The sequence below is a fragment of the Petromyzon marinus genome, chromosome 40 (assembly GCF_048934315.1).
Source record: "Petromyzon marinus isolate PM22_M1 ecotype Great Lakes invasive population chromosome 40, UKy_Petmar_22M1.pri1.0, whole genome shotgun sequence".
Classification (NCBI taxonomy): Eukaryota; Metazoa; Chordata; class Hyperoartia; order Petromyzontiformes; family Petromyzontidae; genus Petromyzon; species Petromyzon marinus.
This window is the reverse complement of record NC_133706.1, coordinates 6,957,226-7,101,404: the sequence shown is the minus strand read 5'-3', so window position 1 is coordinate 7,101,404 and position 144,179 is coordinate 6,957,226. Positions and strand designations below refer to the sequence as shown.

At 47.1% G+C, this 144,179-nt stretch overlaps 1 protein-coding gene across 2 annotated transcripts; it reads right to left on the bottom strand.

The window, feature by feature from the left end:
- Window positions 1-53,765: 53,765 nt before the first annotated feature.
- Window positions 53,766-141,020, bottom strand: LOC116950759 (zinc finger protein 608-like). Of its 2 annotated transcripts, none has more exons than XM_032968793.2 (10): window positions 140,871-141,020; window positions 138,397-139,348; window positions 77,009-77,435; window positions 73,510-73,597; window positions 69,482-72,053; window positions 62,976-63,333; window positions 58,846-58,982; window positions 57,746-57,899; window positions 56,741-56,811; window positions 53,766-54,209 (listed from the first exon to the last, which is right to left on the bottom strand). In XM_032968793.2, the coding sequence occupies exons 2-9, from the start codon at window positions 139,282-139,284 to the stop codon at window positions 56,747-56,749; spliced, it is 4,689 nt and encodes a 1,562-aa protein (XP_032824684.2). In that variant the 5' UTR covers window positions 139,285-139,348; window positions 140,871-141,020; the 3' UTR covers window positions 53,766-54,209; window positions 56,741-56,746. The 2 variants fall into 2 exon arrangements, with proteins under 2 accessions (XP_032824684.2, XP_075929186.1); XM_076073071.1 differs by having other exon boundaries at window positions 138,397-139,402; window positions 140,871-141,019.
- Window positions 141,021-144,179: the final 3,159 nt, after the last annotated feature.

Genomic DNA, 144,179 nt, shown 5'->3' with positions numbered 1-144,179 from the left:
ATCTAATGCGCTTGATTAATTATTTCTGAAGTACAGTGTCAAAACGTAGCAGAATTATTTAATCCAGGAAAGTCTGAAAACTCAGTTTTAGAAAGATTTTGCATCAGGATATTTCTGTACATGGGAGTTAAACCGACACTCACGAGGTCGATAGTACTCAAATGTCTACACAGACAGGCACATGAGCCCACTTACTGTATTGTCATCACTTGACCACCTCGCAGCCATTAATTTATATTTGATCCACCAACCCTTGCGTCCAAAGTATTAGATTGTAGGCATGCGTCTGTAAGCATATATACGTATTTGTTTTGTTTGACTTATCCTCAATATCACCTCTTTCTTTCTCACCTCCATCTACAAATCCCATACCCTTATGCCTTTGTTTGGCCCTTGGAGCCCCAGGCATCCCCATCAAATCCTCCAAAAAATCCCTCATACCACCACCACCACCTTCACCCTCTCCCACTCTCTCGCTCATCCTGGGTCAATCTCCCAGCACATTGCTCAGTGATGGATGGCTTTTGGTTAAAAATTGGATGCCGGCAAAATGTTAGCGAACCCGTGATGTAGGGCGCACTGGTGGAAAATAAAAGCCATTCCAGACACGGCTAAAGCTATTTCAACGAACCCACCGCTGGGAATATACAGTGTAAGACTCCTAATGCAATATCATGCTCTGGGGATGGCAGCAAATGTGTGACAATAAGAGGGGTTGACATTTGAAGACGATAGGAAAATGTTTTTTTTGTCCTGGCAATTAGCAGAGCTTGATGGAAATTTGAACGGTAACATATGGGGTGGCGGAAATCACGTAATGTTATGAATGTGTACGTACACACGTACACACATGCAACATTGTATAGACACACTTGAATAAATATAAAATATCCAGTGTGCATTTATTCGGCTAGTTTTTCTTATCCGGTTTGGTGGCGCATGGGGTTAGAGGGCATGTCTCACAATCAGGTCGTGAGAGTTCAAATACCAATTGTAGGTCAGCTCAGCTTTTCATCTCTTCTGGGTTGATACAATTATTACCACTTTATACGAAAGTCAACAGCTGTTGTTGTTGTTGTTCTATGAATGGACTCGTCCCCGCCGCAGGAATATGGAGCTTACTACACGGAACCAGATTTTTTAACAGGCCACAAACACTACCCCTGCTATAATCATCATCAGCCATGGTTAATCCATTGCTGGATGAAGGCCTTGCCAAGCTGCCACCACCTCTCCTGTCCTTGGCTACCTCTTCATCGTTATAATTTATAATAAAAATGACTACATACATTTTCAAGAACAACTATTTAAAGCCCTCCGTTAATCCACTGCTGGATACAGGCCTCTACCAGGCCTCCACCAGGCCGTGTCGGTTGTGGAGGTTGTTTTGTACTCATGCACACTCATGAATAATGTAATGTGTCTGTGGTAATGTTGACAAATCTTTCCCGAGCAATAACATTTTTAAAATTCAATTTATAAACACACACACGCGAGCACTTACGCTGCCCATTAAAATTCACTATATGTGACATTTGCACGAATCACGCGTGGATGTTACAATGACATATATCCTCTGTTTAGCTTAATCGTCTATAGACCTTCAGCTAAATGCTGTTAGCGAGCACCTATTAAGGTCTGCGCAATACACAAGGAAGGCGGTGTGGCCATCACCACGTTCAGCAGCGTTTGTATCAACAGTGCCGATATTTACACACTCCAACGGCCACTCATTTGAGGCTGAGTAAAACCTAGGGGTGGCCCCAAGACCAGTTCAGCCATGACTCACCGCTGATGTTAGCAGTGGTCAGGAATTGAGACTCGGCTCACTGGACCTGCGGTGAAGCGCATTAACCGCTGTGCCACAACTCCCAACAAGTACACAATTTAAAACAGACACGACCAGGGATGGAGCTCAGGTCGCTGAGCTTGTAGTGAAGTATGTTAACCACTGTGCCACCACTCCTCCCAGCCCCCCCCCCACGTTGAATACACAGTACATACCCAGACACTAATGCACACTTCTACAAATGGCTTTTTTTAAGGCGTGGATTGATGCCGGGGAGGTCACAGATGACTGCTATCCATGCGTGAGACGCGGGGCAATCATTGTGACGTTCAGAAAATGTCGAAGAGCAACGCTTAATGGATTTATTGCATGGAGGACCTTGCTTAAATCTGCTTCTAAATTCCCAGAGCGCCCAGACTATCGACAGGAAAAAAAGTATCCAGCACAATACACTGGAGCCTTTCCCATCACCCTTACTACATTGAGTTCATAACTGAGCCTGCATTTCAAGCTCAGAATCCCAGTCCCAAAAGTTCCACAATCCATTTTATGCCACGATATCCGCCAGATTAATTGGTCCCCGTCACAGGAATGTATAAATTCTACCACGGGCCCGAGGCTGGACATTTAGATGAGATGCCGGTCCACCCTCCTCGTTTATCTGGGAAGACTCTCTGTGACCCCTGCTTGTCTCTGAAAGAAAGGTCAACATTTCGTTTTATTAATGACCCAAAACGTGCAAAAAGTGTATCGCGTTTTCATGGGTTTTAACCCATTCGGCAACATGGTTAGAAATAGTGTCACTCACCGCATGACTCAATAATCCTCTTGACCAAAATATATCGAAGAGAATTTGACAGCAAGTAGAATCCATCGTATTGTGTTTTAATATTGTTTAGCTTATACGCCTGTCTGAAGCAGCATTTATCGAACATGCATGGACTATTATAGATTATTGTGACTTAATGACCAATGCACATTCTAAAATGATGTTCTAGAAAGGTGATAAAGCTGACAAATTGGCACAATTATATTCGATACTCATCATCACAAAAAATCCCTAAAAATAATTTAGGCCCAGATGTTGATTGGTGTCATTTATATGGTAGCGTGAATATGCCCTCTGTACTTAACACAAAAACAAAATACGCAATATGCATAATCAGTTAACCAAGTAATTTGACTCGTGAAATCTTGCCTGTTTAAACAAAATAGACTTGAAACTCCCGCATAATGTGACATTAAAGCCAAACGAAAGTGGATCAAACCCACTGTTGAATATGAATATACCACATGTGACTGAACAGTTGTTGTGCTGATGAGAACATTGGGCTTAAAAATACAGTCGAATGCCACACATTCGACTCGCTGGGGACTTCAGCATAGGCCAACATGTGACAAGGTCACGTGCGTGAACGGGACATCGAAAAGGACAGTAACACACAACTGGTTGCAGGACAAGAGATAAGAGCACGAGCTGCTTTAGACACGGGGACGTGCGCCACTGTGCGTGAGAATAGAGCGATGTTACGCCAGAGTTAGGAAACATTAACGGTTTGTGAAAACGTCGGACATTTGAACGTCGATAAAGAAATGACAGTTGCACTGCCACGCACAAACACTACACTCGGTGTGAGCGGTTAATTGGCAAAGGAGCGGATATGCGACAGTCGGATATGCGATGTTGCACTCTGTTTTTTTTGTTACGGTGGGATTTGCACGATGGCAGCAGAACGTTCCTGCTCTGAAAGAATCCTGCGGTTAAAACTAGATTTTGGTGCTTTCGTGACTGCAGGAGATACTCTTTGGTTTGTTCGGTAAATTCACGTAGAAATAAGATGTAATAAAATAACATAATACTATACTAATACTACACGACGTTTCGATTGCAACACAAGCAATCTTCATCAGGTACAGAAGAGCTAAATTTAAGAGAGAGAGAGGAAACACATAACCGCAGATATATATACAGACACCCAAATAGAGGGAATTAACAGATACACTAGGGGATACAAAGACGGAGGAGCACACTAATTTGTATCCCATTGTCTCTCAGGTCCAGCTCCTCTGCCTCCGTCCATTTAAGGCAACGGCACAGAGAGGTTGCTTCACTGTGTGTGCGTGTCTCTCCCCATATGTCTCTGTGCTAACCCGTGATGCTTGGATGTCGATATATGTGTATGTGGTCTGTTTTCCAGCACTCTCTTGGATTTCACACTTAACTTATAATTTAGCAATCTTTGAAATAACATATTCAACCAGACCATGCGTTAATTGTGTTTTGACCGACCGTCTGTGTTGCTTTATATAGTTTCAAAATTTTGCTAAACCCTGTTTGATTTCGTGTGCTCCTCCGTCTTTGTATCCCCTTGTGTATCTGTTAATTCCCTCTATTTGGGTGTCTGTATATATATCTGCGGTTATGTGTTTCCTCTCTCTCTCTTAAATTTAGCTATTCTGTACCTGATGATGATTGCTTGTGTTGCAATCGAAACGTCGTATAGTATTAGTATAGTATTATGTTATTTTATTATATCTTATTTCTACGTGACTTTACCGAAAAAACCAAAGAGTAAATCCTGCGGTTACTTTGTCGACATTTTAAAGTGGGACGTGACTTTTGGAAGAGACATCACAATACTTATTTGGTGAAAAACCCCCCCATTAAATATCTTGACATTGTGTGCTTGCTTTACACGGTCACAGATTCTAGTAAATCGATCTCTCATGGCGGGATAAGAAAAGGGAAGGCCAGAACACTCTGTTGTTAAAACGATCATGTTTTTCAGCGGAAATCTTGTTTTGGTTCTTGCCCTGTTTCTTCATGGAGACCCACGAGCACTTTGGGAGCAAATGCGCTCGTGTGTACTCAGGTACATATGTTGAATTTATTTCGCACCGTACATAGCTAACCGTGCTCATCGGAGGTGTGGAGATAAGAAGGACCATACACTAATCACAAAAAGCAGTTCTAAAGAAATGAGTTTTCATTCTAGATTCAAAAGTGCATAGCTCCAGTGCTTTCCTAATATCAGAAGGAAGAGCGTTCCAGACGGCCGCAGAAGTGCATCTGAAAACACACAAAGCAGTTCTAAAGAAATTAGTTTTCATTCTAGATTCAAAAGTGCATAGGTCCAGTGCCTTCCTAATATCAGAAGGAAGAGCGTTCCAGACGGCCGCAGAAGCGCATCTGAAAACACACAAAGCAGTTCTAAAGAAATGAGTTTTCATTCTAGATTCAAAAGTGCATAGCTCCAGTGCCTTCCTAATATCAGAAGGAAGAGCGTTCCAGACGGCCGTAGAAGCGCATCTGAAAACACACAAAGCAGTTCTAAAGAAATGAAATTTAATTCTAGATTCAAAAGTGCATAGTTCCAGTGCCTTCCTAATATCAGAAGGAAGAGCGTTCCAGACGGCCGCAGAAGCGCATCTGAAAACACACAAAGCAGTTCTAAAGAAATGAGTTTTCATTCTAGATTCAAAAGTGCATAGCTCCAAGTGCCTTCCTAATATCAGCAGGAAGAGCGTTCCAGACGGCCGCAGAAGTGCATCTGAAAGCACGCGATGCAGCGACCGTCTTTTGTTCGATGGCCAGCAGCCAAAAGGCCCTGCGAGGATGACCGGAGTTCACGTGATGGTTCATGCTCCTTGACGAGATCAGCGTGGTTATTGTCAGCGTGAGTCCACGATTCTGGTCAGGACCACTTTGCATTTCATTTAACTGACGCCTCTGCCCGTATTCTCCATTTGCGTCGACAAGCAACGGACATTCACTTTTGCGAATGCGATGCAAACGAGACAGCGTCTAAGTATTACGGCGTTTGACATTTTGTAAGCAAATCCGTTTGCGCGTTACATTACACAAACGGCGTGATTTACATGTCGGTTACAGTCAATTGCTTTTGGAGGTGGATCGCGTAAAGAGGACTGCTGAAGCGCAAGTATGTGGAACTCACATGCAAAACTACGGGGTGGCCTATCAATGGCAGAGCAGCAAGTATCTCGGTGCTATGCACCACGTGATAGTTTAAGTATTGTATTTAATTGCATCTGGTAAGGCCCACTGAGCTGTATTGCTCTTTTTCAGACGCGAACCGGCGATCACAGATGATAGCCCGACGAAGTGGCTTATAGTGTGGACATTTTATAGCAGCCAAATTACTCTGAACGCGTGTTTTTTTGCATGTGGAGGGAAACACTCATGAATAAGATCATGATGAATTCCTTCATGCAGAGAAAACACAAATGATGGAGTGAACGAAGCCGTGCGTGCTTGCCTGCGAATGACAATATTACCTCCTGTCCGTATACACGTGTTCTGGTTTGCGGGCGGGAGACAGGCCGGCTCACATCTATTGACAGTTTTCTCCAGGTCCAAGGCTGATTGCTTTGAAACTCCCATCAGTCTCACTTTCTCTGTTTGCAAAACACAAGCACATAAGAGAGAGAGAGAGGCAGCATCACTCGAATGGTACAATAATTTCACATTCAGCCATCGCGCAGAATTCAGATCTCCTAAAGGGGCACAGGCGTCAAAGCCAGACACGGAAACAAATGACAACCAATTAGGAATACGGTTTCAAAAGACATTTACGTCACACTGCCAAGGGGAAAAGGCGCAGCCCTGCAATTGCTCGCTCATTCCACCGCTGGCGGCAGGCCCTCTACAAAAGGCAGCCGTAGAGAGAGAGCCCCTCTCGAGGGCATTTGGCCTACTCTTCCACAGCGGCCAGACTTCTTGGGAGAGGTGGGAGCACCCACACATTACCGCACCATACGTGATCTGCCCATCGACTAAAGTGAGATGTACCCATTTATACCGCGGAGTGGATAGCAGGCGGTGGGGCTGGAGATTCCAATCAACTTTCGTTTCATCTGCCACCCCGGGAGATCGAACCGGCGACCTCGGGTTCGCATGTCCGGTGTGCTGACAATTGCACCAGGCCCAGGAACGGTTTCAGACATTCGTCACTGATGTTGGCCATGAGCAGGAATCAAAGCCGGATCACTCTGGTCCCTTTCACTCCCCCCCCTCTCCCCCACAAAAACACAAAGACAAAAATCTCCCACATAAGCCTTAAGAGACTGTTGAGGAAAGTGCCGTTAGCGAGCACCTATGAAGGCTGGCACGGTGGGTGGCCAGCACCACGCCCGGCTGCCTTTGTCTCCCCAGTAGCGATGTTTATACAGGTACTAATTTGAGGCTGAGTCGACCTATGGGAGGCCCAGAACCGGTTCAGATAATCAGGTTTCGCTCTTCACCAAATTCCCACACAGGCACTCACATGCAAGAGACACATGCAAAGCCTAACATTCAGGGGGAAAGGAGAAGTGATGGAAAAACATTGATTTCAAGAATTCAGCTTTGTCCATTCTTGACCTTTAAAGTCAAAGTCAGTCGATTCAAGGGAAAAAAAAACACGAATTCGGTCCAAAGCCACACGAGAATCGATTCCATCCTTCAGCGGTACAGCTGGATTTATAATGTAATGTATAGCAAGCGAGCTTTCAGGCTGCCTTTATCTGTAATTGATGAGGCAGGCGCTGCCATTTCCTAAGCCCGTGCAGCTTTGAAACCACTTTGGTAATCACATGGAGAGGGCGATAGATCCACAAGCACTGCCCGTCTATTTTTACGCACGACTGTACGGCGTTACAAGCATGGCCAACGTTAAAATAACCGTGGCATTAACATTGCATTCAGGAATTATTACACTTCAAGATGATGGCTGGCGATACGTATGAAGAAGAAGAAGAAAAAAATATCCCAAGCGCCCGTCTCAACATGTTTTTCATTTGTCGATGTGCCTTGCCCTGTGTACGTCCCCTTCAGATGTCGAAGCTTTTAAATTTTAATTTGCACATTTCATGGCATAACAGAGCATTACAATTCATATTGGAGTGGCCCTAATAAAAAAAAAGCATTGCATAATTTGTCAATGGTAAAATATGATAGTTCTGTCAGAGTCTTGATGAAATTGGTATATATTTTTTTGTTCACTGTATAAATGTTAAAGATAACCCATGGGTACGCACACTGGCAGTCGCAAAATGTTTTATTGGGATTTTTTTATGAAGAAAAAAACGTGAACGATTAAATTATAGAGTCGTATGAGATCAGTTCATAGGTGCAATGGTGAGATAAATTGCAGCATTCCCAGGATCAATTGCAGCAACCTTCATCCAGCAGTGGATAGATATTGGCTGCTGACGATTATGATGCTCTGAAGAGAATGCATTAATAATGTGATATATATATAGATAACATATGGGACAGAGCAGTTTGCGAAGTGGATATCACACTGCGTTTAGAATCAGGCGACCTTTGACCGACACGGTGTGAGAAAGCCTTCATCCAGCAGTGGATTGACACAGGACCGTATCGTATACGTACGTACACATATACTCCAGTCACAATGCACCCATTGTTCTTCATTATCCTATTGTTGCGTCCGTTATTTAACCAGGGGGGCAGTCCGCAAGAGATGGGTGTCATTTGCAATAACAATTTGGTCAATTGTATTTTGCAACGAGGCAGTTGGACGTATAAATATTGCAGGACGACTGCTGGAAAATGCGCCGATTTCTCGATGCACACAACGGACGCAGGCTACTCATGCAAATGAGGTTGCAAGGGGTATTCAACGTCCGATTACCCCGTAGACGACTCATCTTCTTAATTACCAACGGAAGAGTAAAGGGAAGAAAATGCAATCCACAATAACGAATTAGCCAAACGTTGCAAGCAGCAATGTGCCGTGGTGTACGCGCATGGATGTGTTTGCGTGTCACCGGAATTGTACAAATCTATTGACTCCGGGGCAAGTTCATGAGTGGCACCTTGCTTTCTGGAGCATCTTGTAATCCAGAGAACGCAGTGAATATATGTTGTCCATAATAGAGTTTTCTTTGGGTTAGATCGCGTAAATATATAAATGTGTCGTTAAAACCCGCCACCACCCGACACAGCCAACTGGTAAGGGTTGTCACGTAAACAGAAAGTGGCCAATTCGTCACTAGTACAGCACGCCGGTGTGTTGGAGAGCCAAGCCACAACATTTACAATCTGAGTACGACGTTTCACCAGTAATTACAACTAGCTTAAGCACCCCAGGTAAAGAGCCACTGCTCTCGATGCTCCCTCCTAGCAGAGGCCCTTCCACCAGCAGTGGCGGTGAGCAAGCGATTTCCAGGGCTCCACCTTTACCTTGGCAATTGTAAATGACAGATGCGTGCTCTGAGAATAAACACCTGCATTGCGAGGAGTTAAGCCAATGTAGCCACACACACATCTCAGTGTCACGCGCTACGATTTGCATTGTAATAGGTGCTGTGGCGTTACACACCACAGGGGTTATTTATATATATAAAACAGTGTCATATGAAATGCGCACCCATCAATGTTTTCTTGTTCCCCTCTCTCTCTCTCCTCTGGTCGAACGTGTGCACGCGCTCGCACTTGAATCGCGTGCGTTTCAGACAGGAAATTACATCGCAGGAGCACGCAATGTATCCCGACGACTGCCGAGGCGAAGATGTGTCCAGTCGGATATTTTAATATTTTTTTTGCCCCAAACATCCTCTGCATAATTCATTGGCGAGCTTTCTCTCTCGCTCTCTCGCTCGCTCGCTCGCTCACGGCGCTGCCCCTTGCCGATCGCTTTGCTCAACGCCGCGATGCCCGCCGCTAGAGGGATCGCGAGAGGGAGCCTCTATAGATGATGGCCACCTTAGCTCGGACGCATTCACGATCTCAGATGTGCCCTTTTATTATTGTATTGTTGTTGTTGAGAAATCTGAACGACACCACCGGAATTGCAATCCAGAGGTCACCAGCTCTATCGCCCGGAGTAGCAGGCTAAAACATGAGCACCTCTTTTTTAATTAAATCCCCCCCCCCCCACCGCATCTTATCACCCAGCAGTATAGAAGGGTGCACCCCGCTTAGTCAATCGGTAGGTCGCATGTGGTGGCGTGAAGTGTGGGTGCTCACACATGTTCCAATACACCTCCGATCAGCACGGATGGCTACGTACGTCGCGAAAGACGTTCAACATCTAGGGCAGGGTGGAAGAGTAGGCCAAAAACCCTCGATAGGCGGGCTCTCTAGAGCTCCCTCTAGTGAAGCCCCTTCTGCCAGCAGTGGCATGAGCCAATCATCGCATTGCTGCACCTTTACCTAAGCCACTTTGAAGGGGCCTAGGATATATTTGGATCCCACTTGCCACTGACGTTATCCATGATTGGGAATTGAACTCGAGTTGTCTCCGATCGCAGCACTGTCCACCGACCATGGTACACAAAAAAACAAAAGACAGAGACACAGATCCCCAGTATAGCCTGTAATAGACTGTTGGGGCAAGAGCTGTTAGCGAGTAGCACCTATGAAGGGGTGGTTGGCCAACAGCACGCCCGGCCACCTTTGTCTCCCTCGTGGCGATGTTTACACACCGCACCAGGTACTCATTTGAGGCCGAGTCGACCTAGGGGAGGCCTAGCACCGGCTCAGATAATGAGTCACCGGTGTTGGCCGTGAGCGGGAATCGAACACGGGTCGCCAGGTTCGTAGCGCAGCGTAGCGCTAACCGCTGCGCCACCGCTCTCCTCGCACGCAACGCACGCGCGCACACACAGAGACGCACGCGCGCGCACACCCGTGGCAAACGCATACGGACCTGCAAACAGAGGCGACGACTCTCTCAGGCTGGCCCGGGCTCACATCTCGTGACCTGCACAAAGACTCGGCGGCGCTGGCAGCAATAATTCACTGGAGGGTTGATAACATGTCGCTGATGAATGGGCTGATAAAATGGAAACAGCCTCGCACATTACACTGACGAATTGCATCAAGCGCGGAGCGACTGAATCCATTACAGAATAATTAAGTGTTGAGGCTTTGCCAGCATCCTGCAAGGAAAAACTCGGCCCTGATTCCGCACGTTGCTTTTAATTTATCGCTCCCACAATGGCCGGAGATTAAAAGCAACAATTCTTGGGCATTAGTTAATGAAGCTTTCTTCTAACCCACGCAGCTGTAAAACAAGCAAAAATAAAAAAAAAATCTGTAGACTGCATCGCGTTTTTTTATGTCATTGCATTTGTTTTTCATCTTCTTTTAATTGATCAGAGGTGTGTCCTCGTTCTGTAGCGCGATCATTTGCCCAAACGGGATTATCTTAAACCAAAAAAATATTTTAAAAAATATATATCATCGAATGATTTCATCAAAAGGCAAAGCTCTCCCACCTAACCCATTGGAGCTTAAGTGCACGGACCGTTCTTCGTCAGGCCACTTAAAAGTTTTTAAATATATAAAACGTATATAGGGGATTTAATTTAAATTCCTCGCTGTGATATTTCTTGCTCAGACAGCGATAAAAAAATGTATTATAATAATAGCAGATTCATTATTAACACGAGACACGATGGGCCAGTGTTTCTACATTAATGAAATCATGATCGGCAAATAGTGTGATGTGGTCGAAAATGAAATTAATCAAAATTGTATTTCATATATATTTAATATACCCCCACACACACAATATAGGCTTATATATCTTTTTGGAAATTACACTTTACAGCGACGGCCGATGATTTTTTTTTTCCCCCAGTGGAATTAACAATGCAAAATGTGCCAATCTACCTATTGAATTTGTAAAAAATAAAAACATTTTGTTAAAGAGCTGCGGGGAACAGTAGTGGAGGGACCGCAGCCACAGCAGCAGCGACAGCGGGGGAAAAAAAAACCCCATCGTGATATCTTCTCTGAATAGCTGCCTTGAAAGCTGCCTTAAGAGATTTAGGGGGCTCATTTACGTCACGTCGCTTTTGTCTGCCACTCACAATATCCGGGGAGATTTTTTTGTGCAAATTTGTTGAGCTTCTGTCGTCGGCGCGGGCGGAAGCAAACCAAACTAAATAATAAAAATTTGAAGAAGAAGAAGAATAAAACGATTGCAAATCTGGCAGAGTGGTGAAATTTGTGAGAAGAATCGCTAATTGGGGAGAATAGGCGCCTAGCGAACAGTGGCGCGCACGCACACAACTCTCGCTCACTGCGTCTCTTCCCCCTCCCACCGTCGCCCTCCATCCCTTCCTCGCGCTTCGACAACACACTCCATCGTACAAGCCTGCATACAAAGGGTGTCACAGCATGCCCCCTCAAACTGAATGAGCAATGCAGTTGATGTGTTCTTGCTCCGCGCTTTCAATGCCACGAGCTGAAAGGGGGTGGGGGGTGGGGGGGTTGAAACTGGATTAATTTTTAAAACAGGCCCTTTCTCTCTCTCTTTCTCTCTCCCCTTCACAGCAGCTTTTTTCTTCCCTCCGCACCACAAAAGCAAGGCATTGGACTAGAGGAAGGGTTTTTTTTGTGTTGTTGTTGCTGCGTTAGGAAGAGACGTTGAATTTGAAATGTGACGTTGCAAAGGCTGGAAACAATGACGACGACGATGATGCAGCGTGCAGCTCCAGACGGTTTTAAATTTAGAGGTGAGACTATGCGCCGATCCATCAACATCAAATAATATCAAATCATAACTGGATTGAATTGCATGTGCGCGCCAAAAAAAACGATGGGTTTTTTTTGCAGTTTGGATGCCAATTCGCTGCTGGATGTGCGGGTCGTGGGGGTTATTTGACCATACTTCACCGTGCTGGTGAAGGTTAGAGAAAATGTGTTTGTCTGGAATTAAGGAATTGCAACAACAACGTTGGGACATCTGTGTATGCGTAGCAAGGGAACTGTCTTCAGAATTAGTCAGCTTCATTTGGCTCAATTTCACTTTCACATTTTCTGTAACTAGAAGTGGAGGCTAACCTTGAACATGCTCAGATGCTAAATGCATTGGATTCACGTCGGCCCTTGCAGCCACTAGAGGCGCTACAATTCACACTGTAAAGAAAAAAAATAGTTGAGTTTAGAAATAAAATCACGAGCCTCAATCGTGACACTTCATGGAATCATCGTGGTGGTGAATTAGTTTTATCGAGGGCTTTAATTTCATCTTGGAGTTGTGTGGGGCTGAGCTTTGGAAAATATGTCTCCATCCCAACTCATCCCTCACACCAGGTCTGAGGGTTAGGAAGGATTGGGGGTGGGAGGAGAACAGAAAATATTCTATGAGAAATTCTGCTCCGGGTTCTGCTCGTAAGTTTAACCCTTACACACATCTCCATTGAAAAATGGGCTTAATGCATCATTGGGCTGTTTCTCGCTAAAATCAAGGCTGCTTATTTACACGAGGCCACGTTGGTGATTTATTACGTCATTAACTGGGGGGGGGGAGAGAATGGCTGCAAATAAATAAAAATCATCAATAATAAATTCTACACAATGCTGACATGCATCATACATGCACCAATGAAATAACGATGGAAATATAAAGAAAATGGTTGGGATATTACCATCGTTCATACACTGGCCATAACGACGAGCGTGGTTTAAAATGTATTTAAATTAGAAATACAATCCACTGCTGGATGAATGCCTCCCCGTCTCGTATCGGTCACGGGTGCTGTTTGACTATACTTCACCACGTTGGTCAGTGCGAGCTAATGAAAGGGCGCGGCAGGAGCTGCTTAGCTATCACTCGTCTACCCGTGGCCTGGAGTCAAACTCAGGTTCGCCGGGTCCACGGCTCGTTGCGAGAACCACTGCACCAACACTTCTCAACCTACATATCTACGTTTTTTTTATATATATATAGGTCTTAAAATAATGAGATTTTTTTAAACCTTTATACAATGTAATTGATGTGTTTTTTTATGTCATTTCTTGATTTGCCTTCACTGAATGAAGAGCAGATGTGTGCAGGTTTAACTTTGAGCTATAATGTGACTCTGCATGGAATTGATTTCAAGGTTTGAATAAGGCGTGATGCTGAACTTAACCGCTCGGGATGACATATTTACGGGGGAAGTATATTCCATCGAATGGAAGTTAATTTTAATGATGAGAATAAAATAACAAGGAGAAAAAATAATACATTTGCTTTCATGCGTAATAAACAGGCCACTTGCGGGATCACGTTGAAATAACAAAAGGGAATAACGACAAACGTTTTAATATGTTTTGCATGCTGTGAGATTCAACAAGAATTAATTTCACATTTTGAGAAAATACAATCATTACTCCAATACACAAGTACGCACAAGAATGTCAGTGTTTACCAGTGTGCATTAAAGACGAGGCAATGGAAATTACCAATTACCGTTTAAATTGACTGCTAAGATTGGGTTTGGTTGTGTCTATTGAACAGTTGTTCTTGCAATGAAGCCATGTTCTCTGGGGAAAAATAAAATGTATTAGCGAACATAATCCGTCTGTTTGCGCTGACAATATTCCTTTAAGGCTGACAAATACATGGTTACAATTTCATGGATGGTTTATGCCCGTAATGTGTTGACAGGCTGTATTTTTCAAACCGAGCATTCAAAGATTAAGGTCAAATATTTTAAAGGTCATGTTTGTACGTCCCATATCTCTTGGATTGTTTGACCAACCTTTCTGAGATGATGATGGTAATAATAGTCTTCTGTTCAAGGAAAGCCTCGCCGAGTCTTAATACTATTTTCATTGCAGATCCTCCTTCGGAATGAAGGTTGTGAGTTCAAATTATGGTCCGTGGATGACACACCCCATCATCCTTCGGGGGGGTAGATACAATTGGTACCACATTGTGGGAAGTCAAGGGTGATTATCCTATTTATAGACTGTTCCCGGCCATAGGAATGTGGAATTTGCACGGTTGGATAGGTGCCATCATTGGAGATGAACGCTGTCCCAATGCCTTTGAACGGCAAGACACTCCGCCTTTTGACTATGACTTAATTGATTTAGTTTTGCATAATAATAAATACTACTTGCATTCATATTGTGCTATAATTTCAACGAAACATCTCAGAGTGCAGTGGGGTGGGTTTTTGCTTAGAAGGGCTCCCTAATGGCAGCTTTTCTCATTGTTGTCGATAAACGCGTGAAAAATTAATATATTTTTTAAACTTCCGTCATCAGTTTACCGATCTCACGCACCTCACAATAGCCAACACGGTGAGCAACATGACCACAGTGGCATGGTGGGGTACCAATTGGTTTGATCGTAGCAAACATTTGACTGGATTCAACTCGTTTTTGGTATCAATAATAAATCAATTAACAACCCAACTTTTGACATTGACCTACTAAGGATATTTGGCTAATTCCCAGTTGAGCATGTTTCTTTTTGCATGTGGCAGGAACACTGGGGGAGTGCCTGCAGAAACTCCCACATTCAAGTGGATATCACTGAACACGTATTTAAATAAATAGCATCATCGTCATCACGATTCAATGAATATATATGTGATTCAAGGTCGCATTTCATTTTACTTTGTAGTGCATGTGAGCTCTAGTGGTGAAGTCAACCGATGACATACAACATAAATACGAATTGAAAAAATAAATGCTTAGAGAAACACGATTTAATGCATGTATTGTGAGCTTAAAAAGTGATAACATTTGTTGAATCGATGCATATTTGCAATACCTCAATGCAATATATATTTTGTCAACCGGCTTTTTGTCACTGGCACCTACTGCCCATCCCATAGCCCTGCTGGTCGGCGTCATTATCTCGACATTATCCACCAACCCCACCAACACACTGATGAATTACCCTGGATAAATTGATAATCGTGAAGAATTAATTTCTAATTGGCTGCCTTTGCAAAATGAGTCCCAATTTGTTGTGGATAGATCCACCCCTGCCATTGGAATGTGGGAGTTCCACCTCTGGCTCAGGACTTTCTTAGATATTTTTTTTCAATCCACTGCTGGATGGAGGCCTTCCCGCATCAATTCGGTCGCGGAGGTTGTTTGACTATACTTCACCACTCTGGTCAGTGTGGGTTGTCGAGCACCATCGGGGGGGGGGGGGGGCGGTGGCGGTGGCCAGAACCGGTTTAGATTTCATTCGCCACTGATTTTAGCCACGTCCTGGAATCAAACTCGGATCACGGGGATTCACAATGCGGGGGGCTAACCGCTGCGACATACGGATCCACGCCTGGACTGCGATACCGCTCCCGAGACCCGTCTGCGTACTCTTCGTTTAACGTGCGTGAGGCCAAGGGGGGGGGGGGAGGGTCGGTCACGCAGTTCGTGTAAGAGCCGTCTCAGAGCGGGCGATATCCCGAATTTCCCTTTTAAGCCGACGAGGCACGGGCGAAAGAAAAGAGGGCTGCAACGGTTCATTAATCCCCTCCGGATCGCTCCCACGAGTTCGTTTGGCAGCTCCAAATTAAACACTGGGAAATTACCCTGCCCATCATCTTCATAAAATGCACATTACAGTAACGTCATACGGAGGAGAGCAATTTAACATCGCACCTCCACCGCAGGGGGTGCGACGGCGACTGAGCCAATTGACAGCCGAGGCGCAGCAGTGAGGACGCATGCGCCTGCGAGCCCCAGAAATCTCCGGTGGTGAGGGTTAGTGGATCGCCCCTCCACACGGACGCGCGTGTGTACAGGTGTGTGTACAGGTGTGTGTGTGTGGGAGCGGTGGTGTAGCGGTTAGCGTTACGCTGCGCTCTGAACCCGGCGACTCGCGTTCGATTCCCGCTCACGGCCAACACCGGTGACGATTATCTGTACCGGTACTGGGCCTCCCCTAGGTCGACTGAGCCTCAAATGAGTAGCTGGTGCGGTGTGTAAACATCGCCACTGGGGAGACAAAGGCGGCCGGGCGTGGTGCTGGCCACCCACCCGGTCGTGTACCGTTCCGGCCATTATAGGTGCTCGCTAACAGCACTTGCCCCTACAGTCTGACAGTCTGTTAAGGCTACACGGGGGAGCTTTGTCTTTGTGGAACTCCCAAACGAAACAAAACCCTGCCGGGTCTCTGCGAGTCGGCCATGGGTGCGCAGTGCGAGTGGAACGAATTCCATCTGTACGGAGCTTTGAGTTGTGTGTACGGAGAGGGGGGAGGGAAAGGGTGGGTGAAGGGTTTCTCTGGGTGCGGCAATTGTTTTTCCCACACGAAGAAAAAAAAGACAGTTTAACACGTTCGGCTGTTGCCTGATGATGCTGGTTGTAGTTACTGGCGAAACGTCACGGTTCTCTAATTGTAAAATTTGTGGGTTTACTCTCCGAAACACCGGTGTGCCGTACGGATGAAGAATTGGCATGTTTTGTTTATCCGACAAACCTTACTAATTGGCTGTGCCGGGTGGTGGCGGGTTTAACGATATATTTATATTTTAATTCTATATTTGAAGCTTTCGTGACTGCAAGGATCCATACTCTTTGGTTCTATTCAGTAAAGTCACGTAAAAAAACAACAAAAAATTAACGACGTTTCGGCCACAACACAAGTGGCCTTCATCAGGTGAAGGGAGCAGACTGTCTAGAGGACAGCGCTGTAGTGAACACAGCCAAGCTCAGACCGCGACCTTTATATTTGCGTGATCTTACCAAAAAAACCTATTGTGAATTTTTTTTAAATGTTTTATGAGATTTAAAATATTGAGCTTTATTGAGACTTTTCTTGGGTAGCAATATAACATTATTAATATTACAGTACTTATGTTTTGACTTCCGATGAATGATGGGTTGAACACACAGACTTTGGCCAAACATCCCAACGCAGGAACCTCTTGGTAACAGAGTCATGAGGCACTTGTGAGGTTTTCCTGGGTAAACTAAATGTTATTATCGTGGGACAAATGGATTGAAGCCATCTGTGTGGAGCTTTGAGTGTTATCCAATCACATGCGTAGATTTGTTTCCAGGCACTTCAGCTTTTATCCCACACTGAGCTCAACACTCATTACGGGAATTCATTTTAAAAGAAACTCGGCACATTCGTCAATGGTTTGTTGTTGCTATCTGTAGCCTGTGCAACATTGCCAATGCAGTATCACCAAATATTGTTTAAAAGAGAATCGGCCAAACATTCAACTGCATAGCTCCATTCTGTCTCCACATATGAACAAAAACACATTTTTAGTTAATCAGGCTATGGGCTTTGCAGACCAATATTATAATGAAGTGCCTATATAAACAAGCAAACTCTGGACTTGTTTTTAATGTCTGGGTCTCATCAGCATAGTCTGGATTTTTTTTTTTACAAATCTTGCTTGATTGGCAGATGTTGCTGGAAAGAGTATTCTATACAAGACATGGGACACAAGTTAATGCAAAAAAGCAATACAGTGCTGTACACATAAAGACAAAGACTTCCTCGCCTGGTATACAGGAGGGAATGGGTTCGATCCCAACCCTGAGGCTTGTATATTTGGAATTTGTATATTCTCCCCATGGTCGGGTGGATTTGCCTACGAGTCCTCTGGATTTTCCCTCCACATTTAGAAACAACGTGCGTTTAGAGTCGTTTGGCTGGGATACATTTCCATGCGACGATAAGCCCCACTTCGTTGAGCTATCATTTGTGATAGCCAGATCGCTTCTGAAAAAGTGCTGCGTACTTCAGTGGGCCTTAGCTGATAACAACAACAAAAAAACAATTGGAAACAAAAATTGTTAATAGTTTAGTTTAGTCTTGAGAAACGTGGAGGTTTACCGGCGCGAGTGATTGCCATTATTACGCAGCCCTGGTTCATGAAACAATCGCAGCCGACGTGAGCGCGATGTGTTCACCACTGTGCCACCACTCCTCCCTCGGTAGACATTTAAATCAACACCTTCCCCAAAAAAAAAAGAAATGTGATGCATTCATTCAACCCCTGACCGAGTATTAAAGCACTGAAACCCATGCAGCTCTGAGCTCTAACCAAAGAGCCACTCGGTCTGAAATGTATTTACCTTTTGTATTATCATAGAAAGCCATTCCTCGCGATAAAACACATTCCACCATTTGTATATATTTATATACCCGAGTGTGTACCTTTGTTAAACCAGATAAAGTATCAAGAGCTTTCACTGGATTAAAAAAAAAGTAATACACCGGAGAAATTGTACCAATTAAGTGTCTTGCCTAAACGAAACTATCCTTCTAGGTTTTTTTTTTACATTCCGAGACGAAAGCCAATGTACTTGATTCCATAATAAAGGCATTTGAGTTAGATCGCGTATGTGTCGTAACCCTCCACCGCCCAACACAGCCAGCAAGGTTGGTCACGTAAACGACGCGCCAATTAGTTTACTACTTCAGCCCGACGGTGTGTTGGAGAGTAAATCCACAACATTTACAATTTGAATTTGGACGTTTCAATGGTAATCACATCAAACCAGCATCATCGGGGGATTTGCCAGAATGGTGAAGCAATCCATCTGCTGCCGGTGTTAAATCGAGCAGCAGGACGACGTCATCACTGACCCCATCAGTAACCAATCGGCGCGTTGTTAACGTGACAAACCTGACTGGCTGTGTCGGGTGGTGGAGGCTTACGACACAACATTTATACTTACGCGATCTCACCCAAAAACCTTTACCATGAATAATATTGGTCGCGAAAGCCTTCAACGTGTTAAACTGTATTGCATTCCAGTCTGGCAGATTTGTATGTGTTTGTTACACAGCTAGGCCTCTTTTAACCAAGATTTGTTTTTGTTTGTTCAAGAAATACCCACGACGGCTGGGAATCAAACTCGGGGTCACCGGGTTCACAGTGGGGGGGGGAGGCAGGGTTCATCGAACGCCAGCGAGTAAAAGTGCAACCGCTGTGCCACCAATCCACCGCACCGCCACCCTAATTGCCACATCCCACACACTGGCCGCGCAGTGCACGATTTGTATGACTACTCCTGCACCCCCCCCTCTCCACTACCCACCCACAACCCACCGCTCCGGTGATTGTTATTCTGTTGTCAATCGGTGCGCGCCAAAAGCCCCCCGGTTGCATGCCACGGCTCGTTGCAAGATTTACTCCGAGCGCGGATGTCAAACGGACAGAGCCCCCACCACGGAGCCTGAGTCAAGGCCACAGCCCCATCCACACATGAAGACAACAAGCCTCGCCGTGCTTGAGTGAGCACGGCCTGTTTGTCATTGTGTCACGTTGCAGAGGGAGCGCTCCGCTGCGCTGGGAACCCGGCGAACCGGAGTTCGATTCCCGCTCACGGCTCAACACCGAGTGATGTTTGCCTGAATCGGTCCTGGGCCTCCCCCAGGTCGACTCAGCCTCAGCAAAGTACCTGGTGCGATGTGTCAAAACATCGCCACTAAGGAGACAAAGGCGGTCGGGCGTGGTTCTGGTCAACCACCCCCCTCGTGTGCCGTTATGTGTCTTCATAGGTGCTTGCCAACAACACTTGCCCCAACAGTCTGTTGAGGCTATATAGGGGGATCTTTGTCTTTATATAACAAACATACGAAAAAAAATCTCCACATTCTTCAATGTTACTGCCTTATAAAGAAACATTATAAAGTTATGCATTCACGATGATTGTTTCACTTATATGGGCTATTAAACGGTAGCAATTTTTCGGGTGGCGCAAGCCGATTGGACGAGACGAATAAATGGGCTCTTGTGTACCGCACCCAACCACGCTGTTTCTGTGGGGGGGGGGGGGGGGGCCATGCAGTAAACCTCTGTCGTCCTCGCTCCTTCTTCCTCGGGAGTAGCAAACACCAGACCGACTCTCTCCGCTGAAGCAGTCTCGTCGTGGCCAGCAGACCTCGACATTGGCACTTAGCTGCTGAAAGTTTGCCCCCTATCATGTGCAAGAACAGCATGCAACCTGTTATATAAAAAGCATTAAGTAAACATGAAATCGCAGATGACCCTTGCGTAAAAAAATATATATATATATAAAGTTTAGATGATGCAAACTTTCTGGCAATGGCCCTTCTTCATGGCACACTGATAGGCCAGAAGGGTTGAGTCGCAGTGCAGAGGGGCTATTGGTCCGAAGATGTGTCGATTTAAAAAAATATATATTTTGACGTTCACAGTGTTATTTGATTCATGTGTGTAGAGGCGTTTGTTATTGTGCTTGTGCACCACATACCAACGCAGAAGCAACAGCTGCAGCTTCAAATAATCTGTAGTTTAAAGTATGGCAGGGCTAAATAATTGGACCTTTTCGACCAGTATCAAGGTATGAAAAATAAGAATAGCTTTCAACCTTTCTGGCAAATGAAACAGGAGGTGTTAAGATGCTTAAACACAAAATAGATGCCTTTTGTAAGAAATCAAGTCTGCATTAACCACACGCGGTTGTGCTGAACATGCAAACAATCAATATTTTATACATTCTAAAAATATATTCATGAAGGCTATACATGCTCTGACAGGTGGAATGTCTTTGTCCTCTTCGCCTTTAGGGGTTCTCTGGTCTGACACTAGGCCATGAAGAAGGCTGTCTCTGGTGGAGGCCAATCAGTTTCAAAGACAATGTCACATATGATCGGAGCATGTTTGTTTGCATGTCCATCACAAGTTAGGGGCCGTCCATAAATGACGTCACGCGATTTTGGGCGATTTTTTTACCCCCCCCCCCTCCTTCGTCACCCCCCCCCCAAAAAAATAAAACATGCTTCAAATCGCTTTAAACTATTGTCATTGTAGTGCGCATTTAATGTGGCGCTGCACTCTGATGTTGTAGGAGAAAATATTGATTAAAAAGTCTATTTAATTGAGTAGAAGTGTTGTCTATATTTATTTAATGTTGCGCATTTTGATGTGACGTCACATTTCTCACCCCCCCCCCCCCATCGCAACACATCGTCACAAATGTCTGACCCCCCCTCTCCCCCCCCAGGTGCGTGACGTCATTTATGGACGGCCCCTTAATGCAGGCGTGATTCCTTGCAAAAATGTTGAAATTTGGTGTTTGAACATCTTAACACGTGTTTTATTGCCAGACAGGGTAAAACCTATTACTATTGCTAGCGCTGTTGCCACACTCCAGCCCGGTGGGCCCAACCCGACCCGCAAACTCAATTATTCCGGTTCACTCACATTCAAAAACGGCGCTGTGGCCTCGGGATTGGAAATCAGATTAAAGTTAATCATTTAACATGGCTACTGTGGAGTAATGAGGTTTAAAGCTCCTTGGTCAGTGGTATGTATAGGCTCTGTGTGGATGTGACGAGGGAGATTGGAGGTGCTGCGAAAGTCACTTCCTGTACCCACAGAATTGTGCTATCATCATCGGCCATGACAAATCCACTGCTGGATGAAGGCCTCCCCCAAGCCGTTGCAGTCTCTCGCAGTCATGAGATGTAACAAATCCAGCTAACACGTTGCATTCATCGCTCCATCTCCACGTTGGATGTTCTCTCGTGCTCATTCCCGATCTCGACTGCCACTCCTTTCGTTAGTCTAGACCACGGTGGCTAGGAGATGTTAACTACCTCGCCTGGTATGCAGGAGGTCGTGAGTTTGATCCAGACCCTAACGCCTGCTGCTGTACATTTGGAGTTTGCTTGTTATCTCTCCCCGTGGTCGCGTGGATTTTTCTCTTGATCCTCCGGTTTTTCCCTTCACAGTTAGAATCAACATCGCGCATTTGGGCTATTTGGCTGCGATAAATTTCCACCTGGCGATGATGATGATGACAAGGCACTTTTTTGAGCTATCATTTGTGGCCAGGTCGCTTATAAAAAAAAAAAATGCGATATTGCTCAATGGGCCTTACCTGATAAAATAAAAAGTTAAGTTTAGTTTTCTTTCTCGTATCTCTCTTCTGGATAGAGCTCTCTCCTACACGTGTGCGAATTACTAAGTTTGCATGTGCCTTTGACGCATGGCTCCCGGAAAGTTTCCCAATCTGATTTCTCCATGGATGGGCAAACGGTTCCTTCCCAATAGAATCAAATGCTATAAAATAACCAGATGGGCAATCATCTCAAATCATCGCATATTACAGTACACATATATAGTTTATTTATCGGGCGTTGTCACGGACGAGTGTGAGTTTGTTGTTGTTGTTGATATTTACGGTTGTGCAACACTTGCAGCAGCAGCGTCACGCATTTGTGTTGTTGCTGTTTTTTTTTAAATAATTAATCAGAGAGATGCTGACAGAAACTAGAACAATGCCGCTGATTATAATTAGGTTTTTTTTCTGTAGGTTTTTGTTGTGGTGGTGGTGGTGGTGGTGCTGGTTGTTGTTGAGGCGCGTCTTCATTACTCGGTGCAGTGGCTCTCAAACGCTCTCAATGGAACTTGAATTCCTTGCCCAAAGGCTGTGGGCGGCGAGGAAGGTTCTCCTGTGTTTGTTTAACCGTAAACAATTGCTTCCAGCTGTCCCCGAGACCACACCTACCCCGTGTGTCGCGTAAGTCGAGTCAACAAGTTGAGGCTCAATCACGTCCCTCGCCTCCCTCGCTCAAGATGTCGACACTCAGCGGCGAGTGGCAACGCGAACGAATGCCGCCGTCACCCAAAAAAAAAATAACATGAAAGCATCTTTACCTAAGCCAGCAGCTTGAGTCTTTATCCAACAATGTGGCTTCTAGGTCACGTGCCTTATGTCACGTACGTATGTAAACCAAACTATTGTTTTTATTTTACCAGGTAAGACCCACTGAGCTATACAGCACTTTTTTTTAGAAGCGACATGGCCACAAATGATAGCTCAACGAAGTGGCTTATCACGCGGAAATTTATATCAGCCAAATGCTATAAGCGCGTGTTGATTCTAATTGTGGAGGGGAAAACCGGAGAACCCGGAGAAAAAAAATCAACTCGACCACGGGGAGAGAGACACGTAAACTCCAAATATAAAGGCGTTGTCAGGGTCGGGATCGGACCCACGACCTCCTGCAAACCAGGCGAGGCAGTTAACATCTCCTAGCCACCGTGGCACCCCTACATCGGAAAGTTATGAGATCAAACATCGGGCCAAGGCTCGAGTTAGCCATTATAATTACCACGGAGCGAATACAACAATGCTTTGTGTCAAGCCAGACGGCAACAGTCGTGACATGGAGAGGTTGACCCCCCCCCTCCTTGCCATGGGAATATGGAATTTCCACAACTACAGCTGAGGACTTCCAAAGTGACGTCCGTCCCTCCCGTTGCTCTCTGTGACTTCTGACTCGAGGCGCTATCATCGCCGACAATCTGTAAACGGTCAAAATTAGGCTGCCACAATTATAAGTTGACTCCACTTTACGTATTAAAAAAAAAATATTGCAGAAGAGAGGAATGTGACTCAAGGGGGGCATGTTGGAAAATCCTTCCTACTATCCAGAGCATTTGCGAGGATAACGAGGGAGTGAGCCCCAGAAGTGGCGGATATTTCATCGTGGTGTTGTCATTCATCCGCGATTCAACACTCGGACAAAAAAATAAGTAAAATGCACGAGAGGAAATTTAAAAAAAACATGGATATTCGGATCTGCTGCATAATGTCCAGCCACATATGGTATCGGATAACAGGAGTTGAACTGCCCTATGTATAAAGTCAATACTGGAGTGCTTGTCGCAAGGACGGACTCATCCCTGCCTTGAGATTGTGTTATTTCCACCAATGGCTCAGGATCACTTAAAGGAGACTGAGGGCTACGTACATCAAAATTGCTGTGACCTTTACAACAACAAATCGCCAATGATTTTTCTTTTTAAAACGCAAACGTTGTACAGTACTAAAGAATAAGCCTCAGCAAACACGGCCGGTCACGCAGGAATCTCTTTTCAAAGGTCAATTCTTTAAAAAAAAAAAGAAAAACCGCTTGAAGGACTTTCAAAGAGTACAGCTGGAGAGAGAGAGAGAGAGAGTGTGTGTGACCCAAGGCTTTAACGACGAGAAGCCGTGCACACAGAGAGCCGAGGAGAGGCCACCGAGTAAATGTATTGCATTGCGTGTTGTTCGCGAGGCCTCAATCAGTGCGGAGAAGAACACGTGTTGCCGGGTGGAGTGTGCTTTAGAATCCACTGGCTGTTTATGTGTCGTTGGCGGCACGTCAAGCTGTCAGGCTGCATGAGTCGACTGTTTTATTAAGAGAGCTGTTCACCACCGCGGGTATTTCTTTTTTCACTTGAGCCCAAAAGCAGGACTGAACAAGTCTCGTTAATATAAAGCCCTCGTCACCGGCTGCGTGCGTGCGTGCGTGTTCGTGATTGGGCAGCGGTGGTGTAGCGGAAAGCGCTACGCTGCGCTACCAATCCGGCGACCAGAGTTCGATTCCCGCTCACGGCCAACACCCAGTGGCGATCTACCTGAACCGGTGCTGGGCCTCCCCTAGGTCCACTCAGCCTCAAATGAGTACCTGGTGCGGTGTGTAAATAATGTCACTAAGGGCGACAACGGCCCGAGTGGCCCGTGGTTCCGACCACCTACGCCCTTTGTCTCCCCTTGTGAGGATGATGATGATGATGGAGATGATGAAATCAAACACGTTTTGGATAATCGTCAGTCACGATTATCTGAGCCGGTCCTGGGCTTCCCCTAGGTCGACTCAGCCTCGAATGAGTACCTGGTGCGGTGTGGAAAAACATCGCCACTGGGGAGACAAAGGCGGTCGGGCGTGGTGCTGGCCACCCACCTCCTCATGCACCGTGCCGGCTTTCTACTCGCTAACAGCACTTGCCCCAAAAGTCTGCTGAAGGCAATGGGGGGTGGGGGGGGGGATATTTATTGTATCTTTGGTCTTGTTTGTCTGTGCGCATATACTGTGAAAATTGATTGGCCATGCGGCTTGCTTATGCATTGGCAGTGGTGGTACAAAAGCACCAATTAATACAAATGTAGTGACATAGAATAGATCATTACGGCGCGTAGCGCTAGCGATAGAGGGAATTTGGGTGTAGCAGCCAGCACAGCATGCAATGCCACGCAGTGGTTCACTAGGGTGCGTGGTGCTGGCTGCTGGCAGAGAGGGCCATATGAGTCCTACCGACAGAGCAGGGTATAGCAGCTAAGGGGCATAAAAGGGAAGCCCCGAGGTTGAATCGGGGCTGTCTACAGGTGGAATGGAACCCGAGGTGCTAACGTCTTCGTCTCCGGCGTCGTGGGTCAGACAGCGTGCCGGCTGCTCTGACCCATAATTAGCTATCCCGTGTGAGAACAGTGCGTAGGATATATAGTGTAGAATAACCGTTGATGCCTCCTAAAATAGTGTCTCGGAAGTGACTCACTACACGAACAAAAACCCTACACATTGGTCAATAATACTGCTGGCCTCAGCATACATATTCTCGAGCATGGCCAATATGTTCAGGAGCTAAATGCCAATGTCGAGGGGCCATTGGTCACGTGAGGGCTTAAAAGGAAACATCATAATAGGCGAATTTTAGAGCAACGGTCCTTAACCACGGCACTCAGAAAGAGCAGAAGGACAGAGTTTATAATGTTTGGAGACTGCACTATGCTCTGTGGGGCCTGGTGAGAATGAAACACGTACTCTTTGGTTTTTTCGGTAAAGTCACGTAGGTAAAATAAAATAAAATGAGATTGTCGGAGAGTCCTGTCTAAACTATCGCATTCAAATCGGAGTACTCTTATTCAGAGAGAGAATAAAAGTACTCCGATTTGAACTCGATAGACAGGACTCTCCTACAATCTCATTTTCTTTTATTATATTTTACCTACGTGACTTTACCGAAAAAAAGCAAAGAGTATGAATCCTTGCAGTCACGAAAGCTTCAAATCTAGAATTAATGAAACACGTGTTTGTACGAGGGTCGCGGCAATGTAATGTTTCATGACACGTGATCAGATTTCACGACATTATAGTTATCGAGATGATTTAGTGAATTGTTTTTTTGTTGTTGTAATCTATGTTAGCCAGGTCTGCCTCTTTTGCAAAAAGAGGCAATGATGTCTCGTTCGTCTGCATCAGGGTTAATTCCGTCTCCCGGTTAAAGTGAAGGATATAACAGCAACGAGGGCAATATACGTTTCCCATAACTGCATCACTTGAGTTCACATTTGCATCGTTGCATTGTTGTTGTGCTCCGCTGTACTCCCAGTGCGATAAAGATTATCCCAGGGTTCTCAACTGCAGTTCCACTCGTTTAAACAATGACAATCTAAAACACACATTCAAGTTTAGTTTGCTTAACCAGGTGACAACTTGAGAGGCCAGGGATTGATGTGAAACAGGGATAGACATTGCATGTCATTAAATCACTTATTGAAATGCAAAAACATATGACCTTACATAATCTCCACGCCATCAGTTACTCTGCAAACTATTTTACAAAGCATTAATTGGACGGCAGCTTTTTATTTACAAACTCAATTATTGAGTTCGTATTTTCATAAATATTTTAACGGGTGGGAATAAAATATTCAAGAAGTATCAAATGAGCAGCGACAACTGATCGCGTCATGAAAATTATTTAGCAAAACGAACAAATACGATTATCATGGCTCTCACGCTGTACAGCAAACCGTAGCGTCGCAATATTGCAGAGACCCCAACAATCCGAAAGATTACCATTTCAGAACACTCGACTGCTGATAAGCCCCAGCAGGGCAAAACCGTCCAATTTGAAAACCTTTCTTCTTTCCCCCCCCCCACCCCCTCACGTGCTCTAAGTCAATATTTCCCTCAGTGGGAGGTCACTCTTTCTCCTCTGCTGCCCCCCTTGGCGTGGACTTCTGTGCCCCCATCCATCCTGCCTCTTGATTCACCACCCCTGTTAAAGTCCAGGCACAACACCTCACACTATTCTCTTCTACCTTTGACTGCATAATCTCGTTCATATGTATACACACACGCCAGTATATGTTAGATGTACATAAATGCAGCTTTCTTATCCCCTGTGTTGAACATGTCTGACTATTGTATACAGAGTCTTGTTGCATTTAGGCATCAGGTGGGGACAATCAGCCAATGAGTCGGGTTAATTGAATAAATATTGTAAAACGACTCCGTTGTTTTGTGCTTAATTAAAATAAGGTTAAACGACTTACAGTTTTGCGTCCTGAAGGTGGGAAACCCCTACAAGCCACGCCCAATGACGTCACCAATCCCAAACCCGTACCCTCCCGCCCAGCAGCTTATTTGTATATCTGATATCTGATTAGTCGAGAAATCCAACGGATATTCGGTAGAGTCATAGGTTACTTAAGTAATCAGAATAGTTATAGGTTACTTAAATAATCGGTGAATTCACATGTTTACTTAAATAATCGGAGAACCTAGCTCCAAATTTGGACACTTGGATGCTCACAGTGCCTGGTGGCATTCAGACGCGATATTACTCCACATTGCAAATGTACAATAATAATAATAATGATGGGGAAACTAACCCAGTAAACATGCAACGTTGGGCCAACGTAGGGATGTGGTTGAAAACGTTGGACCAATGTTGGGCCAACGTTGGATTGTGGTTGGAAACGTTGGACAAACATTGGGCCAACGTTGGGATGTGGTTGGAAACCTTGGTCCAACGTTGGGCCAACGTTGGGATGTGGTTGGAAACGTTGGACCAACGTTGGGCCAACGTTAGTCAACATGCATCACTGTTCTTTCACTTCCGCTCCGCTCCAAACTCCCCAAAACAAGTTCTTCGGCATGCACTTTATTATTATATTTAAAAAAAAATTCCCTGCTGATTTCATTGCCTCTTGGTGCCATTTTCATGCTAATGCGAGTCTGAATTGTTGCGGCGCAGATGTACCGCAGACAGAGGCGTGATAGATGGATCTCGCACGGACACGCAACGCAATATGTGGACCATTCCGCTTGATGGATAACGCCCGTCATCTGACGGGCACTGGGAACGTTATTGGCCACTGCGCTTAGTCTTCATGGCTCTGCAGCTTCCATTATCTCTCTTTTGTATTACAGTGCTCGAAGAAATGTTTTTTAGAAAAAGTGTTATTATCATAGACGTGCATGTAAAAGTTATTGTTTAACAAGTGGGCTTTTTCGAGGCCCATATTGTGTTTCAAGATTGATTTTCACTTTTCCACTATGTGACCAAAAAAATCAAACTACAAAATCTCAAATAACTATGATCATTTTTTATTATTATTTACATTTAACAAATCGTTTGATGGTGCTGCGGAATTGGCAGCGGTGCACCACCAAAGATAACACAAATGTCACATTCATCAAGAACACTGAGGCCTTAAAAAAATATATAATCTTGATTTGAAGCTTTCGTGACTGCAGGAATCCATACTCTTTGGTTCTTTCGGTAAAGTCACGTAGGTAGGTATAAAAAAAATAATAGATCACGACATTTCGATCGCAACGCAAGCAACCGTCTTCAGGTGAAAAAGCGGGGGAATCTGCGGAGGCAGGCTGTTTATAAAAGTTTAGAGATGGACGGGGCAGCTAATGTTAACGTGGGAGCAGCCTGCCTCAGCAGATTCCCCCTCTTTTTCACCTGAAGACGGTTGCTTGCGTTGCGATCTAAACGTCGTGATCTATTATTTTTTATACCCACGTGACTTTACCGAAAGAACCAAAGAGTATATATTGTTTTGGGCAATGGTGGTTCTTTACAGCATCCAGAGAGGCCACGGTCGTTATTTTATGACTATTGTTACTACGCTTGTTTACCCAGGAAGGTGTCACCAAGTCTCATGACGACATTTGCAGGATGTGGCACATTTGGACCGGAGAGCTCCAGCGCACACTGGGCCTACTCTTGGGGTGCCCGTGACCTCGCACGCATTTAACAAAACAAAATCGAAGAAGATGAACAATGCACAGAGCCTACTCCACTCGGATAAACGGCCCCTCCATGCCATCTCGGCTACGGCAGTTTATTTGGCTATACTTCACCATGCTGGTCAAGTATCACAGCCACTGATGTTAGCCTCTGCCGGAAATTGAACTCGGGCCACCGGGTTCCTAGAGCAGTGCGCGAATCGCTGCACCTCTGCTCTTGCCCCTTAGTAAAACAATAATCTCACATATTCTTCAATCTAAAGCTGTTTATAAAACACTACACCGTATGATTACATTTTTACAGACGAGCTGGAAGGTTTTTTTTTTTAGACAGCTGAAGGAAGGAAAAGGCAACACGGCAACAGTAGGAAGGTTTCATTATTATTCGTGCTCATCAGCACAGCCTAACCATAATCGCCTACTGCTACTACCACTTCCAAGAGTAAGATGTCCTCGTTGCCAAAACCATTTTCTTGCCAGAAAACCTCACCTACGCTCTCTGTCCTCACCATCACTTTGGGTTCAATAGAATTAGTGCCATTTTGTGTCAAGTCCAGAGCAGTTATTTGATTAATGTACTCTACCCCGGCCACAGGAATGTGGCACTTCCACGCCAGGCTCGGTAAATATGAGCCGAGCAACGACCCGCTGTTGCTCATCTTTGGTGGGAAACCATTTCGACTTGCATTCCTCTCCAGTTTGCTCTCTTCTCGAAAACTCTTTGAGACATCAGAGGCAACATTTCAATTTGGCGAAAGGAAATCAATTTACATCAAACTACATCAGAAAAAAAATAAAGGATTTTGTTGACTGGCCGGCTGACTGTCACATGCGCCACTCAACACACACAGAGAGGGGGGGGGGGCACGCGGGTGACCGACACGCGGGTGGGGGTGCACGGTGGGGGAGCGTGGGGGGGGTGGGCAGCGGGTGGGGGGGGGGCGAGGGGGTCATCCAGGGGTGGGGACGTGGAGACGTTGGGGGTGGGGGTGAACCGTCCGTCAACGACGGCTACTTTTAAAACATCAAAAAGGCTGGCTGGCTGGCTCCCTGACTGGCTGCCTGGCTGGCTGTACGGATGGAGGGTCAGCTGCGAAGGACGTTGGCGGGTTATCAGTGACTTACAGATGGAGGTTTTTGTTGTTGCATAAATGTATTTACCCTGCTGTGGGGACGGCGGTGGTACAGTGGTTTACACGCAGCGCTGTGAACCCCACGACCTGAGGTTTTTTTTTTTCCAGCCACAGCTCACATCGGCGGTGGTGGAGAGTTTTGCAGTATGGTCACACATCTCCCCTGACTGACAGGGCATAGGGAGTCCTTCATCAGCAGTGGATTGACAAGAACCTGCTAATTATATTTTGCAATGTATTATTGCACATTTTAAAAAAAATGCATTTCTCTTTTAATATATATTTTCACATATACGGTATATATATGTCATTAGAATGAGGGTGAATGCCTCCTCACGCCGTGCCAATTTATGGGAATTGTTTGACCATACTTCACCACGCTCATCAGTGCGGATTGGTGAAGGAGGCACACAGGACATCACTCACCACTGATGTTAGCTGTGAGTGGGAATCAAACTCCGTTCGCTGGGTTCGTAGCACAGGGCGCTAAATATTACGCCCATCGCTCCACCTCTTCTTGTAATAATAATTTATGATTAGATGTTTATTTTGCACAAAATGTTAATGACACTTACAACCGGAGGACCTGAACTTTTTAAGACCGAAACAGGAGGAGGATTTCTCCACAATTCTGGCTGTTGCCTGAAGATGCTGGTTGCAATTATCGGTGAAACGTCACGTTACTTGAAGAGTAAATGTTGTGGGTTTACTCTCCAACACACAGGTGTGCTAAACTGGTAACTAATTGGCATGTTTTGTTCACGTGACAAACCTTACTAATTGGCCGTGTCGGGCGGTAGCATTTATATTTATGCGATCAAATCCTAAAAAAAAAAAACACTCTATTGTGGATAGCAAATTATAAATACACACATATAAAGTCTTCATCGAAATAACATCCATAATAACATACACAGCACCTTGCATACACATATACATGTAGGACACATATACACGAGGAGGCACGTGCACTCCTATTGTCCCCATCAAATCCCTATTAATCCCTCTTCGAACAGATGGCCTATTTTGCACGTCGGTTTGTGAAAATAAGGTCATAGCTTACTCCGGTTTTTTTTTTGGAATAAGGGGTTCATTATGGCCAGGTGCTCACTTTAAGAAGCCACTCTCAAGCCGCAGCTTTTATTGTAAATTTGCCTTTTTTCTAAAGTGCCACTTAACGTAGCTTTATTTAAAAAAAAATCCTTCTTTACAGAAGCGAAGCGAGTGACGGAGAGGGAGAAGAGGGAGGGAGGGAGGAGGGTGTTGGTGAAAGATTTAAAAAAAAGAGAATTCGCGCGCATTGCAAAACAATAATTTGCTGCGGGCTGACCTCGTGGTTTGATTTATTCTTCCACAACTCGTGGATGCGACGGTGACGATGGCGGCGGCGCTTCTCATTATTCGCATTGGCCTTTAACACATTCATTTTTAATTGTTACACAAAGGCGCTCCTCTGTGCAAGCAGGTGTTGGGGGGGGAGCAATGGTCAAGAGGACCAGGGTGGGGGGGGTGAGGGCGCCTATTTTGCATGCACTAATTGCGTTAGCTGTGCACGGCCTTGCAACAAAAAAAAGGTAAAAATGGCACATTGGGAAAAAATACGTCAAATATATATTTTTGTTATATACGTTTATAATTGTTATGGATGTATGCCAGTAAAAAATAAAAAAAGTCCAGGCTGGCCAGACACCTTGAATAAAACAGGAGATTACCCACACTTTACCCCGTCACACGTGACCTGTCCATCAAATAATTGTGCTGCGGGGAAAGAGATTTTAAAAAACCTTGACCATCATTTCAACCTCTGAATTGCGAGCCCAGTTACGCTGACCATTACACGGCGGCAGTGCCCTTAAGATGAGCTGAAACAATAAATTATCAGCAAGGCAGTTGGGTGGCGCAGTGGTTAGAGTGCGCAGGGCTCGTAGTTCTAAGGTTGTGAGTTCAAATCCTGGTTGGAGGATATCTAAGCCCATCATCCTCTTTGAGTGTATAAAATAGGTAGCACCACTTGGAGGTAGCAAAGCATTGACAGACAGCAGGAGAAGCAGCAAGGCATGCCCCTTCGGTCAAGAAGACTAAGGGATTAAATAACATTTTATGTGAAGCCAACTGTGGCTTAACCCATTACACCTCCCATAAGAATGTGGAATTCGCACCACTGGGGTAAGGTTTCCCAATAGGGATTATCACATGCTCATTTAAATAGAGGTCTCTTTGATTGTTGTTTTTAACAGATCATTTGCCAACAGTCTTAAGCAACTGCCATGAATAAAATACCACGTAATTTAATCCAAGACTTCAACAAAGCCACTAGAAAAATAAGCTTTGAGCACTTGAATAAATGTACATGCACGGGGCGACTATAAATGTTAAGGGCAGGATGCGGTAAGTAGTTTGGAAGTTGAGACTCTAAAGTGACGCCAACGTGCAGGGTGAAGAAGGGCAGGTTACCGAAACAAACATTGGAGCAGCACCCAGAGGTTGGCATCCAGGTGGACGACCTTAAGCCAGATGGGGGAGATGATTATGATGATGGAGCTGTAAGAGCAAAGCTTAACTGTGTAACTGTGGGAACTAGCACAAGGAAGGAAGTGACGGCGAAGTGGGGTCACTTCAACAGAATTGGCCATGATGACCTCTTAACCCTGACCGTCAAAATGAAAACATTTTTGTATTACAGACAACATATATAAAAAACATATCAACATCAGCATCAGCCAAGGTCAATCCACAGCTGGATGAAGGCCTCCCCCAAAATCCTGCGCCCATTTCTCATGTTTGCATGTACTCCTTGTGGTCGCGTGGATTTTTCTCCTGGTCCTCTGTTTTTTTCTCTACATTTAGAGCAGTGGTTCTTAACCATTACTTCAGCCTTGCAACCCCTTTGGTTCTCAATCGTAAAAATGTATAATGCTAATAAAGTCATAGGTTTCATTAAACAAAGGAGTTGTATTTACGTGCCCCGTGTTAAATTTGTGTTTTCGATTATTTACCTTCTAAAAGAATCTGTCCATGTCTCCCACCTGCAGAAAGGGCATCTCGCACCCCCAGGGGGTGCGTGCACCCCAGGTTAAGAACCACTGGTTTAGAGTAGTTGCCTTCTATAGATTTCCACATGATAAGCCACTTCATTGAGGTGTAATTTATGGCCAGGTCGCTTTTGAAAAAGAGCTATATAGCTCAGTGGTCCTTGCTTTGTAAAATAAATAATTAAATGTTTTGCAGTTTTTACCCCAATCCAACTTGCACCTGCACACAAGCTGATTCCATCGCTCCATCTCCGCGGCGGAATGAACCCTGGGACGCGTTCCATTTCCTTGGCTGCCACATCCCGTCATTATTCTCGACCATCGTACCCATGGTCACAAGTGCCGTGTGTAAATCACTACACCGTGTAACGGTAGCGTCATTGTTCAGTGTACATATGCGGGGATAGTCAACGGACTGAGCCATACTTGAGATGTTTGGCCAATTCTTTTTTTTAAGTGTTTTTTTTTTGTTCGAGTGGGGAGGAAACCATAGTGCCTGGACAACCCCCGGGCAAACAAGGAACTAACAAAAAACAGTCTTGAGACTCAGGCTTTTCTGAAAGAAGAAAAAAAAACCGAGGAATTGCACGTGTTCACGGTGCCATTATTATTAATTGTTCAAGGAGATAATTGTTTGTTGAGTCTAATGTATCGATTAAATCTGATTGGAAAGGTCAAAGTGTCTTCGTTGAAGCAAACGTGGGGGCGGTGGTGCTAATCTCCTTTGGCAATCCTGAGCCAAAATGGTGAAATTCCATATTACCATGGCAGAGGCCAGCTGTCCCCCTCAGATAAATTGGGTCACTCTTAGCAAAAGGTGAATTATCCTGGTCTCTCGAGAGTTATCACCTGGTGAAGTGAAATAAAATAAATTCGAAAACCACCGTTGATCTTCAACCGAAGGCAGGAGGCATTTCTTACATCCCCGCCAGGATAATGGCGCACGGATTGGTCAGTTGACATCTCAAATGGGATTTGAACTCATGGCCTTCCAATTGCGAATCAAGAATTATTTTTTTGTTAATTATTTTTATTGATCCAACCATGGGGTGGGGGGGAGGTACAAATGCCGCGACAGGTGAGTGGTGCATACAGGGATAGGCGGCTCAGACAAACAACCAACGTGGACGTGTAGGACCGTGGCGTTACGTGGAACGTGGTGCGTCAGATCCCCTGTCTTCGGGGAAGTAAGTGGGAAAGAGGGGAGGGGGGGGGTGAGTCAGTCTCATTTCAAGTTCAGTCAAGTCAACTCAGGGCCTCTAGAGTGGCATTCACGAGGGGGCCTCAGATCTGGGTGAACTCCCCTTCCCTGTTCCTAAGTGGCAGACTCGGGTGTTCTGAAGCTGCTAGGGCGAATTTGGAGGTATGCCAGAGGGTGAATTAGGGGGCCCCATGGCGAATCAAGCATTCGAATCACAGCACCACCCCCGAGCTCGATCCCGTAATGTCAGTGGCGATTTGTTAACCAGTCCGAGGCTGCCCCCTTCACTGGCCCGCACAGACCAGTGTGGTGAAGTATGGTAAAGCAAGGCCACGTGCCCAATGTGGATTGGGCAGACCTTCACCCTGCAGGGGGTTAACATGAAGATCAGTATGTTATTATAATTAAATATGTACTCTTGAACAATCTGAATACCTATATTATCAACATGGGCTACAAATAAAACATGTCAGCTCCAACGAACATCGGGAATGTTCATCTGTTTGCAGATCTTTAACTCGTGGTAAGAATTCCACATTTCTATGGCAGGGGTCAGTCTCTCCATAGGCACATCAAGTGTTCTCACCAAAACGTGTAATAACATGAACATAATTCACCCACGCTATACAACACAGAGCGTCGTTAACTCAATTATTTATAGGAATAAAGAACCCATTACGGCACGAACATGGTTTGGCATTCACGTGCGAGCGGCGGGGATATAAATAATGAATAAAAGGACATTTGAATGCCAACAGCTGGTATTCAACGCAAGCAAATAAAATAATAAAGGCAGGCGGTGTCAGCCTGGGTTTTGCATAACCCAGGATGAATGGGGGTCAATGATGGGACACTTGCTCATTACATTCAATTATTCCAGCCATCAATCAGAGATTAAAGCTTAAGACTCCAAGGCCTGCTCCTGTCACGCACTGGCCGCGTTAAACCGTGCGGCCACACTGGGAAATAGTATTCAGCCACATCACAGACCAACAGATTACATTAATGTTCCGGTAATTATAATATCAATAATAACAATTCTTTGTTTAGCCAGCAGAGCCTCCCCAGAAGTCTCGCAACAAGGTTAGCCAAGATATAATTTTTCGCAATAGGATACGATCATTTTAGAAGCCGGATATCGGAAGTCGGAATTCCCATTGTTATTCGCTAACTTACTGGCCTGCCTATTTATGTGCCATCAAGAATGAGCATTGCCCAAAACGTTACCTCCGATTAGGACGGTTGGCTATGTACGGTGCAGAAGAAGTTCAACAATAACAACATACAAAGATCCCCCGTATAGCCTTAACAGACTGTTGGGGCAAGTGCAGTTAACGAGTAGCTCCTATGAAGGCCGGCACGGCAGACGAGGGGGTGCGGGGTCAGCACCACGCCCGACCGCCTTTGTCTCCCCAGTGGCGATGTTTTTCCACACTGCACCAGGTACTAATTTGAGGCTGAGTCGACCTAGGAGAGGCCCAGGACCGGCTCAGATAATCGTGACTGACGATAATCCTCACAAGGGGAGACAAAGGTGGACACAGGGAGACATGGAGGCAGCCACAGGGGAACACAGGGAACATCATACCACTATTTATTTAACTGAAATACGTTTGATTTCATCATCAACAGACTACTATTGTTGTATTGAACGATGTTTGCTTATGTCATTATGCTACTTTTTGCTGAATTGGAAGATGTTTGCCCATCGTGCCGCTTTGAACTTAAAAACCAAACGCCGTCCCAGGCGAAGCCAAGCCCCTGTGTGCATCGTCCGCTTCCTGTGTACGCAGCGTGGTGGAGAGGTGATGTAAGCCTACGTGTTAAACTGAGAGATGATGTCCACGGCACCGTCGAAGCCAGCGAGGCAGTGAAAGTACACACACGGCCCCTTATATAGCTCCACTGCTGGATGAGGGCCTACCCACACCGCGCAGGTCTGTGGGGGTTTTACGGCTGTACTGAAAACGCGTTGGTCAGTGCGGGTTCGTGAATGCAGGGATCAAATACGAGGGCGCATAGAAGTACACTCCAAACAGTGCATTTTTCTGCACTGTCCTCCATGGCCCATAGAGTAATCCCCATAGCCTATAACGCATGTGATGCATGGTGGTTGCCCATCCAGGCGCTATCCAGTCTCAAACCTTGCTTGGCTTCCGAGATCTGATGGGAATCGGGCACATTCCGGGTGATTTGGTCCGAGAAAAACCCATCACGGAGATTTAGAAGACTTAAGATTCTTACATGTCAGTGTTAACACGCAAGGTTCCTAGCGGCTCAGGTTGCCAGGTCCCATTTGTATTCTGAGCAATATATGCCGAGGATAATTCGGAAGGGTGCTATTAGTCTCCCATATGGTATACAGAGCCGATGGTGATGATTGTATACAAACTCATTATGCGTTGTTGTGAAGCATTATGGACACACGCATATATAAGCAGCTCTCTGTTCTGTATCTCCACGTAAAAATATAATAATGCAAATGTAAAAAAAGGGATATGTTTTAGTCCATTTGACTATTGGTCTTGTAGGCATGTTATACAGCTGCAATTGTTCAAGCAAGCAAACTCCGGACGGGTTTTTGGTTCTCGCAGCGTTCCATACAAAATCACGATGCATTGTCAAGTCAGGCTTGTGATAACAAATGCTGCTGTCCTATCGGACGTCATTGTGGCAAGAGCACTCCGTCTAAACCAGGGGTAGGCAACCAACATCATAAGAAGAGGCATGTTTGTCGAATTCGGTGTAAAAAATAAAATGAATCTCAATATTTCAAGCGCCGTAAATGCACTGTGCGGTGAATACGAGATGGTGGATCCTTCATGAATGAAGGAATATGAATAAAGACCATGAATACGAGATGGTGGATCCTTCATGAATGAAGGAATATGAATAAAGACAATGAATACGAGATGGTGGATCCTTCATGAATGAAGGATTTATGAATGAAGACAATTAATACGAGACGGTGGATCCTTCATGAATTAAGGAATATGAATGAAGAAAATGAATACGGAACGGTGGGTCGTTCATGAATGAAGGATTTATGAATGAAGACAATTAATACGAGACGGTGGATCCTTCATGAATGAAGGAAAATGAATGAATAAAATGAATACGGAACGGTGGGTCGTTCATGAATGAAGGAATAAGAATGAAGAAAATGAATACGAGACGGTGGGTCGTTCATGAATTAAGGAATAAGGATGAAGAAAATGAATACGAGACGGTGGGTCGTTTCTGAATGAAGGAATATGAATGAAGAAAATGAATACGGAACGGTGGGTCGTTCATGAATGAAGGAATAAGAATGAAGAAAATGAATACGGAACGGTGGGTCGTTCATGAATGAAGGAATATGAATGAAGAAAATGAATACGGAACGGTGGGTCGTTCATGAATGAAGGAATATGAATGAAGAAAATGAATACGAGACGGTGGGTCGTTCATGAATGAAGGAATAAGAATGAAGAAAATGAATACGGAACGGTGGGTCTTTCATGAATGAAGGAATAAGAATGAAGAAAATGAATACGGAACGGTGGGTCGTTCATGAATGAAGGAATAAGAATGAAGAAAATGAATACGGAACGGTGGGTCGTTCATGAATGAAGGAATAAGAATGAAGAAAATGAATACGAGACGGTGGGTCGTTCATGAATGAAGGAATAAGAATGAAGAAAATGAATATGGAACGGTGGATCGTTCATGAATGAAGGAATATAAATGAAGAAAATGAATACGGAACGGTGGGTCGTTCATGAATGAAGGAACAAAAATGAAGAAAATGAATACGGAACGGTGGGTCGTTCATGAATGAAGGAATAAGAATGAAGAAAATGAATACGAGACGGTGGGTCGTTCATGAATGAAGGAATAAGAATGAAGAAAATGAATATGGAACGGTGGGTCGTTCATGAATGAAGGAATATGAATGAAGAAAATGAATACGAGACGGTGGGTCGTTCATGAATGAAGGAATATGAATAAAGAAAATGAATATGGAACGGTGGGTCGTTCATGAATGAAGGAATATGAATGAAGAAAATGAATACGGAACGGTGGGTCGTTCATGAATGAAGGAATATGAATGAAGAAAATGAATACGGAACGGTGGGTCGTTCATGAATGAAGGAATATGAATGAAGAAAATGAATACGAGACGGTGGGTCGTTCATGAATGAAGGAATAAGAATGAAGAAAATGAATACGGAACGGTGGGTCTTTCATGAATGAAGGAATAAGAATGAAGAAAATGAATACGGAACGGTGGGTCGTTCATGAATGAAGGAATAAGAATGAAGAAAATGAATACGGAACGGTGGGTCGTTCATGAATGAAGGAATAAGAATGAAGAAAATGAATACGAGACGGTGGGTCGTTCATGAATGAAGGAATAAGAATGAAGAAAATGAATACGAGACGGTGGGTCGTTCATGAATGAAGGAATAAGAATGAAGAAAATGAATATGGAACGGTGGGTCGTTCATAAATGAAGGAATATGAATGAAGAAAATGAATACGAGAACGGTGGGTCGTTCATGAATGAAGGAATAAGAATGAAGAAAATGAATATGGAACGGTGGGTCGTTCATGAATGAAGGAATAAGAATGAAGAAAATGAATATGGAACGGTGGGTCGTTCATGAATGAAGGAATAAGAATGAAGAAAATGAATACGGAACGGTGGGTCGTTCATGAATGAAGGAATATGAATGAAGAAAATGAATATGGAACGGTGGGTCGTTCATGAATGAAGGAATAAGAATGAAGAAAATGAATACGGAACGGTGGGTCGTTCATGAATGAAGGAATATGAATGAAGAAAATGAATACGAGACGGTGGGTCGTTCATGAATGAAGGAATAAGAATGAAGAAAATGAATATGGAACGGTGGGTCGTTCATGAATGAAGGAATAAGAATGAAGAAAATGAATACGGAACGGTGGGTCGTTCATGAATGAAGGAATAAGAATGAAGAAAATGAATACGAGACGGTGGGTCGTTCATGAATGAAGGAATAAGAATGAAGAAAATGAATACGAGACGGTGGGTCGTTCATGAATGAAGGAATAAGAATGAAGAAAATGAATATGGAACGGTGGGTCGTTCATGAATGAAGGAATATGAATGAAGAAAATGAATACGAGAACGGTGGGTCGTTCATGAATGAAGGAATAAGAATGAAGAAAATGAATATGGAACGGTGGGTCGTTCATGAATGAAGGAATATGAATGAAGAAAATGAATACGGAACGGTGGGTCGTTCATGAATGAAGGAATATGAATGAAGAAAATGAATACGGAACGGTGGGTCGTTCATGAATGAAGGAATATGAATGAAGAAAATGAATACGGAACGGTGGGTCGTTCATGAATGAAGGAATAAGAATGAAGAAAATGAATTCGGAACGGTGGATCACGTGCAGCTCTGGAGCCGCAAGTTCCCGAGCCCCCTGATCTAAACGATGGCGCCGTGTTCATTGTAAAACAACATCAACAACATCAACAACAACAAATACAATCTTGTACACAGGTAGCTTGATGGACTGAAAACATCTTTTGCATCCATAAAATACACCGTATATTTATTCTCCAATGCTAAACGGGGACTCCCACAGCACACTGATGTGTCGGCTTGTTAAAGATGCTACTCTCCGTGTGGTGGTAGATGCAAGGTCTATAAAGCTGGCTTTCGCATAAGCTGGCTTGCATGTAAACACACACGGGTACATGCAAGCCAGCTTATGCAGGCTACCCTCAGAGACCTCATTATCCCAATGAATTTAATGTTTCCCCAGTTTAGTCGCAGAGGTCAAATGCTTTGAGTCAAACCCTGGCTGCTGGTGACAGCGCACGCTGCAATGTGTTTAGTCGCGGGAACAAATAGGTCTTGCTCAAGCAATGCAAGACTACAATAGTGAAATGTCTGTAATGAGATGCTGCGCCCCAAAGGAATAATGAATTGCGGTACACAATAGCGCTGCCTTGGTATAACTAGACGCACGTACAGTGGGGTGGGTCTCGCCTGTGGCCAGACGCATGCAGAACTCCTCTTATCCACGGTGATGTGGCCGGGTGATGCGGTGGACAAATATCTCGGATTCCGTCGTCCACAGGGTTATCTTCAAAGCAATATATCCCCTTATCCCGCGGGAAATATTCGTAGACAGTCGATTCCTCCGATCTATGAAGAATGTGCGCAGAATTGGAAGCCGTTTTGCAATGAGCCGATGGGAAAATGTGTGGATGCATCTGATTCGGAAAGATTCCTGCTAAGTTTTCGCAGTCGGTGGCAATGTTGCGATGTATTGTCCCAAAATGGAGTAATTTTCTTGTAATGTTTACTAGTTTGACAAATTATTGTGCCATGACGCCTGCACGCATGTCCTACTCTTTTTTTTTAAATGCCACGGGGTGTTTAACATCTACCACGATGCTGACGGCGCATATTTTCACGGTTGATACACCGTCGGCATTGACTAGGGAGGCCACTTGTCTATATCCGCGAACCCCTCGGCAACACAGTGGCAACGAATTCTATAATTCTCGCTCGGCCAGGTGAAAACCCCAATTGGGAGGAATACTCAAAGCGATAATTGGACTGATAACCAGTAAAACAATGGTTTGTTTACATCAGATGTAGACACCAAGGCGCACTACCAGAGGCGGGACTGGCCACAGCGGACCGAGTCCTCTGTGGGGAGGAACAACGTCAAGTGGGAGCCACTGGTGGACCCCCGGAAGGTGCTGATGCCACCACTGCACATCAAATTGGGCCTTATGAAACAATTTGTCAGAGCTGTAGATAATGAGTCGGCAGCCTTCAAGTACCTTCAAGACGTCTTTTCTAAGCTGTCTGAGGCAAAGGTCAAAGTCGGTGTCTTCGTCGGACCACAAATAAAGAAGATCCTGGAGTGCAATGAATTCCCCAAGAAGCTCACTAGTAAGGAGAAAGCGGCTTGGAACAGCTTTGTCGCAGTGGTTTGTGGCTTCCTGGGCAATCACAAGGTCGAAAACGATGTGGAGCTGGTTGAGACTCTAGTGAAGAACTACGGCACAATGGGCTGTAGGATGTCCCTCAAAGTCCATATCCTTGATGCTCATCTTGATAAATTCAAGGAGAACATGGGAGCGTACTTGGAGGACCAAGGCGACCGCTTCCACCAGGATATACTGGACTTTTAACGCCGCTACCAAGGACAGTATAACGAGAACATGATGGGAGACTACATTTGGGGGCTGATTCGTGAAAATTATTTACAGTATAATCATAAATCTCGAAAATCTACTCACTTCTAAATCTTTTGTAGTCATTTTTGTATTACTTTAGTATAAATACATGTACATTTTTATTCATGTGTTGTTTTTTTCTGACTTTGTGAACTAAAGGACACAAATTCGCCCATTTTCTCATTGAAAATAGGTAAATTTCAAAATATCACTGTCCTGGTCACAAAATCAAAGTTTGTGGGAAATAATAGCCATTTTCTATACTTTTTAGGTATAATCAGTTACGAAATAACACTTACCAACCATGAAGAAAAATTGTGTTACACAGTGTTATTAATCGTTTGTGTGCCATGAACAAAAAAAAGGGCCATTCTCTAAAATGTCACCGCTTTTCTATATATATCGTGGTGTTTTTTGACATATTTTAAGGACACGGTGTTATTGACGGATGCGTTGAGGTTTTTTTTTGTGATACTGTTAAGTTCATTCTGCAATTGGCACAGAAGAGAAAGCCTGAGTGAAAACCTGTAAATGGTTAAATGCTGATGGCCTCCGCCCAACGGCCGCTGTGAAACTGCTCGGCGATTCATTAAGAGGACAATGGATTCGCTGGAGTTTGGATTTAAAAAGGCATCGGCGCTCGCTCGTACACCCCGTGTCCTCATTTAATACCACAAGAAACACACAAAAGCGGTTCTGCGTGGGCTGTATGTACGCGACGTTACAGTTCGAATGCACTCATGCCTGGAAGCATTCCCATTTGATTTGTATTATATATTCCCTTTTTTTACTCTAAACAATTCATCTGCGGTATGACTTTCAAATGAAGTTGTAATACACCCACGCAGGTCCAATGCCATTCCATTGTAGCCCAGCGTCCTTCCCCGCATGCATGATGAATCATCCGGTACATCCATCACCATGTATTTAGGCTATGGCTCAGGGCGCGACAACGCTGTGATTCATTTTCACTCAATCGCGTCACGGTGTAATAACATTACGGTATTCTGCGGTCTACAGGATGCACTCCTTTATCCCTGAATTCTCACGAAAAGGTTCAACTGGAGCGGGCGGTGCGTGTCTTCTAAACAAGTAGCTCAGCTGCGTGTGTGTGTGTGTGGCCACATTTGTATAATTGTATTGACACCGGGCATACGTTTGAGCTACGTCCCACTTTCGAAGGCGTCGTATAATCGAGAGAATACGGTAATTCTGGACGTGCAAATTCACAACACTCCCTCAGGGTTGTAAACAGGGGTAAACAAAATTCAAACACTGCCTCTGCGATTATAATGTTCAAGAACATTCATAATTCACAGCCCTTTGCGAGTCCACCGCTGGATGAAGGTCATGCCCATGCCAGCACTTGGGTGTTGTTTGACCATACTTCGCCATTCTGGTCAGCGCAAGCTTTGAGCAGAGCGAGAACTCAGAACCGGTTCCGATATCGCTTGCCACCGATGTTCACCGTGGAATATAACCGTACGTATTTTGAACCTCTTTCGCACCGTACACGTAAGCCAATGGTGCTAATCGGCGGTGCGGGGTAAGGACAACATAACGTAAACACGCACGTACTCGGATCACCGGTATTGTGATGCAATGCGCTCACCACTTATGCCACCGCTCCACCAGTCCAGAGGGTAGGCCACGGTGGAATACAGCGATGACATATTTGTCAACAGTCGTCTGTCGTTCAGGGGTTTAGTCTCAAGGCCCCGGCAGAGGTGGGCCAACTGGCGCCTCCCGAGCCGCATGCGGCTCTTTAGGCCACCACACGCGGCTCTGAACGAAGCGGCATAACGTCAGAACGCACTCACGCAGTAGCAGCAAAGAATGATGAACGTCTCCCATGCTGTGCCGAAAACTGTCGGTATATCTATCCACACATATATCCACTCACATACACACACTTGGATCTTTGCAGAAGCCATGGGCACTTTTTGGTTTCTTGGGTCTGTTATAAGTTGTCCACGCCCCGCTCTGCACAGTAAACCGTCCTAGAGATCGTCGCCCAGAGGAGGAGGCGATTGTGTTGAGCGCAACGCAGGCAACACAGAGTGTGGAACCCCGCTGGCAAACACACATGCAGGACGCGGTGGAAGACGGTTGATTGACTGGAAGATTTTTCTGGAAACAAAACTCGCTGAGATTCTCCACTCGATCTGCTTTCATCGTGGAACCGAACGAGCCACTTGGAGCAATTTGGGTCCCCCTTCGTTCTTCGGTCGTCACCTCTCTCGCGTTCTTGTTATCTCATTGGTGGGAAGTGACGCGTAACAAGTGAAACGTTAACCCCAATCAGATTGTATGTCAGAATATGTTTTTGTTTGAATCAGAATGTTTACTTATACGGGAGGAGTCCGATTAGCTATAACGCTGTTTTTCACAGATGACCAGTTAGCGGCCGGTCAGAATGTTCCAACAACAAACAATTCAAAAACACGATCGGAGTGCTAAGTGTAGAAAAGGTAAACAGATCACCTAAAATATAAATTTCAAATAAAACGAAACTAGTTTTACCTTACTCTTTGGTTCTTTAGGTAAAGTCACGTAGGAAGAAAATAAATTAAAAATAATAGAATACGACGTCTCGATTGCAACACAAGCAACCGTGATCAGGTAGAACTAAATTTGAGAGAGAGAGACAAAACACAAACACGGAGACAAACAAAGATCCCCCATATAGCCTTAACAGACTGTAGGAGCAAGTGCTGTTAGCGAGCACCTATGAAGGCCGGAACGGTACACGAGGGGGTGGGTGGCCAGCACCACGCCCGACCGCCTTTGTCTCCCTAGTGGCAATGTTTACACACCGCACCAGGTACTCATTTGAGGCTGAGTCGACCTAGGGGAGGCCCGGGACCGGTTCAGATAATCGTCACTGGTGTTGGCCGTGAGCGGGAATCGAATCTGGGTCGCCAGGTTCATAGCGCAGCGCGCTAACCGCTACACAGAGACACACGGAGACCCAATGCCAAAACTGATGCATGTATGTTGAACTTCTTTCGCGCCGTACGTAGCCTACCGTGCTGATCGAGAGATGCGGAAGGACAACAAACTAAACACACGAAGCAGCTCTAAAGAAATTAGTTTTCAATCTACATTTAGAAGTGCATAGCTCCAACAGCTTCCTAAATAAATAAATGAAATTGCCAGTAATCAACAATTACTATATACAATATACGTTTAGTGTGTAATTATATTATCGCTGCGTAGTGGTTCATTACTTTATAAGATTATTTTATTTTTTCAAACATTGTTAAACGATCCCAAAAATAATTATTAAAATGGGGAAAGTATAGTGTTCGCAGAACACGGGTCAATGCAAGGCCAGCAGCTACCAGTCAATAAAGTATTTTAAAAAATGCAAGTTAAATGTGAATTAGTCAATACACTCATTAATTAATGAGTAATAGGAAACTGATTTTATGGTTTCACAAGTAATCCTCCCAACACTGTTTATGTTAAGTCACGAATAGCCCATGTTAATGCTCTGGTTACAACACCGCATTGCAGCCTGTATTATTATTACTACTACTATCACGTTGCCATAGAGGCAGACTTCGCGCTATAGTAACATCCACACCACCAGCGCTTGTAATGTAGGTCAGTCTCATTTACACACACACACCAACGCAAAGGTCTCGATTTAGCCTAATCGACTGCATAAAAGGGCGCGTGGTGTTGTTAGCGAGCGCATATTGAGGTGGGGAGTTACCAGAGCCAATCACAACTGCCCATCTTTGTCTCTCTAGTTCTGACGTCATGCATTTACACCATCATTTTAGGCCGAGTCAATCTACAGTGGTCCAGATGGTTTCTGAACCCCCCGCCCCCTTCCAAATAAATGACCCCAACGATGTTTTCTCCTTAGCATGTTACATTTATGTTTTAAATTAACCTTACTCAAAACAATAATACTTTTAGAAAATTTCTTTTTTTTTGGGGGGGGGGGGGGGTCACGAGACATCTGGACCACCCTGTCCACGACAGTGTCAGCCAAGGTAAGGTTCGGCGAGAGAAACTGGAGCTCTTGTGTTACCAAGGGATTGAACCCTGGGGAAGTGACACTGAAGCAGTGTGATATCCAATGCGCACGATTTACGCAAGTGACAACGATCCCTCATTCAGCCAGATAAGAGTGTTGGGGCAAGGGCGCTTGGGGAGCACACGTGGGGATAAGGCGCAGAGCATACGAGGCAGTGGTGGAACTAGCGCCGTGCCTAAGCTGCATTTGCCTTCCCAGTACGGACGGATGTTTAGGTAATTATTTTAGGTTGAGTGAACCTAGAGGTGGCCCTGACCAGGCGAAATATGTTGCGGACGCAATGTGGTCAGTACCACACAGCGCTGATGTTACACACTGTACCACGTTTGTGCATTAAATTAAGGTCAACCTCAGGGAGACAAACTACCATACTTGTCCAGTGATATTGTCCATTCGACTGGGAATCGAACCCAGGTGACAAGAGTGTGTAGTGCCATGTGCAAACCATTGCACTAATGCGCCACAGTATTTTTTTTACTTAGAAATGTAAACATATTTCCGACGATGCCGAACAGGCTGTTGGGGCATGTATGGTGAGCTTCTTTGTATGTTGAACTTCTCTCGCACCGTACGTAGCCAACCGTGCTAATCGGAGGTGCATAAAAAAAGTTGGCATGGCCAGCACCACAGCTGGTCACATTTGAAACGGAACGTTTTTACCTTTTTATTTTACCAGGTAGGGTCCACTGAACTATACAGCTCTTTTTCAGAAACGACCTTGCCACAAATGATAGCTCAACGAAGTGGCTTATCGTGTGGAAATTTATAGCAACCAAATGCTATAAACGCACGTTTCTAAATGTGGAGGGACACACCGGAGAACCCGGAAAAAAAAATACACGCGCGCGACCACAGGGAGGACATGCAAACTAAAAAAATATACAGACATCGTCACGGTCGCAATCGACCCCACGACCTCCTGTATACCGGGCGAGGTAGTTAACACCTCGCCCCACTGCGGCGCCCAGGTGTTGTTGTTTACACTTGCACCACTCATTTTAGGCAGGGTTGACCAAGCGGAGTCCCAGGACAACTAAAGACATCACTTGCCACCGATGTCAGCTACGACCGGGAAATGGCAACTCGGGTGGCCTCGTTCAAGGTGTAGCGCGCTACCCACTGTGCCACTGCTCCCCGACATTTTACGGACACGCATCATTGAAGAGTATTCTTAAGATAACAAGGCCTGTAAAGTAAGACATGCCCAAACCTTGGGGTGTTTTTTTTGTGCTAACAAGCGAGCTTTATAAACCTGGGCACTGTACTACGGGGCGCCCCGAAAGCGTTGCTGCAAAACTGAGATATGTCGTAAGTGTTCTGACCCGCCCCTTCTAAACGTCTGCGAGAAAGAGCTTCACAGCTCATCGGATTTCTCCAGTCTGAATAAATATTCCGCATTAGATTGAATCACATCTTCTGGAGGGTGATGTGTCATTTCCTGTGTTGAGCTGCTTCAATGGACACGAGGGAGAGATGCATTTTGGACGAGGATTCCAATCGGCTGCCAGTGTGTTTGCTGTCCTCTGCGTGGTAAAGCATGTATTGTGTATTACGTCTTCCTCACGATGACTCTGAACAATTATATTCAAACCGCGTCGTCCCAGAAGGGCATGTGGTTATCTGGATTATAAGACGCACCCCTCCCCCATACAGGGGAGAGGGGGGAGACAATTTACTGGGCAGCTGTGTAAGAGCTTCGTAGCTCATCGGATTTCTGACACGATGAATAAAGTTTAACACGGAGGGCTTTCGCGACCACATTCATCCCTCTATTTACAGCAGGCGGATTTCTCCACAAATCTGGCTGTCACCTGATGATGCCGGCTGTAATGAATTACTTGGCGAAAACGTCACGGTATTTGAATTGTAAATGTTGTAGTGGGTTTAATCTTCTCCAAAAAAAAAAACCCGGTATGCTGGACTAGTAACGAATTGGCGCGTTTGGTTTAGGTGACAACCCTTACTAATTGGCTGTGTTTGGTAGCGGCGGGTTTAACGAGACATTCATTTACGCGATCTAACCCCCCCAAAAAAACCTCCTCTATGCAATGGAAGCTAATTCACGATTCCGATTCTCCATCGCATCAATTTTGTTGCCACGGCAACGGCTAAAAAAACCATCAATCACAACAACAAAAAAATGACAAAGCCACAGTTGTGTAGAAATAAGTTGTTCGTTTGTTATTAGAACGCCTCATTATACAAGGCACATATACAACAGGGAAGGATCAGGGTGTCGTTTTGCAATATACACAGAGGAGATAATACACTGTATACTGTTTACATATTTATATGAGACCGTATGTAAAAAAATAATCAAAGAATACAATTACACGTTCGTAGAATCATCTCCACCCACCCCCAAAATAAGGAGACATCGTCGGAAAGGAAATGTGTACAGCTTCAACTCGAGTGTGTAAACATATCAACATCGCGAGGGCTTTCAAGTGTAACCACCGCCAACCACCGAACCACAATGACAGGTTGTACCCCCCCCTCCTCCACTCCCCCCCAAAGTCCGTAACAATTGGGAGCCAAAAAAATAAACAAACGCACGCGCCGCGTTAAAACAAAGGACTATTAATAATAATAAAGCGACAACAACAACAACAACCACCATTGCCCGGCCCTTACAGAACGCCTCTTAGCCGAGAATCAAGTCTGCAGGAACGGGAAGAATAAGAACCCCGGGACCGCGTTCAGTATGTCAGCGGCGGCCAGCCACCTGGCGGCTTCGGTTAAGCGGCATCCGAGATCAAAGTGACACGGCAAACATTTATTAAAACAGTGACGGCCACCCCCCCCTCCATCCTCCCCCCCACACACACGCAACCTCATGGGGGTGGCGGCCGCTTTAAATGGCCAGATGCGGTGGGGAAAGCTTCCACGACGATAACGCGTGTGAGATAAAAACTCATTTAAAAAAATCAACTAATAAATTAGTTATTTCCCACCATCACCACCGCCACCACACCATCACCCCCTTCGCCCACCGCCACTCAATTCCCCTGCCCGCCCGCGCACAGCGCAATTTCTATTCGGCCAGTCAACGCGTTCTCTTCCTCCAGCAAGATGTTCTATTTGGATGAGATGGTGGGGGCTGGCGGGCGGGCGTGCGGTTGATGTGGTGGGTGTGTGTATGGGTGTGTGTGTGTGTATGGGTGGGTGTGTGTGTGTGTATGGGTGGGTGGGTGGATGTATGGGTGGGTGGATGTATGGGTGGGTGGGTGGATGTATGGGTGGGTGGGTGTATGGGTGGGTGGATGTATGGGTGGGTGGATGGATGTATGGGTGGGTGTGTGTATGGGTGGGTGGGTGTGTGTATGGGTGGGTGGGTGTGTGTATGGGTGGGTGGGTGTGTGTATGGGTGGGTGGGTGGGTGTGTGTATGGGTGGGTGGGTGTGTGTATGGGTGGGTGGGTGTGTGTATGGGTGGGTGGGTGTGTGTATGGGTGGGTGGGTGTGTGTATGGGTGGGTGGGGATCATCTTAAAGGAGAATATTCAAAGCGGGCTCAATTTATTCAGGTCAAATTGTCTTGCCAAAAATAGTAGTAGTAGTAGTAATAATAATTAAACAACTCCGATACGAAAGCCATAACCTTGTAACTGTATGTTCGTTTCCTCCGAAGGCTGTTCTCTTAAGTCAGCTAGCGCTTACAATGCAATAACACCGTCATTGTGAAGGTTATAAAACGCAACACCCTCAGCTAATTACGCCCGTCCACCGTTGCCTAAGAGCGCACGCGGAAGCCGAAGACAGTTTGATTAAATGCCGCACTGCTGCGGGGTGTATTGTAAAGGTCTGAGAAACGGGGTACCCTTCAAACACGCGCGCGACAGCGTCTTATTTACATGCCTTCTGGTTTTCTGTTGTTGCTGCTGCTGTTGCTGCTGCTCGGAATGTAACAATTCACCCCCTACACCATCGTAAGCCAATGGGTCAATCCAGCGCTTTCAAGGGAGGGCCCCACTCACCAAATTGCGTGAGAGGAGGTGGTGGCAGGTTGGGTTAGACCATCCAGCAGTGGATTTTGTAAGTGGCCAATCCATGCACCCCATCCCCCCCCCCCCCCCCGCGTATAAACCGTCACGGACTCAGGGTCACGAATCGATTCGCAAATCTATGCTTATTCTATTATTCACGTGGTTTTGAGATGCGGTTGCACTTCGAAGTGAAATCCCAATTGTAGCCATCACTGACATTGTTTTGGTGGCACAAATCTGTGGACTCTACAATGCTGTACGAAGCAAAACAAAAAACCAAACATACACAGAAATAATTGATTCTTACACGCGCTCATTCGATGCTTGGACCGTGCGAGTCAGGACCACCCCCCCCCCCACTCCCAGGGCTGCTTTCATTCGAATCGACGAATCACGACGTGCCAACCGCGTGAGGGTTCCAGTGCAATCGCGGTCACGTTCAACAACTGCACGTCATTCGCCCTCCGCAGCCAAAACAACAACTCGCGTGGAGGTGGAGGGGGGGGGGAGGTGAGACGTTCATCATCATCGTCGTCAACAGCAACAACGAGGCGACCGATACCTCCTCACGAAACGACCTGCTGCCCCCAGCGACCACAACCCATTTTAACCTTCGAACTCACCCACCCGCCTACCCCTCCTGACCGTTTCTACCACGCGATCAAGACGATCAAGACACTACAAAGCCATCGCACCACCTCCCCGGCCTTCCTTTCCCAGGGTGTTGTTGTGGTAGTTTAACCCCCCGGAGCAACCCGGGCTTAAAAAGGCGTTTGCAAACGAGGCCTCCCGCTCTCTCTCTCTCTCTCTCTTCCTGCCCATCGCCCCCCTCACCACCCCCCCCCCCCTTTGGAAACCTCAAGCCCAATTGCGGTTGAATCGTTCCAACAGGTGTCCCCGCCGGGCTTTTGTTGCGTCCTTTCATCCTGCAGCGAGCGATCAAAAAGGGGCCCCCTCCATTTCCACTGCCTTCCCCCGGCCCGCCACATTCTCCCTGCCAATTATCTGCGAGACCGCTCGCGAATGCGGAGGCCGTCCGCGGCCCCGGTCGTGGCCAACGCGGGCGCAAAACGCTCCACCGCTGCGATTTGGGACCTTGCTGTGCATCGTACGGCGCGGCGTTCCGCGGAACCGAATTTTAACATCGGTTCATCGCGCCCATCAACAAGCACGCGGTTAAACAACCTCCCCGCCCAAAATAAAAAAAATAAAACACGCAATTGGAAGGAGGCACGCGGTACGATCGGGAAATCCTACGGGAGGCGGTGCGGGGTAATGCCGCAGAGTTGTTGATGAGTGTATGCGGATTTGTAAAAAACAAAAAACAAAACACGCATGCATTGGTCTGTGTGTGGAGGCTTCTACTGCTGTGCAAATAAAACGTTGACAAAATCAGTAGGCACGTGACGATGGATCGATTTCGAGGATTGAAATCGTTTCTAAGCTCGCCGGCAAAATTAAGTTGCGCGTGTGAGAATCAATTGTTTATGCAAATTATTCTCATGAAGCCAATGAGATTGTGGAAACATGGTGTACAAAATAAAGAGACAGTAACAACTCGGAGGATGAAAACATTGGAGCGACTCGAAACGCAACCTCGGGGATCGTGACAATTCGTCGATTAGCTGGGAGGGAGTAGGCGAATCCTATTACTTGAGCCAAAATCAGGTCACACAAGAGGTAAAGAAGGAGCGCCCCCTCCCCCCCCCCCCGCAATTGCTTTGCTCGCCGTCACTGCTGGCACAAGGGCCCCCCCCCCCCCAACTCGAAGGAGCTCTGAACAAGGCCCCCCTCTAGGTTTGGGCGACTTTCCATGTGAAATAAATAAACTGCCAGGACGGGTTGCATGGAGTTTACCAACGTTAAAGAGCACAAAGCACAAAAGAGTGTTCTTGATTTGAGAAACGCCAACTCAATTCAGTAGATAAATATTTCTTCTCGCATTACACCGCCAGCCGATTTAATTTCTGTATTAGGGACAGGCGGGGGTTTTTTTTCCCCTCGTTAAATATAAATATTAAAAGACATTGTCGAACACGGTTAGACACGCTCAAATCGCCACGTGATATTGAGCAAAAAAAAAAGCGTCGTCAACATTTGAAATAAATATTCGTACACTTCGCTTGCGGAAACATAAATAATCACGCCGTCGTATAAATACCCACTGTTTAACCACCGTTAGCTCGTACGCCAACAAATGTGAAATATAAAACGATCCTAGGCTCACGATAGACATCAAGCAGTTGTTTTTTAATAGTGCACTTTCACCTTTTGTTGTTTTTAATTTACCAAATAAATCTACCATACAAGATGGCATTTTATTGAAATTGCGGTCGGTAAGTCACTTGCATTCTACAGATGCACGTATATAAACATGATAAAAATTATATATCGACAAAGCGTCATCAATTTAACGCGACAATGCACGTTACTTTTTAACGAGTAGCTTTAGCGCACAGGAGATAAATACTTTATGGATTATACATATCGCGTAAATAATTTATATACACCAAACAGTAAACACTGCATGAAGATATGATACAGTATTAATGTTTATATTTGCTTGTGTGTGCATATGGGCATTCAAGCGATTGATTTTACATAATTCATTACAATAATGTTCGACTAGGCTGGTTCACAGAAGCCTCTTCCTGGAACTGCCGATAAAAGAATGGGTAAATCAGATACCGTGTAACAAAAGAAGGTGAACGGTGTTTGTAATTAATTATTTGATTATTGTGCTAGTGGTGTTAGACCTAGGGCAAAATGCTCTTCCATCGCTAGAAACTACCGATCTTGCAATGCAATCTAACACAAAGGTATTGATAAAGGACATGAAATCAAGGCTTAACCACCCCGGCACCTCACTCAAAAGTAAAAACAAGTTGAATTGTTTTCCTGGTTATAACAAGCATGGGAGGAGTGGCTTAATATATTCCCGGTCGAGGCAGCGGTGGACATTCCACATTGCTGTGGCCAGGGTGCATATTTTTATAGAACAGTCCACTGCAGACTTTCCCATACAGTGGGTATTCTTTAGATTGACCACGTAGTGGACGATTGGCCGAATCGACCTCCCGAGTGGGATTTTAACCTCGCAAACCTTCCGCTCGCGAGTGAAGCCCAACACTCGCCGACCACCCGGTGGTTCCATCTCGGGTCAGATGTTTCTGACATAAACAAATGTTTAGCGTTGACGTCAGAATCCAACTCGTGGTTATGATCGATTCGAGAACAATTGCAAACGCCAACGTGGGTGGGTTTTTGGAGCCACTGGTGAATTGATGGAGAGTACAAAAAATGTACAGCACGAAACGTTGTTGTTGCGCTATCAACACCTGATATTATAAGCACATCGTGACTCAGAGTTCTAGCCCATAGGCTTAGCTGTGCTGGCTCGGCCCGAGATTACGGGAGGAAAATCTGAAATTCATGAACAACCCAGGCATCTCCAAATAAATCCATTTTGCAAATGTCCCTTTTTCAATATGACAATTTTCTTTAAATGTAGAGGCACAAAGAAAGCCAGCACTGAATAAAAATCACTTTGAAAGGCTACACACGAGCTCCTCGTAGTAAGAATAGTCTAAAGCAATCGATCGAGCCCAGCAGTATTAAAATTGTCCGATGTAGTCTATGGATAAAAACGCAGAGAAACAAAAGATGCCCGTGTAGCTCCGCACCAGGATTGATTTTGAGCACTCACTTCAACCACTCGGCACCAAAGCGAGGCAACGCTATAGCCTCGCTTCGCACAGGCTCGTCGCAAAGTCAATCGTTGGACACCTCTCAGTTGCAGAACCATCCCACAAAAAGGTAACGCCACTTATCCACGGCATTTATTTATTTCTCCAACAAGTCCAGCCAGGTACGCGATGAACGTGAGACAATGCAAACCGCCCCACCCCACCCCCCCCCCTTCCATTTAATAAGTTATGTAAAACTTGAGGAATGAAAAAACGATATTGTTTTTTCGCAAGAACGAGGCAGTTTAAATGGAGGCAAAGACGAACTTTAATATAGTGGACGAATATTATATTTTCACTCGTGAATTTTAGGCTCACAGGTAAAAAAAAAAACTGAAAAGATATTTTAAGATATTTTATACAGCGCCAGTAAAACGATCCCACCTACTATTAAGGCAGATTAACCACACACCATTAAACTGATGTTTGTTACACAACAGTACGAGTCGTCATCATATGCACCTTTGCACATGAATTTGCAGCATATTGATTGTTCCTTCAGGTCAATTCGCAGCCTGCAACGAGACAATTAAAGCGAGTCAGATCACGCGAATTTAATTACAACAATTAAACAGACTTTGAACTTTGGCCAAGACGTGTGTTATTGCTCTAGGATATTTCGTGTTATTTTTTTTAGATCACGGTTGGAGCACAGGCCCAGAGACCCAAAACGCCAATCAATCCGCAACAAACAGCACTACCGCAGGTTTAATAGATAATGTCACGTGTTAAACTGTAATCATTGGCAGATGTGAAAAAAATACAAGCAATGGGGTGGCATGCATTTCTATGGTCCCTAAAACAGTGGTGGAAATTCCACGTTCCCATGGAGGGGTCAGTTCATTAGATAACCGCTTTCGACGTGTCGAAAAATAGTTCACATAAATGGCAGGTTAAGAGTTGACCTCTGACTGGGATTTGAACCCACAATCTTTAGCCTAAGAGTCGGGCATCTCTAACCACAGTGCTACCCGGCCCCATCATAACAAAAACCTGCCCAATCTTTAATATCACCACAATAATATTGCATGTCTGCTTAAGAAAACTACACTGACACATGCATACGCTGACTACAGGGGAAAGAGCCGTTTGTAATCACCGATTAAGGACATGGCATATGAGAGGGCAGTGTGACCTACCGCCTTTGTCTCCCTAACACTGAGGTTCACATTTCAGACACCAGGTAGCCACTTTAGTCTGAGTCAACCTAGAGGTAGCCCAGGTTGCCTCAGAAGTGCAAATGCGCCGCTGACCCGATGCGATGGCACCGCACCAGCGCTGATTTCATGGCACTGTGCCAGCATTATTATTTAAGGTCGAATCAACCTCGGAGAGTCACGCTCATGAATGCCCCCCCCCCCCAGCCCCGACTGGTGTCAACCGCGTTTGGGAATCAAACTCGGGTCGCCGGGTTCATATCGCAGTGCACCAACCACTGCGCCACCACTCTCGAGCGCTCTCTCTTTGACACATGCAGGACACTGCTGTTTAAGGGGGCCGGTGATATCATAAGTGTGAAGACGAATGGAAATTGACAAATTAGTCCCATGCATATGGGTGACCTTTTCAAGGGAGATACTGCCAAGTTAATGGAATCCCTCCCTCCCAACACTTTGAATGTTTTCCCTTCAAAATACGCACTAATAATGTAACAGACAAGGCTTATCATAATAGTCCCCTAATCATATTTAGTAGAACAGTTATTCTTACCCATACAATCATTAATGATACATTGTCACCATATTACACATTTTCCCCCCTAACATGTGAATAAGCTGTTAAGACACTTTTTTTTTGGTACAGCATTGTCCCCGATGTTCTATGTATGATCTCTATTCTGTTTGGTTATTTAATTAGTTCCGTATGTTTTATTCATCCATTCATCTATAAACCAATTACTGCCGTACAGCTGTCTAGCCAGGGGTGAATTTAATTTGGCTGAGCTTAGTGTATTCTTAGCCTACTACTAGCAACCATGAATTATTATTGAATGGCGGTTCCAATCCACAAAACAGAGGCTTACGTTTCAAACTTATGACAATTTGCGCTGAGTTGGTAAAAGGGCAATTGCTCCGACTGATGCAAATCATGTCACAGGGTAAAATTTAAAGCAAAACAGTGAAAGCGCAGCCCCTACAATTGCCTTCTCACACCGCTGCTGGAAGAGCCTCAACTACAGCAAGCTCAAGAAAGCCCCTCTACAGCATACTTTGGCCTACTCTTTCACACTGGCCAAACGGAATACCCACAAATTTACCCCACTGGAAGCAACTTGCCGAATGACTGGAAGTGCTGTTGCCTATTTATTCTGCTGGGTGGACGGAGGTGCGGGAGGGATTTCACGAGCGTTTCTGCCGTCTCAACTGCTGAGCCGAGAGATAGACTAGCGACTTATGGATTGCAAGGCTAGTGTGCTAACCATTATACTGTAGCAGGCTGCAGCGGCATATCACAGGGTATTTCACTCTGTAGATGGTGTGCTTTTGTAATGTTTTATGTTGTTATTAGGTGGAGATAAGATATGCATGTTGAACTTATTTCGCACCGTACGTACGCAGCCGTGCTACTTGTTAATGATATTAACAATCACTAACCTGTATGCATTCATATAATTGAAATGATAATGTCTTGTTGATCCTTGTAGAGAGTGGGTGGAAGGAGTAGAGGTTAGCGTATTTGTGCTATAAACCCAGCAAATCTGAGCTCGACTCCTGGCCCACAGCCAACGTAGAGGAGGCCCAGGCCAAGGTAAGATTTCAGTTTCTGCCAATGCTGTGCATCATGGTCAACGATTGGATTGGGATCGCAGAGCGGTGAGTAAACACCAAACGTGCACAATGACTTGGCCCTGACTCGACTCAACCCATCATATCTCTGAGGTGCAAGTCAACAGTGGGTGTGTTATGATTTAAATTGGACTCCTGCCACAGAAATGAGTAATTTCCACCTCTGGTTCAGAGCTACCAAAAACAGAGGAAACCCTGCTACATGGCTCTCTTGAACAGGTCGAACGTGAATCTAATTTTAGGACAGGAGGCTCACCAACCTTTTATCACCTTTGCTGTGAAACGGTCGCAGATGCAGGCGGCTGAGATAACACAGGTGGGCCAGATACACCTTCAGTACAACAGCACGCACAAAGACACCGTCAGGACAAGTTTCTACAATGCCACCAAGTCGAATTGTAGTCAATGGCTGATAGACATGCGTACAGATGGTCACACTGAATGCTTTGTATTTAACGCTTGGGAGCCATGCTCCCAAAATTGTCTATTTGGTACCAACGAAGGGTGGCAATTTAAACATTGATTTTAAACCGTATCATCTCCAATAGATCACAAATATGTACGACAGCAAGGCCATCGTTGTAGCTTTTTACGAGACCAAGGTTTATAAAAGAAGACTACCGTAGAACGCTTGACAGATATTGTTTTGAAAGAAAACTATTAAGATTGGAATCATGTGCAGAATATGGCAATAAATAATAAAGACCGTGTGCATAAAACAGACAACGAATACGCTAATCTCTCTGGAATTGTGGACGTTCGTAGCATTTTTATCCCCACGTGGTACTGATCAACCCCCTTTTGCTCATGGGTTAAAATGTGTTCGTAGGCCAAGGCCTCTGTGTGGAAAAGATTACGGTGAAGTGAAACATGAAAACAACAAATGAGCCCGTGACGGGCGATTACAAGAATGTGCCCAGCACGGTTCGGGTCCAGCTAACTTACAACGGCCGTGGAAAGGCCGCAATTGACTTTAACCGTAACGCTGTGGTTATAAATATTATTTTAAAATATTTTTTTATTTCATCAGGTGAGGCCCCACCGAGCTATGTTAGCTATTTTTTCAGGAGAGACCTGGCCCACAAATGATAGCTCAACGAAGTGGAAAAAATCAGAGGGCCCCGGAGAAACATCCACACGACCACGGGCAGAGAGACGAGCACACTCCGAATATACAGCAGCAGGTGTCAAGGGTCGGGATCGAACCCACGACCTCTTGTATTCCAGGCGAGGGTGTTAACATCTCGCCACCGTGGCGCCCATACCTGTGTAGTGGTCGAAGGGGCTGCTGGGGTCGGGGTATCCCGTGCCCTGGAGGGCCATGGCGTGCTGCCGTCTCGAAGGTGGCGGACTCGACGCCCTCTTCCGTTTTTCTCCGCCCGCGTCCTTCTCTTTGTCCGCGGAGGACCTCTCGGCAGCCTGAAGTCAGAGGTCGTTCGATGTCAGGACAGTTCACGATGGACAGATCAACGTCGGCCAGTGCCGATCATGCAATTACGCCCATCCTTCTTGCCAGATCCCCGCAACTATTACGATTATTTTTTATTTTAACAGGTAAGGCCCACTGAGCTATACAGCTCTTATTCACAAAGCGACCTGGCCCACAAATGAGAGCTCAACGAAGTGGCTCATCATGTGGAAATGCATCGCAGCCAAATACTCAAGATGAATGTCGATTTAAAATGTGGAGGGTAAAACCGGAGGACCCGGGAAAAAAAAATCCATGCGACCACGGGGAGAGACACGCAAACTCCAAATATGCAGCAGGCATCAGGGCCAGGATCGAACCCACGACCTCATGTATACCAGGCGAGGTCGTTATCTCACCACTGCATCGACCTGCTGCAGAGCAAATACTGAAAACTGTTGCAGAGTGAATAGCAGACCTCTAAGGGCTGTTCTTAGTCTCTTCACCAACATCTGGCTTGAGACCACATCCGCTTGGAATCCAAAGCGAACGCCTTTCTCAGTACCATGCCCCTCCCGTTATGCACACCGCACATGTCCCTCCCATCACAAAGTCCTGTGTTACACATAAATTAGATTTAGGCAAAAGATCCCGTTCGTCAGCCTGCACGCTAATCCTCAAGCATTGGCCTATGCCATTCTGATCAGCAACACCGTACCTGGGAATTGTTTGTTTCATGCAAGGCATGGATGGCGATGCTCTGCAGGTCTTTAGCCACAATGGTTGCGAAAGGCAAGTGCTAGTTTTTGCAAGCGCCCATTAAGGCCAGGAAGACACACGAGGGATGGTTGCGACCAGCACCTCGTCCTGCTGCCTTTGGCCAATCCAGTGCTGCCGTTTACACACCACACCGGGATGCTTGGTTTTACGGCTGCGTTAAACCTAAGGGATCCTTACGCCTGGCGACTTTCTCGACTTCTGCGGTTCCATCTTCATGCTGAACATTCCATCGCCGTGCCGCTCCGGGTCCAGCTCCTCACTTCCCGGCAGCTTCCCATAGCTCGAGTAGTAGAGGTTCGGTGGAACATAACCCCCTGAATGAATAACGCGCACGCGCATTGATCGGTTAAAACGGCACGTGAAAAAAACAACGGCGTTTTAAAATGAAGTCCGCAAACTTTTAACGTGCGTGGTTTCCGTATTCAGAGGTGCTGGAAAAAAACAAAGACATATAGGGAAGGCAGCCAACGATAGCCCAATATATTTGGCCCTGCACCGGGATGTTTGGCCGACTCTATGATTAAATGTTTAAACATGTGGGAGTAAAATCAGGGTGGCCTGTGAAAACAAAACGCGTGCAATGGGTATAAGACATTCATTATTAACGCTGCATTATTACATTTCACGACCGCAACAATGGCACCTTCCCGTCATTTCCAGTTAGGGTCGTAATTTTGTGCCCGCTGCTGTATCAGGTGTCATCGTGTTGAAATTCACAATATCATTTCTTTTTGAATTGATGACTTCAAGGAAGAGGGGGGGGGATGACAGAAGAGTGAAATGAAGATGAAAGCTCATGATCATTGGCTTCCAATTAAATCTGGGGAATAATTTAAATTATCGCCGCTCACATACAAGGTCCTTAAGCATTCACGTACTGTCACAACCGATCCACCGATTTACATCTGCTCCACGTGCCGAGAACTCGACTCTGCAGCTGGGGTGACCGAGCCTCCAGTGAGAGGAAAAAAAGTATTTGATCCCCTGCTGATTTTGTACGTTTGCCCACTGACAAAGAAATGATCAGTCTATAATTTTAATGGTAGGTTTATTTGAACAGTGAGAGACAGAATAAAAACAAAATCCAGAAAAACGCATGTCAAAAATGTTATAAATTAATTTACATTTTAATGATGGAAATAAGTATTTGACCCCCTCTCAATCAGAAAGATGTCTGGCTCCCAGGTGTCTTTTAAACAGGTAATGAGCTGAGATTAGGAGCACACTCTTAAAGGGAGTGCTCCTAATCTCAGCTTGTTACCTGTATAAAAGACACCTGTCCACAGTAGCAATCACTCAATCAGATTCCAAACTCTCCACCATGGCCAAGACCAAAGAGCTCTCCAAGGATGTCAGGGAAAAGATTGTAGACCTACACAAGGCTGGAATGGGCTACAAGACCATTGCCAAGCAGCTTGGTGAGAAGGTGACAACAGTAGTTGGTGCGATTATTCGCAAATGGAAGAAACACAAAAGAACGTCAATCTCCCTCGGCCTGGGGCTCCATGCAAGATCTCACCTTGTGGAGTTGCAATGATCATGAAAACGGTAAGGAATCAGCCCAGAACTACACGGGAGGATCTTGTCAATGATCTCAAGGCAGCTGGGCCCATAGTCACCAAGAAAACAATTGGTAACACACTACGCCGTGAAGGACTGAAATCCTGCAGCGCCCGCAAGGTCCCCCTGCTCAAGAAAGCATATATACATGCCCGTCTGAAGTTTGCCAATGAACATCTGAATGATTCAGAGGACAACTGGGTGAAAGTGTTGTGGTCAGATGAGACCAAAATGGAGCTCTTTGGCATCAACTCAACTCGCTGTGTTTGGAGGAGGAGGAATGCTGCCTATGACCCCAAGAACACCATCCCCACCATAAAACATGGAGGTGGAAACATTATGCTTTGGGGGTGTTTTTCTGCAAAGGGGACAGGACAACTTCACCGCATCAAAGGGACGATGGACGGGGCCATGTACCGTCAAATCTTGGGTGAGAACCTCCTTCCCTCAGCTAGGGCATTGAAAATGGGTCGTGGATGGGTATTCCAGCATGACAATAACCCAAAACACATGGCCAAGGCAACAAAGGAGTGGCTCAAAGAGAAGCACATTAAGGTCCTGGAGTGGCCTAGCCAGTCTCCAGACCTTAATCCCAAAAAAAATCTGTGGAGGGAGCTGAAGGTTCGAGTTGCCAAACGTAAGCCTCGAAACCTGAATGACTTGGAGAAGATCTGCAAAGAGGAGTGGGACAAAATCCCTCCTGAGATGTGTGCAAACCTGGTGGCCAACTACAAGAAACGTCTGACCTCTGTGATTGCCAACAAGGGTTTTGCCACCAAGTACTAAGTCATGTTTTGCAGAGGGGCCAAATACTTATTTCCCTCATTAAAATGCAAATCAATTTATAACATTTTTGACATGCGTTTTTCTGGATTTTTTTGTTGTTATTCTGTCTCTCACTGTTCAAATAAACCTACCATTAAAATTATAGACTGATCCTTTCTTTGTCAGTGGGCAAACGTACAAAATCAGCTGAGGATCAAATACTTTTTTTCCCTCACTGTATGCATGCGTTGTGCAAAAACTGAGATCGCTGAATGAATTGCGCCGTATACATGTAAATCATCATCATGATGATCATAACGGGGATAGGGCGCAAGGGGGCTTTGAGCACAAGACCTGCCATTGGGCAGAGTGCTAAAGAAGAAGAACACACAAAACGAGTGTAGGATGCTGGAGTTTCGGGGCAATGGCCCTTCATCAGAGTACGATGAGAAGAACCATGTGGCAGAGAGAACGGCTGACTTGCGGCTGGAGATGACAACTTCACACCGCGGAGCACCAAGAAACGGAGACATTTTAAGAGAGCCGGCAAAAAGAAGAGTTGTAATTTGATGACGAGCGTACATTTAGATATAATTCAGTGAGTTTCATGTCGCAGGTAACAGAGTCGAGGCGATCGACGCTGCACTGGAATGCGTGACCTCAAGGGAGATCTGTTAAAAGCATATTTGGTAACTCGCAACCGGTAACACGTTACCTGCAGCTACTGAAACGTTACTTAAGTTGCCGTGGATAATAAAGCATTTAATGAAAAGCACACGCGATGATGTGTAATAAATAATGAAGGCTGCTGCCGCATTAGGTGTGGCAAGTCCGTAACTCAAGATGCAGCTTTCAGCTCAGCTCAACTGAATGGAAACATTTACATTTTTTAGAGGCTATTAAAGCAATTTAAAATAATTAAACGTAATTTACAAAATGCTGCGGTAATTGCAATTAACGACAATTAAGTGCCCCCGCCAATAGAAGCCGGTAAGGAATGCATCGACACGCCGATTCGACTTTAGCTATACTAATTGATGCTTAGATTATAAGTGAAATTTTTGGGGAGTAACATTATGCACCTGAGCGCTTTAAGTCACTAGCTCGCACATCAGAACACCGTTTCAGAAGCTATGAACGCATGTATTCAAGTAGGCACTGATGTTGTAAACTTTATAGAATGTCAATGCTGTCTATGAACTCTGCAGGACCTCATCTGAAGTCGGCGACTCCCCCTCCCCCGTCTCCCCCCCCCCCCCCGTCGGCGACTCCCTCCCCCCCGTCGGCGTCTCCCCCCCCCCCGTCGACGTCTCCCTCACCCCCCCTGTCGGCGACTCCCCCCCCCCCCGTCGGCGACTCCCCCCCCCGTCGGCGACTCCCTCCCCCCCCCCCGTCGACGATTTAATTAAGTAGAATGTGTCGTCTATATTTATATAAAGTTGTGCATTTTGATGTGACGTCACATTTCTCAACCACCACCCCCCCCCCCCTTGTCAAACATCGTCACAAATGTCTGACCCCAGCGATGGCTCCAAACCTCTCTGGACCTGCTGGCCAGCGTCAATCCTCAAAACGTTTTTGCGAACCACCACAATTAACTATACTGGCTGCTCTGTACAGCGTACATAAATAAATATAACAGGTAGCTGCAATAGTTCCGAAGACTACTCCCCCCCCCCGCCCCCATGGTGTTGTCCACCACCAGGGCTACAGGTTGGTAAACAATGAACTACAGGATTATCCCCTCACTGTCTTCAAAAGGTCCTCCACGGAATACGTCTTGCTCCTCACCTCACTCTACCCCCCCCTTCACACTCTCTCCGCTCCAGCAACCAAGGTCTCCTGTCGCTTCACTGTTCTCTCCGACCATCAACCATCAACAGCACGATTTGTAAAGAGGTGAATAAACAGAGGCTTGCACGGACGAACTGCCCAGACCTGCCCTGGCCCCGCCCCGCCGGAGGGCCACTGGCCAAACTCACCCGTGTAGAAGTGCATCATCATGGGAGAGAGCCCGCGGTAGGCCGGATGGCCCGAGTCGCACATCTGCCCGTAAGACGCGGGCACGCCGGCCTGCAGCGAGGGGCTCAGGGCGGTCGCCTGCGAGGGCCGAGGCAGCTTGCCCTGCAGCTCCCGGCTATGCTGCCCCATGCCACGTCCATCGGGGCCGACGGGCTCCGTGGGGCCCGCGCGGAGCAGCGAAGGGCCCTTCCAGTCGTGCTGCTCTAAGCTCACGTCGGGCTCCTTCTCCGCACGCCTCCACAGCTCCTTCTCGGCGGCCCGCTGCCGATCCAGGTACTGGCTGTAGTAGAGCTGCTGCCAGCGATTCATCTCGTATTCCTGTGCGGGCGCGCAGGCGGGGGAGGTACCGCGCGTTTTAGAGTTTTCGCACCAAAAAGGCCCCTCTCTTTCTTTCGTGGCAATCGGTGTTAAAAAAATAATCACGAAAAGTACCGACTGAAATACATTTGAACAAAAAAAAAACCACTACCACTCCCATCATTAGCAGTGGGCAATCCACTTCCGGATAATGGCCTCCACCCCCAAGCAGCTGCCTTCTCCCACGAGCACGCGATCGTGGGAAATAATCCGCCGTTTTTATCGCTCCCATCTCCTTCCTGGACGCCCCCCCCCCCCCCTCTCAGATGCATCACATTCTATATCAACGACTGCGTGAACAGTTAAAAATCCACCGAGAACGACTGCTGTACCCAACAGACACGCGGTGCAGTAGGAGCATGGCAGCCCAAAATGCAATCCAAGGCCATGTCAATGCACTGATACATAACCATTTTTGGCAATCCACTGCTGGATAAGTGTCTCCCCATGCCAAGCGGTTCGTGGGGGCGTTATCCGACCATTCTTCACGACGCTGTTCAATGCTAGTTGGTAAATCCAGTGAGTGTAGATGTGGGAGCATATTGGTATAGTCTAACAATGGCTTTTTGTTTTTTCTGCACCACCCTCTGTGGCCCAGCATGTAGTTCCGCAGCAGCCTATAACACCCGTCATAAACGGCAGTTGCCCATCCAAACATTATCCAGGTTTAAACCTACTTAGCTTCCGAGACCTGATAAGTTTGGGCACATTCTGAGTGGTCTGGAAGTGGGCTCATTAATAAAATAGCGCTATTGCTACTTTTTTCTCCGTTATATTCATAAAACCCACACATACCAAGCACTCATCCTTGACCTGCTCACTGGCATATATATATCCACTCGTACATGTGTGTTTTCTCCAGATCCTCCCACAAGTCAATCGCTCAATAATGGAATTGGCCAAACTTCCTAACACAGGGCCCTGTTTCAAAAAAGTTTGAAGACTCAGTGAGACCTTCCTGTATAAACAGAGGGAATTGTGTATTATTGTTTTTTTTAGAGACTAAGTCTACACAAGGATAACTCCTCTGGAATGCTTAGCCGATCCCTTCATTGAACATATTTGCACGTGGCAGAAAACCACACAACGGAGCAGGAGAAATCCCCACTTGCACAAAAATTGGGGGGGGGGGGGAGCGAATAAAGATTCACAGACAATATGCCAATACACGTCACACACACAATCCAATAAAGGAAGGGGGGAGGGGTCGGTATTAGCCAGCCCTCACTGAGTCACAATACTCCATCCCCGAGCTGAGCGTAGTCCACGTAAACATTTTAAACAGGGGGCTTTTGGTCTTTACAAGCGGCGATAACCAGAGGGGTATTTTTTTTTTACATCAGCAACCTTGCAGCGTGACATCAAACCGACTTGCCCGGACACAAACAGCTGTGCGTGCATATAATGGTGTTTATTTTACTCGCTTTACTGCCAATTCCGCCCCGCTGCCATACACTTAAGCATTCCAAAGAGAAACGGCGGCGTTCAGAGTCACTTTCCCGGGAACAAAAGGGAAGCCAAAATACCCACAAATCGGTTGAGCTCGCAGCCAAAACACTCCCCCGAGGAGCCTGCGCGGCTCCTAAGCCAGAGCATGTCACAGCGTGCTCACAAATCCACGCGTCGTAAAACTCCCCCCCCCACCCACCAAAATCTGCCAGTCGCAATATTGCAGCCACGAATTCCTCGTCTCTGACGAAGAGCCGTTTGCTCTAAATCTTGACCTACTAATGTTTTTTGCTTTTGTCGGGTACGAGCCAGCGATGCTGCGTGTCGTGTTGATGTGTTCTTGGTCCACGTTTATGCGTCACTGACAAAACCCACGCAGTTCCCCCCCGATTTGTTTTCTTGTGGCAAGTTTTAGTGCCGCAAGTGGTCCGTTGACAAGTCCGCGCGACGTCCGATTGCTGTTTTTTTTTGCTTGCGAAGGAGCGGTGGCAATAATTGTTGGCGCACGGTGCGATGGACCCGTTGACCTGAGTCTGATACATGGCCATGGCTAACATCAGTCGTGAGCAACATCTAAACTGGCATGGGCTCCTCTTCACCAACTGGCACTGGCCAGCATTGTGAAGCATGGTCAAACCACCCCCCACAAATCAATATGACATGGGGAGCCCTTCCTCCAGCAATGGACTTAACAAGGAAAGCAAGTACAGTACTTCATTGTTTTTGTATGTCCTTGTTTGCACAGATTTTCTCTGGATACTCCCATTCCCTTCTCAAAACTAAACATAAACAATGCGGACCTGGCCAAACATCCCGATGCAGGACCCTCCTGAAAGATCATTCATACTCACAGATGCTTTTTGAAAACAACAATAATATTGGCTAGCCGTTTTGGAGTTTTTTGTTTTGTTTGATAAATGCTGTTGCTTTTTGACCACAACCCCTATCAGGCCTCACATAGATTACTACCCAGCAAAAGTGTATCCTCTTGAGCTGGGTGACTAGGCCGAAGGGGGGTGGTGGAGCAGAGCACCTTGGAGGGAGGATGTGGGGAGTGTAGAGTGGGACGATAAAGAGATGGCATGGGAAGGGATGAGGGCACACGCGGCGTGGCGGTGTAGGATCCGTACGATAGACGGCGATATAAACGACCTTTATTTATTTATGAGCAGGTAAGAGCCCATTGAGAGCAAGCCAATCTTTTTAAAGGCAGACCACAAGGGTCAATCCGTTCTTGCGCCGGGCTTGTATTACCCAAGGCACAGCAGCACGTGTGCGCGGAAATGCATTGCCCCAGTGGAAATGGTTGTGTCCGAGAGACAGGGGATGAAGAGGGTTGGGTTGGGTGGCCGGGAGAAAGAAAAAAAACACACAGCAGACGCTAAAAATAAACCGGCGGCGCATTTATATTTGTGACTTTCAACTTGCAAATGTGAAATAGGGTCAGCGTGGAAGGGAATTTGCGGCATCGCGGCGCTGAATTGCTGCCCCTTGTTGTGAAACCGAGAGAGGCCGGCTTATTATTTCAATTACGCACTCAAGAGCGTTGTCGAGTGCCACTGTGCGCGAACAAACGCGAAGGAGACAAATCCTGTTGTCCACGGTCCTCGCGTCGCAGGCGCGACGGCTATTATCCACACGCACCGATAGATCTGTGAACGCTTGCATTATCCGCCGTTTTTACACCTTCCGAGTTTGTCCGAAAGCGTCAAAAATGCATTACGTCGCAGTCCGATTGTTTGTCCGTCGGTCCCCAAAAGATGGGATCATGGTAACCCTCGTAACTACAAACCAAAGTAAACAACAAAACGTCAGTCCAAAGTTGTATGGGAGACAAATGGGGGGGGGGGGCGAACTGATTGAAGGGTTTAAAAACTCAGCTTACCGACAGCGGGTAAAAAGCCTTCACAGCCAAAGCCATGATGACATCACATGGGCCATACGCGTCCCCCTGCTAACAATGCCACGACGTGCGGTGTCCCACACACACCATGAGCATGCGTCGGACGCCGATACCGGTCGCTGGGATCGCCAATTAAATAGTTGGGGGAAAATAAAGTGCAAAAACCAACGGCTGACACAATTCTCTGCTCAATTCATCCAATTATAAGAAGGGGGCTATTTTTTTCCCATTTTCCACACTCTAATGTGGAGTTAGAGTCGTCGGCCAAAAAGTGGCGGATGCTTCCGTCCTATTAGCCACGAATTTCAACAGGTAAAGGAAGGGGGCCTTACTTAGGACGTGTAAGCAATTTCGTCCTTTCATCTGCCACGGTGGCCAACATCGGTGGCGAGCGATATATCCGAAAGAGTCCTGCATCCCCCCACCCCATCAAACCCACACCGACCAGCATGGTGAAGTATGGTGGAGCAACTCCCACGACTGACATGGTTGCAGGGAAGGCCTGCATTACCGTTGGTGTAGGAGTATACACGCCCCTTAACATGGGCATTCCTAACCCAACCCAATTCTATCACGTAGCTTCTTTACCAGCACAGCAGAGGTTGTGCATTGGCAAGTGCAGATTACATTTTGGCAAAAGCAGAGATTGCTGCCTCACAATTTGAGGTATAATCAGAACCTCATAACTCATGTATTTGTCGATGTCTCCAAAACGTTCCGCCCAAACTCAATGTAAAATGTACTATCCATTTAGGAATGGGTTAGCTGCTTGAACATGCAGATGTTACGTCTAATTATCTGGCAGATACTGCGTTTGGCAGTGGTGCACAGGCAAAGATAACAAAAGCCTCACATTCGTCAATAACACAGTGGCCTTAAATGGGAAGAAAATCGATTAAATAGACGACATTTTGCGCAATGTCCCTTTATAGGGACTTCATGATTCATGTGCCGTGAAATCAGGTCACTGCCCGAAACATTTCCTATTATATATTTGTATTTAAGGCAGTTGTGTGTTGACAACAGAGCTTTGTGGGCTATTATCACGGTGATATTTAGGGCAATGGATAATACCACACAATGGCCAAATCTGCCACTTGCGTCAACGGTAATGCCACGGAAACTACGGCCTTTCTCGTGCACATCTATGGCTGGGGTCTAGGTACGGGTGAAAAAGGAGAAGTCCAACATACAATGCACAAGAGAATGTGGTCAGTGTCATCACGACATGCGACGCATGCTGCCACCCCTGTTGTATGTTTTTTTGTGTTTCCCAAATATACTTTTGTTTTGTTCGCATGCAAATGATTAAAGCACAAACTGTTACGTACGCACGTGATGGGTGTGCCGACGTGAATTTGACTCGACGTTTCAAACAAACCAGACGCTGTACAACTTTCAGAGGTTTCGTTGCAAACACAAAGGGGCAATGGGTGCAGCCCTCAAATTTCTTGATCATCACACTGCTGGCGGGAGGGCCTCCCGCTCGTGGGTCAAAAAACATTCCCCGTTGTTTCAACTGCCGCAACCAGGGGATCTAACCGGCGAACTCTGGATTGCAATTCCATTGCTCTCATCGTTACCCCGCGTGCCATCGCCCCCCGATTTTAACTTTTCCGTTGCTTCAACGTTTTGTTACACGCGAGCTTGCATAATAAGATAATTAAAGGGGGCGCAGCTGCGCAATATTGCGCTCATTAGAAATGTGTCAAGTGAAATTAACGAATTTTCACGTGATTCACAAATGTGACCGATTGTTGTGAAACTCTGCACGTGTGCTCGAGGTGAAGTTACTTTCTTCGTTTCACTCTCACATGGGATGTTTATTTAAGCGGAAAATATGCGGTGGGTTTGGTTGGGGGTGTGGCGGGTGGGGGTCAGAAACACTGAGCAGGCACCACTGAAAACATTGGTTAGAATCCGGGTTTCAGACAGCTGTGATGAATCCGGGTTCTCAAGTGTAGCAAATTGCCAGTGTACGATAGTTCAATGTTAATATGGCATTGTATTGAGGGACTACTTTGTGTTATCTTGGTGTGGGTTTGGGACCGTTTTGTTTTGGCTGCCTTGCCCGATGCTAATAGATTGGACGTCTATAATTATTTATATTTCTTGACTTGCTTACCATTTTCTCTATTCTGCACTCCAAGGTGTGTTTGTATTCATAATAGAGGTTTTTTGGGTTAGATCGCATAAATGTCGTTAAAAATTTGTGGTTTGGCTCTCCAACACACCGGTGTGCTGTACTAGTGACGAATTGGCACGCTCTGTTAACGTGACCTTCCTTACTAGTTGGCTGTGTCGGGTGGTGGCGGGTTTAACGACACATTTATATATTTACGCGATCTAATAAAAAAAAAAACCTTTATTATGGATGATATTGGTCGCGAGAGCCTACGTGTTAAACTGTTTGTATTGTTTGCTCTTGTAACTTTTCCGACCCCGTGCCCACACTGGACATCTGTGAAAAAAGAGCTTCATTAGCTCATCGGATTCCTCCTCTCAGTCTCAATAAACATTCAGATTCTGAGCAAGTGAACACTCTCCCATCAAGTAAAATGTGCTTCTGCACTATTTGCCTATCAGTCCCCCCCCCCTCCCGCAAAGCAACGGCACCTTAACTCCCAACCAGGTTCCCTCATCAGCTGGGCTGCTGCTACCGCAGCCGTCAGCGTGCCGTCGACTCGTCACCGCAGTTTACAAAAGGCCCACGCCGGAGAACGCCCAAACCCCACGCCCCCCTCCCCGCGTGCTCACCTGAGCGTACTGATCGCGGCCGCCTCCGCAGTGATCCACCGCTCCCACCATCTGCTTCAGCCCTTGCTCCTCGTTGGCCTGCATCTGCCTCGCCGCCAGGCCCTCTCCCCTCTGCGCCTCGCCCAGCGACCACTCGTCCCTGGGGCTCGCCTCGCGCTCGCCACTGAAAGCGGCGCGGGGCTTCCTCCTGGCTGCGCCGTCGGCGCCGTTCGACAGGTCCCTGGCGCGGTGCTTGCCGCCGCCGCCGCCACCTCCCTTCCTGTCGCCGCCGTGCTTCCTCGCCAAGGCCTCCTGCTCGTCGGCGCCGGCGAGCGGCGGAGCCGAGCCGTACTGCTGCTGCTGCTGCTGCTCCATGTAGGGATAGCCGTACATGTACTGCTGGTAGCTGGACAGGTGTGGGGACAGCCGGGACAGCTGCTGAGTCAAGGGTGGGGGGGTGTCCTCGCGCTCGCTCTTCACCGCTTGGCGCTCGCTGCAAAGCGGCGGCGGCGGCGCCTCCTCGTGCTCCTTCTTTATCATCTGGCCGTTGTGAACGGCGGCTGCGGGAGGTTCTCTGTCGCCGCTCTCGGGCGCCGCGTTCTGCGGCGCCGGCTCCACGGGGGAGAAGTACGGCCTGTAGCTGCCGAAGAAGGCCGGGTCGTCGCTCCGGAGGGCGCGCGTGTCCAACGTCGTGAGCTCGGCGTCGCTGAAGCCCAGACCCTTCGGGACGGCGGAGGACTTCTTCGACTTCTCTCCGCCGCGCTCCTCCTCGTCCGAGATGTCCGAGTAGGCCGGGCTGCCGGCGTTGGAGGCCGGCGGAGCCTCCAGGCCGAAGAGGGCCGCGCCCTGCGGCTGGGCCACGGGCGCCGCCTTGCCGTTGGGCACGTGGGGGGGGCGCGCGCCCTCGGCCTTGCAGCCGACGCCGATGCAGGGGCTCGGCGTGTTGTCCGAAAAGCTGTAGACCTTCGCCGCCTCCTCCTTGATGCTCGCGATGCGCCTCTCGGGCGACTCGGCGGTCGTCGAGCCGTTGGTCAGGCCCTCCGTCTTGACGACGTAATCCTTCTTCAGCGACTGCAGCAGCTCGCCTCCCGAGGCCTCCTTGGCCTCGTCCGATCGCCCGATGACCTTCAAGCTCAGCTTGAGGCTCACCGTCTCCTTGGCATCCCTCTCTTTCGACTTCCTCTTGTCCTTCTTCTTCTTTTCCTTGGCGAGCAGCGCGTTGGCGGCGGAGGCTCCCGCGCCTTCCGAGGGGCTGTTGGCGCGGGCGTCTTTCGCGCGCGCGCCGTTCGTCTCGTCGCCGGCTTCCGGCGGAACCGAGCTGCCGACACCACCACCACCACCGGGAGCGCCGAATGCTCCCTTGCCCGCCGGCGGCGCCTCCTGACCGGCCGCCGTTCTGTTCTTATGCGGGGACATTTTGCCTTCCGTTTTGACGCCGCTCGCCTTCTTGACCGCCTCCATGTCCGCCTCCTGCCGGGAAGCGCCACGGGCCGAATGTTCGGCTTCCGGCTTGGCGGCCTCGGCGACAGCGGGGTTTGCGGCTCGTTCGCTCGACGCGTCCACGGGCTCCCCCTTGACTTTTTTCGCATGGCCCCTCGCTCTGCCGCCGAGCGCCGGCGAGGCGCCGCTCGGGTTGTCCGCTCCGTTAAGGCCGGCGACGCTCTCCTCGGCCCGAGCGCCTTTCAAGCGCTCCGCGCACTCGGCCTTAACCCCGCCGCCGCCCGCCCCATGCTCCAACATTCCGTTCGCCCTGGAGGCACGGGCGCCAAAGCCGGCGGCGCCATCTCCACCGCCCTCGTCGTCCGCCCGGCCCCTGCCCGGGTCCGCCTTGTCCTCATTCTCCAGGTGCGCGTGCGCCTGGTGATACTTGAGTCCGTTTATGTGCCGGTACTTCTTGTTGCAGTTCGGGTGCGGGCAGTCGATGAACGTGGGCGACGACGACGAGGACGAGGATGACGAGGATGATGACGACGGCGGCGGCGGCGGCGTGAGGCCCAATTGCTCCGCGGCACCGCCACCGCCGTCGGGCTGGGCGGAGGCCGTCACGGCGCCGTTCCCTCCGCAGCCCGCGGTCGCGGTCCTCGCCGCGCTCAGCCGCAACCGCTTCCCAGGCCGCGTGCCCTCCTCGCTCGCCGCTTGCTGCTGCTGCTGCTGCTGCTGCTTCGACAGCGCCGACGACAGCAATGAAGACGCCACTGCGGCGGCGGCCGCCCCAGATATCGCCGACATATCCAATGAGGGACGGCCTTTCCGTTTGCCGCCAGGGCCCGCCCGCGGGCTCTCGCCGTGGTGCAACGAGCCCCAGTGCCCGTTCGACGTGAGGTTGCCCCTACGGCCCTTCCCTCCCCCGCCGGTACCGACGGAAGAGGAGGCGGCAACGTCGCCGCCGCCGCCGCCGGCGCCGACCGCGCTTCCCACTCCGCCGCCGCGGCCCTTGCCCTGCACGGCCGCTCGCGCAGCGTCGCCCGCGCCGCATGGCTCGCCCGGCGTGCCCGAGCTGGAGGTCGCGCGGGTTCGCTTGCCACGCCCGCGGCCACCGCCACTGCCGCCGTTGCCACGAGCCTCCACGTCGCTCACGGGCGACTCGCAGAACCTGGCGGGGAAGATGACGTGAGCGAGCGCACGGGTACAAGCACGCGCTCGCCACAGCGACGACGACGGCCGCCATTCGCCGCTGATGACCCGTTTTTACGCTTGCGTGTTCGAGCCGAGTCAGCTTGGGACCCACACGGCGTTTAGATTATTTTGATTATTTGACTGCTGTCAATTTCCACGTGATAAGCCACTTCATTGAGTCGTTACTTGTGACCAAGTTGCTGCTGAAAAATAAGCTAATATGTCAGTGGGCTTTAGCTGGTAAAATAAAAATTGATGAGTTTTATTTTTAATTTCATTATTTGCGTGATTTCGTTACCTTTCTTATACTCTACACTCCTATTGTATTTTTGTATTGTGTGTTGTTGTAGCTTTCTGACCCACTTCTACTGGACACCTGTGCAAAAAGAGCATTCTAGCTCATCGGATTCCTCCAGTATGAACAAATATTCTCATTCAGCTGGTTTTCCACTGGCTAATCGCCGAGTTGAGACAGAACCAAAGCGTAACGATTTGGACCTCGCAAGACATCCAAAACCTAGCTCTGGGTCACGGGGGAAAGGACGGGGGGGGGCTAACGATGGGGTTCATGACGGCGTGTGACGTCGCTTGGTACTCTCTTGACGACACGCAGGGTCACAACGGCGTGCATCCCGGCTCGGTCGTTGTGTGCGTCTCGTTCGCGGCACGGGCTTGGCTTTTTTTGCAGTGGTGGAAAGAAAGCAGAAACCTGGTGCCACTTGAGCCGCACCGGGCTCTCAGGTGACGTAAGCGACGAGGACGTAACCACAGCGGGCTTGTTCCAGGCTAGCTTCACTTTGAGACCACGTTAAGTGTTGAAGGCTCGCTGGCATGCGGCCACCAGGACAGATCCAGATGCTATGGGGGTTAAGCGAATGAGATGACTGGCTGATGCGCCACCTGTGCTTGGCACGGTGCCATGTTGCACGGACACAGATCCTTGTGCACGTATTGCAAGTCAAAGACAAAGCTCCCCCGTGCAAGCCTTACGACTTTTGGGGCAAGTGCTTTCGGTGAGCACCTCTGAAAGCTGGCACGGCACACGAGGGGGGTGTGGGGAATCACGCCCGGTCACCTTCGTCTGCCAGGTACTAATTTTGAGGCCGAGTCGACCTAGGGGAGGCCCAAGACCGGTTCAGATAACCGTTACTGGTGTTGACCGTGAGCAGGAATTGAACTCGGGTTGTGGCATATTTGCACTAACCGCTGCCCTACCACTCCAAGTCACACACACAGACACACACATACAAAGACTCATGTAAACGCATTATGTACAGAGGATCATGTAAGCCTGGTTCAGTGCCCAACTTTCAAATGCAGGACCCTCCTGAAAACGAGTCTGACGACTTAGTGAGGCTTTTACGGATAACAGAAGGTGTTTTTACTCTTATTTTAAAACGGCATCTCTACGTTAGTCCAAGTTAAAGGATTACCTTGGTGGAGCCCAGTCGTGCTTTGTGCAGTCCAGCAGCGTCCCCACGTAAGTTTTATTTCTCCACGCCACATTAACAACGAGCAAGCCTGCAAGAGAGCAAATCGCAGGGATTATTCACGGGTGTCTGGGTCGTAGGGTACAATTTACAGGTTAAGAGTCGAGCCAAAGTTTTCTGCAGATCAAACCGATGACGGCCGGCAACTCATCTCCGTCGATGGCCCCTTATCCGGTAATGGAAATTCCACGTTGCGGTGGTGAAGGCCTGGCTATCCGCAGGACTACTATTAGCTTCATGCGGAGAACGGTGCTGCTCATTTGAGGACGATGGACCGATTTGCTCGCTCCCCGACTGGGAATTGAACTCGCGACCTTCCGATTGTAAATTAAGCACTCTAACCACTGCGCCACCCGGCCAGATGGTGCGCAGCAGTACAATTATCAACATGCCCTTTAACCAAGTGAGAGTCAATCGAGAATCATTAGACCTTTTTCAAAAACACTCGGGTGAATACAGCAACTGCAATTAGTATTGCCTGCATGAATACCGACCTGTCAGCGATTGCGCTAATGGCCTTTGCTAGAATGTGTTTTATTTTATTTATGGGGTTTTTTTTTTACATCCACCCCACCTTCCCACCACCCCCCCCCCCCCCCATGTTATCGCCACTGACACAATATTAACGGAGTGTCATGAGTGGAAGAATCCATTCGGAAATCTCGCAGAGCGACAATCCGCAACCCCGCACGCGCGTCGTACAACGGGCTTCCGGAAACAAAAATTCCCTCAAGTGGCGCTTTTTTTCGTTCGCGCGGCAGTGGTCGCACTTCCCCACATCGTTCTGCCACGAGACGAATTGCCGCGCGACAGCGGCCGAACCTACTGGTTTTTAATTCCGAGCGCCAGACATTGCCTACACGGGGTGCAAAAATAAATGTGCATTCAATTGCGTCCGCAGTCGTCGGCGACCGGCTCCGAGACCACCATCAACCTGCTAAACTTCAGAACCCAGTTAAAACTTTCAAACAACTATAACCATTTTATTTAGTTATTTTTTTCTTCATTTCATTATACATCTTAATTTTCTCATTCATTTTTATATTATTGTTCTTATTACATTTTATTCAGAACCCAGTTAAAACTATTAAACTACTAAATTGCGTTTATTATTTTACCAGGTAAGGCCCCCCCCCCCGAATTATATAGCTCTTTTTCAGAAGCAACTCTGGCCCCAAATTGATAGTGCAACGAAGTGGCTTACCATGTGAAAATGTATAGTGGACAAATTTCCAAATACATGTTTTTAAAATGTGGAGGGAAAACCCGGAGGACCCCGAGAAAAATCCATGCAAACTCCGAATATGCAGCAGGCATCAGGGTCGGGATCAAATCCAGGACCTCCAGTATACCAGGCGAGGGAGCTAACATCTCACCACCGTGTCGCAGGTGGCTGAAACCTGAATTCGAACCCAACTATCCTCAGCATTGCCAGCTCAAAGAGAACTTACAATAACAGCGACTACACGCACACATCTGGGCAAGCGCCCCTTCCTCTCAACACGGCATAATTTTTCCCCAACCCACGTCCCCCCCCACACACATAATCTGTTTGCGGCTTTCAAACACGCGATCGAAAGAGCATCAATTCTTGCCAAAATACTCTTTGTGATAAAAAAACCCACTGGCAAGAAGCCAACAATATCATCACACACACACACAAACCAAAACACATAATCTGGCCAGGTGGCAATGTCGTTAGAGCGACTGATGCACAGTTGCAGTAGAGTTGCGAGTTAAAATCCCAGGTCGGGTGGGTTAATAAAAATGTGTACCGCATTTGGGAAGTCAACAGTGTGCCATCATCAAACGGATAGACTCGCTCCTGCCATAGAAATGTGACATTTCCACAACTGGGTGATTAGAATGGAGATGAGCACTGTCACATCGTTCGTGTACGTTTTATTCATTTATATTCTCTTTATATTCCCTTGCAGCAGTGCAACACCTCGTGTTAGTAAATGGGCCAGAAAATGACGTCAGAGAACTATGAGAATAGGTTTTCCCCTTTTTTCATGACAACAAAACAGATGTTAAAACACTAAATTGAAACCTTTTACAAGGAATCATGTCTGCATTAACCACAATACTTGTGGTCAGAATGCAGATAAAAAACGTACTCCGATAATATATACATTACATTTTGATTTAAAGCTTTCGTGACTGCAGGGATTCATATTCTTGGTTCTTTCGGTAAAGTCACGTAGAAGGGAAACAATAAAATAAAAATATATATAAAACAATAAAATTCTCACGACGTTTCGACTGCAACACAAAGCAATCACAGAGCAAGAACATTTTCTTGCTGTGGTTTTCACACCTGATTATGATTGCTTGTGTTGCAGTCGAAACGTCGTGAAAATTGTATTGTTTTCTTTTTTCTCTTTTAATGTTTCCCTTCTACGTGGTGACTTTACCGAAAGAACCAAGAAAACCTATTCTCATATTTTGGTACTGGTAAGGAGGTCCGATGATGTCAGATAACTACTTCTGAAGTCACTTTCATAGGTCTCGTTATCCACATTCGGGGGACACACATTGTGTTATGCCCTGCAAAAAGTGTTTGTTGCACGTCAATAAAACCAAATTGTTTAGGCTTGGAATAAGCCAAGTAAAAAAAAACCCTTTTATTACATTTCGTACTGTGCAGTCATTGGTGACCAAGCCGAGAACAGTGACCCCAATACAGTTGAGAACCCAGTTAAATTTCACGGGCGGCTGAAACCCGGGATTGGAACCCGGCATCTTAGTAGTTGCCAGCTTCGGTGCCACCGCAATTTCCGTGCCATCTGGCCATCTCGAAAAAAAAAACACTTTTGTCTGGTTAACTTTTCATATCCGGCTGGCGCGCTATACTCTTCCAGCACTTCAAAAGGGGGATGGGTGTTACAGACATTAAGGGTTCATCTCAACTTATTTCGAGATTACAAAAACACTGAGCACAGCTCTGCATCAAAGAGGCTTTGTACAATCTTATCTGCTCCGGACATTTGCTATCTGTCAGTGTGTGGTCTCTCTCTTGTTTTATTTTATTTTATTTCATACACTCCTTGTCAGTTAAAAATGGAAGAGACAACTGACGAAAACACACCCAGTATGTACACATTTGGCCTGCGATCCGGCAGACATGGCTAAAGCACTTTAATCAGTCAGAAAGATGCGTTGTATCCTGAAGTGAAGGTGATTGTCAATCATAATAATGATTATTTTTGCAGCATTTTATCCATCCCCCGAACGGACAAAACCCTCTGTATGCCGTCTCGGTTGTGGAGGTTGTTTGACCATACTTCACCACGCTGGTCAGTATAATTTTGTAAAATGGGGGGGGGGGGGTGGGGGGTGGGAGGCCCAAGAAGACTGGGTTCAGATACCGCTCTCCGGCGCCGATATCCGCCGTGACCAGGAATGCAAAAGGAGGTCATCCTCCCTCTCGTCCACTTACTCGATGTCTCGTGCCACACGATGCCTTCCAGGCACACGGTGGTGCCGGGATCGCAAGGGCCCAGGCACTCCGGCTCGGTCAACGTGCTCGCGTCACGAGCGGTCCCGGCCACGCAACGCTTCCGGCCGGCTCCCATCTCAGCCCCGGCCATCGCTGCCGCCGCCGCCGCCGCCGCCGCCGCTAGCGCCGCTCCTCCCGAGGATCTTCTCCGCCGCTGCTGCTGCTGCTGCGGCTGCTGCTGCGGCTGCGGCTGCGGCGATTGCTGTGGCTGTTCCGACGAAGTTCCCGTCGTCGCTGTCGTCGCTGGGCTGGGAGAAGAACGCAGAGAAGCGGCGGCGGCAAGGCTGCCGCCCTCCCCGTCGGATGTCGCACAGCCCGGGGAGGTGGAGGACGGGGGCACGGCCGGTATCAGGAACGCTGGGTCCGCCTGCAGGAAAAATGACCAGAATATATATTTTAAAATGGGATCGCGCTGACCAGCATGGGAAAAGTATGGTCAAATAACAGCGAAAGCTAGCGTGGTGTGGGGGAGGCCTTCACCCCACCAGTGGACTGATAAAACAGATATGCACATACACAGAATGCCAATACACAAATCTGCTTCGGCATTGCACATAGGTTTTCACAGTCAATACTATTCTCATTCAAATCGGATTGTTTCTCAGGTGAATTCTGCGAAACGCCTATTTAAGAATCTGGGTCAGGGGATATTGATATTCTGACTTCCCAGATTCTGTCTTAAAGCCGCTAGGCCAAAACTAGTTGCCGAGCGGAAGCCGGTATTGTGTTTTTCACTCGTTCATGAGCCTTAATTCTCACGATATATGGTGCAAATAAATAAACAAATTAAGGTTTGTGCCTCTACGTACATTGTTTTAATAAATCAGAATCTTTTTTATTTAGATTAGAAGAAATCCAATTGAGCTATGAAGCTCTTTTTAACAGATGTGCAGGAGGGGCAGGTCAGCAAAATCAAGGCTAGCAGCCAATGGGCCTTACAGACCAATGTTTCACTGCAGCGTTTATTCAAGCTGCCAAACTCTGGCCCTACTTCAATCTTCAGAGTCTCGTGAGCAGCGAGGCTGATTAAAACAAATGCCGCCGCCTCGCCAGATGTTATCGACAAAAGACATCTGATAGCGCGTTTGACACGGTAATGTAAAGTACGATGGCAATGTTTGTGTTCGGTGGGCGTTTGCGATTACGCAAGGGCTGTAACCATGTGCTGTATCAGACCGCAATCATTGCCAAATGGGAGCGTGGAGACAATGTGCGATGGAGGAACAGAGAAGTACCGATGTGCTTGACTTATCATGGGGATGTGACTTGTATACAAGCATACATAGTAACGTACGCCTGTATACTCATGTGCCCACAGGCTACGCTAATTTTGACTGGCCACATGACCCATTCATAATAAACATTTTGTTGGGTTATATCGGGTAAATATAAATGTGTCGTTAAAACCGACACCACCCCGGCCAGAGCCGATTGGGTAAGGCTTGTCACGGAAACAAAACGTGCCAATTAGTCAGTACACCAGTGTGTTGGAGAGTAAACCCACAGCATTTACCATTTAAGTACTCAATTGCGAATCGCTATCAGGTTCGTTCGTCGAGTACCCGACGCAGAAACATTCGTGAGAATTTACTGCGCGCCAAAGTGTGGGAACATTACCCCAGCGGCTGTCGCAGTTCAGCACGCCCACCAAAAACACGTGAGTTCAAAGTGTCGGTGGAGTGATGCATCGATTTGTTTCCATTACAGTGGCAGTCGATTTTTCTCAGGCTCACGGTGGCCAGGTCATACGACACACGTGAATAGCATCGCACGTGTGAGGGTCTACGTTTTCTTTTGTTCGTTTTGTACACTGTGCGCAGATCACACTGTAAGCGGCCCTCCAGTTATTCCCCTCCACATTTAGAAACATGCTTTGTAGAATTAGATAAGTATGCTGCCGTAGATTTCCACGCGGATAAGCCACTTCTCGTTGAGCTATCATTTGTGATGGCCAGGTCACTTCTGAACAATAGGCTAAGAGCCCTGTGTGGCATTACCTGGTAAGATTTTAAAAAACATGGTTTTATTTGTAACTTATTCGAAGTGATTTGTTTACATTTCCTATACTTTACACTCCTATCGTGTTTTTGTGTTGTTTGTTGCCGTAATGTTCGGACCTGCTTCTGGAATATCAGATTCAGGGTCACCCACGCATGCAGGTGCGAGACACCTGCGTCCACAAGAAGCTGCTACAACAATTACGGAAATGTTGTTAAACGTAAATGGAGTAAATCCTGGAACGAACTTGTGATCACAAATCGAGACGGTCCGTTGATTCGTGAGGGTGGCGAATCGTTACACCGATTTTAAGAAGAAGAAGAAGAAGCCCCATTAAAACACTCTTGTTTAAAGTGGACCTGGGAAAAAAAAGGATTAACTTGGACCGTCAATAATAGGAGTCACGGGTAACCGGGCCACCGATAATAGGAGTTTCACTGCGACACAAATTGACCGTACGAACTCCCCCCCAAAAAAGTGCAGGCTCTTTGCACGGAGACAAACACAGTCCCAGCCCAGCAACACGACTCGAACTCGGCTCTCAGAAACGTGCTCCGCTGGAACAGTTGGTGACACGGGGAGGCATCGCAGCTCCCCCAGCCGACCGACCCAACGTCCGCTCGAGGCAACGGGAACTTTGCCAACAGCGGCGACTGGCGTTGCTCGCGTGTCAACAGCTCCGAGTTCACGGGAAATCTAAGCCAACGGGGCAAGTCCATTGCTCACGCCAACGGCTCCCGAATGCGGCGCGTCAGCCTTTTCAGCCAAGCGGCATGAATGGGGGTCAATATGACTCAAGCCTTGTTTACAGCCAGCGCTTTCTCTTTAAGTCAACACGGCGAACACAAGCTTGTCACCCTTATTGAGTCAGTTGCTCGAGTGAACGTGCCTGTCAAAGGAAGTGGGGGGGGGTGCTGGCGAGGCTGGCGGGGCTGGGCTCTTTGTTTGGAAGTGAGTGGTGGTGGTGGTGGGGAGGGTGGGAGATGCAAAGGCAAGGCACTCCGCAGGACTGTTGGTTTGACCATGACACCCGGCGCATAATGGCTCAATTCGGGGCGGGGCGGTTTCTAGGCGGATTACCGCCGCACGTAATTGGGCCCCGCGAACAAGAGAGGCCCTAGTAAATCGCGCGGGTGAATTTCTCTCCACGGTGCTGCTCTCCAAGCATTGTTCGCCGGGCACCCAAGACGCAGCCGCCGCGGCTGTGTCGCAAGGCTGGAAGTGGGAGTGATGCAATGACAGTGTGCGTGTGTGTGCGCTCCCCCCGCCAGCTGCGTCCTAATAGAAAAAAAAAGGCAAGCTCTGCCTTTTGCCATTACGAACGAATGCCGAGCCGTTCCGTCAAAGTGTCTCAAGTGTAAGGCCATCGTCGCTAGTCTCGACTGGCAGCCGGCAAGAAAGTGATGGGAATTACACGTTCCTCTGGCGGAGGTCAGTCTATCCACGGGAACGGCCACGGTTAACTATCCACAAAGGTTTAAAAGGTACACCCGTCTCCGCACACGCGTGCTCATTGCCCCAGCGGGTCGGTACACACTCGTTTGAGCCGCGCACTCGGGATTAAAACTGCACGGAATTAAAACCGCATTATCTTAACAGTGCCGGCTCAGTGGATCAGACACAGCCGCTGTGACTCCGCCCCCCCCTCCCCCCACGGGATCCATTTCCGTCCGCTAACCAGACAGGAGCGACAAGAAAAAAGTCAAAAGCCTCTCTCGCTGCTGCACAAACGGGAAAAAAATGATTCAGCTCCCATTTCCGCCGGCGGCCCACCGGAGTGGGAGGGAGCGGTTGGGGAAAAAACAGAGGCCGGCAAACTTCCCACAAAGTGGCACGAAATAATCAGAATCTTTAGTTATACTGGAGGAGGAATCCGATGAGCTATTAAGCGTTTTTTTTCCAGACACGTCCAGTAGGGGGAGGGTCAGAAAGTTGCAACAAACAATACAAAAACACGATAGGAGCACAAAAGTAAACAAATATATTTTTTAAAATGGAAAACTGAACTTTTGAATTTAACAGGAAAAGCCCACCGAGCTAATAGCTTCTTATTCAGAGGCGACCTGGCCCACAAATGATAGCGCAACGAAGTGGCTTACACAAATTTATGGCAGCCATATAATCCAAATGATAAAAAATATTAAGACAGAGAAACAGCCCTGCAATGTCCTGCTCACACCACTGCCGGCAGAAGGGCCTCCACTCGAGGGAGCTCTCAGAAAGCCCTTTAATAAGTTGCTATTGGCCTTTCTTTTCTATTCCGGCCAGACACCTTGGAAGGGGTGTAAGTACAAGCACTTTTTTTCCTCCCTCAATCCACAAGCGACCCCGCCAATTGGATCGACTCACCGTTGCGCGTTATCCAAACTTGCCGCGCCGCCGGGGAGATCGAATTAAATAAAAAACCGGCGACCTCTGATTAAAAAGCCCAGTGTGCAGACCCCATCACACCGCTGTTGGCGGCACCACATCACCATCGCCCCGCCGTCGTGGCACAGGGCCACCGATATACATCCCTGGGACACAACCGTCGGCTGAGTCACGGCAAGTCTCACGCTACCCATTGTTCACAATCAACCTCATTTTAAGCCACCGAGGATGACAACGAGGACGACTTGGAAACCCGATCGGCTGGAACTAACTTTCAAGCCACCGCCGCTCCCACAAACACCCTCCCCCCACCCCACCCCCCCATCAACACAAAGCGGTGGTCGGCCTGGTGTTTTTTTTGTATCCGAGTAGGAGTTAAGGCAAGTGCAGCCGAAGCTGCGATCCATTTGATGTGCTCACGTGGCCGACATTATAAGCGCCGCGAAGCCGCCCCCGGGATGGCACGCAACTTTGCGTTTGTTCCACAGGTCAAGGACAGGCATTTTTGTCGAAAAAAAAAGGTCTCCGTTTGTCATGGCCGTTTAAAAAGGTCTGTGTTTGTCGTGGCTGTTTAATGTTCTACCGTTCACCTTTTGACATGCGGGGGGGGGGGGTGTTAACGCTCTTGCGTGTCTCTCTCTCGTACAAAAAGAAAAAAAGTTTATTGCTAAATGCCACTCACGTGCTCGATTTACATTCAGGCGGCGGCGTCACCGTCGCTGCACCGCGTGCTTGTCAGGAAGGCCGCTTGTCAATTTGTGCTGCGATGCATTGTCCGGGTAATTACTTTTGTTCTATGGTCTTGCCCCCCTGCCCCCACCACTCCAGATCTCCCTCGTGTCTGGCACATGTTTCTACGGTGGGATCTCACGTGCTTTACGTGAAGTACATTTCTTTTTTATACAAATTAAACTAACGTCTTTGATCCGAGCCGCGTGATTTTTTTTTATTTTGCCCGGAACAGATGTTGGGCAAACACATCACAGTTCAGAAGTTGAGAAGCAGCGACGTTAGAACTATGCAACGTGATAATCACTCTGGACGAGTTCTTAATTGTTTACAATTATTCACTTCCGTCACGATTCTACGAATTGGCACAATTTAAAGATGACCATGATTTTACTTGCCCTTGTATGTAGTGTATGAAGACTTGGATAGGGCTAGTAATCTATAGACTCTATCGAAATCAATAGCTATAAAGGCAATGTATATGAATCATCAACAATACAGGATTCGTACGCGCAAGAACAGATTTTAAATGGAAGTGGGCAAATAACTGCGGTCCTGAGCGGGCACTGCAGACCTCCTGGTTTCGAATACAGGTTTTAACCACTAGTGCTTAAACGTAGATCTCATATATGGTGAGTTTATGGTCTCTGTTCAATCAATAATGATTAATAAAAAGAAAAAAATACGTGAAATGTAGTTCTTTACTTGATTTGGCTGAATTGCAGTTCTGAAAATCGAAACGTTTTGTTTGATTGACATGCGGTGATAATACACTTTGCAGATCGTACGAACGCAGTCTCCCCCCCCCGGTTTGGGTTCAATAGGAGACTTAATTATAAAAAGCAATAGGTAAAAAAAATGGCACAAGGTCATCTCCCGCAGCCCATGGTTGATACACCGCTCGCTGCGAAAGTTCGTAAAAAAACGACGACGTTTTCACCACGACAGTGTTGATAGAACAAGAGGAATAACATTGTGGAAGATTTTTTTTCTCAACTCTATAATTTTTTGTTATCATTCATTTCCGAAATTGACTTGCAGGAACATCGAACGCTGACATATACAAGTGACTTCTGGTGCGGGTCAACATTTGGAACTAACCATGCATTCAATTCAAAGACGGATAATTTTGTATTTTATTAAGTACTTCTTAAAATGAGCAGAGGAGTGGATGTCAAGGATGAGGGGTTAATAGTTTTGTTTTTCTAGTTTTGCTCTCGACGCTGACGACTTGCGACTCGATGTTGCATTATCGTGGTCGTGTTTCACGTTAAGCACCCCCCTGCCACCCATCCCCCCTCCCTCCTTGTTGTGTAAATCACAGTAGCGCTTCCTCCCGAGCCAGTTATTATTACATTAGTCTCAGGCTATTAATACGTGTCTTGGAAAATTAATCACATTTTCATAAAGCATTAGCGCAGTACCAAACCTTTAATCAATGGATAATTTGAACAGACAGCCTCTCACGCCGAGAATTGACCATTACTAAATTGGGTCCCAGGGCGGTGTAGGATCATCACGTATACGCTTTACTTGCCCGAACAACGGTAAAGGAGCAGCCCTGAAACTGCTTGCTCACATCACTGCTGCCGCTCAAGGAAGATCAAGGGACCCTTCTAGAGGCTATTTTGGCCGACTCGTCCACTCCTGGGTAGGCGTCTCGGAAGTGGGGGGAGCAGCCACCCTCAATTGTGGCGTATGACACATTGAGATTTGTGGATGGATTTAAAGAAACTTGCACCGTCATTTCAATGGCTAAACCGGAATATGGATGTAAGTTAAACTTCTTTTGCACCGTACGAAGCCAACCACGCTAAAATCGGAGGTGCGGGTTTGAATAATGGACCAGTGACATCTGGAGTACAACTCCAGCGTACTAACCATTACACGATGGCAGCATGCCATGTTAAACTGCTGTACACATATCATACTCAGTCGTTTACTTCCAGAGTTATGCATTATAGATCACATCAAAGATTTATTTTTAAAAATTTAAAGTCAGCATCTGCTCACCTCGAGCAGTGAGGGGGTGCCGCTAATATGCAACAGCGACCCAGTCGGTGGTGGAAATTCCACATTAGTATGGCACGGGGCCAGTCTATCCACGACCACATCAAAGTGGTACTATTTATTTTATTGATATTTGATGCCGTGACGAGTCAACCCCAAACGGAATTTTGAACCCGCGACCCTCCGATGACAATTAAAAGGCACCCACATTTGCCGGACAGCAAATTGTTGCCCTTAATAATAGGGCAGGACCGCAAATAGGTTTCTCACGGGCTCACTGCATAATGTTTAATAGTTCGCTCGTGCACGTGGATTGTCTCTGGATGCTCCAGTTCCTTGCCATACATAACATAGTGTATTATTATACGGCGGCCTACCTGGAAATGTGGACTTTCCCAAAACTACTTCAGGCTTGGCCAACAGAGGCACATCACCACTTGCTCATTTTTTCACAACGAGACACTTTTATTTGTGGCATCAGCATAATCTTTTTTTTTTATATTCCCCACTCCATGCCTCTGTCCAGATCAGCAGTATGAACGGATTCACAGTTAAGTTGGTTGGCAGGTCACGTGTGGTGCGGTTAAGTGTGGGCATTCCCACCTCTTGGGAAAGTCGGGTCAGCGTGGAAGGAGTAGGCCAAATACCCACGATAGAGCCTCTCTAGAGGTCCCGCTTGTGAAGGCCCTTCCTCGCCAGCAGTGATGTGAGCAAGCAATTATCATTATTATTGCTATTAGCTGCTCCAAACAACAAAGTGCAAATATTCAAGTGAGACGAAATATTGTATTCAAAGTGATAAACAAGAAAAAAGAAACGATGAAATTAAAGAGATTGCAGCATAAATCTACATTCACATTAAACACATAGCTAACAGCTAAATCCTAAATCCACGTTTTATAACCCTAACAGTTAAAATAATGGTTCAATCGACTACAAATACACCCTTGAATATATATCATAACGTTTCCCGACCGCACTTAATTTAATATTAATGCAAAACTATGCAGCTTTCCCGGGAAAGGCAAGGAGTTAAATATCGGATGAAATTACTCCAGTTAATCATTCCTTCGCGTGATCAAATGAAAGGGAGACGATCTAGCAAGCCCACTGAGGCATGGAGAGAGAGAGAGAGAGAGGGGGGGTAGAGGGGAAGAGAGAGAGGGAGGGAGAGAGCGAGAGCGCTTGGAGGAGAAGGCATTCCACCCTTGACAGATTGCCACGGCCACATTTTTCTTTTTCAAGGAAACTTACCCAACACCAGACCAGTCGGAGCTGGCAGAGGCAGGGGCGGCCAATGTCCATTTGCACAAATTCTATTTGAATGCATTAACTTCGGGAGGACGGGAGCGATGCCCTTTGCATAACGAGGCCAGCACGCCGGCGCGCAGAGAACAACACAAAGACGTACCAAAGGACTTCTGCCGCTGCTGCTGCCGCCTCATTATCGACGGGGCCCGGCGGCCGGGGGCAGGGTGAAGAACAAACAAAAAATACAAGTTGATGTTCATATTCTATGGTTCTTTGGGTAAATTCTAGATTTGAAGTTTTCGTGACTGCAAGGAGCCACACTCTTTGGGGGTTTTTTTCGGTAAAGTCACGTAGGTAAAAAGGAAAGCAAAACAAAAATTTAATCACGACGTTTCGGGCGCAACACAAGCGTCCGTCTTCAGGTGGGGACAGACACAGCGAGAAAGCAGTCGCCGGCGTATCTTTGGGTAAAGTCAAGTAGATAGAAAAAAATAACAATACAATATATTTTCATTATTTTATTGTTAATAACAATTAATGACAATCAAATTATATAATAAAATAAAAAATATTTTTTTTATACTTTTATTGTTGTTATTTTTTTTCTATCAACGTGACCTTACCGAAAGAACCATAGAATATTAATTCCTGCGGTCACGAAAGTGTTAAGTCAAAACTGAAGTCGAGGTTCGTCAGACAAATGTCCTCGCGATCTCACGTTGAAACCGGCGACGCTAGCGTTCCGCGACTTTTAACGGTGCAAGTTTCGGAGGCCCAAGTCCCCCTCCCCCACCGCATCTTTAAATGTTTAAGGTTGTTTGTTCAGTCCCCTTGCAATGGCTTGCTGTTGCGTGTTACGACGCTTACACAGCAGGTATCGTCATGTTTGTTATTTGCATTTGAGCTCTTTCCTCTGAAACCGTGATAATAAAAAAAACAGGCAAAGTCGGGACCAGTTTCAACTTAGAGTCATCAGCAGAGCATGGCCCATTAAACGTACACTATACAACTACCGGGATAATAGGCTTTACAGCCGTTATTCAAACACAACGCTAGATAATCGAGGTTGTTTGAGCATACTTCACCACGCAAGTCATTGCGGGTTGCTAAAGGCGGTCGTCGGGGTGGTCAGAACCAGTGACAGATGCAACTCGCACCGATGAACTCAGATTGCAGGGATCGCGACAGCGAGCAAACCACTGCACCACCGCTCCACTCTACCGATTCGGTAAAGTCACGCAGATAGGCTACCCTGTTGTTATATACGACACTCATACTCTTTGGTGCTTTCGGTAAAGTCGCGTAGGTAGAAATAAAATGAAATAAATCACGACGTTTTCTTGCTGTGGTTGTCTCACCTGATGAAGTTTGCTTGAAGCTTTAAATCTAGAATTGAAGTTTGCTTGTGTTGCGATCGAAACGTCGCGATCCGTTTTATTTTAATAAAGAATTAAAGCTTTCGTGACTGCATAAATTACTCATTGTTTTTTTTTCGGTCAAGTCACGTATGTTGAAATACCATAAAATTATAGCAATTTATTTTATTTAAATATTATTTTACGGTATTTTTACATACGTGACTTTACCGAAGAAAAACACCAATGAGTTGTTTTATTTTATTTATACCTACCACGGGACTTTACCGAAATAACTAAAGAGTATGGATTCCTGCAGTCACGAAAGCTTAAGATCAAGCCATAGCGACAACAATGCAATCTGCCAAGGCTAGATTTAGATTTAACTCATTTCGGCAGAGAGAGCCAAGCGAGCTGTTAGGCCCCATTGTAAGACAGCGAATAGTGGATTGTGTACAACTTTGCCGTACCGCACTCAAGGGGGGGTCCCCCTCCCCCCTACCCCCCTGCGGTATTCATGGGTGCCTCTTGCTTTTAACAGTAACAAGGCAACACACACACACGTGCTTACGTGTTTAAGGGGATCACACAATTGGTGATGAATCGCAGAAAGTCACAACAACAAAAAAACTCGCCAGTATTTCCCTACTTAAACAAAGACCACTGGAAAACATTGGCCTACAATGTAAGCGGGACAGTTTTTTTTCGTGTGGTGATGAAACACTCCGTTGCCTGTTTGGTAAGTGTTAATTTTATTTTTGCAGTGGTTTTTTCCCCCCTGTGAATTAGTTATGGTCACAACTGTAGGTATAGAGAGCCAGGTTTTGACTTAAAACTTTCGTGACTGCAGGAATTCATATTCTTGGTTTTTTTTTCCGTAAAGTCACGTTAGATAGAAAATAAAAAAATTAAATTAAACTAAAAATAAATGAAAAATGAAAGCAAAAAAAGCCCTCGAAACGTCGTGGTGATTTTTTGCTTTCATTTTTAATTTATTTTTTAATTTTATTTCCTATCTACGCGACTTTACCCAAAGAAACAAGAATAAGAGCCAGGTTTATTTCACACAAAACGGGGTAGAGGGTGGCAGGAAAGGTGGCCGTGTAGCAGTTGGAAACTCTGCTGATGCGTCTGCGGTGCGATCTGCCAATCACCCTGGCCTGTTCACCCGCAATACCCGGTTTCTGCCCCCACGACCTTGTGCCCCCGTGTGCCTCAACCGGAGCAGTGATCTCCAAGTGCACCGAGCCTGGTCACAGTTCTGCGGTGACATCACCGCCACTTGCATGCGAACGGGGCCCACTGCCGTGTTGTGCACGTGCGATCCCTACAGCACGCGCTGCTCCTGGTTTCGGCGTAAGAAATGGGGAAGACCAAGGGACCATGGCACGCGTGATTCCCACCGCACCGCCACCCCTCGGACAATGCCATTTCCGATCATCTTCATTAGGTGCTCGCCAAAAGCACTCGCGCCAACGGTACAAGGCAGAGAGAGAGAGGAGCACAGCGGTTTGTAAGCCGTGAACATCGGTGGCAACCGATGATGCCGTGCCGGGCCTCCTCGAGGTCAACTCGGCAACAACAACAACACACACACAAACACACGAGTGGCGGGGCAGGGTGGTGTGGTCATTGCAACATCTGCTGCGGCTGGTGAAACGATGGCAGCGAGGCACGGGTGCTGCACACGCCACGTGTCGTCGTCTTATTAGAGGATTGCATTTTTGGCCTTAACAGGCACTCGCTAACAACCCTTTTCTCCCACCAACAGGCAAGACGTTTCAAGAGGGGCTCTCTGCATTTGTCTCTGTGGGGGTGGGGCAGCGAGCGGGGTCGTAAAATGCTAATCAGAGGTCCGCTGGCTTCTAACAGCTAAGTCTGCCATCCTTACAGCACTCACGAGACCTATTGGATCCACCAATTTGTTGCATTACACGCATATAAGAATGGCCCCTGCAATATAAACTTCGACCCCCCCCCACCCACGCCACCATCGACGCCGGTCCCATCTGGCCAGCATTCATTGCGGACAAGCGACTCGCAGCGAGAAACTCGCACGAGTTCAACAAATCCTGCGTCTGGCTCTCTCCGTCCCTCTCTTCGATGTGTTTTCGCGGTGTACCCACACGGGAAGTTTGGTTTGACGTTAGACGTTTCGTTCCACGACCTTCGTCAACTGACGGGCGCCATTGTGGCTAGGAGATGTTAACTGCCTCGCCTGGTAGACAGGGGGTCATGGGTTCGATCCCGACCCTGACGCCTGCGGTATATTTGGAGTTCGCATGTTCTCTCTCCCAGTGGAATTGCCTCCGGGTCCTCCGGTTTTTCACTCCACATTTAAAATCGACATCACTCGTTTAGGGTATTTGACTGCTGTACATTTCCACGTGATAAGCCACTTCGTCGAGCTATCATTTATGGCCCAGTGGGACCTTTCCTGGTGAAATAAAAAATAAACCGCTAATATAGTTTCAATTCAGTTCCCGGAATTGGGTTTAGTTGCCCAAGAAGCTCACAGCACGCGTGGAGCTAAGAAGCGTCAAACATCACGCCAAGAAACAGGCGGCACGACCGACCCGGAAGCACGGCGAAGAGCCACGCGGCACAGCCGTGAAGAACCCACGCGGTAGCGTAACGTGGTCGGTCCTGCCATAGGAATGTGGAATTTCCACCAAAGGCTTCAGATCTGTGAACAGGAGGTGAACTCTGACCAATGCTCGTGCTAGAAGAGCAGGGAGATCCCTAACTTGGATAACATTTTATGCAATTTGAAAAAGAAAATATTTGCGGACCGATGAACAGACTTCACCGTTTCAGTCACTCTAGAAGATTTACAATTGTTAACCTCTTTTAGAGGGAAGCTGAATTAAACGAAAACATCAATGCGCGAGCCCTGTTTCCAGCCACCGTGTAAATTCTCCTGGCAAGCAACAAAATGTGACATCGGCCACAAGAGCCAAAGCCTGTAACATCCACAGTGAATTATTCATCGGAGCGGGACGTAATTAATTTAGAAAATAAAACGTTTCTTTTATTCACTGTTTATTGCAGCCGAACAAACCACGTAAGTTGTGTTATTATCTCACTGGGCCTATCAAACGCAACTAAACCGGAAATGAATTTGTCATACCCAATTTAACATGAGATCAGTCAAAAATGTCACGCTCCCAAAAAAATACGTATAGGGCACCGCTCATCTCTGTCGGAGATCTTCGGCCGGTATTGGGACATTCCACATTTCCATGGCAGGGAATAACCTCCGGAGGAAAAACCACTGTTGCGTTCGAACTCACCAAGTCTGACGACTCCGCACCTCCGATGAGCACGGTTGGCTACGCACGGTGCGAAAGAAGTTCAACGCACATAGATACAAGACTCATTCAGGAGGATACTGCTCGGAATGTTTCTTCAATTACTTTAAGAGTATATATTTTTTTTAAAACGTTGGAGGAAACCAGACCGCCCGGTTAAAATGCACACGCATTAGTATAAATGTATAAATGGATTTTGGCAACATGCCTCTTAAAAAAGCGACCCTGCCTCTTAACCCGAAAATGAACCGGAGCACTTAAACAATCAATTCACGTGAAATGTTCATCAAGCCACAAGTAAGCGGACAGCAGTAGTGTACAAGCAACACACAGCACACGGGGGACGACTCGCTAGTCAAATGGAAAGTTGCCCGTGTTGTATCTATCACATTACCGAGAACATATAGGAGAGGGCTCAATAACAAATCTTTGGGAGGTGAAATTGAAGTGGGAGTTGCATTAAGCGAGCCGTGCCGCATAGGAAATGTATTTTTGCAAAAACCAACTAGCCGTGCGCCATTCCTGAAATCGGACGAGACAATCCATCTGTACAGGAACCGTTTCATAATTTCTCACGATGCTGTGCAGGAATCAATTAGCCGAAAAACGCGTGCACATTTAGCGGACTTTTAAATGCGATTCTAAAACGCCGCCGTGACATTTTTACATCGATGGCGAAGATAATGCGGGAGTTCCACATTCATGCGAACGGGAGGGAAAAAAACGGCTTTTAAGGCTACATTAAATGAAGGAGAAACATGTTTTTCTTACCCTTTATCTAACCATGTCTGTTATGCACTCTCACCCCAGCTTCACCAATCCGCGTTGACCAGCGTGGTGAAGTATGGTCATATACCCCCCCCTCCCCCCGTCCTGCTGATCCTTCTAGCCGTGGCTAGGCTCTGCCACCTCCCCCAGCAGCGGAGTGACAAAGACGGGCTCGACATCGTACCGTTTCACCAGCGGAACAATAATGACGACAACAACAACAACAAACCCCAGCGACCCGAGTTCGACTCCAGGACACGGCTAGCATCAGTGGCGAGCGGCGTCCGAACCAGGCCTAGGGCATAGTTCCCCCCCCCCCCACGCCACCTGTCGGACAATCCACAATGGCGAGCAAGGTGAAGAATAATTCACAATTGATTTTTGTTTTGGGGGTTAGGCCATGCAATGGATGTGGCCATAAAATAGGCTGTGAACACCTATCTGCTTTGTCCTCGTGGGCCCTCTTTCTTGCAAGTATCGGAGCATGTTTCAGTGTGCGTGTTCACCGCCAAGTGTGTGTGGTTAATGCAGGTAGGACTCCTTGCAAAGGGTTGCTGGTTTGGCGTTTTGACATCGTGGCACAGCTGTTTTATTTACCTACGTGCTTTGTCTGAAGCACGGTCGAATAGCTCCCAAGACTGACACGGGCGTCAGGAGGTCCATCCGGTCGTTGCTTGAGAAAGGCAGTAAATGACGATCATTTACTTAGCCAGGTGAAAACGAACATAAAACTCCCACGGTCTCTTTAGCAAGGTGCACGTTAATTATCCGTGACGAAATTTTCGTTGGTCCTTCGTCATGTTAACCCATTGCGTGCATGGCATTTATTTTTCATGGCGGGGGAGTGATTGGCTTTTTTTTAGGAGTCAAAGGAGCTCGCCAAGATGTGTTTTTAAACGCTTGGTATAATACCTCTCGTAGCAGTCAAGTACATCACAGCAGTCCTCGACTGTGGGGGCACGATCCCTGAAGAAGGTTAAGGTACTATACGGGTTGTAAGCCTGACACACAATTGATTAGATACTCTTACGTAATCCCACATTTATTGGCCACGTATAAAAAAAAAAGCTTCACCGCTAAAAAAAAAAAAGCGATTCCAACCAAGGTGGGATCAAAGATCTTGGCTCCAGCACTTTTCTCGAGATGGGCTTGGCAAACTTACCCTCCTGCGCGGCCCCTTAAGGACGCATCATTGATGATCACCCTTAAAAGCGCGGCCGCATTCGCGAATCTGCGAGTCGCTCGTTACCCCGTTACCCCGCGGTTCGACTGCACGTGACGTCAACAACGGCCGTCAGGTCGTTTAGCATGTGTGCGTGCGTGCATGTACGTTGAACCTCTTTCGCACAGTGCGTAGCCCCAATCGTGCCAATCGGAGGTGCCATGACGACGAACTAATGCAAAACACCAGTCAGAGGCAAAGGTGCAGCTCTGCAATTCTTTGCTCACATCACTGCTTGCAGAAGGGGCTTCCCGCTCGAGGGAGCCAGAAAGGGCATTTGGCCTACTTTTCCACTACGATCACATTACACCACCACATACGACATGCCCAATTCGACTGTGGCGTGTCCATTTTCTACAGCTGGGTGGACAGAGGTGGTGGCATTTAAGAATCTTGCCCATTATTTTGACCGTTTCTGGAAGATATGATCGAACCGATGACCTCTGGATCGCGAGTCCAGTGTGCTCACCAATTACACCACGCCAAGTAGCGAGTACAGCCGTATTACTCTCACCCAGGAACAGAATTTTACATTCCCACTCGTTCAAGTTGGCGGCTAATGTGTTATTGGCATTTGTCTGCAAACCACTAGATGTGCTTTACATCTGTAAAGCTGCATTGATGCTTTAGAGTCTGTATGTCTTTTGGGGGGTGGGGGGTGTACCAATCGCTGGCACTTTCACACGGGAACATTATGTCACTGGTGAAAACCAGGCGTCACTGCATTTCTATTCAGTTCAACTGCGTTTCCCAAGAGGACGGATCGTATTTGTCTTCAATCAAATACATCACTCCACGTTACAAACGCATTATGCAACGTCGAGCATGGCTTGCGTTAAAACGAATGCTGTTGGATCACCGGATGTTACTGGCAAGTGCACACTGTCTAAACGATAGGGCCCCTGTTCAATGTAAAAAATATATATATTGGGCAACAAACCTAATTGAGTCTGGAATATCATGGGTGAAAACGTATGCTTTTATAAACACACCTGCGTCCCCGTGTCTCCACGTGCAAATGAAATACTTTTTAGTCCATCAGCCTTTTTGGCTTTGCAGATCGATATTATCCAGCATCATTTTTTTACCACATTCCTAACCTCTGACTCAGCTGATGAGATCCAGAATGCCAAAGATGCACGGTTCCCTCGCTTAAAACAAACGTCTGCTGGATAATATTGGTCTGGAGAGCCGGTAGGCCGATGGGAACAAAAAAAAAGCTGTATTTGTTCCCGGGGAGACACGGAATGGATGTCTACTTAAATATGTTATTACTGTACGTCACATTTAAGTCTTTTAGAGCGCAGACTGTCTACGACCGAGTAAAACAAACACATGGGCCCACTGTTACGTTTGCTTCACATGTTAACACTTTCAAAAAAAATAGTTGCTACATTTACCACATGTTTCGTAACTCCACATCCGGGCACTTGTTTGACCCCAGCTGTTGCCGAGATTCTCACCCGCGCCTCCGTCACGTCTTGAATTCGGCAAAGCTCCTCTCGGGCCTTCGCCAAATCTCTCGCCTCCAAACTCCAGAGACCCGTCCACCAAAATGATTCCGTCAAATTTCTCAACTGTGCCCGTGAAAACGTGACCACGTACACCGGAGCAAGCCGCTCACCTGCCAATACGGTCCCCCGGATAGACTTCAAGAATTCCCTCGTCAACACGGGACTATTTTTTTTCCTAGTATCAACGTATGGAAAAATAACAAAAGGTTTTATCCTTTCTGGCAATAAAACAGGTGGTATGATGTTCAAACGGAAAATAGAAACATGTTGCAAGGAACCAAGTCCACATTAACCACACGTATTTTAGTGGTAAATATGCAAACAAAAATCATGTTCTAATAATTCTAATATATTGAAATTGATTCCCTCATCATTTTCAAGATCCTACAAGGACTCACTCCTAGCTATCTCTTCCCCCCCCTCCTCTCACCCCACGCACTCACCTACCTCTCCCCACTCACCTAACTCCCATCCATCCAGTCAACCTTTACTCGGTGGGAGGTCGCTCCTTCCCTCTGCTGCTTCCGGTCTGACTGCAACTCCCTTCCCCTGTTCAAGCCTAGGGCTTGGGAGCTCCACTTCTTTCCCTCTGTCTACGACCGTTTTCATCCTCATTCAAAACAAATATATAAGTGCATGATATACATACGGCAAATGGTCGAAAAATCACAACTGAGTGACAGCCAAGACCGAGAGAACGTTCCCCGAGGAGATGGATCGACAAAATCTGCGCGTACGAAGGAGCTGGCTGGATTGTTGCATTGCGGGATCATGGGGGGGCGGCGGTGGCTTGGGGAACCCTTCATCCAGCAGTGGATTGACCAAGGCTGCAGATGACAATGGGATTTTTGCACACAGCGTTGGTGTACGGTGCTTTTTCAGGAATATTTTGCTGGTTTTTTTCATGGATTTTCTGTTTGCACAGTCACATAGTCACTTTAAGATGTTTTTCTTGTTCGTGTTTTTTGTATGTTGTGGTTGCACGTGATTCAAGAGCCGAATGGCTCACAGGGCTATACCAAATAAATAAAAAACTGAAACTGAATACATACTTCATAATTTTTGCCACGATGTCTCCAATCGTTTAATATCGACAGACACCCTATAAATAATATTTAGCAGATCGTATTTCATTGTATCGGCTCTGAAAATAAAACACACACATTTGTGTGTACAGAACTACCAGCCGCTTTATTGTAAAAGCCTACAAATAAACTCCATCAGACTTGGCTTTCAAAAGTACGGGAGAAAATTTATGGGGTTTTTTTCAAAAACCATTTGAAAAAAAAAAGAAAGCCAGCCAACTCGTAGATATAATGCGCATTTGAGGTTTCAATGTTTTGGCAGGTAAAAAAAAAATGAACTGGCAAGTCGTGTGAAAAATGTGGTAATTATTTATGACCAACGCTACGAAGGCAAAGATTTCGATTTGCTGCAGAGCCAATGTTTTGGGCTGGATGAGACTCGTGGGATAGTAGAAAAAAGCCAGACAGAGAGAGAATGAGAAAGAGAGAGAAAGAAAAAAACACACACAACTTATTCTGCTGGCAGAATGTGTATACAGTGACTCGAGCGTCTGCCAGATTCAGAGTTGAATCACTGTTATATTGCAGCGATGTTTTTTTGTTGTTGTTGTTTGAATTAAAAGGTCGAAAGCGTAAAGGTGCAGGACTGCAATTGTTTGCTCATGCCACTGCTGATGAAAGGGCCTCCACTGGTTGGGGAGCTCAAGAGCGAACGTCTAGAGAGTAACTCGGCCATGTTTTGGTTTCTATCCACATTGGCCAGAGTCTTCTTTGGAAGCGTTCGGGAGTACCCACACTTTACCCCCACCACGCGCAACCCTCTGATCACGTTACCGTGGTGACAACCCATTGAGATACCGCTGGAGCTCACACGTGCATACACGGAGGGGGGGGGGGGCGGGGGTTTCAGAAACTTGCCCCGTTGTTTCAACTGCTGCGCCGGGGTAAAATCGAAGCGGCCACCTTTGGATCGCAAGTTCAGCATGCTGTCCATTACACAACGCCAAACGACATCATAAGATAATAATCGTAGCAGTAATGATCCCTCCCGGTGTCACTGTGGTCAGAATGCTCGCTTCTCACAACCTGGAAGTTTGCAAGTTGAGTAACACCTAAGGTCGAAAGTCGGCTCAGCCCATCATCTGCAGAAGGCTGATAAAAAAAAACGGAGTGTCACATTATAGAAAATCAAGTGGCCAAAACACAGGATGGATGTTAGGGGCTGAGGGATGAAGGGCTATCTGGTTGGTCTATACACACAAATTGGCCCCTACCGTGGGCAATCTGTAAGCACCACTGCTGGCTAACGGATGTGAAGAGATAGTGCTCCCTGACGCTAATGAAAGTGTGTGGACACCTCGACTTGCCTTTAAAAACAACACAGACACAAGGCAGATGGTAACACCGCACAATGCACACTTCATTCATAAGCATCCAACCAAATTAATGAAACCCTCCTCCTTTCCCGTTCCCCTCTCAAAGCCTCGCCTCTTCTCCGATGCCCATTGCCTTCCCTCCCCCCTCTAGTGCGTCCCGTCCTTCCCCTTGAGCCCTTCCGTGACCTCCCCACGTGCCCTCTGATACGGTCACTCATTCCTCGGCCCTAGCTACTGTGCCCCCTTGCCATCTAAACCACTACTTTTGCACCGCTTTTAAACTGTCACAGTTGAGCTAAGAAGGCGCTCTATAAATACAATAAGATAATTTTCCGCCATTTTTGCCAATCAACTGTTGGGCAATGGCCTCCCCACGGAAAATTGGTCACGAGGATTGTTTGACCACTCTCCACTGTATTCTTGGTCCCATTCCACATTAGTGAATGGGGGGGTAGGGGGAGGGGGGAATAGGACCGGTTCAGATATCGCTCACCACAAGCGTCAGCCGTGGCCGGGCATCAAATTCTTGGGTCAGCGGATTCAGGGCGCTGTGCTCACTGCAGCACCACCACTCCACGTAGCCAACCGATTAGTGCGGTTGGCTACGTACGGTGCGCGAAAGTCGTCTAACTTGCATACAAATAGGGGATTCCGCACGTACGTATTGTTTTGGCCATTTACATTTGTCCACGTATCTTGCACCATTGTTGTGGTGAAACCCTTCCGCTGTAGTAACACAGTACTGACCCACAAGACCCGATTCCTCAATGCGACCTGATGCGACAGTATTATAATAAGCAGCGGTTTAAGAGCTCGGTTGAAAAGTGCGCAAAGGAAAAAAAATCGTTATTTTGACACAATGGACCTTGCTTGGACAAAAATACAAGACTTTTTTTTTGTCAAGCGACCTAAAAGGCCATTTTGCTTTACACTTGACTGCCAAAGCGTATACAGTAGAAGGCAGCTTTTACAAAGTGCTTTAAGATTCCAAGCCAACGGGTTGACAAATTGTCCGCACGTGCTTTGACACACACGCGCGCTCGCACGCTCGCGCACACACACACTCGCACAGAGAGAGATCCCACTTTAGCCTACTTCTCATGAACAGCAACTTTCCCTGTTAAGGTCAACGTCACACGTTAAAAAAAAAAGGTGGGAAGGCGGGGCTACACAGCACCACAGCACATTCAAGGTCGCATTTATCTTCCCACTGTTGGCGTATGCAAAGCCGTGGCCAAGAACATTTATTGTATACCTACGTGACTTTACCGAAAGAACCAAAGAGTATGGATTCCTGCAGTCACGAAAGCTTCGAATCAAGAAAGAATATTTGTGTTGCGTGTGTGTGTATATATGTGCGTAACAAAAATAGTGGGGAGCGATAGTGTAGCGGTTAGCGCGCTGTGCTGTGAACCTGGCGATCCGGGTTCGATTCCCACTCACGGCCCACACCCAGTGACGATTATCTGAACCGGTCCCGGGCCTCCCCTAGGTCGACTCAGCCTCAAATGAGTACCTGGTGCGGTGTAAACATCGCCACTGGGGAGACAAAGGCGGTCGGGCGCGTTGTGTGCCTTGACGGCCTTCATAGGTGTTCGCGAACAGCACTTGCCCCTACAGTCTGTTAAGGCTAAATGTGGGATCTTTGTCTATTTTGTTTATGTAAAAAAAATATGCATAGTGCTGCATACATTCCAATGGCTGATGAGGGTATGGCCCTCCAATCGCTCGTGCCACTGCTAGCCTTTCACTCGAGAGGGTCGCTACGAAGCCCCCCTTTCGAGAGTATTGTGCCCATTTTTCTTTCCCAACCCCACACCCCAAAGCGTCCCAAACAATTTGGAAGAGCCGTGGGGATCAACCCACACTTTGCCCTCAACCTTGCGCTATCCTGCCAATTGACCAACTGTGGTTGTAGGCGATTTATTCTGTCGAGGGGACAGATGGTGGTTGTGGGGGTGGTGTGGGGTGGGAGCGGGGTGGTATTTAAGAAAGAGGCCCCTTTTGTTTCAACTGCTGGTGCCGGGAGATTTGAGTCGTTAACCTCTGGATTGCAAGTCCAGTGTGCTTAACCATTATGCCAGGGCATCTTTCCCTATACTTGGGAATGTGATACTGTAATAAAAACACTGCTTAAATCGCAAGACACATTATGCTAAAAGGCATTCCCGTAATTTTTTTAAAAAAGGTAAGCTTCTCAACTTACATAACCTACAAAAAATGTGTTAACTCAAACAAGCCAAGCTATATTTATTCAGTTTTTTGTTATTGAAAGGCCAGAAGGCGGGCAAGACTCAGACCAATTTGCTGAGTGTGGGGCGATAGTCTCGAGAAACCGGTTTGGATCACGGGTGGCCGAAACCCGGATTCTAACCCCCCAGAATCTGAGCAATGTAGGCTCAGTTGCTGGCTTCAGTTGCGCTAACACGGTGTGAGAATTGTGTGCAGCGTCGCCAGACCACCCCCCCCCCCCAAGCCAGACCGTTTTGTTTTTTACATTTACCACCAGCTAAAGCAGATTTCCGAAAGAGAAAAAAATCCCCGCAAAAACTGCTCCCTTATTGCACTTGCTGTACACGTCGTGTCGATTGTTGGGGTCCGTTATTTGAAAGCCACGAAGAAAATTGCTCTTCCGACTCGCGAGTTACAGCCTGCGAGACGCATATTTACATTGTTGTCGTCTCGTAGCGTGTTATTCCAAATGCGCCGTACAGTATTTAGGAACATATGTTATGATTAACTCACAAGCGCAACGGCACAAGCACAATGGCACGCGCGACGTAAATGTGCTTTAGAATTGTGCGCACACACACGTGGCTAAAAAGCGCAATAATTTGACCGGACCGTAACACCGCAGCACAAAGACCGTAACAGCTATGCGCTAGAGATACGGAGTGTGTGTTAGCGCTGTTGAACATGAACACTCCAATACAGTGCTCTATACAAAAGGGGTCAATGGAAAATGTGCTACCCTACAAAGCCTTGTAAAAATGCCACTGCTGGGCTGATGGGTCCTCCTTCTAGGAGGGTCATTTTTTTTTAAAAAAAAAATCTTCTCTTCCACGTTGGCCTCGACGTATCAAAAGGAGGTGCGATTTCCCACATTATAACCCGCCACGTCCGATCTGCCGTTAGACGAAAATGTGATGGTGGACTCATTTATACTCTGGGTGGACAAGAGGCAGTAAAAGGGGTGGGGGGTTGATTTCAATAAACTTGCATTGTAAAAGTAGCTTCAACAAAATGCTGGACACTGAACCTACGCAGTAACGGATCCATTTTTTTTTTGGCGGCCGTAAAAATTGTATTTTCAAGTGAATGGCAATAAAAAAATTCAAACGCTTTTGCAAAGTGCGCAGTGGACTATTGATCAAGAATAATCGATGCGCCTGGGTACAATTCTCAACTGCGATTGGCTTAATGGCTTTTACTGGCTTTAAGGCAGGAAGTAACCGGTGATTGTGACGATTGTAGCAGTCACGTCAATGGTTATTTAAGAAGCGATGGTTAAGGTATTTGTGTCGGTTAAAAAAGAAAAAGGGGGCAACTGTGTTTTTATTTTCAGTCTTAGCACACAGGAAGCGTTTTACACTTTAAATATCTCGCTGGCTGAGCAAACGGCAAATTACTATTTATTCTGACATCCTAAGTTTTTTTTTTCATCGTTGCTTTAAATAGGTGCGCTTGCACAACATGTTGAGACCGGGCGCGCGCGCACGTGCATGCGACGTTGACTCGCGTGCGATATTAACGTCCAATTGACATCTCAAGTCTCGCCGGGTGACAGCACCATTTCGTGCGTGGAGAGGAGCGCATTACTCGGAATTACAATGAGGAGCGACGGAAAGAGAAAACCACGTGGGATTCGCGGAAACGCACGCGCGCGCGCGGGTTAAAAGTACGCCAACAACCAGCCCCGCAATTCACGGAGAGCGAGCTCGGGTAAGCACGAGGCGTCGCTCGAAGCGACGACAATGGCCGATGGTGAAGTCAAGTGACGGAACGGCAGCCAACGAGTGGAACGCGTCCTGAGAGGGTGGCTCGTCCGTGTCTCGCGTGCAGTAGCCCGGTGGATTGGTACGTTGAGAGAAGGGCGACGTTATTGCTGAGGCCTTCATCCAGCAGTGGATTGATCATGGCCGATAATCGACGAATATTTGCAGGCGATTTTTCTTACTTGGTGCAACTCATTCGATTGGTTTCAGTCGTAAAAACCCGTTTAAAAAACCTTGAAAAAAAATAAAACCCGAGGCTCGCTGGGCCAAATTAAGACCCCGAAAAAACAAGAACGCCGTGTCTGAGTACAGCACGGCAGGTGAACTTTCCGTACCGAGGATGTTTAGCACCGGGCAGAAAATGACTTTTTATTTTTACAAGCAAGACTCCCTTTGCGCCGTTTCTTTTTCATCTCGCCCAATGAATGTGGAGTGACATGTTTAATTCCCACAGACGCAAAGCGGATAAACGCACAAGTGCCACGGGGGGGGGGGGGTGATTGAAATGGGAGAGGGGGCACGTGAATTTTGCGGAAGAGGCGAAATCAACGATCGGAGGCATTTTTACAAAGACCCCCCGTATAGCCTTAACAGACTGATGCAGCAAGTGCTGTTATAGCGAGCACCTATGAAGGCCGGCACGACACACTAAGGGAGTTATAGTGGCCAACGCCACCAACCAGGTACCAACCACCATCACCTCTAAAAACTAAAAAAAAAACGTAAGAGATTTTATCATGCATATGAATTAAGTGCCAAGAGAACAATGCCGTTGTGAAAGGAAGGGTCAAGGCATGCCTGGCTGGCCAGGAGGATTACCCCAGCTACAGACATTAAGTCTGTTTGCCAACATCTAAATGATAACACACACACACAAAAAAGCCGATTCAAGCCAGTCCAAGCCGAACGAGACGCCTCGTCTATAACCATACAAAAGCTCACCCCCCCCCCCCGACTCCCAAAAGCCTCTCAAAATCCGATTTTACGAGCCGAGAGAATTCAAGCGAGAGAACACGGGTGCAGCGGAGAGACGGTGGGTTTTTTGATGGCGGGGAAATCAAGTCCGCAGTTTCATTATAAAGATGCGCGCGTGTTGCGGCGTATTTGGGTTCCACTGCGCGTTCCCCGACCAGCCCTTTGTGTGTGCGTGCGCGCGTTTAATAAATCGCGGGGCCTTGTAGAAAGCGTGTTTTGTTTGGTTTATAAAACCGCGTAACCACGTGGGTTTTTCGCAGCCAATGTTGGGGATTCGTAATTTGATTGCTTAGGGGCGAGGCCGAGGATGATCTGGCCAAAATTTGTGTTGGACCCCCACCACCCAGTTTCCCCTTTACCTTCAAGCTCACTGGGTGGCGAACCTAAACATTTATGGGTTATAGCTTGTTATATAACGCTCCGCCACGTGACAATCATATATTGAGCTATGGCGTGCAGTGGAATGTCTAACCGGCTTCAGATTTTGGACAAATCATTGCGTCGCTTAACCCGTAAAACAAAAATCTGAATCGTCCTTGAAAGACGTTTCAAAAAGGTCAAACGTTTCTTATTTGTGGATGCGTTGAGCACTACTTTTGCAAGAGAATAAAAACTAAATTCGCAACGGAATTTACACCGCATGACAACTGAGAGTATGCAATGTTCTGCGAATAAAGATTGACGTTTACAAACCCTTGTTCACTCAGTGTAGATGTTTACCACTCCGCACCAAGTAGTGCTCATTTTATGGCCGAGTTAATCTAAGGGAGGGCCCACAGTAGGGGTGGATACCACTCGCCGCTTATCGAGAACCGCAGTCAGGAATCGCTCGAGCATCGAGTTCATAGCAAAGTGCACAAACTGCTGTAACTCTGCTCTCATGTACACAAAGATGAGGACAAAGATCCCCTAAACTCATAGCCTCAGACTTTTTAGGCGAGTGCTGATAGCAAGATCCGGCATGGCACACGAAGGGGGTGGGTGGCCATCGCTACGCCCGGCCGCTTTCGTCTCGTCAGTGGCGATGTTTACTACACACCGCACTGGGTTCTCATTTGAAGCTTGAGTCGACCTAGGTGAGGGCCCAGGATCGGTTCAGATAATTATCACTGGCGTTGTTCGTGAGCGGGAATCGAACTCGGGTCGCCGGGTTCATAGCGCAGCGCGCTAACCGCACTTCCCCGTACAACAACAACTGGCATTCGCCACTAAGTGGCGGTGACATCGCCACGACGCTTTGTGCCACGCAGATAGTCACACGCACGCACGCTTTGCCAAACACTCAAAGACCCCCCTTTTAGCCCGAGTAGCCTATTGGGACACATGCTGTTGGCGAGCACCTATTAAGGCCAGTCATTTTTTTAAAAATGCCTTTGTATTTTTCCCACTGGTGCTGTTAACCGCACGGCAGCAGGTGCTCTACTTTAGGCAGAGTTGACCTCGTTGTCAGCAAGACCACAGGTGTTGTTTAAGTGAACCACGGCGGGGAATCGAACCGGGACCGCTGGGGATGGTAGCGAAGTTTGCTAACAACCTCAACATAGTTTCCAACGTAAATAAACGCTACCACTCGCGCGCACACGGATTTGCACAGCTGTTCCTGCAGTGTCGTACACATATAGGGGCCCCTTTGTTGATATGGCAGTGCATTTTAATTATTGTTGAGGGGAAAAATAAACAAAACTGCGTGTCATTTTTACACTAACCTCAAACAGTCTCTTTAATAATAATGCCCTTCAGAAAAACGCATTAGCGCAAACGTTGATAATTTACTTACATTTTTGGACGTTTATCGACTGCTTTGGCAGGCACTTGAACGAGTGCCAATGCAATAATAATCTGCCCGTGGCTTTGTGGCTTTTGAGACGCTACGCAACGCAGTAATCGGTTAATAACCCTCTGTTCCCCCATTGTACATCTCATTATTCAATCTGCGTCCATGATATGTTAAATATGTCCAGATGCGGTTGTGATAATTAAGGATTTAAAAAAAAATATTACTATACCCAAGCGACGTCTTCCGAGGGAGATGGAGTGACGGAACTCGGCTCGTGTGCAGCTGCTCGATGGATTGCTGCCTGATGATCAGTGATGAGGAAATGACTCCCCATCGCAGAGGTGTCTAGATTATTTTTTTCAAAAGGGTCCCCCTCCCCACCCCCGCTGAGGCCCTTTAGCCATTTTATATTCTGGGTGTATTTACCTCCGTCCATCCGGCAGTATAAATGGGTATGGGGCCACCACCAGTTATTGTTGAGCAGGTGGTCACGTGCGGTAGGGTAAATTGCGGGTTGCTCCCACGTCTTCTAAAAGACGTCTGGGCCAAAACAAAAACCTTCAGAGGGGCTATCTCGAGCGCCCTCTCGTGGAGGCCTTTCTGCCAGCAGTGGCATCAGTTAAGACGTAGCAGGGGAATGTTGCGCCGTTACCTTCACACGCAAGGTTGCATTTGGGGAAGCAATTAAGAGTACCCGGACAAAACCCACGCAAAGCAAAAGGGGAAATATCCACAAATAGGGCCAGCAAACACGTGCCGCAAATGCCTAGCATGAGCAATTTTCCCGTTGAAACGTGTTTAAAGCTTTCAAATGCAATGCTGACGACTGCGTGCATTGTATCCACTTTTCTTAAACGCAGAGGAGATGTTTCAATCAGAGCTGACGAAAATGGTTTCTCCTGAAGTGGATCACAAAAATATCCCCCAGTATTCCTTAACACACTGCTTGGGCAAGTGCTGTTAGCGAGCACTTATGAAGGCCGGCACAGCGCAGGAAGGGGTGGGTGGCCAACACTACGCCCGGCCGCCTTTGTTTTCCCAATGGACGATGTTTACACACGGCACCAGGTACTCATTTAAGGCTGTATCGACCTAGGGGAGGCCCAGGACCGGTTCAGATAATCGTCACTGGTGTTGGCCGTGAGCGGGAATCGAACTCGGGTTGCCAGGTTCGTAGCGCAGCGCGCTAAACGCTATACTACCGCTCCCCACTTGATCACACAGCGATACACAAACAGACACCCTTAAAAATGGAATCCATCTTCCCAAAACGATAGCTCATCCATTCATACCCATAGGCGCGTGTTAAAAACGGGGGGGGGGGGGAGGTCAAAATCCTAGTTTCGGCGTTGAACACGTTTAAATGAGTACGTGTCCGTCAACGCGCCTTGCAAAAAAAAAACACACACACACACCACTCCTTAAAATTTTAAACAGCATCCATTGTACGCTCTCGGAATATTAACGACCGCGTGTCACGTCCTGTTAGCCCCCTGACCTGGAGCCATTCGAGTCAGTGCGCACACACACACACAGTCAACAAAGGCCACATGGTGTGCCAGTATTATTGCGTACCCATTGTTGAACCCTCCCGTTCTATCCGTTTATTTAGTGTATATATATTCTAAGTCTCTTCTTGTTACGACGGGTACCGCGAGTTCCTGCTTTGCCACTTATTCCACGAGCCGGCTAAGAGAAACTCGTGCGAGCGGAACACTTTGACAATATTTTTCACGGTGCAAATAATGCAAAATCAAGTGCTCGGATTTGACTGGGAGGGCGATCATTTCTCTCTCTCGCTGTGCTCGGGAGGAGTTTGGCGGACGACGGTGTCTCTCGGTTGTTTTTGTTGATGAAGTTGGGCGCCAAGTCTTCTGTCGGAGTGGGGAGTTGCAGGGGGAGGGCCCAGCGATATCGGGGGGCCCAAGTGGCGTTTAAAACGCAAAAAAATAAACGAGCAACGCAAACCAAAGTTGGCTCAGCCGAAACTCAAATTGACCAAACCACCGTTAGATGATCCGAAGGACGTGTGTTTACACAAAGTAATGAGACGTTAAATGGGGTGGTGGGGATGGGGGGGGGGTGTCCTCAAAAGGTTAAATAAACGTAGACTTTAATCCCTTCTCGAAGTTGTAAATATTGCGCCACCAATAACTGCTACGGTCAACAACAAGACGACAGCCTCTAATCTCATTACCACGGCACAGTGGCCAATTTGCAAGCGCGACCTCCTCTGTTGTTAAACCAACACTATTTTTTTCAGTGCCGGGTTCACTAATTAAAAAAACGTCACAAACAAACATCGAGATGCACCCCCCCCGTCAGCCACTTCTCCCCCCCCACCCCCCAAAACCGTTTTAAAATCCTTTATATAGCCAGATTAGTGGCAGCTGGCATTCATTACCATTCATTTATGTCAACGATAAGCAGAGCGGGGCAGTTATTGTAATCTGGAACGTATTTATTCGCGAGCAACATTACAAGATGTCAAGATTTGGGTTGGGAGGGGGATAGAGAGAGAGAGAGAGCTGGCAGACTTCGGCCTACGCGCACAGCCGCTTACAAAAAAAAACTAAGGGAAAACTACAATCATTTTTTTTTGTGCAGGATTGGCACAAAAACGTAGTGGGCCTTTCAACACACTTGTGTAAAGCATCCGTCATCCTGAACTAAAAAGGATACAAAGTGTAACGCCCGCCTCCCATTTGCCTTAAAAACTTGTAAAACACATTACTGCTCGTCAACAAACATTAACCGCGACAAAAAAAGCACATTTTTTTTGTTCACAAGCACCGCACAAGAATGAGACAACCACATCCCCCCTTTTTGCTTAGCGAAGGAAATCGGGAGCAGGGGAAGACAGACAGCAAAATATGGGAGGCAGCGAGGACCATTGTGCAAAAAAAGAGATTTCTAAAAATAAGGGATTGAGACCGAGCGGAGCAGGGATACTGGGAGAAAGATTGGGAATCATAGCAGGATGCGTCTTTGCCCCCCCCACCCTCCATCGGCATCAATGAGCTGACCGGCAATGGACAGATGATGCTGACTGTAACAAAGAAGAGATCTTTTAAACGTGACCGGTTTTTTTTCCCCCTCTCTCCAATCTATGGAACGCATTGTTTAAAGCAGGTTGCTGGAGTCGGGAGATTTTGCCCAGGGAAATCCAATAAAGGCTAATGTCATTATGACTTATAGTGGCAGTTTAAGTGTGGATTATATAAACAGTAACATTCCTCTTAATCCCCACAACTATTTCAGGGCGCTTTCTGCCAAGCATTTTTTTACGATGTCAGATTAGTCACGACTGTGGCAACGCATCGTTTCACAAAATTCCTACACGTATCTGCGATTGCCGTCAGATGTTACCATCTTGTACACTTATTCACAGCCAAATTAGTCCCGCAATCCATAATAACAATAATAATAATCACGTGTTAACAACAGCGACGGATAAAGTTCGGCACAAGGCGAGTGGCTATTGGTGTCAGGCCCGGGGCCTGCCCCTCCCCCATAGGTCAAGTATGGCTTAAAATGTGTACCAGAAATAGTAATTAAGTCAATGTGAGAACTGGAGTCTAAAACAAACAGAGGCGGCATGTGCGTGGGGAGCCCCGTAAAAATCACCCTTCCTCGCACACGTTCATCATGTCTGCTTTAATAATAGGTGCCCCCCAACAGGCTCGCAGTGAATATCCATACAGTGGAGGTAAAACAAATGGGGAGACCACTTATCTTGGCCTCCCCCCATGCTTAAAATAATAAGCATGGGGAGGGTCAAAGTTCATCACCAATTTCAGGCCCCAACATCAGCGGCGTAAAGATTCCACATTCACGTGGCAGGGGACGAGTTCATCTCTAAAAACAACCCCCCCCAAGTCGCCACGCCAAAGGGGCCATTCTTTGTTTTTCAGTCACAATAATAAACCCTCAGCCCTCTGTCAATCTCCTGCTAAATCACACGGCTTTCCCATAACCACGACAAGCGTTGGGGGGGGGACTGGTTTATCATACTTCACCAGGTTCGCACGGCCGATGCCGAGCAACAACTCGTCAAACTTCACACTGGAGGTGGGGTTGAGCGAGATAATTGCGTCGGGAGGAATAGCCGAGTGTACCGTCGCTCTGGCGATGCCTCCTTCGTGTATTTCTCATGACATCGGTACGTCGAGTCTTTTTGTACGTTCCGCGGTCCGATCTCGGTGACCATTAGAGCCAGCATCTCGTCGGTTGCGATCATTTTCAAAACGCCTCTCGCCATGCGCCATCGACGATCGCTCAAAAGCTTTTCAGTAAGATAAAAAATAAAAACGTATCAAAGTTAAGCGACGTGGTCAGAGACCATTTCAACTGCGAAGTTTAAAGGACGACGACTCCGTTCGTCAGCCCGACCGGTTCATCCAAATCCACAACACTGTGGGGTCAACCACCGACCACCACCACCACCGAATTCTGCTTCTTCCCCTGGCGCAGGCTCAGCACTTTGGAATTCCCTCCCATCGTATCTTATTCCCCAAGCTCTTAGGACGATAACCCCTTTGCTCGATCCCAGAAACAACTTCTGAGCGACGCTCTTTGGTGGCCACTTGGCTTTTCAGCGCTCTGTCCCTCGGCAAACTGTGATTTGTGTGCTTGTAAAAAAAAATGATGGCAAAAATCCTTTATTCATAAACGGATGATATATTTATGGACATCCCCGTGTATATACAGTACAGCACATATGTAGCCAGGCATGTGAAAAAACAAGTGTGGGCTTTTAACTGCCAGGGGTAGTAGGAGGGGGGGGATTAAGTCAGAATAAGGGGAACATGCAACCACAGCTGCCATAAGGCACGCCTGACCGAGCAGAGAGTGGATTGCCATTGATTGCCAGAGCTTGGCTTTCCATAACGTCTCCCCCCCCTCCTCCTTCTCTCTCCTCAAACCGCTCGCCTTTGTTCAGCTGGCCCGAGGATGGTAGGAGGCCCGCAGGCTGCGCCGTTGGTGGCTCAGGGTGAACGGTTCTCGCGAGCCGCAGGAGAGACCGGCCGGTGAAGTGGCCACAAGCCGAGAGCAAAAAAAAAAGTCGTCAAAGTGATTTCCTGCTTAAATGAGCATCGATTGGCGGTGCTCGCCTTCCCTTTCAAAGCCACCGAGCCATTTTGGAGGAAATTCCACATTTCTACGGCGGGGGCGAGTCTATCCATGAAACAACCCGCTGCTTGAAACCCCATCCTCCCCCCCCCCAAAAAAGTAGGGACGATGGGTTGAGTCAACCCCCCCCCCCAGTCGAGTATTTGAACTCGCACCGTTCCAATGGCGAGCTGCTCGCATTAACCTAGAGCAAACAGGGCTTAGGCCACAGGCTTCTTCTTGTCGTCGTCGTACAACTGCTGATGTAGACGCAGAGCAACAATAACCACAATTTCACATTCAGGTGGTCAAGCCAGACAACCGCGTCAGGCGCCGGGAGTAGTGTATCCCCGTGATGTCTCCTTTGTATTTGCGGATCGGACACCGTGTGTCGTTACACAATTGTATGGTCTGTTCTGGGATGACCACAGGTCGCACCGTACACTGGGAGACTTTCTTATTTTACACTCTCTCTCTCTGGCGTGCGTGCGACGGGTCATCTGGAACAGGCCACGGGGCTGAAGAACCACGACAATAGTCTGGGCCCCTTTCCCATCCCCGTCCCCACCGTTGGATTCTCGGGCAGGGTAACGCGTGAAAAACAGAGGGGTTGGTGGGGGGGAGCCTTCCGCACAAAACACCATAAAAATCGATTTCTTCGAGCAAAGAAACCCACTGCAAGAAAGGGTACTTGGTGCGTGCGTTTGGCAATTAGCGTGCATTCTGTTTTCGGAGGGGGGGGGGGTTATTTTTTTTGCGAGCGGTTCTCTCCGTCGCCCACCACCCACCGTCGCTTCTGCAGGTTAACCTTTGACCTCCGTCGTGGCAAGCTTTGCGAGCGGCGGCAAAGTGGAGGATTTGGAGAGTTGTGCCGAGTCAGGCTTCATGTGGGGGGGGGGGGGGGGGTTTCTTTCGTTTTTCTCACCACGTGGAAGCTTTAACATGGACGGAGCCGGCAGGGGCGGGGAATCGGCATTCTTAGACGTCGCGTTTGATTGTGGCGGCAAGTGCACTGCAAGAACGGTACACAGCGTGACTTCTAAGAGTGCACTGTACACTGCGACTCGTGCCGCAGTCGATTTGTCAAGCCACTGCTGGCTTAAAGGCTCTCCCCCCCCCCCACCACAGTCGGGCTGTGGAGGTTGTGGAAGATTCTTCGCCACGCGAGCCGGCGCGAGTTGCAAAACAAAACAAAATGGGGAAGCAGGATAGAAGTGCAGCTGAAGAATTGATACTAAATTGTGAAGCCATGCCTCATTACATGCCTAATATCAATAAAATGTAAACAGACCGCATTTTTTGTTTATGTAAACACACTAAATAATACACGTGGAAATATTAATGTCACAATTAATGATCTGCACTGCAGTCACTTGCAACTACAAGCACTTACATTATTGAATTATTGATGCATTAACAACATCTTGGCGTTTCCAAATGACATTTGATTATTTAAGCTTTCACTTTGTTTTTAATCAATTATTACCAGCATGGTGTAGGCCTGTTAATAAAATGTATTGGATAGGCCAAGCCTTCAATATATTCTACATTGGCGTGGCAGGGACCAGTCTATACCATGACATTACTGTTGACTTTCCCGCACCCATCCTAGCGAAAGGACAAATATTATGAAGATTTATCTGCTGTTGATGAGAATACTGTGACAGTGATGACAATGATGACGGTGCTAAATGATGGAAATGACGATGATATGACAAAAAATGTTCCATGTTATTGATTACGATGATGTGACGGTAATGATGATGATGATGATCACAATGATGATTTATACCATATTCTTGGTTCTTTCGGTGAAGTCACGTCGAAGGGAAACAATAAAATAATAAAAAAAATATAAAACAATAAAATTCTCACGACGTTTCGACTGCAACACAAGCAATCATCATCAGGTGTGAAAACCACAACAAGAGCATTTTCTTGTTGTGTTTTTTTTATTATTATTTTAGTGTTTCCCTTCAACGTGACTTTACCGAAAGAACCAAGAATATGAATCGCTGCAGTCACGAAAGCTTTAAATCAAGATTTATACAAAGTTAAAACAACGATCACTTTCGTGATGACGATGACAGCACCACTGTATTGACGCTGACACTACGGTCTGATCATAATGATAATAATATTGAGACGAAGATGATGGTGGTGATCGAGTTTTAGAGATTTTATTTATTTCAGCATGGAGGGCCCAATTTGCTGTTCGTCTGTATTTCATGGGCGTCCTTCGACTGTACAGTTGTAAAGTACAGATCTTGGATGACATAATCATGGTTACATAGGTCGCGGTACAAACAGCGGGTATTGGTCCGTGCATCACGTGTTACAACAGGAACAGGGAACCGGTCGAGAAACGCCAAATACATGACTACATTGCTTCACGAACAAAAATTAAGGCATGAAAATCGTGTAATTTGACAAGTGTAATGATGATATTGAAGAAGATACTAAGCAATATGATGATGGATGATGACAATGGACACACTATATTACTGATAATGACGATTACAACGATGACACCATGAAGGACACGTGTTCTGGGAAGAAGGGCTATTGGCCAAGCCATCGCCAATTATGTTTTTAAGACCACGTGTTTGTTGACGAGCGCGTTGAATTTTTGTTTTAACATTTGCAGTAGAACAATGACAATGATGATGGTGGTGACAATTAAGCTCAAGCCTACATCTCACTCCAGTATCTGGGCAGCGACGATGGTGATGATGCAAACCCCACCAGGAACGACGACTACAGCCCCGGGCAATGCCCGCGGGGACCAACTCGAACCCTCACCGGGATCTGAACTCTTCGCCACATCGGTCGGAAGGTGCCTGGCGCCGGCTCCGTGAAAAACCAACCTCGCGTTGCCCAAGTTGCCCGCGTCACCCGCCGGGTAAATTCTCACCACAGCGCCGGCGTTTTGAAGCGCCCGTCCCCGCGACCCTGTCATAACTCTTGAAATGCTTAATCAATCTCGACAGCGTGTCTGGGGAAGGCCCCGAAGCCTGGGTATCATGACCCCCAATGCTTCGACGGTGAACGAGTCGCAGGTCAAAGTCACTCCCGCTCTCTAAAACCCATTATTGCGAGACGTCGTTTCTCTTGATATAGATGACCTTTGACGATATGGTCTCCGTGCAGAGAGAATGGAGGGAAAAGAAGAAGGGGTGGGAAAAAGCCGAATATTGCTTTCGGTTACACTGTAAATCCGCCCTGCTGCTTATGTGGATGTTACAGCCAGTCGTTGACCGTCACACATTTTATGAGGAACCTATTCCAAAAAAAGCCACACTTTTTTTGTTGGTATTGTGGCAAGCTTATTAATTTGAGTGTAATATTAGTTGTGTATTCATCATCAGCAGCAGCCATATCCAATCAACTGCTGGATGAATGTCTCTCCCCCCCGACCCAAGCAACCACCACTACTACCACCACCTCTCGCGATCCTGCGATTTGACGATCCACCCGGCACCTGCACGCGAACAGATTTCATCGCACCGTCTCCTCGGTGGGCGTCCTCTCTCGGACGCATTCCACTCCTTTGGCTGCCACTCCATTGTTTTAAAAAAAATTACTGTTTTTACATTACCAGATAAGGGCCCACTGAGGTATATAGATTTTTTTTCAGACGCAACCTGGCCACAAACGATAGCTCAACAATACCCTAAGACGCACGTTTACACTTCACCGTCGGCCACATATTTTCACGTTATTTGCGATATCGTCGCAAGGAATTGTGGAGTGGTTGCGCAGTCGTTGACACTGTGCGATCAACAGAACACAATTCGTGTTCGAATCCCGATCCACGCCGAATATCAGTGGCGAGTCGTATCTCAGCCCTTCACCAAATCCCCACTGCCTGGGCGGTGGCGAGGTACGGCCAAACGCGGCAAGGGAAGGCCTTCGTCCCAGCAGTGGATGAGCAAAGAATAAAACATTCTCTTTGATATTTATAAACGGGAGAGTGACACTCTGGTCAAAGCACTTGACCCACAGTCGCGTTTTAATCTCTGGGAACGTAATGGCCATCTCGTTTAACAGGCATGACGCTGCTGATGAAACCCCCGAAGGTCAAAATCGGCCCAGAGTTTTCCTGCTTAAATACTGCTATGACAAAAATTATCCCTGAAGGCCAAACAACTGATAGTAAGAACAAAATATCATTCTGCAGAGATGTACTTGTGCTTCATGAACGTATTACTCAGTGTTCTGAAAATTGGACAACACACTTTTTTCTGCACACTGCTTGGGTAGCCAATTTTCCCTCAACATCTTTAGAGTGCCTATTGGCAAGCCAGAGCTATTGCAAGTGGGGAGAAACTATAATTAGCAGGAGCGGGCAAGCCTGCTCTGCGAAGCACACTGAAAGTTGTTTTATGCAGGCTCGAATTAACTGCACACTTAACGACTTGTAACTTGTAATGAGAGGGAGGAGGGGGTGTGTGTGTGTGCCATTGAACAACCCCCACCCCGCGGTAATGTTTAATTTAGCGAGCTGTTCAGATTGGTTAATCAGTGACTGGCTGCATCAGCTCAACAACCCCAGCGAGTAACAGGTAAAAATGTGCCGCTGCATTGGCATTGCTGCTGCATTGGCATTGCTGCTGCCTCGCCCATGCTGCTGAGACACTTGGGCTACGCCCATCTCTAAACCTTTATAAACAGTTTGCCTTTGGAGGCTAACCCCCCTTTTCCTGATGACGACCGCTTGTGTTGCGATCGAAACGTCGTGATATTTGTATTCACTTTATTTTGATTCTTATTTTTTTCTTTCTACGTGACTTTACCGAAAGAACCAAAGCATGGTGTAGCCGTGAATTTGTTTTTCCTTGCTCACAGAAGAGCCTCCCCCCACCACTGGGTGGGGAGCAACTTGAGCCCCTCTCCGCGGGGGGTACACCTTGGCCTACTCTTCCACACTCGGAAGACACGCAACCATTTTCAGGGTTCACTCGTAGCAGCCTGTCGCGCTTGGTTTGTGCAGGCCGGAAGAGACTGCGCGCAGACAAAACTAACCAAAAGACTAGGGCTGTTTTTGTTGTTGTTGCTGCTGCTGTTTATTTAAGTCCGAGTGCCATCACTGGGAGCCGAGTGATATAGCTCGTACTAAACTTCTGCACAGTCATCTTTGCAGTACCATTATTATTATTCGCAAGTCCGATTAGCACGGTCGCCCACGTACGGTGCGCGAAAGTAGTTCAGAGACAGATAACATTTTCCACCAGTATAATCTCATATTGACAAAAAATATCTCTAATGAAAAGGTGTCCGATGGAATTAACAAACTCTGTATGCAAATGCCGCATTTGCAGGCATGGGAGTGAAGTTGTGAGTCTGTGGGGTGGGGGGAGTTTTCAATCGGTGCCCGTTTTGCAGCCATGATTTATGTATCAGAAACACGAAAACCGACAGGGGGAAAAAAAATGCAACACAAGCATAAAATTGTGCACAACGAAGCGTGGCTTCTTGCAAAATTACACGGAGACAGACAAAAGCCACAGCATGGATCGGAGAGCAAAACGCAAGTTTAGAGGCTTCACAGTCACTTATGGAAGAGCTAAGCGCGCTTTGGGCAGGACGCATCCTGGCTAAGAGCAACGATAACAGACGGTCGAGACCGGTGACGGAATGGCAGCCCAAGGACGGGCACCGTGCCAGGGAAAAAGGTTTGTAAGCAGCCGCTTTTGGCTGGCCATCAAACGAGGGACGGTCAACCGCATCGCACGCTTTCAGATGCGCTTCTGCGGCCGCCTGTAACGCCTCTTCCTGCGGATATTAAGGGAGCTACTCACTTTTAAATCGTCGAGATTGAAAACTCGTTTCCTTACAACTGCTTTTGTTCACGTTTAGCTTCTTGTCCTTCCCACACCCCCACCCACCCACCCACAGCACCTCCGCTTAGCACGGTCGGCAACGTACGCTGCGCGAAAGAAGTTCAATGTACACACAGGAGCACGGGACGGATTGTGGAGCCGTGAGGAGGCGGAGGATGGCATGGAGCGGGGCCTTCGATCAGCCCCGCATGGCTCACGACGATGTCGACGAGAGGAAAATTACACGTTTTCTCCCGAAGTGGAAGCGGCGCTAAGTTTTAGAATGTGTGGGGGTGGTGTTCGGGAATCTCGCTGAAAGCCGATGAGTGTCTATTTTCGTAGTAAGTGCTTAAAGCTTGACCCCCTGCATTGCTGTGTTTATAGAAGTAAATGTAATCTAATCTGGACTGTGGTGGGTAAGGGACGCCGAATGTAAACACCACCCCCCCCCCCCAACCATCCACCCCACTTTCTTTCTGAAATTCCCAAGGATTTAACAGTAACGATAATAACTCTTCATTTAACGGGGGGGGTGGGGGGCAGCAGAGACCCTAACCAATGATTTGTTTCAGGAAGGTCCCTGCCACACCCGGCGACAGACGTTGCCCGCATGCCAAACGCTCGCCAGCGCCGCCGGGGATTGGGGTGATCCAGCAGTGCCCTGGCCAGGTGTTGCTAGCCGTGGTGGGGGGGGGGGGCCCGCTTGCTACGTACGCGCGTGTCACGACCGCCCCCCGCCGCACGCGTGCTTCTGCTGGTGGTGGTTTTCTCCGGGCTCTCCGATTTCCTCATCTCGCACCACGAAGCCAACACTTCTCGTTAATGGGATTGGACAACATCTCAGTGTGTGTGTGGGGGGCGGGGCGGGGGGCAGCTTGCAAAACAGAGAGTCCATTGGGGCCAAGCGAGGCTTTCCTGTAAATACATAATTATTAATATTATATCCTGTCACGGCTTGTATATCACAATGATTGGACTTCTAAATTCAACGCTATAAAGGTTGCAGGGTGCATATTCCTAGACTCCTCTAACACAGTGGAGGGTGAAACATTAAATACGGACACTTTTTTTCCCCCACCAAACCATTTCTCTCTTCACAGGCAGCCAGACAGTGGTAAAAAAAATATATACCATTACTACTACTACTACAGAGAATCCGTTTTCATTTGCCCTAACAAGAGATGGCTTTCCAGGGAAAAGGCTTTTAAACAATGAGGTTTCTGTAGCAGATGGTCTTAAAGTATTCGGCTGCCCGGGCAGTCATAACAGAGAATTTGTCTCAACCCTCCACGCGCTGTTGTTTTGCTCCCAGTCAATGTACACAGCTGCAGCGTGGACACGCACGCTGCCTCGCAAATTGCATTCCCACTGCAGATAAAAGCACTTAGAGGATTTCTTTGTTGGGAGTGAAATAAGGATGTTATGCCGTTTAAAAGTAGGCTCACGAATTGCGCAAAAAAACAAAACAAAACGGAGAGATAGCGCAAAATATGAAAAATAAACAGTTTTGTATCGTTCGCCTTTTGGCGTTCCTCTGGTCCGACACTGCTGAGACACAAAGGAGGGTCTCTCTCTCTCTGGGTGTAGGAAAATCAGTTTCAAAGACAATGCATATATTATCAGAGCATGTTTTTTTGTTTGCATGTTCACCACAAGTGCTGTACTGTGTGTGGTTAATACAGTAACTTGATTCCATGGGGAAAAAAAGGTTTCTATTTGTTGTTTGAACATCTTAACACCTCCTGTTTTATTGCGAGAACGTGGTATAAAAAATCTTCTTATTTTTCATACTTTGACACTGGCAAAAAAAAAAGGTCCCATAGATCTGGCGGAAGATATTTAGCGCAAACGTTTTCAGTGCAGAGTTTTGAAAAGTCAGCGCATCCCCACCATGCTTGATCGAGAAGCACCGACGTGTATATAGCGTTGGTGTCAATTCCACATTCCTATGGACAAGACGCAACCCTTACCACAGGAGAAAGAAAAATCATCAGTGCCATCCGCACAAGCGGTACACACGGCACACACGGTACACGTGGTACACACACACGGCACACACACACACACACCTACACACGGTACACACGGTACACATGATACACATGATACACACGGTACACATGGTACACACACATGGTACACACGGTACACACACACCTACACGGTACACATGGTACACACGGTACACACACATGGTACACACGGTACACATGGTACGGACCCATCAGGGATGGGTGGGCCGAGTCTGCTCCCGACTGTGATTTTAGGTGGCCCACCATCGATTAAACAAATTTGATGCAACATCGCATTTGACTTGCAAGGAAACTGGGGGGGTTGAGGCTAGCCATCGAACAAAGAGTTCGGTCATTGCATCACGCGCTCTCAGATGCGCGTCCACGGCTCTCTTCCTTCCCATTTTTGGAAGCCACTGGAGCTGTGCACTTTTAAAAAATAATCTCGATTGAAAACTCATTTCATCATTAGAACGGCTTCGTCTTTTTTTTTTCATTTGTTGTCCTGGCCCCGCACCTGCGATTCGCACGAGTGACGACGCACAAAGCGAAAAAAAAAGTTTAACATACCCCGCGTACGCAAAACGTACGTGAACGTATCCAGAAACAAGTCAGGGTCGAGCTGCCCATCCTCCGGCTCGCAAGAAGAAGGCAAGTACAGCGAGTGGGCTCATCGCCATCTGTACGGGGATGGAGGATTTCCACCTCGCCCGTTCTGTGCTTTCCTGCCGCGTGCATAGAATCGCCAGTTGGCGGAAAGCATCTTAAAATAAAACAAACTCAATTGCAGGACTCGACTGAAAAAGGAGTCCGAGGACTAAGTGTGGCTTTCCTGGATAAATAAGTAATTACCATTATTCTACTACGGTAGAACACCATGTGCACGATGAGTATTTAAGGCTCTTATGCGCTTGTGACTCTGAAGCTCAGGAGGCTAATGCTCTTGTGAAGCCGGGCCCACACCCCGGAGACCAGCAGCACAACTCCACCCCATGCGATTGAATTGCTTATATGCGTGCGTTGCTCGCAACCTGCTGCTGAGACGCTCGACTTTCGAGCGGAGATTCGTAGCGACGCGTTTCATCGCCGCGTGGACGCGTTTGCGAACTGCGATTGATCGTAACAATCTCAACCCGCGCCGTTTGATTTCCCTTGCCGCGTGCGACCGCTCGCCCAGACGCGGGGGGAAAGAGAAGCTCGCAGGGGCCATGAAGTCCAGCGATTTCGGGAGCGATTACCGCGTGTCAGGGCTGGCATTCTTAAGAATTCGTACGGTCTCTTGATGATAAGCACACAATGCTTCTTGCTCGGGAGCACAGGAGGAAGCTCCCTTGGTGCCATCAATGTAATAAGTGCCAACGAGCGCAACTTGTGCTTGCGAATGCACCTCCGAGTCTCCGCAGTGTTACCGCCAACTCCGTTCGATGAAATTCACTTCTCGTGAATTGGAGCTACCGGCCAAGTGAGATGCGGCCTCCTTCAAGGAGTTGCCGCCCTTCTTCTCATCAGTGGTAATAGAAAACAATTGCAGGGCTGCACCTTTGCCTCTGTTTACTAACCCACGTGATTGTCAGTTATGATCTTACAGCCGTCGGGTTTGGTTCGTATAACAGTAATCTACACTTGATTACGTGTGTGGGGGTTTGATTGATTTGTTTTCAGTTTTATTTCGCGTCATTCCCCCCCCCCCACCTCTCACCCCCCTCACCGGGAGCCACATTTTGGGGGGGATTTTCATTTTACGGGGGGGGGGGGGCATGGGGATATCAGTTGCGCGTGCCTCCTGGTGATGATGCAATTTCCTGCTATCGCATTTGCTTCCTGTTGACCTATCCACTTTCTCGCGATATAGATTGAGTCCGGGCGAAACGGGAAGCGGTTGCGGAAGAGCTACAGATGATGGGATCAAAGCCCCCCCCACCCACCCACCACCCCTCCTCCGAGCCAGACCCCCTAAAAACGCATCCCAGCTGCAATTATGGCGTTATTTTTTGGCGATTTCGAAAACGTTTTTTGGTTTGGACATTTCTGTTTTGTTGTAGTACGGAGTTAGACTGACGGCCTTAATTTAAGTTCTTTTTTCATTATGAGACCTCCTTTGCCAGAAACAAGATATAGGAATAGGTTTTACCCTTTTAATTTCAAGGACAGTGCATATTATCAGAGTTGTCTTTTTTGTTTGCATTTTGACTGCTTGTGTTGTGGTTATTGCAAACATGATGCCTTGAATAAAGGTGTCAGTTTTTGTGCCAGTTAAAAGGGTAAAACCTATTCCTAAGTTGTCTTGTTGTTGTTGTTTGACTTGCATCCCACTGGGATTTTTTTGCACACAGCGTTGGTGTTGTACACGGTGATTTTTTTCAGGAATATCTTGCTGGTTTTTTTTCATGGATTTTCTGTTTTGCACAGTCACACGCAGTCACTTTAACATGTTTCTCTTGTTCGTGTTTTTTTGTTTGTTTTTTTGTTTGTTGTGGTTGCACCCGGTTCAAGAGCCGAATGGCTCACAGGGCTATACCAAAATAAATAAACAGAAAGTAGACATTGCATTTCGACTACCGAGGCTGGCAAGGAGTTGTGTTAACGAGGGTCCTGTGGGCAACCTAATTCCATCACGCAATGCTAATTCACTCACCAGGACCAATTCTCTGCAAGACCAGGCAATGTATTCCCCCCGCAATGCGCTGAGGGGGGGGGGGTCTCCCGAGTTAGATTGGAAATGGAGCCGTTACACGGAATTAAAACTAATTATTTGGCTGATACTGTGTTGGCGGCAGTGGCGCACAAGCAATAGCGGCTGTGAGTAACTATTCCTGTACCGTCCAAATTGGTCCATCAGAATTGTTTTTTTTTACGTAATTATCAGCAGGCCCCAGCGTGCACAAACTGTAGTCTCCAAAGCCTTACTTGCCACTGTATTTCTAGCCTCAATATTTGTGATATGAAGGGCTATTGCCCGAAACGGGTTTTTTTTTTGGCCACAATGTGTGGTGGCCATGACGAATGTGTTAACGGCATTTTGAAAATTGTATTGTGTACATAAATTGTCCACTCCATTTCCTCCCCATCCCCAATGGGGTACGAGGCTATTTAAGCCCATTGTGACTTTTGAAAGCGACGGGGAATTTGCAAGCGATGGCGAATACAATAAGTAAACGATATCAAGTGTTAATTGAAACGTCCGAGATGGTAAATAAAAGGCCTGCAGTGCAGTTGGCAGATGTCTCTCATAAGAAGCTAGAGGGTACGAGAGCGACGCATCAATCCACAGACCGAAAAATCAATCATTACCTTTGAAACGCATTCATCCATTAAGGCGAGCACATGAGAATTAAGACCTTTTTTTTTTCTTACAACTCACGAGTGCGCATTGCAAATTGCATGACAATTTTTGAAGCCGTGCTAATTAATACAAAATGACCCGGAATAAAATGTATGATGAAGAAAAAAAAACGACACGAAGGAGGGCGGTGAAAACGGAACCGACGGTTGATTGAACGACGGGCGTGGGGACCCGAACCGCCGAATCCAATTTGGTGACAATTCATGGAATGGCTTTGCGGGGGAGGGCAGCGATATTGTTACGAGATGGCTCGTGGCAAGCTTGCGTCCATAGAACGCGCCACGTAGGCGCCACGAAATGTACTGTCGAGCAGCTAATTAATAAGATTTAACGAGATGCCATTTGGCTTTGTGGAGTGTTAAAGAGCGTTAACAAAAAAATACGTCGAGCAGTGAGTCAGGAGCTGGAGAGGACGATGCAGAGTGGCTTGCAAGGTAAGGGATGAGCAAGTGTAAACAAAGATTTAAGTACAATAAATTCTAAAGACCTTAACGTGCAGTGAAGGGAAGTCCAAACAGTATCAATCAGAAGTGACATTAACGGCGCTGGTTCCTTGCCGCTGAGATTTAAACAAAAGGACATATTCAAAGTCAACGACTGTGGAAATAAAGAAGGCGATGATTATATTCCCACAAGCATCACGACAGAGAGGTTGGAAGTCCACGTTTGTGGCACGAACCGAGCTGGGGACGTTCTACCACTGAACATGCGATGTTTATTTTTGTGTGGAGGGGAAGCGTGTGTAAAAATGTGGAACACCGTGAAAAACTGTACGCTAGCCGAGTTAAGAGAATAACAATACCGCCGATGAAACCTGCGAAGAATTGCAGCGTACCCCCCTCTTCTTCTGCGGCTCTTCCGTGCCTTACATCGCCGATAGCCCCGCCACCATTTTAAAATTGCCGTGTCCGTAAATGGTGAGCGCGCGACACGCACTGGGACTTGCAAAATTCAGCTCGACGGTTCAATCTCCCAGCATGCACGAACGAGCTCACCCGCGCGGCGAGTCGATCGGCAGGTTTGCGCGCGGTGCAGATAACGCGTGGGGGGGGGGGCACACTCCCATATCTTCCCACAGGATGTCTGGCCAGTGTGGAAGAGTAGGCCAAAGCACCCTCTAGGAGGGCTCTCGAGAAGCTCCTAGTGGAGGCTTCCAGCAGTGGTGATAGAAAGTATTTCAGGGCTGCACCTTGACCTATTAAGGCAATGATTTTTTTGTTTGTTTGTGTTTTGCACAATTATTTATTGATTCTTATGGGAAATTTGGAGACATTTTCAATTCGGTTAACGTTTGTACTGCACAACATTACGTTCCGAGATGAATCGCGAACCCATGGTCACCACAAATTCGTTCATTTGTTCGATGTATTTACGGTGGGGGGGCTCAATTGCCAAGCTTTCATTATTCATTTGGCCAATTTAAATATTGCAAGATAGGGGCTCACACGATTGAGTAAACAACACCAGGGGTGGCGGGTGTAGTTGTGACAAAAGTGGGACGCCCACTGCCCTCGGAGAACCCCGACACCCGAATTGAATTCCCAGCCATGGCTAGGGCCTGTGGCGAGTGATATCTGAACCAATCCTTGCCACCACCCTTCCCGCCTACCAAAACAAAGAGACAAAGATCTCCACCCACCCCTCGATAGCCTTTACCAGCCGGTCGGGGCAAGTGCTGTTGGCGTGCACGTATTAAAGGCCGACACGACACACGAAGGGGTGGAGGGGGATTGGCCAACAACCACGCCCGGTCGCCTTTGTATCCTCAGTGCTGGAGGCCCAGGACTGGTTCGGATGTTGTTGGCCGAGAGCGGGAATCAAACCTCGGGTGGCTCGGGTTCGTAGCGCAGGGGGGGCCTAACCACGACCCCCCCTCACCCCCTACCAAACACAACGACCCCCCCATATAGATGTAACAGACTTTTGGCGCACGTGCTGTGAGTGAGCACAAAGAGTGACAGAGCGCAATGAAACAACCCTCGTGACCAACGTGGCACGGGGGAGGGGCCTTAATCCAGCAGTGGCACTGACAAATGGCTGTAAATTATTGTTTATCTAACAACACGAGGCCTAAATTGCTTTAATGGCCTATTACTAACAAACACGTGTTTTCACAAGAGCAAGGAGGTGAGAAAAAATCCGTCATTAATAAGCGTCTCACGGCTTCAGTAGTTCATATTTAACTTAAATATTTTATTCGAACAGAGGGAGGGGGGGGGGTTAAGAAATCCATTCAGTTATTTTTAGTTTATTTTGCTTGTAGGTTAACTTGCTCTACTACTCCAGCGGAGGTGTTCAATTGAACATCTCCACCCACTGCTATTGAAAACACGGGGGCCTGAAAGCCACTGGGGTGAGGATTAGCGGGTGTTAAATTTGACACCTCTGCCATCCACAGTAACACGCGCAACGGGAGGGCTACGAGGGGTTAGATGGCATTTTATTACCGGAGATTGGATTTAGAATTAAGACGATGTTAAATAAGCCCGTGCGCACGGGAAAATGTATTACAGCGTGCAATGGTCATGTTGTGAATAAATAAATAAAATTAATGGGGGGCAAAGCAAAAATATTTGTCAAATGTTGTAACGATGCAAGCAATTAAAATCTAAATCACTCTTTCATTCGAGAGTTAAAGGAGTCTGCCTTGGCGCAACGGTTAGCACGCAGAGGCTGCCGGACGACACTGGGTTTCTTGGAGAGCCGAGATGATCAGCCCAAGAACAGAGAGGGGTTTTCCCAGCGGCAGCTGCCAACGCTAAATGATCGGAGGGACAGAGTGAGAAGCGGTGCTGTTTCATTTGCTCAAAAAGCTTCCAGCATCGCGTGGAGGGGAATGTCGGATATGGGCACCGTGGTGGACAACCTCGCCTGGTAAGCAGCAGGTCGTGGAGTTTGATCCTGAACCTAACGCTTGTGTATATTTGGGGTTTGCATGTTTCTATCCCCGTGGGCGCGTGGATTTTTCTCCAGGTCCTCCCGTTTTCCCTCCTTCCACACCGAGGAAATATGCGTTACGAGTATTGTTGCCGCTGCTATGAATTTCCACGAGATGAGCCACTTTTTTTTGCCGAGCTATCGTTTGTGACCAGGTCGCTTCTGAACAAAAAAGAGCTATAGAGCTCAGTGGACCTTCAGTGGTAAAATAAACAGTAGGTTTTAGTTTTAGGATGTCCCATTGACCAACGGCGAGGTGAGCGCACACGTTGGACGGCTGCAGAGCACAGCCGCAAACAGTCCTTCTGGAACCACCTGCCCGGAAGTCAGCAGGGCCTCGCACGTCGTTCCAGGCAACAGCCCTGGCAAAAAATAATATGGCACCACAGAACTATTTCGGATACCAACTGGCCACGTGTGTTGCTCGTGGCTGTGAATTGAACGGACCCGAGGTTGCTGGGATTGTATGCAGCGTGCTAATAACTGCACCACCAATCTCCATACAACAGTGACAGATCCCCGCATAGCCGTGCGGACTGTTTGGGGCAAGTGATGTTAGCGAGCCCCTATGGGAGGTGCAAGACAGGGTGGGTTCGGATAACCGCCAATGATGTTGTACTCGAGCGGGGATCGAACTCGTGTGGCTGGGTTCATAGTACAGTGTGCTTGATAGCCATTAGATCACCACTCCGCCGCTCCCCCATACATACATTACACACGCAAACTGTTCAAACAGCCGATGGCTGAACCCGAGCAGAAACAGCATGGGGGGCAAGTGCACGCATCAGCAAGAGTCAACATTGCAATCCACACGGGTTAATAACAGAGGTCCAATTACGATCTGAGCCACACACTTACAAACCCACTCGGAACAAATACAAATCAAGTAACACGTTACAACAAAACGTACAAACGATCGAGTGTTCGCTCCGGCTGGGGTCGGAACACGTACGCCAGAGAGCAATAAAACAAAACAAAAAAAACTACAACAAAAAATACACAAAAAAACCCAAAGAAAATAAATGTCAACCCCCTATTTACACGCGAACACCAAGCGACAATTGCCAGGAGCGGTCGCGTGCAGCAGCGCCCGCCCGCCCGCCCGACCGAGCGAGCGACCGGCGAATGCCCCGCGCCTAACGATACCACACACACGGGCGGCGGAGCAAGGGCGAAAACGTGACCTTGATGATGGCCATAAATACTCGGGCGCAGTGGCAGAGAGAGAGAGAGAGAAAAACACACGACGGCCGCTGTTTATATAACGGGCCGTACGCAAGACTGCCTCCTCCCCCGCCCTGCCCTGCACTCAATGTGAAGGTGCCGAGCGGTCATTTTCTTCTCTTCCACCGTTTGTTTTGGGTGCGGATGCGGTCGTGCCTGATGATCGTGTGTGCGCGCAAAGGTGCGTGTGTGCGTGCGTGTTGATTCTCGTGCGATTGATCGTGTCGGGGTGTCACCACACGGATGTGTATATCGTGGCGAATTTGTCACGGCTCTGCTTTGTTAGCGACCGTCAGCGCTGTACAGTCAAATCGGTTCGTATTTTTTTTGTTTTGCCGGGCCGGGGTCAAATGGCTCCGTCATCGTGATCCACCATCACCACTCGCCGTAATCGCTGCGATTACCGCCAGGATCAATAAGCGGGGTCGGCATCGTCACGCCGACAAATCGATTGAAATCGTTGCACAACTCATTTCTCCCATCGCCTGTCCGAGTGAAGTTCGAAAGGACGCCGTTGGCGATATCCCCTGCCGACGAAGCTGCCAATCTGCCCACAAAATCCTCACCCCCCAATCCTCAATAAAGACTACAGGGGGGATTCCCCTGCGTGCGACGGCGAATCTATCATCACATCGCCCCTTTGTATCCTCGCAATCACCAGAAAGGATGGGTGGGGGGGGGCCCAGACAAAAATTATTTGCAAAAACGACAAGTCAATAAATCAAATTTTCTCAGTAATTAATATTTTACGGAGCCCACAACCGCCGGCACCGCCGCACCCATACGAACGTAACAGCGGATGAGCAGTGTAACGCTACGCAAGCCCACTTACGCGTTCTATTATAGAGCACGCTATGAAAGCAATCTAATGTATTATGACATCAGCTGAGGATTGCCAGACTCCTATTACTGGGTTGTTAAATCTCTTTTAACTCAATAGGCTATTAATGAGCACAGTAGCGCAGTCTTGCCAAATGCCTCGTTGCATTCAATTCTGCACGCACTCGCGAATGCGCGCACAAAGGCTGGGGAGAAACGGTTGTTGCAATAACGCAGAGACTTATAAATAGAAAAACAAACCCCCATTAAGGTTCGACCGTGCAGATTTCACCAGAAGAGAAAAAAAAGGTGGTAGACTTTTAACACAAACGTTAGCGGTCATGTGCCGTGCGTGACACGGCACACGCAGTTCTAAAATTTTAGGCTGGGTGAACCTGGGGGGGGGGGGCGGATCTGAGCGACGCATTCGTCGGTAACACCATCGTCGTCCACCCCCTAGGTTGACCCAGCCTAAAATTCAAGAACGCCCTCACCGCCGCTAAGCCGACATTTCAGGCCATGGCGCCTTTTTTCCAAAATGTCCCCTTTTTTCACATTTCACATTTCCGTTGGGGCAAGCGTTTGTTGACGACGATTGCGTTGAATCTGTGTTATTTATTTTCGTGCACCACTGCCAAACGCGGGTATATGTAAAACACAAATTGGTTAATCCGTCTGGAGTGTTATTTGCCCTCGGTGTGGCTTTTCACCAGGCAGCTTCCCACCTTGGTTTGCCGATTTTGAACCGATGTAATAAACGTGGCGTGCTATATTCTCTCGAGATGCTGCTGTGGCGTGACGGTTTAGCGAAGCGGGCTTTCAATCGATTTCCTGGAGTGGCATCTGAAACAATGGCCCAAGTTTATTATCCAGGTAAATGTTTTTTTTAAATGTAATTGCATAAACCAACATTTTTACATTGTACCACTAAGGTTTGGCACGAAAATAAAAAAATATATTTTTAGCAACTCCATTCCAGGTTTGTCATTTTAAAGATTAATTCCATACTTGCGGTGACAATGTGACTTAAGGGGGTGGCGGGCAGGGGGGGGGGGTAAACGCCAAGAGCCAAACATTTTCATTTTTGCAACTCACATTTCGCTTGGGAGAAGAAGAAAAAAAAGCCCAACATGCAAAACTCACGGGAGAACCCTCAAAATCATCTTCAATTTTCACGCGGTGCGGAATATTTCCTTTAAAAAAACAGGTGATTTTACCCCCCTCCCCTCCCCCCCAAAATGTATTTCTGCTGTGGATGGAGGATTTGTGACTTCTTCATTTACAAAAAAAAAATCCGTGCGGCACTAGAGATAAAATTCTGTTTTGCAATTCTAAATGGGCTGTTGGGATTTGTTTTTTTTAGGTCAGCACACCTCCTAAAGTCAGCAATTTAACCGTTATTACATTTTTTGGTCTTGGACAGGACCAAATGATACGGAATGAAATTCCCATAGTTAATCAAAATCTCCAACGCCACAAAACGTCTATTTAAATCCACGACTGTTGTATATCCAGGAAAAAAAAGCTTGGAATCCTACAAACACATTTATTGTTCAAGAGGGTCTCGCATTGAGATGTTTGGCCATTTCCCGAATTTTAACGATGCATTGCACGTGGAAGGGAAACACCCCATAATGTTTCTCAAAAGCAATAAACACTCAAGCTCCATAAATATAGGTTCAAAGACCCACCTGCTGGACTGCCATCTCCTGACAGCTCCTACCTCACAGCCAAGCAAGCAGGTTGTGGCGTTTCACGGTTGTGAATCACGGAGGTACGCACTGCAACATTTAAATTGATGTTTATACTGTACACATGACAGTCATTACAATGTACAATCCCCGTGTCTCTCTGTGAATGTCCTCTGCTTGTCAGTGTGCCAGTGCGTCACTCTCTGGCTTTTTCCCGTCTCTCTCGGCGACTTCCTCTGCATCTCACTCTACGCCACTCAATGTCTCTTCCAGTCTCTCCGTCCGTCTCTTCATATATCTTGCTCTTTGTTTCTCCGTATGTCTGTCTCCTTGTGTTTTTTTTCCCTGCCTTTGCGTGCATGTGTGCCTTTGTCTTTCTCTCTCGCTCGCCGTCTGTCTATCGCTCTTGCCATCACGTGGTGTGTCCATCACGATGTGCCTCACACTATATGCGTCTCTCTTCCGCCTCTCCCTCTCTCTCACTCTCCATCTCTGCGTCTCGCTGTCTCTCAGGTCTCGCTTCCCCCTAATCTGCACGAAGATACACTTAGTGCAGAGACAGCTCTGACTGCTTCGTTTATTTTACAGCTGATTCACCCCCACCACCCAAAGTCTGCGACGGGCGTCTTGGCAGTCATAAAATAAATCAGCCGCATACATAAAATATACTCGCGGCTTGTCGGTGTTCACACATTCCATTTGAAAGCACACACGTGTCAGCTTGCAAAATTACCCTCCAACAAAAATCTGGAGCTGTACTTAAAATATTTTATGCTGCACTTTGGAACGTGATTTTACCCACGGTCAGACCATGCGGAGACACACGCGAAGTAGTCGGATCTTCAACGCCAAGCAGGTTTGAGCCTGGTTAACAGAGACTACCTGGTAATGGAGAGCGTTATAGGCTGTGCACCAAGCGCTAACACAACGATGTTAGTCATGGCCGGGAAACCGAACTCGGGTTAGTCCGAGTGCAGTTGCACCAACCACTGTGCCACCGCTCGCCTCCCCCCGGCACAGCAATATTTTGCTACAGCACAATATCCACGTTTACCGTTTACTCAGTATCGATGTTTGCTGCCAGAGGAGAGGAATGATATCTACTTTGACAAGCTATTGACTCGGCTCCAGTAAAAAAACGGAGCCACGTGACCCGAGCTTGTCACTTGAGCTTTGGCAATTGTTATTGGCCCTAATAATGTGTCTCTGTTGCATAAACAGAGACAAAGATTTCCTCCCCCCCCCACCCAAGTATAGTCTGACCAGACTGTAAGGACACATGAAACTAAACAATGGCCAACCATCCCAAAGCAGGACCCCCCTCCTGTAAATGGGAGTCCTGAGACTCATTTGAGGCTTTCTTGGATACACGCGTAGGGGAGGGCCCAGGAATTTTCGAATATTTTGCCACCAATGTTAACCGGGAGTGGGAATCGAGCCCAGGTCTTCAGATTCATGCAGCAGAGTGTGCCAACAACTATGCTACGGCACCTCCGTAAAAAAAAACACGTGTGAATATATGCGAGCATAGCCTAACACTGTAATCGAATAATTACGTATTGGTAAGGCCATTTTGCACTCTTGCAATGTCCTGCGCAAGTCTTAACAGTGAATACGCCGTCTCTAATGGGCATCAAAAGGATGGAAACACACCCGAGACGATATCCACAGTGGAGAGGGAGCAATGAAATGAGCTTATGTGCGGGTACCGGATGGATCGTTAGACTGCAGAACCGCGAGAGATGGGCGATGGCTTGGGAAGGCTTTCATCTCGCAGTGGAATGATCGTAGCTGATGCTGATAATGCATGGTAAAGTATTGCTTATTTGGTTTAACAAAGGATCGTGAGTTGAAAGTAATCGGGTTAACGTTAAATTCTTTATCTCAGTTAACACAGCCCGACTTGTCATTAAAATGATCACCGTCCATTTCAGGATCAGCAAAATGAGGACCGTATGTCGAGGCTGCACCACTCGATTCATTCAATCACCAAGGGCTGTCCTGCGGCTTCACTGGCGCTTGCCATATGAATGTGGAATTTCCCTACCAGCGGCTAACGAGTCTCCGATTGGAAAGGGAGGCATTATTAATTTTTGCAGAACGTGCGGCTGGGGAATTTCAGGAGCGGCTTTCGCTTTTCGGAACGCAATTTAAAAGTTCATGCACGAAGCACGCAGACAGAAATTACTCAACGAATGTGAATAACTTAGCGATGCAACAACGGCAAGGCAAACAAACACGGCACACGCACCCATTGCTCATACAAAGCAGCCATTCCATTACACCAGCGGTAAGCCAACTTGTACATTTCCAGGAAACCAAAATGCTGAAAATCCATAAAAACTCAAGTAGATGTGTGTTTTTCCCCTCCTTCCAACAAAGGAACTCCCTCTCTCTCTCTCCATTCCTCCTCACTCAAGCTCCCATCGCTCCCGTTTACCACCCCCCCCTTCCCCACCCAGCCTCCCTCTTTTCTCTGGGAGATCGATCAAGATCACGGGATGTAATTTAACAACTGCATCGTGGGGGGGGGGGGGGGGGGCTCCGACATGAAATGTAAAGCATCGGCATCTTGTTCAAGGCATTCCTGACAATGCGGTTACGTCCAATTTTCATACCCGCCACTTAAAGCGTTACGCGACCGTGGGTTTAAAGGGGTTTTTAGTGACCAGGAGAGCCAATGCTTGTTTCGGAGGTCAGAGCACTCGGCTCACGATCGGAGGTCACGATTTTAAAATCCCCAGGTTCAGAGGTCGAGCCCATCAACCTCCCCCCCCCCCCCCCACCAAGCTTGATGAGAATGAGCAGCATCAACATCGGTGGAGACAGCGCTTGTCCCAATGGATGGACTGGGCTCCCACTCTGAGAATGTGGAATTCCCACGACTGGCTGAGCGTAGCCCCATTTTGCTCGTTTAATAGCAAGCCATTGCCGTATTTTTTTAAAAAAAATGGCTATTGTGTGTGTTTTTAAGGCGGTGTTAATAATTCATTTTGTGTGTTAATTGTGCCTGTGCACCCCTGCCATTGCAGCATCACCAAATACCATTGACTTATTTGTATACTGTATTGAAGATCATACAATTAATAAGCACAATGTCTATAATACCCTTTGTTGAATTCAAGAAAGCCTTCCCGAGACTTAAGACTCTATCAATAGGGACCTGAAATGGGATGTTTGGCCAATCCCATTATCGAGTGTTTGGTTTGTGGGAGGGAACCAAAGCATCACCCACACGCTCACCCACCCTACCCCCCACCTCTTTCACCAACGCACACCGGAACAAGCATGCCCAAAGTAGGGATCAAATAGCCGCCACGAGCCCCACGCATAGGGCACGGTGGAGAGGAAACCTCAAACCTCATCCAGCAGCGGATTGACAAACGGTGCTGCACCATCGCAGGCGAACGTAACATTACCGTGACACGGCGCTTACTGACACGGCCGCCGCCGGCAAACGTGACATCCCCATAAGATACCCCGTGACCTTTCTCAACCACTGCGAGAGAGAGAGAGAGGGGGGGGGGAGAAAGCCCCCCCCCCCCCCAGGCCAAACTGCTCCGAAGCAATCGGAGTGCACTTGACTATAAGTAACGTGGAGCTGTCGCGCGCCACAGATAAAGCCTCACCTCGAGGTGGCGAGGACCCCAAGCAATCTCGGGCCTGCCTAAAAAGCTCGTATGAATTTCAGTCTGGCGGCAGTCACGGCCGAGAGCGCCGGCGAAAAGTCTCGACCTACGCTGGCAGGGTTTCCGTGCCATAGACCGACATTCGACAGCCGCGTTAACGAGATGCCAGTTGCCGATCCGTTATTTTTTTTTTCCCCCCGCCCCTTGTCATTTATGCATTCACCTATTAGTTTATGATTTTTCTGGGCAAGCGGAGAGGTTTTGCTTTTGTATCGTCTGTGTAAGGCGACTGGCTAATTGATGCGCAGCGTTGTGGGATGCAATTGCACGAATGGCGCTCTATAAAATGAAACTATTATTATTATGTACTAATTAAATCATTTCCACGAGGCCGGGTGGGTGGCGCAGTGGTCAGCATGCACGGTTCCCAGATCGGAAGGTCCCAAAATTGTGGCACCCTTTTTGTCAGTATCAAAGTAAATGGTGGAGGCCACTCAGTTTCAAAAGACAATGCCTATCTTAATAAGAGCATGTTTGTTTCCATGTTCACCCCGCAAGGACGTGTGGTTAAATGTAAACTTGATGACTTGCAAGAAGGTATCCATTGCGTGTTGAACATCTTAACACCTGTCTTGTTACCAGAAAAGGGAAGGTCCCATGTTAAATTATTGTATGGGGGTGGGGGGGGGGGGTCGGGTCAACTGATTAAACCGTGTACGAGGTCAGCTCGTTAAAGATGAGCTTCAGGAATTAAAAAATAATACATTTCGAATGTTTGGCTTCTGAAAGACGATTTCAGAATTTTTTTGGGGGGAGGATTTTCATCTCATTATTACGTAACAATTCAACGTATCCGCGTGCTCACAATAGTGATGTCACCCAATGCCACGGAAGCGATTTCATTTTCAAGTGACACAATTGAATGATGTCGCGCCGCTTTTTTGTTGTTGTTGATCTATCCGAAAACCCAAAAGAAAAATTATCCCAAACGTTGTATCCGGGCCTTATTTTCATACTACTCAAAATTAATCCAAAAAACCGGTAATGCAGCTCATGATTCATCTTGTCATCCTTCATGGCTTGCAGAGAGAAAGGCGGCCAGGCATAGCGATGTCCACGCCGCCCCCTCGCGTCCCCACGCCGACCTTACTCGGTTCACGTTAATAGCATTTTCCCCTGCGTATACAGTCAAAGAGGAGGCGTGTTATTTTTATATGTACTTGTCAGTGTTAAGAATAAAAATGTGCAACTCAGCCGATTGACCCTTTGGGAACTATCAACACGACCACCACTTTCCGCACGGCAGGAGCAACACCATCGGCCGTCCTGCGGGAAAACCTGGCCGCCGTCATGGGAACGTAGAATTTCCACCGCTTGTTTCAGGGCCATGGACGGAGATATGTGTCCCCCCCCCCTCCTTCCCACACGACTCACTTGAGCTGGCAGACGCGCAGACTTGGACTTGATTACGCATTACACTGCAACGGCATAATTTATGGGGCAAGCCGGAGCACGTGAGACCATTTTTTTTTCCCCTCTATTCAATTTGGACAACGTAGGTCTCGTATTGTAGTGTGCAGGAGATTTTAATATAAAAACGTGGGACCTTGTAAACCACAGCACCACTCTTTATTTTTTTCCCCTCGTGGCCTCACAGCCACTGCGGGGCTTATTAAACAAAGTACCGCATTCGTTAGGCCAACTTTTAATCACTTCCCGAATCCCCCGCTTGTCGACAGCCGCCTTTGCTTTGATGATATGCAATTGCCCATGTGAAATGAAACGTCTTGGTCTAATTAGAAGCAAAGTCCTCACGCGCCAACACGTTTGACCTTGTGTTGATACAGATAGACCAAAACATTATGTTACAGCACTTGAACGGCTGCTTTGAAACACTCTCCAACCACGGTCGCGAAGCACTATTGCATTGGCGCCGTCCGGCCATCCATCTGCAGCGTGGCGTCGCTATAATTTTTAAAGGACGACCAATAAAATGCCGCTTTTAAAAAGACTTATCCCGTAACAACAACAAAACCGATCACGTTGATAGATCAACGGGTTACCCAAAAACCTAGGAATTTAAAAAAAACAGCACTAAAAATGGAAAACAGATTTTTCGGCCTGGACAATGACACCGCACACCTCACCTCCCCATGACTTCGCGAGGCGTCGCGTCATCTCGCGACGTCGCCTCGTGGCGCAGCTCGGAAGGCGAGGTTATTATCGCCAATTAAAAACCACTTCCCAGCAAAGTGTCACGGAGTCCATGCATGTGCGGGATTTTTCTTCCCGGTTTAATTCAGTGGCGGCTGTGTACTGCCGGCGCGTGAGCAAAGGTGGCATTTGAGATTTTGAAAACGATGGACGCGCACTTGTACAGTATAAAAAAACTGGTTTAACAGCACATATAAGTGATATAGATTGCAGGATTACGATCATCGGCTTTACAGCAACTATATATGCGACGGTCTTAATTTGTCCACCTGTCAAAGTCACGGCACTCACGGTTCGTAATTGTCATCGTAATGAGGCAAGGGCTCGTTGCGATCAGAAGGATCAAGAGACCTATGGGGTTTGATTGTACCTTGTACAACCAATGACCTTTGACCCTCGATAATAAAAGCCATGACATAAAAATTATTCTTCGCGCTAATGATAGGAGGCCTTTTAGAAAATGCTGTCGCCCCATTTCCATTCCCCTTAAAATGTTACGAGAGTTGGGAATAGTTTCGTGCAAAGATTTTTTATTTTTGCGAGAGACTTAAAGCATTAAATGTTCCGAACATTTCCTCGTGCCCTGCATGCAGTGTATGTTTCTCTCACACATTCTTAAGCTGATGACAGCATAATTTTCCCCCTTTGAATAATTGCAGTTTTTTTGTATTAATATTATTAATTAAGTGATCAAAATAATTAACAGGTATATGGTAATTTTTTTTACCGATTGCACAGGAGCGAGGAGGAAAAAAAAACGGCGACTTCCCACTAAAAATCAAATCACTCAGCAACAATCAGCTCTCTTTTACAGCGCAGAGCCAGTGGTGGAAATTCCACATTCATATGGCACGGGCAAGTACAGCAAAAATGGCAGCCACTGTTGACGTCCCACAAAAGTGGTCAGTAGAAGCTGGATATAAGCACACCACTTGGGAGTAAGGCTAATATATTGAATCAGTGTTGCTTATATCAGAAGTTGCCATTTGCCCCCCCCCACCACCCTCCTCTCCCACCAGTGTGATAACGTACGGCATCCGTTGCTTGTATTAGAACTCTGCTCGCATACAGCGCTGCTTAACAGCCAGATTCTACCTCGCTCAACTTATCAACCACCGCGGAGGGACAGAAAATACTGAACTGTTAAAAATAAATCTGAATTAACAGCACCCGCCTTTTGTAATCCGATTCCAGCAGTAGATTACAACCGCACACTGGCTGCAGATAAGTTTTATGAGCGCCCGAGTTGCAGTAAAACACCTTATTACCGAAGTTTGGCCAAAGGCAAACTTTTGTTGACAAAACAGGAGACAAACGACGCTGCTGCCAGGCAGAGTAACAATTGATCCGGCCCAATGCAAGAAAAAAACATAAAATCGAGCAAACCTTTCCAAACGCCACTGGCTCACGGGCCTGCCAAGTTTAGTTGCAACAGGTGCAGTCTTGCCAGCTGTTTTTGGGGCTTCAAAAACACACACACACACGGACCCGATTGACGTACGCACCGCGTGCGAGAGGCAAAGATCACCCGCGCATAGCATAGAGAGAGGCTGTTTGGGGGGCAAGTGCTGGTAAGCTTTTAGAAACACGCGTTTAGAGCGTCTGACGTCTAAACACATGCACGACAAGCCACTTCGTTGGGCTCATCTTTTGTGATGGCCAGCTCGCTTCTGAAAAAAAGGAGCTAGTATAGTTCAGTGGGCCTTACCTGGTAAAATAAAATAAAATTAAAAAAACACTTGCAAAGGCCAGCACGGCACACGACGCCGGCCACCTTTGTCTCTCTCATTTAAGGCCGAATCGATCTTGGGAAGGACACGGCCATGGTTCGGATATCAGTCGCCGATGATGCCCGTTTGTGGTGGTAGTGGGGGGGGAATCGGATTCTTATCAGGACGGTGGGTTTCGCAGATGAGTGCATTAACCGCCGCGCCACCGTTCCCCGCCACGCCACGCAAACCACCAGCTGTTGTCTCGTCACAAAAAAAGTAGGCTTCCATTGCTCTTAATCCATGAACAGCGACACCTTTCCTCAAAAAGGTTACGGCTTAATACATCTTGTTAAACTTAGACCTTTGGTTGATTTCGAATGCGTGTGTGCGCGCGCGCGCGCGCGTGCTTGCGTTTCTCCTTTTTCCCCACTTTATTGCCATCTGCCTCCATATATCGCTGCAGGGCAAAATTCGGCGCGCACACACAGAGAGAGAGAGAAAGAGAGCGAGGGGAGAAAAAAAACCTGCACAGAGCAGCTAAAGTTTTCAAAGAAAAGCTGCACCGGGGACAAAAGAAACGTCGAGGGAATAAAGAAAAAATAGAGGAGCCCTCCCCTCTCCCTCTCTCCTCTCTCTCTCTCTCTCATGTGGCACGGTTTTACTTTAAAACGGCTCCGAGCACAAAGGAAAGATCACTCTCCTTCAATTTCCATCGAGCAGCCTTGTACAGTGTTGCAAAGGGGGTGGTGGTGGTGGTGGGGGGGGGTAGAAAAAAACCCCACAATGTTTAGCAAAGGGGTTAACCCAACATCTTCCAGCATTCGTCAACATTCCTCGGAAACAATATTTTAACACACCGCGAAAAAAAAAACAACGCCACTGGCAAACTGCGATGTCTTTTCGACAGTGATTTAGAACACAACTCGCTGTCTTTTTTTGGATGCTGTGCAAATGTCTTATCAAGCCCCCTTTGCTCTCTCTCTCTCCAGCACCCCCCACCCCTCCACAACCACTCCCTCAATCTTTCCAGAGTATTAAGAGATGATCCCGCAGACAAATGCCGAAGGCGCGCACGCGCGCGCACGCACAGGCCCGACAATTTTAAAATCGAACAATGATTGTGTACCGAGGTAGAGTGTTTGTTTTCAATAGAACGGAAACAGTCGTGGAGTGTAGGAATTCCTTTTATCCGCGATACTATTACCCGCGACAGTTGTGCGGTCCACAAACAGTCCCACTAAATTCGCTGTCCCATTCTACCTGCTATCCGCAATCATCTGCGGATGTTCCCATTCGGCATTGTGGAACGGCTTCTTGTTATCCGCAAATGTTTTGCAGACAAGTGGAGTTCAACAGCAATTTCATCCTATTATCCGTGGATCTTGGACGGTCATATTCTTCTCAGCATGTACGTAGGGAAATAAATTTCCAACTCCTGTATATCTGCTAAATCCGGATAAGCGAAGTTAATCCGATTGTTCCAGATAAGTTGTGTAAAATTGTGGATATCTGAATGCATGATATTCGTCCTCCACACTTGCTAGCGAGGGTATTTATGACGATTACTCTTTTTTTTTACTCGTGGAAATGTGTTCCGATGCTTAAAATGAGCATGGGGCAGAAGATCGCCGATGGTGGGGCCCCCCGAGCCAGTGATGGACATTCCACATTTGGCAGAAGCCAGTCTTGACAAGGGACACCAAGTGGCAGGCGAGGGGGTTGAGAGACACCGCTTCAGATGACTTGCCCCCGACGTTAGCATTGACCGAGAATCAAACTCGGGTTTGTGTGGGTCATAACGCGACGCGTTGAGCGCCATGCAGCTGGTGTGTCGTAACCACTTCCTCGGTAAACGTGTTTTTTTTTTAGCAAATCACACAAAACGATGATTGGTTAAAGTCTACCCCTGACCGGTATTTGAACCTGCAACTTTCCAGCTGAGAGCCAAGTGCTTTAACCACAAGGGCCACCCAGCAGGATACGTCAGTCTGGGGTATCTTTTTTGTCATCATGGAAAGACATTTCTCTCCGTAAAAAAAGACACTGCTGTTTGTATATAGCTGTGTTAAAGCGGCTAAATAATATATTATTTCGTCACACACATGCTTCCAAAGGGTAGAAACATATGAACGAATTCAAACCAATTCTAGGTTCTTGCTTAGAAGCGAAATACATTCCTTTACCATGCACAAAAGCCAATGTATTTGATTGGGATCAAAATAATTACACAGCTCTCACTCAATCAAGCAAAAAAATGCCACGAATTGATTGTTCCCCCCTGCCTACCGATCATCACAATAAGCCAAATTAAATCTACGGCTCGCATGCGGCCTATAGACGCGGTGGTTTGTTTGGGGCCCGACGTGAACGCTTCTCAAATCTGTCACGAAATAAAATCGGAGACTACCCAAAAAAGCGCATCCCCATTGCGGCGCGGAACGTCGCATTAGCGGCGGTGGGCTGCGCTCGAGTCGCACATTGACAAGAAGCGGTTTAAGCATTGTGTCAGGAGGACATGCGTGCGTGCGTGCGTTTGTGTATCTGCCATTTACAAATGGCATGTGTGCCATTGTGAAATACTCGAAATGTTATCTCCACAAGGTCGCTTTCAAAAAGAGATGTCATTTTTTTTGTAGAATATAAAAAAAACTAAATCGAGGGATGGGTTTGAATGCAGGGCACGGGACATTTCCTTGCGTGCAGTTTAAAAATAAACACTTTTGTTTTCCAATCTTGACTCGCCACCAAAAAAAAGGAGCTCCCCTCCCCCCTCCCGGACCACAGGGTCATCAAGTTGCCACTTGATTGAGCCTACACGTAATATAGCAGGTAATTAAAATGCGACAGGTTAATTACACACACAAAAAATAATTACAGATTTCTTACGCCGTCATTGACAGGAAGGGAAGGACTTTCAACATTTTTCGGATCACGTTTTTTGCGCACCTAAATTGTCCAAGTGTGCCGTTAAGTGAGCTACCGATTCAGGCTGGCACCGCATGCATCAGGGGTAAGGGGTATGGTAATCTCCACATTCACTGCAGCCACCATTGTCTCCCACACCCCACCCTTGCATACACAACGTTCGGGGGGTATTTATTCTAGGCCGAGTCAACCCGACCGAGACCCACAGAGGTCCAGTTACCAACTTCCCACCAATTAATGTGATGCCTCGCCATTGGGGAGTCTAACCCAGGGTCACTGGTGATTGTAGCGCAGCTTGTAAACCACTTTGCCACCACTCGCATATCCGCACAAAGACAAAGATCCCCAGTATAACCGCAACAGAATGGAGGAGCAAGTGGTGTTAGCGAGCACCTATGAAGGCCGGTACTGCACACCAGGGGGTGAGGTGGCCAGCACCACGCCAGGCAAAGACACCCCGTATAACCTTAACAGACTGTAGGCGCAATGTCTGTTAGCGAGCGCCTATGAAGGCCGGAACGGCACACGAGGGGGTGGGTGGCCACACCACCACGCCATGCACTTACACACACACACACTCGCTGCCAAACATAATAACAGTACAGCTCCAAGGACATTTATGAGAGGTCTGAGATTAGATGTCCCTTGTTAACATGTGTGCCTTTTGCTATTTAAGTTAATTAGCACTTGGGATGCTCCCAAGTGGGTTTGTGTGTTGGATTTTTTTTTTGTAACCACGCCTTTTGCTCGGTGCAATGTGTGCCTTTGCTCGCTCGCTAAAATTAGCCCAGAATGCTCGACTCGGGAGAGCTGTCGCAAGACGACTGAACAAGACGAACGGGGGGGTGGGGAGGGGTGATACAAATTCCATGGCAAACAATACAGAGGAGGAGCGGGTGGGGGCAGCATCATTTTTACTGTCCCCACGCAAACGTTACCCGACCGCAAAAGAAAACATTGGCTGGCATTGACAGCTTTCCCAGTGTTTCCATTGAAATAATCCAATAAACGAATACACCAGAATCAACAATGCTATATATACTTACTAATAGCAGGAGCACACAGTATATAATCCTTACCGTGGCATTTATTTGCGAGAGACGTTGTTGACTCAACAGGCTCGCTCACATGCTGCAGACAGTTCATCATCCGTCATGGTCAATCCACCGCTGGATGGATAAAGAACCTCCCCCCCACCCCCAAACCCACGCAATCTCTCACGACCATGCGATTGCATGTTATTATTAATAATGCCACCACGCACCCGAGCTGATTTCATCACGACGTCTCCACGGTGGATGTTCTCTTGGACGTGATCATTACCGGGCCATCATCATCATCTGTACTCATGACATGCCCTGTCGAGGCCCACTTAATTTTCTGAACATGGCTAAATTACACGTGTTCTTTAATTTAATTTAGACAGATATTGGCAATTATCTTCTTGCTTGTATGATGTTGTGAATTCACAAAGGCGCAATGTTGACCGAAATATACTGTACAGTACTGACTTGGTGCATTGACGTTGATTCTCCTGGACTGCATTAAACATATTCTTGGTTCTTTCGGTAAAGTCACGTAGAAGGGAAACAATAAAATAATAAAAATATAAAACAATAAAATTATCACGACGTTTCGACTGCAACACAAGCAATCATCATCAGCAGGTGTGAAAGCCACAGCAAGAAAATTTGAAAAAAGTGGTGGTTTTTTTAACGTTAGCACCACAGATAGCGATTTTTTTTGTTTCCCTTCTACGTGACTTTACCGAAAGAACCAAGAATATGAATCCCTGCAGTCACGAAAGATTTAAATAAAAATTGAACTGCATTATACATTTAAAACAAAATGTGCTCGTACATGCCAACAATGTATCATGGTTATAGGCACGTGTAGGAATGGTATGGCGGCATCTATTGTATAGTTTGATTATGTTGTGGGTCTTGAAAGCAGGTTTGCTGACATGTTAGTATTTTTTTACGTTATTTGTGTGGGCGCGCGCGCGCGCGTGTGGAATTTAGTTGGCCACAAGCGCCCAGTTTATATCCGCAAGCAACGTATATTTTTTTTAAGAGAATTGGCCAAATGTATATATTTTTTTAAATGAGTTTTGAGAGTTCGGGTCCCGTAAATATATATTTTTAAATCCCATCTCAAAATATGTAAATGATCGTGAGATGATGACGACGGTGAAGTGTTTGAAAGCACTTACCAATCCAGTCTTGGCAGTCTTCGAGTTGGACTGAGATTCATCTTCATTTCTCAAGTCCATCATCGAAACATCCACGCAGCTTTCCCGCAGAGACACCGTCTTATCCTCGGCCGAATCATCCAACAGAGCTCCATTGACACCGCTTCCACGATTAGAAGTATGCTGATGGTTGACATTGTCACCACCACTATCTCCACCACCGCTGCTGCCACCACCACCATCATTGTCATCGTCAATCGAACTATGTTGTCCACCAGCACTTAGGCTCTTCTTAGCTTTGTCTCGCTTGTTCGAGCTCCCAGATGCGCGACCTCCAACTCTTCCAAGTGTCTGTGGGCTGGATGGGACAGCGCTTTCACTCGTCGTGGTGGTGGTGGGACTGCTGCTGCTGCTGCTGGTGGTGGTTGTGATCGTGGATGTGGGGGTGGTTGTTGAGACAGTTTCAGCCAGAGCGCCTTGCTCAGGAGACAGTGGTCGACAGTTCCTGGCCTTCGAGGTCTTGTTGTTTCGTTTATTCGCCTTCACACGCCCAGTCTTCTCAGAGGCGCTGCTGCTGCTGTTGTTATTGATCAACTTCATGTCTGTCGCTTGATCAGAGTCCTTATTGTCCACAATTACCGAGCCCACGCCGCTTCCTGCGTCCACGATATCCCCGCTGCACTCGCTCTCAGAGAAGCCCTTCGTTTTGTTCGTATGTTTTCTGTTGTGTCTATTCTTGCGATTATTCCCGGAAGGCGATATGCCGCTGCTGCTCGCAGTCTCCTGCTGCTGCTGCTGCTCCTTCAGCTTCTGCTGACGATCCTTCTCCAAGTCAGCGTCGAGGTCAATGATCAGATCGCCCACTCCGATTTCCCAGTCATCTCCACTGTCGTAGTGTTCACTGGACATGCTTGTGCGACCGCAGATTGCAAGCCATGCGTCCAGCCGTCTCCCGTCCTCGTTTCTATCAGACCTTCACCACCACCACCGCCGCCGCCGCCGCGACCACCATCAACACCACCCACATCTAACCATCCCATAGACAATACCAGAGAGGTCCAATTCGAGAAAAATGATCCAGAATATGGAGCCTTATCCCAGACTCGTATTACGATATCAACGATATCAATTATTTTAATTATACCGATGTCACTGCAGTGTGATATCAGCAATTGTTGCCATCATCAGCGTCGCAATCAAGATGATATTTCCAACATCCGAGTCTCCATCGTCGTCACCATCATCATTATCAGCTGCAGCAGCAGCAGTTAGTGGCCAAACACAATCACAAATCGTATCTCCCCCCCCCCCCATTTCGAGTAAACGCGCCACTCTGTTGTGTCTACATTCGCTCAATGCTATATAATACCGACATGGTGTGAATGTAATGTAATAGCAGGCAAGGCGCCACGAGCCACTTAACAATACACTAGTCTAACACACACGCGCGCGCGTATGAGAATACTACAATGGACAGCTCATGAAATTAATTACCCGGAATACAAAAAAAACGTATTCACCGTGCACAGTCTATAGCAGTAGTGAATATGCATCAAATATAGTACAGACTGGCTGACGATATTAGTTTCATGCTATCGTCTATTGATATCCACGAGCCGATGAGACAGCTGCCTTATATACATGCGGCTCGATTAATCTTGGTCCGTTTAAATGCCCTCTGTCATTATGTTTGCCGTAGGCAGCGGTAGTTAATAACCGAACGCAACGTGATAGAGAGATATTCTATAATGACCAGCAGATGACATGAGTTTGCCGTCTAACAACCGACATTCCGCGAACGCGCTCGCGTATCGCCCGATATATCGTGGCATGTCTCGGCTCCGTTTTAAATGCCTTGTGTCATTATTATTATTGCATTGCTGTTTGGGTGGAAACGCGCAGTGCGTGCGTGTGTGTGCGCGCGTGTGCGTTTTGTAAGCGCAACGATGGGCATTTAATGCAGGCAGTTCGACAGTGATATAGTTTAATCGCAACGAGTTGTGTTTGCGTGGCCTTTTATCCTTTGTGTGCGCCCGTGGCTACGTTAGCGCCGGGGAGACAAAGGCGGACGGGCGTGGTTATACGGACCACGCCGCTACAGCCATAGCCGAACCAGCACTTGCCCCAAAAGCGTGTGTGGGCTACACGGGGGATTTTTTTATTTCGTGTTCGCGTCTTTGTGCGAGTGTGCGTGCGCGTCTTCTGTGCTTAAGCGTTATGTATATTTGAAAATGTACCTATATTTTTAGATGTATTACGTTTCTATGTGTGTGTATCCCCTACGTGTGCGGATGTCTAGATATACTGCACGCGTATTCCTGCATAGTTATTGTACACGTTTACGTGTGTGTGTGTATATATACGCACACGTGTACACAGTGATGGTTGTAGCCGTACGGTATGCAGTATATACTCTCGTGCGGAAACCGCTCGTATCTATTACCATATATGTGCATTGTGTATGTATGTCTTTGTATATGCGAGTATACGCTTACCTTATGCGTACATCCGTCCGCGTTCATATACACACAAGACGAATCTATGGGCAGCACGGCACTGCCTCAACCTTCCGACTGCGCTAAGATCCACGTTCAGCCGAACAAGCTTCACTTTCGTCCCACCCACTCCGTCCCAGCACCCAACCCGGCACACACACACACACCCATCCCTTATCCCTACAGCCACCCACCCCACCCATCCCCCATCACCACCAGCAGCCCCATCCCCTCCCCTCCCTCCCTCCTACCCTGCCACCCCCCACCTTAGACAAACCCCTTTAAAAACCATAGCCCTGCTCCCACCATTACGATCCTCACTTACTCACTTCCCTGTTATCCACCACTTTATACAAATCCGTTTAAAAACCATAGCCCTGCTCCCACCATCACGATCCTCACTCACTCACTTCCCTGTTATCCCCACCTTATAATACCAAAAAAACCATAGCCTTGCTACCACCATCACTACCCTCACCTCACCAACTTCCCTGTTTTCCCCCAGTTTACACAAACCCTTTTCAAAACCACAGCCCTGCTCCCACCATCACGATCCTCACTCACTCACTTCCCTGTTATCCCCCACATTATTCAAATCCATTTAAAAACCATAGCCCTGCCCCCACCATCGCCACCATCACTATCCCCTACTCCCTCCCTTCCTCTGTTACCCCAAAGCTTACACAAACACCTTTAAACCAGCCGTGTTCCTTCTCGCACAATAACCACCACCACCATCCTCATTCACTCCCTCCCTCCCTCCCCGCCCGATACCCTCCAGCTTATTACAAACCCTTTAAAACACCCATAAGCGATGTTCCCAGTACTACCAAACACCAACCACGGAGTTTACGTAGCCTGTGGTGTGTCTGATGTTTATTCCATTGCACCACGATGGTATCTGTATATAGTTCACCTTTCTGAATTTAAAGGAAAAATGTGTTCAACGTTACATAAATCACTACTTTTACGGTACTGTTTGTTACCTGGCCTTCTGGCGTTTTGGGCCTATGGCTCAGCAACTATGGTTTAACAATAAACACAGTATGCATTGTACAGGATTATCCATTTATAGATATTTCACTAATGTCCAATGACCCTGAGTCAAGATGTCTGCGTTAACTTTGGTATCTTCTCTAATCCACGTGTTTTATTTCCCCTTTCCCTCTGCAATGTCAGACATTAACCTTTCCACGCGCTTCTTCACAGTTCACTGCTGCGATCTGTAAATTTGGAACTGTAAATTCACTCGGATTGGTGTCCACGTGGGAGAGAGAACGCACACTTCGTGATGATAATGGTTATGGTCTTTTTCGATCTTTGTTTAACCCCCCCCCCTCCCAATTGCAAAACAATTGACCCATCAGTGAATGCCAAACCAGATGGATTAATCACGTATGGGTTTTTAATTATTAAAAGGAAAAGCGTGTTAATCCTGTAGTACATTTCTTCTGAACTGTACACCAAATTTTCAATGTTAAGTGTCACTTCAGTTCCTTGTTTTTTTTTTTAAGGCGTGACAAAAATAGCTTTGCCGCACACACACACACGCACACAAAGATTCCCCGTACAGCGTGAACCGACGGTTGGGGCAAGTGCTGTTAGCGAGCACCTATTAAGGCCGTGCTATGAAACCGGCGACCCGAGTTCGGTTCCAGTGACGTTTATCTGATCCGTTCCTGGGCCTCCCCTAGGTCGACTCAGCCTCAGATGAGTACTTTGTGCGGTGCGTGGACATCACCACTAGGGAGACAAAGGCGGCCGGGCGTGGCTGCTGGCCACCCACCCCATCGCGTGGCGCTCCGGCCTCCATAGAATGTGCCTGCTAACAGCGGATGCCCCCCAACAGTCTGTTCAAGGCTATGACGGGAGATCATCTCCGTATATCTTGCCGTGACCTGCAGTGTTGGGTGGTTGAATGCAGTGTGGTGGGTGGACGAGACGGAACCGTCAGTCCGCTAGACCGCATCCTCAACCTTGGGGTGCAGGATGCAGGTGGGTGAAGTTCACGGTAATCGTAACCACAGACGAGCGATAAGCAGGTGACCCATCAGCGAGGAACTTGACTGGAGTGAATTACCGAGTGCCTGGATCGTCGTCAAATCAACAGAATTGCTTTCATGTTTGAATGCCACGTCAAGTACCTTCCAGCCGACGAAACATTTGGAATGGATTTTCTCTCTCGGGAAAAAGAATCCGTTTCAAAACAATTTAGCGTTTGAAAAAAGAAACACACAACAGGTCACAAATTACAACGGGAATGACCCCCCTCCCCAACCCCCCCCCCCCCCACGCTGTGGACAGTTTGTCGGCGTCAGGTGCGGCGATTTTAGCAGCAGTCGGGGTACGAGGTGGAGTGGCCTCCACTCACTCGACGATGGCCTCCGAGGTCGTTACCCTAGGAAGCTCAAGAGCAGTTGGGGAGAAGCACGTGTGTGTGTGTGTCCCCACAGTCTCAGGCCGGTATCAGAATTGTCTCGATAACGTTGGCCAAGTATCAATGATTTCCTTGTGAGCGAGACGACGTGGAGGGTTAATGACCTGGATTTTGGCATAAAACTGCCATCACGTGGTCTAACCCCAAAACAAACTAATATGGAACCAGTATAGCGAGCTGGGTACATATGAACTGTATTGTTCATTGATATGTTTGTTATGTTACATCCTGCATCAACTGCTTTTGTTGATGAAATGGTGTGCTCATGCCTTAGTTACGCATGTGTATACGTGGTTTGTGTGTGTGTCTTTGCATTTCTGAGCTGGAATGTGTTGCATGGTGTTCTAATGGTCTTTAACTGTGTATACAATTGGATGTTGTTTGTCGAATACATGTGTAATGTGCGATGTATTACATACATCTGTACGTGTATTCCATTGTGTGTAGATATGGGTCTAAGTACGTGTCTGTATGGCCATATCTGTGTCTTTGTGTCCGCCTTTAAAATCTGTGTATAACATCAGTGGCATGTTATATCCTAATCAGGCCTGGGCCTCGTCTAGGTCACTTCGACCTTTCAATGAGTGCTTTACCTGGTGTTGTGTGCAAACATCAGCAGTAGGAAGACAAAGGTGGCCGAGTGTAGTTTTTGGCAACCACAAATCCTATAGTCACTTATTGCACCACCAATCCCAAATATGCACTCGTTCGCTGCACTTTCCTCACCAGCCTGTATTGGTAAATAAAAGGCATGTCTATTTCGTTGATTTTTACTGTGTACGACATGGTGTGTATGTAAACTATGCGTGTGCCTTTAAACGTGTCCATGTAATTGATGTTTGCGAGTCTTAACTGTGTGTGTGTGTATCACA

Coding starts and splice junctions, on each gene's coding strand:
- LOC116950759 (XM_032968793.2), bottom strand. CDS start 139,284: ATGTCCAGTGAACACTACGACAGTGGAGATGACTGGGAAATCGGAGTG. Junction 77,436..138,396: donor AGACTGCCAAGACTGGATTG/GTAAGTGCTTTC, acceptor TTTTTCCTGCAG/GCGGACCCAGCGTTCCTGAT. Junction 56,812..57,745: donor CCCCTTCGACCACTACACAG/GTATGGGCGCCA, acceptor GTTGTACTGAAG/GTGTATCTGGCCCACCTGTG.